The following is a 135,615-nucleotide window of genomic DNA, read 5'->3' on the forward strand; positions in this document are numbered from 1 at the left end:
TTATTTTTATTTATATAAGACTAAAAGCTGTAAGTGAACTGCTTTTTTAATATGAGAAAATACGATTGAAGATATAACAGTGTGAACATATTTCCGCTCGTACATCCGAAAAATGTATGACGAAAAATTGAGAGGAATTTTATGTCCTCCGAAATAAATGTCAACGCTATTATCATTTGTCTCAATTACATACAGAATCCGTGTAAAATAGTGAGCATTGGAGAAAAAACTTAATATAACACATTTTCTGAAGTGAAACGAAGATTAATGGGGGCATGTTAAACCTAGGTACCTTTTCTGGAACTACAGTTATTCTATATGTATGTGGTCTAAGAATGAGGTTTGTTAGGAATACTTTATGTTCCTGGGAGACGTTTTTGTCTAAAGTAAATAGGTTAGTAGAGTTATGGAGAGTGAAAAAAATGTGTTTGTATTATTTGCATATTGGCATTTATTTACTTGATAATGATCAAAACGATATTGTAAACTATTGGCATTTTTTCAAATGCTTATCTTCGAAAATTATTTCAATAGCATTATTTACCTTTAAGTAGTATTAGAAAAGGTAAATAACGTCTTTTATTTTACCCGAGAATTTAAACACAGGTTGTAAAAAAAGCCATTAAATATATTAAATTACACCACATCACCAACTTGCTGTATATTACAGCCTTTCATATTACAAAAGCAATATAAGAGTATCTTCAAACATAGCTACAAGTTCCCATATTTAAATAATTAATCATAAAATGCGGACACAACGCGCGGTTTTTATCATATTTCCATTAAAAACCCTTTGAACCAATAATAGAAACGCGTGGTCTATAAGTGGGCGAAGATTGCACTCTATAAGAGACATCAGCGCAATATTTTCTAGAAAATATCTCTTTGAAACTGTAAGACTTCCTCTTTATTGCAATATCTATTTTTAAAATAGATTCTTGACGTTAAAAAGCTGCAATTTATAAGTAATTACAGAAATATAACAGATTTCCACGTAAATTATGTTGACTCTACTATAATAGTTATATAATAATTGTAAATAAAGAAACAAGAATAGTAAAATCCATCTCAAATGGAAGCCAAATGGATGTGAATAAAAAAAACTGCGTATCATAATAACTTTCATATCACTAAATCACCGAATGAACGAAAAACTACACCACAATGTAACTACAAAACTATAATCCTTTACATCTTCACACGAACTTCAAACTCAACGAAAAGAAACGAAATTTCACATAAAACGTGTTCCCTTAAAATATCTTACTTTCAATCAAAGCTCTATCTCATCGAACAAAATACACCAGTTCTTCTCATCACACTAATAGAAGGATCTTCGTAAAGTACTCCCCGAAAGCCTCTATCAAACCTTACAAACACACACATACAAAACACGCTTTATAACGATGACCATCCAAAACGCAAGTCTCAATCTTGCACCATGAATCGCAGTATAAGTTTTTACCCGACTGTGTCAAAGAGGGTTATGTTTTTCGTTCAGCTACTTGACTATTTTCCAGTAGGACGCGGTCCTAGCAGATGACGACTAATAACATTTTGTTGACAACCTACCACCGTGCGACAAGGATGGCACTCTTGGGTATTTTATAGAGCTGATAATACCTCCTATGATATTCTGAAACTTATCATTTTCATGTAAATGTCACTTCATAATTCGGATTTCAATAGAATTTTACTGGGTGTACCATTAAAGTTGCACTATTCATTGTACTTTCTTAGCATTTTAGTTATCCTGTTATGAAACTATAAGTTGCAAAACGAACAAATACATAATTTCGTGCCATTTTCATGGAAATCTGTTGTATTTTCGTACGATATAGCTGCGTACCTGTATATTTATGATTCACAAGTGAGTAAATCTTTGATTGGAATTTTAAACATAAGACCGAGCTTGTATGGAAAGTTTACACGCTCTATATAGACACATTTTGATTTGGTTCATTAATAGAAGTGGTATTATCATCTCTATAACTTGCCGCCCACCGCCATCACGTTTGGGGTTGAACGCGTCAGTATAAGGGCTGGCGCGGCGCCGCAACGCTCAATCGCGTCCCAACCCGCGACCCGAACGCTCGGGCGCTATACATCTCCCGTCAACTACGACCGCGCGCGTATGTATCATCAAAGTTTACCACATTAAAATTCAATCTACAAAGTTTAATTGCAAAAGTTCCATTTTAATTCCGTTCAAGGTTTATTTCTTTTTTATCAAAGGTGCGTAAGTGTTCGTATTTTGTGTGTGGCGAGCTCGGTGAGTCGAAGTTTGAGTTGCGAAGTGGGTTTGGACATACTGATTTCTATTTTTCAAATTCTTCATGTAAGTCTGTAATTTCGACGGCTATGTGATTCTTCATTCGTATTCATCTCCAGGCTTCAGGATAATTGGACGAAGCTTCGAGCCTTTTATATTGTCCTCTAAGATTACCTTCTCCGCAATGTTTATAAAATGTTTTCTGATTTCCATTGTCAGGCGTGATATGTAAATAGGGGGAAATTCAAATTGAACGTTCATTTTCGAATTCATGCATTTGTATGAGGCTTTTTTCCTTCAGTAATTGTTTTTTCGCGATCGTTTTCGATTGAACGTTTACGTAAGCCGTTAGGGCGTTAATTATTTTATACGCTTCGACTAATTAAGGGAATGGATCTAATTTTACTGTGGGGACTTTTTATTCCTCTGCGTCGGTCGTGAAAGAATTGAATTAATTACTATTACATAGCAGTTTTATTTGCCTATGTTTGTTTTGTTCGTGGAGGACACAATAACGAGAATGACTAGAGTAAAAAGAGAGTATTTTCACCAAAGCTTTGGATATGTTTTGTAAAGTCATGTTCAATGTTTTCGTTCCATTACTACGTATTTGCTCACAAAATTATACCCTTTATGTTCTTAGTGTTTGAATTACATAAGATTGTGTAGATGAAGAATAGAGTATGTTATTAAGAAGCTATATAGACTTGTTACGTTTCGCTTTTGGCAACAAGTTGGCTTTCTGGGTGGTGCCAAGTGTCATGTACGGTGTCGTCGTGGAAATTGCTTTTGATCTTGTATAAAACAATAGTTATTGTGAAGTTCTGGCTTATTTGGCCAATTTATATGCTGTTATGTCTGCCATAGAACTCATGAAATGTTATTTTCATGAAACGGTAGTAAAAATAGTTAAATATGATATCTTTCTCGGTATTTCGTATATATTATTATTTATATTTGAAGCACAATTACTACAATTGATTGAGTTCCGACACCAAATAGTTTTTCGACGTATTATACTCGTATTACATGTTCTCGGAATTGTGTTTTATCAAAAATGTAATACAGCATTATTCAGGTTTATGTTTATTACAGTACGTATTTCAAACACCACACTCTCAATTAATAGATTTTTTTTATCAATTTATATCAAAAAGATTTTTTTGTTTTGCCATTTTACGAAATGAAATATCATTATGTAGTAAATTTCAGGGCTCCTAAATTATATTCCTATATTTTTTGTATCAAATCGCGTTGGATTTTTGGATTTATTTCCGTACATTTGTAAAGATTAATTGTAGTACACCTACCACAAAATTGTTATTTAACCCAATGGTTGACTGGCAGAGAATGTCTTGATGCATTAAGTCCGCCTATGTACCACTACTGTTCATGAAGTTTAAATAAATAAATAAATAAGATTACGTAGAGATAGCGCGCAAGAGGGCGAATACATATCTATTATATATACATTCGGCCAAAGCGCGAATGTTAAACGAGTCTTACCACGGAATATAAATCATGCGTTTAAACAGTAACTATGATAAACACCCTGCCAGATGTTTGTTATAGCTGTTAGGGGTTTGTAGAAACTTCCTAACATGTATTTGATATATTTTTAGATTAATCGTTATTGTTTTACATCATATCGGAGGCACTCGGTTATCCCTAAAAAAACATACACTTTAAACCTTTCTTCGGTAGCTCTATCTTTTAGTTAAAATCGCATGAAAATCCCTTGAGTAGGATTTGAGTTTATCGCAAAAAGATACAGGATTGGGACTTTCTTATAATATCTAGTGATGATTTAGCACTGAGTTACTGATAATAAAGTCGAAAAACTTATGAGGCGACGAGTAACTTTTGTACGTAAATGTTTAATCGTCTATGAAAGAGCAGAATAGAAAGTTGTAGTTTAATTTCAAGGTTTAATTTAGTTAGTTTTATTTAATTTCAATTTACCTACATATACTTTAATAAGTCTTCTCGAGATAATAAGTAGAGGTTTATAAAAGGCATTTAAATCATACATTTTTCTTGCTTAAACTACTTTAAATAAAAAGTACTTTGAGGATGTCAGTTTGATTATGGGATTTTATTTTTATTTTGATTTTTGATTATGGGATTTGAATATGGGATGTCAGTTTTAGTACAGGACTTAACAAACAACCTCTTGAACATTTTTCCTATATCCAGCGATCACTGATACCTGCCTATAATTTAATTTAGCTAATTAAATTCCAATTAATCAGCGACTTAATCTACAGAATACGCCTTGTCTCTATGGGCTTAACTTTCCTTAATTGCGGATTGGAAAGATATACATAGATAAGCCGATTTTTATTGACCTTTGAACAAAGGAATCAGTTTCAATACGCCTACATAAAATTGACAAATATATAATATCTTCGGATTGCACCACAATAGTGCTGTTTTAGGAATATCTTCTCAATTTTCTTAACTTTTCTTAGGTAAGGTCTCGATAGATATATTCTAAGACCGTCGTTAATTCCAAATAATCACGAGAATTTGACTTTTAGGGTTATACTCACTATATTACGTTATACATACTTATGTGAAAAAAAGATTCAATTTTAATGCATCAACCAAAATAGACATGTACTTCTTTTGATTTAAGATATTAAAATCTTGTGCAGAAGATAGAGGTAAAACATACATCGAACAAACATAAATACACGCCCTTTTCCCTTAAGGGTAGGCAGAGCCAAGACAGATCGACAAAACAGTGGCTCAAAGGCCCAAATTATGAAAATATATTTCACTTTTAGTTCTAATAATCTAGTATCCTGCCATTATATTATTGATATTATTCAAAAGTCGATATTTTCTGTATAAGATACAAAACATAACAAAAGAAACCCAACCTCGGCGCTGACAGCTTGAAGAGTCAACTTGGAAAATTGATTGCCCTTAATTATTATTCTTGAAGCGTTTTGTCAGCGATGAGCTTGCTACCTATCTTTCATTTTGTTGAAACCTTGCTATGGGATATGATAACAGTGTTTTATGGTTCCGCTTAGAACCGAGTTTGCTGTCGATATTTTGTTCGATTAATAATTTTGATGCTATGTTAAATATTGTATGGTTAGTTAAGGTGTAACTAGTTTGGTGGAATTTTCTTCCTTCTTTTATTCTCAGTTGTCATCCCGGGGACAGTGTTAAAGAAAACAACTGGGAAAATACCGTTTTCCCAATATAATACGAACTATAAAAAAATATGGTTTAAGGACATCGAGGGTGGTTTAGAAACGACAGATTTAATATCTAGAGGTAATGATAGAAAAATATGCTACAAAAGAAAAGCTGATAAATAAGCTGGAAGTAATGTTCAAACATGTTTTAAGCGGTTTTTATTTTAACGGAATTTGTGGAGCATCATAAGGTCTTTATTAGGTATTTGGCAATTAGAAAGTTCGATTTCGTACAAACTATAGAAGAGGTACGATTACACTTTATGACCGTGTACTGTGCCAAAAATACAATGCTCATGGGTAGTTGTGATTGTTTTGTTAAGCCAAAACTTTATTGCGGTTTTAAAAAGCATTTTCTAGCCAAAAGCTTGAACTTTACAATCATAGGCGCGATTTTCTACTATTATCGACCATATCGCCAACCGATTGCGTATTAAAACCGGTCAGCGCCCCGAGCGTATTATTCATGAACTATTTTCTTCAGTCAATTTTAAATAAAATATTTTCGTATTGATATATGATTAAATTGATATATTTTATCAATTGCTTCTAGCAAGCGATTATAGTGTTAGAGGGTATAGTGTAATATAGTGAGTTAAAAAGCGCTTAAACCAAATCTAACAAAGCATTTGATTTTCATTTTCAACTTCAATCTATTTAAAGCATTTAACGAATAGGGTTAGTAAGGCTAGCATTATCATTGAATTTATTGACGGGTCGAGCATCAAACCCACTGCGCTAAGTGGATTAATGTATTAGCGATACTGCCGCTGAGCTAGTCCAATTGTAATGGCTTTGTACACTGAAATACGATGCTCTATTCGAGTTAAGTAACTGTTATAGAAAAGTTTTTGATAAATAGTTGTTTGAAATAAACTTTGCAATTTTATAATTTTCTATTTGTTATGAATAACAGTAAAATGTTTTGGAGTATAGTAGTTTTAGAAAGTCGATGCGATGTTGAATAAATGTTCAATACTCGAGCTTTTGGTATTACGAATAAGGTACATAACAGATCGTTTTAATCAAAGAACAACAATAAGTAAAAAAGAAACAGTCGAGACTTCAACCCTTAAAAATGACCCCGAAAAAATACATAGGTAACTATTGTGTTTTCAGTTAAAAAAATTACAATAGCTTATTGAAAATAAAGTTGCAAATATGTTTTTATATCCTTTATAATGTTTTAGTTCTAGTATCAGCCGCTTTCTAGAAAGTTTGATACTCAATATTAGATTAGAAAATGTCAGCAAGAACTTTTGAATAATAAAATAAGGACAAATAGAGGTTGTTGTTGACGTAACATTAACTCATTAATATTCTAACTATCTAACTTTGTATCCGTTATAATGATTGGGTTAATTTAAGTGTAATTATATTTATTTTTAGAACATCAAATGGTTGACATTAACCTCTATGATTTATGAATAATTAAGTTAAAGTAAGTTAATTACAGAGGAGTAAATGCCTTCTTTTATAGACTATGAAAAACCGATTAGACTAGACTATCGAGTACCGGGTAGATATTAAAATGTTGAACGAAAAACTGATCAGTACCCCAAGTGGTCAGCGTAAGAACTAATTACTTCAAAAAGTTATAAATGTCGAAGTATGAACTATGAATTGCGCTACAAATCTATTTTTTTTTAGCTAGGTTAAAGACAGAGACACGAAACATTCGTTTTAGTACTTTCGATTAGTAAAGAATTTTGGCAACTCTGGCAAGTTTATAAAAAATTCTTAAAGATTTTGTTTGTTTGCGAAAGCGGTGTAATTGAGAAGCGTACAAATCACAATCTATCCGTTGTTGAATTATTAAACATCTATGATTGGTATCTCTTTAATGTTGATCGCTCAAACCAATAAAGAATAATACAGCTTTACATACATTATTTAAATATTTAGCACTCCACGGCTAAACTTGCAGAAGCAATGAAAAATTAAACTACAATTTGTTTTACGCACCATACAACAATATCAGTAAAAATATCAAATAAAATTATTATCTACAGGCAAAACCAACCCGTGACAAACATCTCTAAGCCCCATTTATGATACAGCAAATATAAACTTTATGACCGATATAAAAGAGCTTAAAATTCTAAAACATAGTATACAGTTTATTTAAAAAATGGCCGTCGGAAATATCGTATCGATGTTTTGAGAAGGCTTTTTTTAGGTTTTAGTTTTAAATGGATCTGTCGCTATTTTTGCGCCCTTTTTAGTCTGCGATAAAATGTTTTGACAAAATGAATAGGCTTTTCCGATAAGCTTGTTTTTTGGTTTATTTATAGAGTTTGTGATTTGATATTCAGTTATTTACTATACAAGCTATACTTACTAAGGTGCATGATAGCCGAGTGATATAATAGCCAGCTTTAGACACACTCTATATAGCGTTCTTAGGAGCGTACAGGATTACACGCGGGAAAGCCTGTGCTATCTTCGCTCGCGATTTTCTTCTCGCGCACTACTTATGAGCGTGGCGCGTGATCTTTCCTTTCCCCTTGCACGCACTTGTGTGTGAAGCTGGCTATTATCTCATTTCTAATATCATTATAAATGCGATACATCCGTCTGTCTAAAGGTGAAACCACAACACTGCGTTGCATCAACGCATCGCTAAGATTTGCGATGCTTCTCTAGGAATCCTCTATTGCTGTATGAAGGTGTTTTTGTGATGCGTCGTCCTCGCAATGTTGCAGCTTCACCCTATCTATCAGTCCTTCTGTCGCGATACCGCTAAACCGAATTTGATAAAGCACTTTAAAAAAATATTGTCAGAATAAATGATTTAATGTTAGCATGGATGAAATTATACGTAAATCAAACCGCGCGAGAAAAATAGTTTACTTCAACAGTAAATAAACTATCGTGAGTAAATCTCGAATGTCTGAGAGTTGTAGTTGTTTAAGGAATGCAAAGTCTCCAACCCGCACTTTTGCTTAGCGTAGGTCTTAAGTTTGTATCATAGCAAACAGTTGTATTGGCGTGTTGCCACGAAATAAGGCTTCAACTATCCGGTCTGAGTTAAAGTGAAGTTTTTGAGACAATATTAACGGGAAATTGTTGTGATCAATACCATCTTTTACGATCGGAAACTACTATGTAATATTCAGACGCCTTTTTCAAATAAGGGTAGACAGAGACTAAAGAATGCCACTTGGTTCGATCCCTACAAAATTTCCTTGGCTCATTCACATTCACACATCTTGTCATACGTGATCTAATATTACTATATTTTGTTTTTTTTTGACGTTTAGCCCATTCAACTTTGGTTATTCGTATATTCTGTTATTACATTCCGAACTGAACTAACTCTATCAATATTTGCTGGGATTTTAAAAGGACTTAGGAGTCTACTCACATGCTAAGAATCTCACACATGAGTGAGTTAACTACGGACCTTTATTTTCAATGGAAGTTTCACTCGGTGAATGTGTGAGTTTACTACTCATACATTTTAGAGGTGGTTGAATCACCTGATTAATAATAATTAACTTGAACATAACGTTTTATTTCTTATTATCATCAAATATCATTGCGACATATAAAAACATAATTTAACATAATAACAATAAAATAAATTGCACAGTCGGCTGCAAATTTGCTAACCTATGAGGCCGACATAGCCTTTTGTTGGCTAAAGGCCTTGACAATAAATTTGATTAAAAAAAAAAAAAAAAAATTGATTCTTACCTCGTTTGTATGTCACATAAACAAACAGTAAATATGATTACACACTATAATAAGACACTATAATTTATAATTATTTACACACTTCCGCAAACATAACCGCAAATAATAAGTGAATAGGTGCTAAAGTTTTATGATTCACCTACATTCAAAATATAAAAAGGTTTCTCGGATTACCCACTATACTGTAATTTATTACAGGAACATGTCGTTATTATTTTTTATACTTATTTAATTTTGGTATATACTTTCTATATGTATACTTGATGTTTCCATGTTATCTACTAAGTAAATAAATAATAATGAGACTTTTATTTTTAACAATATTTTTATTAAGTACTTGATTAAATTAAACTTAAATAATTAGCAAATTTGCAGCCGACTGTGCAATTTATTTTATTGTTATTATGTTAAATTATGTTTTTATATGTCGCAATGATATTTGATGATAATAAGAAATAAAACGTTATGTTCAAGTTAATTATTATTAATCAGGTGATTCAACCACCTCTAAAATGTATGAGTAGTAAACTCACACATTCACCGAGTGAAACTTCCATTGAAAATAAAGGTCCGTAGTTAACTCACTCATGTGTGAGATTCTTAGCATGTGAGTAGACTCCTAAGTCTTTAAAAGTCCTTATTCATTACAATCAGCTAGCAGACTATTAATAGATTACTTTGGTTAATTATGATAAATACAATTTAATATTAATTACAAATATAATAGTTTTCTTTACCATTTGTCTTACATAGATTATTGCCTCTTTCCACTGTTTCTATTTTTCTTTCTAAGCCCTCAACAATTAAAAATACAGAAAATAAACACCCCTACGTTACTAATAAATTTATGCTCACAACATAGCCTTAGGAAGTTCATAACAAAAAACTTTCTCGGGAAATCAGATTTCAAAAACCAATAAACACAGCATGTAAAGACAAACATGTTGGAAAGTTTTAAACTTTTGCTCAACAACAGCTAGCTAATTAACATGAAAATGAGCCGGCTTTGTCTGGAACCGTTGGAATAACAGAAGCAGTTTCATTGAACCTTGTTTTACGAAAGCAAAACTTTATCCCCATAGCCTCATTTAGATGGTACATTTGATTTTACATTTTTATTTCTTCGCTTTTGAATAAGTTCGTTTTAAGTTGGTCTGCGAGAAAGACCAGTGGAGCGATTTTATACCACTGTTAGACTAGTAGCTATCGAGAAATGTTGTTTCAAAAGTGATCAACGCTGCTACCATATTAAGCTTAGATTATTTTTCTAAGTAATTTCAAAATGATATGTCGCTTGTAGCTCAACATTACCAAATCATGCTATATAGGTAGTAGTAAATTTTTTGTTTTTGATAGTATAATTTTGACAAATATTTGACATTTAAATACATGGTGAAGAGTTAGGCAGAGGAGTATGAAAATAAAACCATTGTTTCATCTTGCTTTGCTTTACCTGCGAATCGGACCTCTGCACGATAGTCGCATACAATACTGCGCCATAAAGACTTGTCAAAAAAGTTGGTTCTAAAATACGCTAGGGGCTCAATATTCTATACAAAAATTCTCAAAATAGCGGTATCTCTGAAACAGAACGGTTGAATAAAACAAGTGCGACTTGTTTTCAAGCTGTCGAGGTTAGTGTGATGTCACTCAAACGAAAAACTGAATGCCATGTACGCTTCAAACTCGGTTTTGCCTTTCAAAAACGTGTTCAGGAATTTAGTCGTAGTCTGATAAAATACCAACTTGAATGTACTTCGAAAGAATGCTATATGGATGAAAAAAGCAACCTATGTTTTCCCATAGCTGGACAAAGCCACTTACAAGATGAGGCATAGGCCTTCAGTCAATCAACGCTGGTTAAGTGTGAACTGAGGACCTTATATTCATTCAAGAACTGATTAGAGAACTTTCAGGCATGCATGAACCTTCGTCGTGAATATAATAACACAATTATATGTATTATTATTTCGAATAAGTACATCAAAGCAAGCATTAAAGTTTAAATTACTCGCACTACTTCCGTTTAATTTAAATTTGAAAAAAAATAAGCATCACGAAAAAAGGCTCACCCATCAATAGGCAGTCCTACTCAAGAATAACTTTACTATATTCATTATCACTTTCTAGCTGGTGAAGTTAGAAGTGCAATTGGATAAAAACGTCTCGCCGTAATGATGATAAAATTTTTCATGTCGGTGCAATTGGCTCGCAATCTTTGAGGACTAACTTTCAACTATTTTATTGAAACTTTTTTCATTTTTATCTGAAAGAGAAAAACTTGTAAGATTCTTTTATACACGTTTTCAATTGACTGGTATTCTTTATGAAAGGAATGTTTTAATATTATTATATTTTAAACTATGATAGATTAAAGGTTGATCTTTTCTATTCTTTATTATTAAAATTAAATATAGATACCTAAAAATAAAGAAATAATCGTATTCATAAACTAAACATTTTTCTTTTCTTCATTATATTGTATTATAATAATAATTTAGTTAGATTCTATGGAACTAAAGTCAAACACGCGATAAAAATTCCACGCTATGGTATTGCTATCGATCTACTGTCAAACATTAGACAGAAATTCGATACTATCGACAAACACTCGACAGAAACTCGATACCACTTCACATTCAACGCCATGTAACATCCATGGAATAGAGTAAATAACATTGTCTGAAAACCCAATGTAAGCATTATCACACATCTGCAAAGGAAATGAGCCGAGATAGCCAGACAAGTGGGCAGGTGACGTCACAGGTGTGACGTAACAATGTTATAAGTGGACCGCTGCCCAATGCTATATTTAGCTGACTCTTTGTTTTATTCAGTTCGTGTATTATTTCCGTTTGCTTGGAAATACTTCGTATATTATTATAAACTACGTATTCAATACTGTTTGAGTTCGGAATGAATAGCAAGCCTATAATTTATGTTGGTTTCGTTTAATGTTGTGTTTTGCTCTGTAAAATATAGGGTATTTAACAGACGATTACAGGTTTTCGAATCGAATTTATTGCTCGGTTATATTATGGTCAATATTGTTAATGTTTAATATTCTCTTTTTTTAAGATTTTAATATATGTGTTGCATTGTGTGTTATAAATAAACTCATAACATTCATAAGGCTCAAAAGGCTTTTGATAGCGGTGAGTCGTTGCATTGATAGTTCTGTGATAGCAATTGGAAAAGCTACTCGTATTATCTAATCAATCTAAACCGAAGTATTACCATTGTGTATTTGAGTTTTCCTTTTTACCACCACATAGCCCCAAGTATCTGATTTATAGAATACGAACTTAACTACAGTATAAAAGAATAATTACTGGTGAAATGTACTACTATCTCAACAGGCGTAGTGTTACAAAAAAGGATGAGATATCTTTTGTCCTTTTCTTTCTCGTACGTTTATTATAGCTATCCTATTCTGACGCGAGTACAAATTAGCCTCGCCATGTTAAGTGCCAATGCTTTAATGTAAAGAGAATCAAATTATACAACGACCGCACTTTCTAGAGCCTTTCATGCGAAGGGCAGACATCTTTTATATTAGCTTTAGTTGGTGCGAGAATTTTAATTTTGAAACTGCCATTATTAAGTGAGTGATAGTGTCTGGTTAGTTTTAAATCTGTTATATGCATGTTTGACTAGTTCAAGTGAAGCAAGACTTTATCATCGCGGATTTTCGAATAATTAACTATTGTCTATACAATTGCGTCGGGCATTGTGTGTTCGATTCTCACACGAGACAATTATTTGTGTGATCTACAAATAATTGTTTTGGGTCTGGTTGTACTTTGTGTCCGTTGTCTGTATGTTTGTAATAGTCCCTGCGACACAAGAGCAATTTTTAGTGTGGGAGTAGTCTTTTAAAAAATAAATAAAAATAATTTCCGTACCTACTAAAGGGTTCCGTTTTTCAGGTCGGGCAGAATGATTGAGATGTTTCATTCACCATAGAAATATTTAAAGTAGCCTAGATTTTTTGTATCAAAAATGATAATATATTATGTTTGACATATTATTAACCAAATGCTGAACTTTTTAACAACAACATCGAAAATAAACTAGTTCAAGATAAAATTGGGCTGTAGCCAACATACTTCAAAGTAAAGGAACGGCACGTATGGTTTTTGGAAATAGGAAAATTGGTCACATCCAACGTAGAACCCAGAAGGCACTTTTGGTATACTGAAATAACAATCGCAAGACAGTCTTAAGCAAGGTTAATCTTATGTTATTCAAAATATACTCACGTACGTTTTTGAAAGAAATATACTTACTACCTATGTTGTTTGAGAATAGTTAATTTGATGGCAGGCTTATGATGAAAAAATATTGTAACGTTTCATAAAGCTTATTTTTGCGTATTTATTATTATTCTCTTTATTTATAATTCTTCTTAATTATTACATTTTTAAATATATATTTTCATTATAGTAAGAAAAATATAAAAAAAAAAACATATTTAAAAATATAAAAATTAGGTGGCCACCGGTATCGGGAACAGGGTCCAAAGTACCGGCGGTTAGGACTCCAGGGCGAGGAACCTCCTAACGATTCGTGCCGTGCCGAGAAGAACCGCCTTCTGCATCAGGCCCTTGACCCAGCTGCCCAACGCAAGCCTCCGAAGATGTTGGTCGAGACTCTTAGCTATAAGTCCGTTAACTGACACGACTATGGGGACAATAATCACGGAATCCACATCCCACATGTCGACAATCTCATGAGCCAGATCCAAATATTTAACTTCTTTGTCTTTTTCGGCCTTCACGAGATTCTCGTCATGCGGGACAGTGATGTCGACGATTACTGCGACACGCTCTGATCGGTCTACAACCACTATATCGGGTTTGTTCGCAATTATAGTGCGATCCGTGATTATAGACCGATCCCAGTACATGGTGATTGAGCCATTTTCAAGAACCGGCTCCGGAACATACCTGTAGTAAGGGACCTCGGTGACCACAAGATTATGCTTCAGAGCAAGTTGCTGGTGGATGATCCTGGCTACTTGGTTGTGTCTGTGCAAGTACTCTCCATTGGCAAGACGCGAACAGCCGGAAACTATATGTCTGAGGGACTCGCCAGGTTGATGACAAGCCCGGCACACGTCAATTGTGCCGTCCTTCATAATATATTTCCGGTAGTTGTTCGTCTTGACAACTTCGTCAGCAATTGCGCAGACAAACCCCTCGGTTTCTCCAAAGAGATCACCGAAGCGTAACCAGGCCACCGACGCCAGCAGGTCGACATCGGGTCCGTGAAGGGCCCGATAGTACCTGCCATGCAGCTCCTTGCTCCGCCACACATCGACGCGGTCCCCAACGTCCATCACCACAGGCCGTCGCCAGTTCTCGTTAGCCAAGGACAGAGGAGTGAGTCCTTTATCAACTGCAACCACATCTCGGTGCAACCCCACGTCAGTGCTGAGAAAATAATCTCGAAGACTGCACACCTCGCGGTTGTGGAGGGTTTTGGCATTCAAAAAACCTCGACCCCCACACTTCCGCGGAATGTACAGTCTCATCACCGATGATCGCGGGTGATGCATCCGATATGAGGTCAGCAGTGACCGGACTCTCCTATCCAGGGCGTCCAGCTCGGTCTGAGTCCACTTGAGTATGCCAAAGGAGTACATCAGAAGTGGAATGACCCAACCGTTGAAGGCACGAACCTTGTTACCACCCGACAAAAGACTATTAAGTACTTTTCTCAGGCGGCCAAAGAAACGTTCCCGCAACGATCGTTTCATTCCCACCTCATCGATGCCTAACGCCTGTGACATACCCAAGTATTTGTAGGTGTCGGCGGCAAGGAGCGGTCTGAGAGTAGTGTGATCCGAGAGTTGTAAACCCTCGGATGTCACCACCCTCCCCTGTTTTACATGCATGACCGCACACTTGTCTACACCAAACTCCATTCTGATGGAATTACTGAAAACTTCAGTCACCTTCAGCAACTCCACCATATGCGGTTCGGATGAAGCAAACAACTTGAGGTCATCCATGTAGAACAGGTGAGATATGACTTGACCATCTCTTCGCAACCTATAACCTTGGCCTGAAATCCCCAGTAAAGTACTGAGAGGGTTCAGTGCCAGGCAAAACCACAAGGGACTCAGACTGTCACCCTGAAAGATGCCTCGCTCTATCCTTAACAACTCGCCGTCACCGAGAACCCGCCCACACCCTGGATAGCGAAGGCCAGTCGTCCATTGGCCCATGCATGATCTCAAGAAGGCGCATAGAGTTGCATCTACTTTATACAACTCCAGCACCCTCAGCAGCCATGAATGGGGCACAGAGTCATAGGCCTTCTTGTAATCTATCCAGCATGTGGACAGACTCCTACGGTTCCGGCGAACCTGCTGGCAAATGGCCATATCAATGAGGAGTAGCTCTTTAGTGCCACGGGCCCCATTCCTACATCCATTCTGAGAGATAGCCATGATGTTATTTGCAGTTATATGTTCATTTAGTTTTCCTCTCAGAATAGATGTGAGTAATTTATATAACGTGGGTAAACACGTGATGGGCCGATAATTTTTGGGATCCGTGGCATTACCTGACTTATAGAGCAAGTGGGTAATACCGTTAGTTAAAAAAGATGGTAGCGATCCAGACTCCACAGATGACTGGAATAGGGAAGCTAAGCGTGCATGCGAACTACGCAGCCATTTTAACCAAAAGTTATGCAGTCCGTCCGGTCCAGGAGATTTCCAATTGGCCAGCGAACGGACTGCGTTGGCTACATCTTCGGTCTCAATATTTATAGCCGGCATTCTTTCTACGGGCTCACATGCACGCTCAACCTCCCGCATCCAGCCACCCTCAGTGTGGTCAACCGGTACCGACCAAATACTACGCCAGAACGTATTCGTAGAATCAGCATCCGGCAGGCCCAGGTCGCCCACACTTTGATCGGATCGCTCCCAGTCTCTGTATATCCACTTTTGATCACTCTGGAACATGCGATTCTGGGTATATCTCGCTACACGCTTTTTGTACCTCTTAATGCGGTTTGCCCACGCGTAAACCTTCTGCTTCAGAAAGTCGATGCGCTCTGTGATCCGGGCATGGTAGTCTTGGGGACTTATATCAGTCCCCATGAATGCTCGACGCACAAAGCGCATAACTCTCGGGCGCATATTGCCCGACCTGAAGCAGATAAGTTTGCCAATCATCACCCTGGCATCAGCAATACGTCGTTCAATCCTGCACTGCCAAGCCGGTACGGCTGGCTTCGGTCGCATCGCTGTGTCTTGTTGGAATTTAACACCAGCGATGCGACATACTGCATTGGCCGCACAGTACAGAATTGAATGCACGTCAATCAAATCGTTACAGGTACTGATAAAGTCGACTAGCAGCATATCCATGGCGATGACTAGCGAGATGTTTTTCCTATGGGTGGGCAAACGAGGTAATCGCGGTCTGTTATGTGGAGGTGTGTTTCGATACTCCAGAATCGCATCCTCCAGAGCACTCCTCAATTGACTATTACACTGGGTACTCATGGAGGATACCGCTTCACCTACGTCCTCATCAGAAGGGCCGGAATACACCGGGACCAATGTAGGTGCCAAAGCAGTCGCGGTAGGCGTGACTGTCTGCGATGAGGTCGGGTTAACACAGCTCCTCAATGAGTCAGAACGTAGTCTCTCAAGTGTCACGTCATCAAGCAGGTGGCATCGCTTGATGGCACGCACTTGATCCGATAGCCGCTGAACCGATACGTCGACAGCTGGTTCAAGCTCCTGAAACAGAGATAGGATTCGACTACGGTACGCCGTGAGGTTGGCTCCTCCCTCTGTAGCCGCAAAGTATGCGCGCATGACATTCTCATTTAACTTTGATGTCCATTTCATGCGCTGCACACTACCGCCGGTAGCGAGGATCCTGTTCGTAGCCGGTGGGCCACGGGATCCCAGGCATGCTGGCGGCCGGCCTCGTCCCCGTCGTACAGGTGGTGGCGACGATGGTGGCGAGTAGTACTCGTCGCTTGAAGTCGAGCTCGACGCCTCAACAACCTCAACGAGTGGTGCTGCTGCAGATTGCGATGGCTGCGAGGCGGAGCTATGCGACGAGCCCGGAGGTGGAGGATGTGCACTTGGTCTCACTCTTAGATTGTACGGCATTTTTCTTATATTGACATAACGTCTAACATACTTTTAACAATATTTTTTGTAAACTGGGGTCCAAAGGTTTTGGCTTCACGTATTGAAATATAGATATACATTTTTATAGATGAATTATGTAGATAATATATGTAAAATTTAAAATATTGTAATTTAAAATATGCAGAAAAATTTTTGACATATGTCATGATGTCGTGCCATAGAGTATTATTTTATTATTATTATTATTATAAGCCCGTATCGTCCCACTGCTGGGCAAAGGCCTCCCCCATAGATTTCCATTGTAGCCTATCTCCGGCGGTCTGATACCATTCTGGTGTGAAGGTGTCCAGCTCGTCTCTCCATCTTTTACGGGGTCTACCTCGTCGCCGTCTCTTATTTTTGCGTATAACCAGTGTTAAAGAAATACGTTTTTAAATTATCGCGGCTTGTATACATAATACAAAAACGGCGCAACGTGTCTTAAATATGAATATTAAATTTATTATTGAAAAGTTTAAACTACCTAAACAGAAAACTCTCTATTCTAAAACCATATACAGCAAGCAATTTAACACGATTTTTCCACACATAACCCGTTGCAAATTGATCGACATTCACTCGCATAACCACTTGACCCGTTAATACAACGCAGGGCTGCCCCATTTCCCATCACCCTTGATAAACGACGCTCTGCACTCTAGCATCAAGACATGACTGATGACCCTAGCCGTCTGATTTGCATCCTTATAAGAGCACGTTCTTGGTTATGTGAAATATGATTTTATGAAAGTGTGCATAGGGATTTTATACTAAACGGTCGTGTTATGAAAGGAAGGGAACCGAGGCGAAGACGAGATTTTTAAAACGTGAATTACAGTACATCAGTAATATTTTTGCTAAGGATTTGCTCGGCTATCACCGGTTGATTGGCTAACATGGTGTCTTGCAGTTGGTTCTTAATAATAAACATGTCTTCTTAAAGTTCGATTAGTAATTGTTGACAACGAAAGCATATCTTGCCATGTTATATAAAAATAATCGACCTTTTACTAAAAAATCGTCACATAACCATCTGTGACGGTTATAAATGAAACATATTTAACCTATGCTATGACTACCAATTAGCAAATTTTTATTAATATCTATTCTGTAATTTTTGCGAGAGAAAATATTTATGCATCAAAATACAAATTGCTCACGTAGGTAACGTTGCGCAAGGATCCCAGAAGTGACCACAAATGTTACCAACAGCTAACTAAGGAATTTACAGAGTAATCAACAAACACAGTAAGAGTATCCTGATTAGCATCATCAAAATAAACTCGCAAACGACATTCAGTAAACATCTCCATCAAACAATCCTGTGGTTCGTTTATAGCTCTTAATATTAAAACCTCATTTCCTTTATTTACATTCAAAATACCCTGTATTCCGTTTGTTTCTTTGATATCTTCAAATTAATCTCGAAAGATATCGGCACTGGTAATCTTGGAAGTTTCCAGAAATTCCGTCCCAATTGGAAACGTTCAAATACCTTATTTAATTAGTTATTACTTTTGGTGAAGCAAAATTGTTAAGATTATGCCTCCGTGTGTTTTCTGATGCCGAAAGTTTCGATGTAAATTACACTTTATCTTACTTCTGAAAGTATGGCCTATTAGATAAAGACCTTTACGGTAGTAATATACGAATTAGATACTAATATAAAAGTCGTGTAATTTTCTTGTGATTTGTTTCTAAAAGGCTGCTCTGTGAAAAACAATTGAACAATATAGCTACTTGCCTGCATAATATCACACCTTTTTCCCAAAGGGGTAGGCAGAGACAACAGAACGTCACTTGATACAATCCTTACAAACTTCCCTTGCCTCATTCACATCTATAAATCTTGTCATACAGGACTGCCGGTTACAAATACTAAACACCTGACCTTCTTTCAAAACATCACCACAATTTAGGTCTCGTAGATATTTGCTATTATTGTTAAACTGGAGGCCTATCACGTATCTCAGTTGACAGCCATTTGAAAGCCACTATGCTGTCCATTGTTTTCTCCCTTAGATTATAGTGATTAGTACGTTACGTCAAAGCAGCAATGTACTGAATAGTGACCATAGATTTGACGTATACTAGCTGTCAACTGAGATACGTGATAAGCCCGCTGGTCGTTACTTAGGTTTTCAGAATGCGGAAGCTGACCATTAGATCAATTGCCTACCAGTAGATACTAAAGAAAGGTGGCATAAATCTTAACTTTTATACAGAATAACAAGTTCCCAACCCGCACTTGGCCAGCATGGTGGAATCAAGGCCTAACTCATTACGGGAGGAGAACCTTACCCAGCAGTGGGACATTAATGGATTAATTTATTCACAGAATAACAGCTATTTACCACTATTGAAAACAGTCAGTTATACACCATTTCGTATAATTTTATTTACGAGCCACATTGATTAAAACTATCATTCTACCTCTGTAATTTGTATAATTATTGTTAAACATTAAATTGTTTCATTACTAATTAACTGGAAATTGGATTTAAATTTAATATTACAGATAATTTGAAATGGGTCGTTTTCCAAATTATGCAAATATATTTTACTTATTTCAACTTTTGGTGATGTAGATACATAATGCAAAAAGATCAGGTACGTATGACAGTCCTGTATGACAACATGTGTGTATATGAATGAGGCAATAAAATTTGTAAGGATCGTAGGCGTTCCCTATATAGTATGTGCCTTCCTCTTCGGGAAAAAGGCTTGATTTTATGTATGCATTTCAACTTTTTTTACTTAAGTCCACAGTACGTGAAAGTAAATGAAAGTGATTGAATAAGATTTTAGTATTTTTATATAAGTTTAAAAAGTTTTCACTCTCAACTTGACTCGACCGAACTAGAATGCCGAATAGACTGGTGAAGGACCTTAATACTAGAAAAATATATTAATCGAATTCTACAGAATACGAATCTCTGCTATTTAATTCTATTCTTTAAATAAATATTAAACTTCAACAACTTTCTCGTTTCCATAAATTCAATCGTCAGACTATCTAAATGTTTCCGAAACGCTACAGTTATCTTTCTAGAACATTCCGAGCATTACATAGAGACAGCTTGTAATTGGTGTATTCGGTCCAGGACTTTATCTTTAAAAGGGGGTGATAAGGGGGTGATAGGGGGTGATAGAGGGTGATAATTATCAGAATTGTGTGCGGACATCTTATTTTGTGAAGGTTGTAAACAAGAGAGTAGAAACTCAAGGCTCTATTGATCACTCGAGTGAGAAATTTTCAAAGAAACTTGTGTAGCCGCTTCTTCAGTGTAAACAATAATATTTTTAGACTTAAGACCGTAGTTACGCTCATGATTAGCGTTGAAAGACGATTTTCAAGATTCTCCAACATGTTATTTTTTAAAATTTTGGGAATTATTTATAAATCTTACAAAAACTCTTAAGATACGTAATTTTTTAAATCTTATTTTTTGGTTTTGCTCAAATCAAATTGGGCTTTTACATTTCAGTCAGTTTTATTTTCATGTTTTATATAAAAGCAAAAAGTTTTCATACAATTAATCACATGTAAAAAAACATACATAGTCAAAAAGCGTGAACAATTCGTGAAATATTTCACGAGTCCACAATAAGTACAATTTGTGGGTCTGTATAGTTTCAGCGACAATTGTTGCAGTTTAGTCATAAATAAAACTGAAAGCTGTTCTCATGCAAGCTTTTAACTATTTTGTTCCATCCTATTATAAATATGGATACCATTAACGCTCTCCATGAGTTGAATAAAAAAGGTATTTTTTAATTAAATGCTTTATTTTTATCATTAATTTAACAATAATATTACTCTTTTCCGTATCCACAAAAATATTATGTTCCATCGTAAACATAAAACAAACAAAAAACATCCGCTATAATGGGAAATTTCCCAAAAAATGTCGTAAAATTTCGACATAAAAATGTGAATATTTCCGTTTTAAAATGACTTTCAAAGAGGCCTTTATTGTCGAACAATTTAATAAACAATAAAAGGGATTTTCGCCTAAATATTATTTTCTTCGTGATTGGAAAATCAGATAGAAGGCTCTGGAAGCAATTAGTTTGTGACGTCATTACAATTTAGAGGCCTTCGTAATTATGTTCGAGTTCATTTATTATCTACTAAGACTGTTATCAATAATTATGCTCGGGTCGGCTTCCAATTTAACTCGACTTAGAGATCAATAGCAGAAAATTGTTTTTAATCTTTCTTATTTTATGCTATGTTTATGTAGGCCTGCTTTCTCCAAGGTTTTGAAAGTTAAATAAAAGTCATTACTCCTAAACGTCAAAAATCTTGTGCAGTAATTAATATAACCGCTTCTACATATTTGTTACTAGCTGACCCGCGCAATTTCGCGTGTGTTACATAAGAGAAAATGGGTCACATAATTCCCGTTTTTGTAACATTTTTTACTGATACTCTGCTCCTATTAGTCGTAGCGTGATAATATGTAGCCTTCCTCGATAAATGGGCTATCTAACACTGAAGAATTTTTCAAATCGGACCAGCAGTTTCTGAGATTAGCGCGTTCAAACAAACAAACAATTCATAATCATAGCTTTTCGCATTACACATTTATTATCAAATATTATACAGAAAACAAAAGGTAAATTGCATGTTAATTCCCTTATAATAACAAACAAAAACCACAAACCGTCAATTCCCCTCCATTTTGCGGAAACACCGTCATATTTCACAATGTTCTTAAGTACCATGCCCCAAGGATTCCGCAAATATTAACTGTAACGTACCTTTTCGTCTCCTCTCTGTAATTACAGGAGATAATGCTTTTATCTTAGTTCCTTCAGCTTTTACTGAATACTTCGGTACATTCTGTGCTATCGCGTCGAGTTATGTTATTATAGGGATTATGAGTAAATATAGTGTAGCGATAAATTATTAGCTATAGTTATTACTAGCTGACCCGCGCAACTTCGCTTGCGTCACATAAGAGAATCATAATTTTCCCCGTTTTTGTAACATTTTTCACTGGTACTCTGCTCCTATTGGTCGTAGCGTGATGATATATAGCCTATAGCCTTCCTCAATAAATGGACTATCTAACACAGAAATAATTTTTCAAATCGGACCAGTAGTTCCCGAGATTAGCGCGTTCAAACAAACAAACAAACTCTTCAGCTTTATAATATTAAGTATAGATTATATTACTACACACAAACATGAGCATATAGTTTTGTTAATATATTTATATAGTATTCGTTATATACAGCTCGTTAGTACGCCAGCCGGTTTGGGCTGGTTTTTGAAAAATATCATCGCGTATTTTCATGATTATTTTTCTAAACAGACTTATGAAAATCTAACTTAAAGGCGAAAGGCTGTATACTAATATTATTATTATTTATTATACAATTTGTTTTTAGTAAAAAAGGCGAAGCACTATATACGGCTCAATTTAAGTAAGAAGCACACAAAAAAAACGTAAATCCAACGTTCAAGAAAGAAAAGAATTTTAACATCAGACGTGTAAAAAATCCTCCTATTCTCGAAAAAAAAGCTAAAGTTAAAAACGGATTTCGATTAGAATTCATTCAGTGAATAATCACTACATATTTTTTAAGGAATGTTCCAGAACGTATGTAAATAAAATTAAAGTACACATTCTTATCACCTTATCGCTTAATTTAAAGGTTCGAAGAAAAGTCGGCATTAAGCCTATTTTTAGAACATTGTTATTCCTCAAACGATTATTGTTTCATGCTGAAAGGTAAAGGAACCATTTGCAAACACACCTACTCACTTTTACGTTATTTTTATACCTTATTTTTAGTTCCCATGGGAACAGGATCTGCTTATTCAATGAACTGCTTTTTACAAAGACGGTGCTTTCTTTTCTTATTCATCTTAATAAAATAGATTTTCCGCCAAAATAAATTATAAAGTGTTTTTATTTACCTTTTGCAATGGATTCTATTATTAAATATATGCCCAGTTTGGCTTTTCAATAACCTTTAAAAAATGCCGAAATAAAAAAAAATCGGTCAAAACCACTGCAACACTCCAATTACATTTCAAACGCACCAATATTTCGCCGTCCAAAAATAATCCAATCAAAACACAAAAGATTTTTAATGAATTTATACCGAACGACTAGGGTGTGTTGCTTTTCAAAAAAACAAACGTCCCAGCGGTTTATTTTACGCGTTTGCTTCACAAATTATATCAACTGCGAGCTTCGGGCAAAACGTTGAAATGTTTGAAATCTGAGATCAACGGAAAGTTGGCGAAGGAAAAATGTTTTCCCACAAATGCTTGGGGATAAAGAAAACAAAAGATTTATTCAGTCGTAAACGATAAAAGTTTTGCGAGTGTATTATTTGTACAGTCGACGGTGGAGTTCATTCATAATAATAACTGCTCGTTAATGCTCCGTGGGGGCAACTAACTCAGAGAGAGTGTACTTTACGTTAGATAATTAGAGTTGCACGACGGGAGCAACAAACGCGACGCGACGAATCGCGAGATGACAATTCAAAAAGAAGAATTTTCGCGTTTCGTCGTTGATAGCAACAGAATAAAAGACTGTTGCTTCGACCGACCGTAAGCGTCACCCAGCGATTACATATTATTATCTTGACGCAATTTGGTACGACACGGAATGATAGTATCGCTAGAACTACTCCATCTTGCTGTAATTACATAAGTGCAAATGCATTGATCTTATTTCTTGCGTTGCGTTTGCGTCTCGTTTGCAACGCGTTCTTTACTCTAGTAGATACAGTCTTAAAGTTTACTTACTTATCTGCTACAGAGGTTGCGTGATTCTAAGATGATTTGACAGATTTTACATCAAACACATCTCAACTTCATCGATCATGCTTATGTTAGAATATAAGTTAAATTTAAGCTCGACCCAGACAAGGTCTGAGGTCAGAAAATGTCGTGCCTTAAATAACTAAGACGGTTTGTTTGAAAGGTCATTCTTGCAACAACTAAACCAATTTGTTGTTGTTTATTCTGGAAAATACGTATAAGGTAGAATTTGTACTGTTACTAATTTCTTTTCGCGACTTCGTCGTCGTAAAAATATTTACCGAGGTAAAATATAAATGTATCTATATACGTATGTACCAAACTAAATCAAAATCTGTTCAGTAATTAAAGATTTTGCAACGTTCTACCACATTATAATTGCCAACCTAACAATTAATAAATACTTTTATATAAAAATATCGAAACATAATTGCTTTCGTCACCGACTGTACAAATAATTTGGAAAGTGGCTTCCATTATTAGCTCGAAGTACGTTTGTTTGGGCAAAAAGTACGGCGTCGTCGCAAAACGGACAATTTGCTACATTATTTTGATATAACGACCCTAAATTGTATGAGATGTGGGCGTTTTCGTTAGAGCGGGCACTTAACGGTTCTAAAGTGTATATTATGAAAGTATAAATATATTTTCTTGCCATATTATGTCGAGGTAATAGTAGATTATGATTAATTATGAATAACACCTTAAGGTTCCAGTTATCAACAGCTAAGCTCAAGTTTATGAGACCATATGGACGGTCGTTCCTTTATCCTTGGTATCTTTCTTACCTTACTCTATTTCTTCACTTTAACTTTTTTTCTGTTGCTGGGCTGGTTTCACCCTCAAGCAAACAAAAAAAGCAAGAGACTAACATTGTAAATTACGAAACGCGGGAGTATTTCATGCATCTCTACCTACAACTTCAGGTGAAATAGACGTGATATGAAATATAAGTATTGTAAGTTACGGCTCTTATAGAACCATATTCAACTTTTACAGCGTACTTATAAAATTTATGTTCATTGTTTGTCTTTACGGCCATAACTTGGAAACAAATTACCGTTTAGTAACGTAACAAACTTTGTCACTAGTTCATACTTGTTCATATCTGAAATTGAAATCTTTATTTGTTTTTCTTACGGGTTCTGGTCAATTGGGTGTGCAAACTCTAGGGCGAATTAAAGTTTCTCTGAGCAAACTAATTTCACTGTTTTTTTTAAAACCATGGGCAAAGGTCTCCTCCCGAATGAAGGAGGGGTTAGGCATTAAGTCCACCACGCTGGCCAAGTTAATTATTTGTTTTATGAAAAACGGTTTGGTCTTTTCACGGCTTGACCGTTTTTGATGAAACTTTTATTGGAAAATAGGAAAGGTTATTAATAAACCTTTCTTTTAACCCACAAAGCTAAAAGTTATTTCTTTGAATTACGTTACATCATGGATTCTAGAATCATTTCAAGACACATAATTAAGAAAACATTACTTTAAAATCTGTCATCATATTTACAGAATGTTCTCTTTCCAATTTCTAACACATTTCCTTTACCATAAAATATTATTTACTTTCCGCGGAGACAATACAAACAGGTCGATACCGAGGCAATATTTCATCAGTACAATTACGTGAATGTATTGAGAGTATCAACTATAAGTGTTGTTCATTCGTAGCCTCTTATATTGAAAGCGCTTGAGATGTTTACCAGTTATGTGTTCGATATGAAATGATAATATTTTGAATGTGTTTTAGAATTAATTATATTACGAGAAGCAAGTTTAATTCTTATACCAAATTGCCTAACATGTCTTAATTGTGAGAATTGTATTTGTTACGTTTCGACCGACTTACAGCTTAGTCATGCATTATGTCAACACAATGCATGATACAATAGATAGGTTTTGGGTCATTTTTAATGTATGTTTATTCGTTACTTTATAAAGGTATTTGTAAAACTTCTCCCTATGTAAAATTTTTTTATGATATGATGCAGTGATAATTATGCCAAATTGCATGCCTGAGAGCTATTGAAACAAATAACTTGGCTAACAGAGTCGATTCTATCTGAACCACCTCTAATCAGTATAGAAGAGACCTATTAATTAATAAAACAATAATAGTTTCAGTAGCTCGATTCCCTACTACTATCGACTACCGACAACTGACCTGTCATCGAGAAATTTTGTATGAAAATCTGATCAGCGCCTCTGACGGGTGTCGAAGGAAACATTTTGGCAGTACATTCTAAATGTCGAAATTTCGATAGCTAGCCGGTTGTTGGTAGTCGATAGTGGTAGAGAATGGAGGTACCGCACTATGACAATATACGCCTACTAAAATAATAATTTGACGCTCCCCATCGAATGCTCGGACAGTTTCGATTTGATTGCGTTACAGCCAAACAATTAGTAACAACACACACTAAATTAAACCTCAGTTGACGCGCGGTCATGTGTCATACACTGTCGTACATTGACATGCAAGGATTGTTCAATCAATATTTCAATTAAGCTTCATTCGTAGCAGCGCGTCCGACCGCGGTCTCTCACCACTTCATATTTCGGCGTACCGTGAAACTGGCTGAATTGCCTTATTTTCATTTAATAAATTATAAAGTAATTAATTTAACACACCACTTCAATGTGGTTGTTTTCTCCCGAAGTAAGGAAGAAGTTAGGCTTTGGAGGAATGGTAAAGTTTCATCGATGTGTTAAGCAAATGTTGCATGAAAAGGACAATAATTCTATGAGTTGCAATTAAATGCTTTTAAGTTGGATTAAAGCTACAATTATTCATATTTACCAGTTATAAACTATAATTCTCAGGTCTCTGTTAATTATAGTTTAAAAGCAATATAAATTATTTAAATAGCAACAATTGATATCATAAATTCGCGTGAGCATAGGTTTTGGGTGGATATTTTTCTAATATTATCATCATTTAAAAAAGTTGACGTATTTTAGTAACAGCTACGATTTAAGACATCTTCTTCTAGTCAGTTTCGTAATCAACCTGAAAAGAACACAAAATACGTGACGACATAGTAAATAGAAGCGTCAGTTCTTTCAAGAGTATACAAGTTACTTGACACAATACACTTCATTGCCAGAACACTTAGAAACCTTTTGAGAAGAATCCTTCACATTTGTCGCGTCACTCTGAAAATGTAGCAACATCTTTTATTTTTTTACAGTACTTTTATTCTTTTTTATAGTACCGTCTTGCAAGTTAAATATAAAATACAGTGTTATAAAGTTTGTTAAGTTTTATTTATCACTGAATTATGCCCACGATTCTAGCTGCGCTATTTTTGTTGAAAAAAGTATCTTATGTTCGACTCCCTATTTTGAACTTTCGCCACGCTGAATTGCATAAAATTAAAGTAACTAAGTCGTATCATGTATCAGAATTTGAAATATTAGTATGAATTAGTCCCTTTTTGCAACTGTACGGCATTGCAAGTTAAATAAAAAAAATGGTTTTATAAGCGTTAAATATGTACAGTGTGCCGACTTTTATTTATCATTTCAAACTGAGTTCATGCATATCGTTTTTGTAGTTTTATTTTCTAGATGAAAGCGTTCAAATTTATATCGTTAGCTGCTGTTTAACGGTACATTTATTTACAACACTTCATAGCTCTCTATTTCTCCTTTCAATATTCAGAAAATAATATAATCGTTCAACAGTAAAATATAAAAAAAAAAGATCCGTTTCTCACAGTTAAAATTTTTTTTTGATTCATTTTATTTCTTCGTGGCCTTTCCGATGGCTTTGAAAAATCGCTTAATTGCCGGGACCTACTGAGTTTTTTGATGTCAAATTGGTCTCTATGGCACGATTTTGTCCAGTCTAATGCATTATACGGAGAGAAGTTTTCTTGCCACTATCGACAACCGAGTTGCTGCTGACATATTTATACGCAGAAACTGATCAGATTTACGATATAACCGATAATAATCGGTCCTAATTAAATATCAAATACTAGATACTCAATAGTACCAAGTGTAGGAAAGCGTTCCTAATCATAAAAGTCTCAACAATCAAACAGGTGCTATCATCCACAATACGAATTTAATAACTTCTTTCAAATTTATTCACCATCAGTTGAGAACAAATTGCGAATATGAAGGTAATTTTCAGCAGCAGATGGATCATACACCCCCGAGTCTTAACTTAAGGGCTTACACGTAAACTTCAAACAAATTATGTAGGAAACTTCGAGATACGAACTCGTAATACTAATACCAGTTTTTACGACCTCGAATTTGCGTAACGGATTTTTTATTTGTTGGTAAACGTGTATAGACGTTCAAATAAATATGTTTTTTTTTGTAACAAAATAATTGCAGATTAACTTGTATTACATTTTCTTGTTTGTAATAAAATATTTTAAAAGTCGACTGCCATCTTAATTGTAAACAATAGGCAGTTGAATTTTAACGCTCAGCTCATATATTACTACGTGGCCACCCATCTAAGAATTGTCCGCGCTAGAAGTAGCTTAACCTTCCGATAGTGTAGGTATTTACCAGCGAACACAACTAAGTAAAATTTCCTTGAAACGTATACCATGTAAAAGCCTTTCACGTCTTAATTGGAAATTGATTTTTCATTAATTTCCTCTTCATACGTAAATCGTAGTTAAAGATATTCATTTGTATATGCAAATTAATATTATGTAGATTGAATAACACAAATAATCTTTGCGGTCGGTAGTTTATACGACTGCGTCTGCGTTTGATTCCCAATTCGGCCAAAGTGCTATTGATCTTTCCTATTTTTTATAAAAATAATAGACACAAAACAATGTTTCATTTCATTGTATTCTGCCTGCATTCGGGTAAAAAGGCGTTAAATCCCCTTGAAAGTTGAGGATATAAGTATGTTTATCCCTTTTAATGCAAAATTACTTAACAAATTCAAAAAAAAATTATAATCCGGTGTAGATAGATCGTAACTTGGATTAACACTAGATACTATTTACACCAGAAAATCATGTTACATGTACGAAGTCACGGGCAAAGTTTAGTGAATTATATATTCAATGACTATATTAAAGCAAGGCTCTAGTATTTATGTTGAGGAAGGAATGGAACTGACTTGAATAAAACCGCTGTTGGTTTAATTAATCAAGTAATGTGCGCTGATTCTAAACAAAGCATCTTAATTATACGAGAGCTGAGGGTATACCGCCTGTTTTTGCGGAAGGGGTGGATAGAGGTATTAAATATGGAGATGTAGGTTTTGCGTGATAGTATGGAGATGTGGGACTTATGTGGTAGGTAAAATTATTGTAATGCTGTAACTAGTAAAAAAATATAAATAAATAAATACATTTATCTTATTAATGTTTCACTGGGCAAGGGTTTCCTCCCGTTCCCGGAGGGGTTAGGTCTACAAAATAAAAATATTTATAAAAATATAGCGGCGTAAATCGGTTTTAAGAGTATGCATATTTTTCAGATTTTGCTCCGAAATTATCAATTTAATAATGACAAGGCATTTGGCTCTAGGTTCTATCGTATAAATATAGTTAACTAAAACTTACTTTTTATTTGAGAAAAAAGCTTAACGGAAAGAACAATGGCAAAATCTCATACATCATAATCACTAATTTTAAAATGTTGCGTCTTCAAATAAAACAAATGTTATAATATGCAGCATTAATTCCTGATTCTAAATATATAAATATGTGCATTAGGCGCACCGGAGATCCTGAGTAATTCGAGTTTATATTTTTATAGGTTATGTCATCATCACATCATTAAAATGTTATAATTGACCGTTAGCTGTCAATTACACCCTGTAGTATTACTATCGTCATCGTAGTGAAGTTGCGTTAAGACTGCCTTAACCTTTTGAGCAGGTATAGCCCTAAAACTAATATGTACCCAGAGATTTCCGTATGGTAACCTCTGGGTCTTATGTCTACATTTCCAATTCTTTGCGTTAATAAAGAGCTGATAGCTGCTGTTAAACCACTTGTAGCCAACTACGCTCCGGCAGATTTTAATTGAGTCATTGTTCCTACAACTAGACTGATATATTATAAAACAAACTGTTTTATGGGGTATTTAAGTAATCAGATAGTATAAATCAGCTTGGTTGTAACAACAAAGGTAAATAAAAAAATGAAAAGGTTATACATTATTTATTTCTTTCATATACATCTCTGATTATCATGTCATTTTAAAATTCAGCTGGTACATTATCTTGATGCCTGGGCTATCCTAAGTACCAGACTAAAGTCAGCACAGCAGCCTATTGTATGTATATCCACCGGACAACCTATTTTCGTGAGATATGTTATTGGATAAACCCAGCTAATCAGCAATGTGGCAACTCTTGTATTTTGTTCTAAAGCAGGGTATCAGCGGAAGCTATTCTATGTTACAATTCACGCACATAATTCGAGTCTGTCTGACACGGCTTCCCATACTTGAAGAAGTATTATACTAGTTCACAAAATCCAAAAAGCAAGGGAAACGTCCATGATGAATCAGTAGAAGTCATGTAGATGGAATCCAAATCGAAATCCGTTAGAGATGCAGGGTTGACAAATAGAGCAGATATCCTCAGTAAGTCAGAGTTGTTTGAAAATAGGTACAAAAAAGCAATAGTAATCGCAAAACACAACAACACGTCAATGCCGAAAATCACCAAACGTCAACGACAAACAATCAAATCGAACCGAAGTAGACAATATAATAATATAGTTGCCATACTTTAAAAAGATAATACTACTAAAATATCTCTGTTGACTGTAAATATATTTTTGTATGAGCAAAATAACTAAGAAGTTTTTAGTTTATTAGTCACTGTTTTTAATAACTTGTCATAACAATATATTTCACGTTGAAGACTATTTAGTTATTTAAACAATTAAATAGACAAAGACAACATAAATCTACTTTACTACAACAAAGTACCGAATGGCAACATTTTTTTATCTAAAGGAAATGGAGAATCATTCTTAGATAGTCAATTTTTTACTTTTTGTTTAATGTATTAAATGTCGCTATCAGAGGTAAAAATGATATTCCTGAAATTCATACGATAATTAATAAAGTACATTGGTAATATTGACATTCGAAGACGCTCAAAAAATATAAGTGATTTTTTTGCCATTGTTCTTTGGTCTTTACAAAAAGGGAAACAGGAAAAGAGAAACTAGAAATCAAAATAAAGTACTTCTGTCTCTCCGTCTTGCTCCACAAATACATTTTGTTCCAAACAAACAAAACATTCTAATTTTCATTGACACAGTTTTTCAGTCTTGAGTTGACGTTTGAAATAAGTGGATACGTCTTTGTGAGCCGTGTGAAGCGTTGGAACGTCCCAGTTTCCTACGTGTGACGTGTGACGGCGTTGTTTTACAAACGATTAGACGTTTTACCTCCTCTTGTCGTGTATGTGGGGTAACGTGTAAGAGAAAATAGGGTACCTGGGTTTTTATGTGCTGTAAAAGTTTTGTTTTGTAAGGGGACGTTGTAGTGTTGGGCTTGTACCTACTACGTTGTTAGGATTTGGGGTTCTTTTTGTGACCAGGCACAGAATTGGGTTTGGATTCTAGTAAAGACTAGATTTTTTGAGGTTAACTTAAATAGTTTTTGTTTACATGGCAATAAAAATATTTGGCATTGTGGCTAAATGGATAATAAGTAAAGATACATATGTGAGACACAATGGATATCCATTGTGTCACACATATCTTTATGATATCGACCTTATGGTCGTGTCACCCCACTACAACAGCAATATTGAGACTAAGCACACATACTGATTACTCTCAAAGGATCATTCCATTGTGTCTACATTTGGTAGTAAATTAACGTAAACTTCACAACCAGTGGCCGCCCAAATAAAGTAGAGCAGAGACGAATGTGTCCCACGACGGTATTAAGCCAACGTGTTATTGTCTGAAGCCTGGGTAGGCGAGGTTTTTTTGCGATAGACTTTGTTGCGTTGAAATAATTCTAGAGCAGTAATTATTATACTATGTGTTAATCCAGTTTAGAAACTGAGGGTTTATAAGAATCCATAGTAGTTTTGCTCTATAAAATTAATTAATTCAGAATTTGAACTGAATCAAACGAGTTTTATGAATCAATGTTCTTAGATTCATTGTGTAAACAATATCTAGGGATACGTACATATATCATAGTTACTAAATTACCAAAAAATATTGTTGTATTTTTTTAGCAATGCTCTAGTAAATACACTTTGATGATAACTTTATCATAAGATGAATTTATTTAAAGTGGCTCTTATATGTCTATTTTTATTTGCACACCTAAGATTTCATACAAATCTTTACCACACTGAATATAAGCTTTGAGTCACAAATTACTGGCACTGCCCAAAGGCAACAACTCTGCTTATCCCTTTAAAAATACAACCGTAACAATATCCACTTCAATAACTTTTTTATCGCCACGAAACATTGTTTTGATGCATTAAATGAGACTTAAAATTGTTTCTGCTTAGGGACTTGGAAAACAAATGGAGGATAAATAATTGTTCTTTGTGTTTGGATTTTATCTTTCAAAACAAGTATTGAAGGAAGAAATCAATTAAAAATAATGAATTGTTGCTTCGGAGGGTGCTGGGTTGGTGTAGAAAATGTAGGGGAAGATTGGAATAAGAGAGGGAGAGTGTACGGACTTCCGACATATGTATGTATAGCTTTGGTTTGGGTGGTTTGCTCATTTATATACTACGTCTTATTATTTATAAAATATCCGACGTATAGCTTAGGGTGGTTGCACATTTGTATACGACGTCTTTTGCTCTAAATAAAAACCTTTTTAGAGTTTCTTGTTTATCAGAGGCAAGTTATCTTTACTATATTAAATATATAATATTGAATTAATCAAATTAGCGGTGTGTTTGAGGAACTATTTAACATGGGATACTATAAAGATAGGTTGCGTTTTCATAGCTTAATTGCTGATATAATTAAGATTAAATTGACTGGTGGCTAGTATTTAATTCCGGAAAAGAACATGCGCAAAGCACTGTCATTGTAATACATAGCCAATCATAGTTTCTCAAAAAGAAGAGATCGACTTATCAGGTGGAGTTCTATTGTTTTATGTGTATATGTGCTACCACTTTGTCTATCGGTTACACTATCAGACCCTTTTATAAGCCATAAAATTGGCTCTTAGTTTTTTTAACATGCAAATACATTCGTCTCTTACCTAGTACTTAACTTAGCGTCAGTCTTGAATGAATTAGGACCGACTTTCTACGCACCGACATTGCAAGTTAATAAAACTTGAACAGCGTTTCCTCGACCCGACGACAAAATTTTATTACCAGTGAACTGAATTACCGACGACGCGGAAGTAATTCAATTAGCGTGTAGTTTCAATTAGAATTAGTGGTGGAACGTCATAGGTCAGTGATAAATGAACGATTAGAACGATTAATTTATATGTATACTATATGTCTAGCGTGGGCTTTGAAAAGGTAAATATTTTTTTTATTTTACAGTGAAATAAAACACTCCTTTTAGTTTTTTGTCTGTCTATTAGTTTGGACTTAACTTTGACGCTATCGGTGGTGTATTCACTGATCAAGAGGTCTCATATTCGATGCCCGAGTCGAGCAAGTACTTTTGACCGCTTTTGCCTGTTTTTAATTGATAAATCAGCCTCTCAGAATACTAATAATAGCTTGGGACTTAGTAACGTGCCCGGTAAATGGCAATAGGCTCACCCACTGTTTTTTTGCTTTCGTAACGGCTAAGCCAATTTTAACAGAGACTTTACATCACGTATGAATATGAACCTTGTCTATAAGGTACATTTTATTACACCGTCCATTTTGAAATATTGGAAACGGACATAAACCCCGAACAGCGACAGTCAGTAAATAATAAAGACGTAAACTAGAGATAATCATTGGATCGTCTTGCAATATTAAACCTATAATAGAACGACACGCGACACTTAAGTCTCCCCCTTTACGCGACTCAGTGGCGCCGCGTGAACCGTTTAGATGCAAACTTTACACATACAGAGTGTTTCAATTTTCAACGGAATAGAAATTGAGTGAAAACAAGTGACTGTGTTGAATTTAAAAAGGTATTTTCTGATGAAAATAAAAAATGCAGTTTTAGAAGACTCAGTTTAAATTATATAATAGGATTCGGGAACTACTGATATGCGCGATCGCGCGTATGATCGCGAATACACATTTTATCTTGATATATCTGACTTTTCGGCATAGGTTACACGTGCCATGGTCGCATGCTGACTGAATCGGCGATGACAGGACGTTATTTATATGAGGCAATACCAAAATATGGGAGTAAACTCTAGTCTGTGTAATAAACTACTCACTTATTTGTCGGTGTAAACTATTATAGTAACTTGCCATTTGACTTCTGAGTTATAAAAATGGTTCATCTATATTTTGCTAGAGGTATCGTGAAACTCACAAAAAAATCTTATAGCAAATCAAAAGAATGCATTAAGTAGGTATTTTATATAAAACTATTTGTTATTTAAATTCTTATTTACTAGACATAATAAAGAATAGGTAGTAATAAACAAGCGTACTGTTTCCAAGCAGTATTAAAAATGACCAATTAACATTTTGTGTGGGTAAACAAGATCCAATTTTAGGTTTACCCTGAAATAGCTATATTTATTTTCGGACGAAAGTACAATGAATTTGGGTAAATAGGCCATCCCTTTGGTGATCGAATGACTAGACGAATTACCTTGGTTAGTACCCTAGTTCGGATTAGGCTTGTAATTTAGACCTATTGGGCTGTTTAGGCTTAAAATTAGGTTCACCTTTTTGATTATGTTTTCGATGGGTATTTAGATCCTGTCGGTATTAGTTACTTTAGAGAGAGGAAACTTGAGTGTTTTTATTTTTGTAGAGTCATTTACGCTGAAATGCATATTACACTGGTCTAGTAAAATGCATAGCTTCAAAACAATACAATTGCTTTAAATATATCCTAAACTATATCTACCTCTAGGTTCACATTTATGTTGCAAAAGCAATAATACTTTGTGATTCTATACTAATACAAGTAATTAATTTTGGCACTTTTCTATTCTTCCTGGGTCTGGGTCAAGTCTATGTGATTTATTTTGCGAAGTTAAGAATGAAGCTAAATCTCGTGTACCGTCCTCAAACGTCAAGTAAACCATGGATTAGGAGAGACGTACTGTTCACTTAAATAGTGTGTTTGCTAACCTTAATTGCCAATGTATATGGTAAAAACACACAGGCTAGTAGTTAAAGAAAGTTCAAATACGTTCCTGTATTAAATTAATATAATATAATTAATGTAGAGTTAACATAGGTACCTATTCAATTTAAGAAAAAATATTTTTGATTAAAGACACGTTTAAAAAAATTAAGATATTTTTCGGTTAAAGCCAACGGACAAGCATAAAAACATTATACAATTGATGATAGAAATAGTAAATATTTTTGCGATTAATTACAAACAATGTGTACCAACATACCTCTATCATCACGTCTTGTTTTAGAGGCAGAGATTTACACATCCTACTTGCAATATCTACCTAAAGCTTCATTCAAACAGTAGTTCCAATCGAAATTTATTCAAAACGTATACGTTTGAATCTGACGTACCTAAACTCTAGTCAGAGCAACCATAGAAAAATGGGCTCGCACTAACTACATGTAGTTTCAAAGTCTCTATTCCAAGTTCATTAGAACTTTGCAAAACGCAACGATCGCTAAAGAAAGTTTCATTTTCAATTTGAAATTGAAATTCAGGCTGAAAAAATCCCCTCTTTCTTAAAAGTTTCCCTTCATAAATTTTATTAGAAACGGAAAGATTTTTATGGTAGTACTTTTGTACGGCAAATTGTTCTGGAGCTGTTTTATTCTATTGCTGTCTCGTTCTTTTACAAGTTAAAAAATGAAACGACTGTAGAGTCATAAATATTATAGTTTAACTGGAATACAAAAAAAAACACTTCCAGGGAAAGATAGAATTATTTCAGACACTTGAATATTGTCTTACGAATTAAACATTTAAGATTTCGCAAAGCTAGTTTAAATTGCTTAGCCATTAAAAAATAAACAAGTTTCTAAGTGTTGAATTTGCTATCGCCACCTGACAAATAATAAAAAACTACCACTTCGAAATCAATTATCTTTCATATATATAACTTATTTAAGCAAGGAAACTAGACTGGTCAATTGTTTGCTACACTTATCTATCGGCCAATGGTACGTTGCTTGAAGAAAATTAATTGTCATTTAAAATTAATCGATCGAAAATATGTATATCGATCGTGAGGCAAAAATCGATTTCTTGATGAGGCAAAACAGTTGTTGTTCTTAAAAAGCTATAAAGTTTACAAATAAGCCCTAGTCTCAAATTTTCTGATACACAATTAGTTCATAATACAAGGCTCTTAAAATCCGAGGTTAAACTAATGTTTTATTCATAATTGAAACATGCTAAGATTTCACGCTAAAGTGGCGGTAACCCTCTTGTTAGTTAAAATGCTAATTATTTGTGTAATGAATATGTAACATGTGTACGCGATTAATGCGAACTTAGTGTATTAATACATGTATTTTTTAGCAGGTTTAATTGCGTAAATAAATAATATTTTTTATTCACACTAAACACTCGTGTCAGCTCTAAAAAGAGGTTTTTGACTTAGTCGACATTATTTTTATGTCTTTACGCTTTGGTGTATTAAACTTTCATGTCTGATTGTTGTGAAAATTTGCATGAAGATAATACAATACCTCCTAAAAATGGGATCAAACAAAGTTATACTTTTGTCTTAAAAAATCACCCCCGGTCTGGAATACTGAACGTAGAAACGCGTGAGATGCTAATTGTTTCTTTCAACCCGTATTGATATCGGCAATGTCAAAAGAAACTCAAAACATGCAGTTCACAACCACTCAAACTACAACTAAATACTACTATCGCAAAGCAAAATAAATTTGTTTAACATTCCCAATACATTCGACCATATTTAACTCATTTCTATGGTTTGAATACTGTATCAAAGGGCTGTTTCTCCGAACCAAAGCTTTAATACATACATTATATATGTTTGTACCGAATACGCATGGACTTTATACGTCAAATGCCGAATATCGATAGGAATTACTTGTTGAAAGCTATTAAGTAAGTCGAGCAAAAAAAAGCGGCACGGCCGTAACATCCTTTTCTCGAAGCAATTCGGGCTATTTTTGACACCCCTATAATTTCGTTGTGGATAAAACAAGAAGCCTGGATTTTCAGCAACTAATCAGTCATTGTATAAACACGGTATATTTAAAATTTCAGTCAATTTGAACCAGTGGTTTAAAAATTACAACTTGTTAAAGTTTTGAATTTTGTCACTCACTGATTCACTGACTCACTGACTCACTGACTCACCGATCATCAAAAGTCTAAGGTACTTCTAGCAGACTTAGAAGCTTAAAATTTTGAATACAAATAGGGTTTAGTGTCTTAATCATGGGAAAAATTTAATATTTTCTAATTTTGTTCCAGTTTTCTAAATACACCAACTGCAAGAATAACTTTGTAATCCTATATAAATGTATAAGATTACAAGGTTACATTTGCAGTTAATGAATTATTATTACTGTAGAAAATAAAATAAATAGGTGTAAATAGGTACCTACTATATGAGGCATAACGGAAGGGGGTATAGGGTGGGTAAGGGTTTTTAGCCCATGAAATTGAACAACATTCCCATAAGAAAATATGTTGAATTATGAAAAAAAAACGTCTTTCCATACAAATTGGACTTATGTTCGCTCTACAAAAAGAAGTGAGATGCCATCAAAAACATTCTATAAAAACCTCAAGTCTCGCCGTAAAAAGTTGTGAGATCTATATAATACCAAGTCGTTTAATCTATTTAGTCTCTACTTAAAGGAACTTCTGTCTTAAGTTATTACGTATGTTATTATCATGCCAATTTAAAAAAAAAATACCTTTAAAACAAATAGATCGACTTGGTCATTTTGATTAGTTATTTTGATATAGAGATATATGCTTTTGCGTAGCTGGGTGTCTAGTTTAATTGAACATATAACAAAGTCAGTAAGTAAATTGAATATAATCATTCGATTGCAAGTGACGGGTAAGGTTGTAAAATATTGACCAGATTTTGTAAAATTTTGTGTAAAAGAACTAAAATAAATATTATTTCATGATAAACATTGCCTATGCCTGCTACTCCAGCAACGTTGATTTATTTACCCCCTTACCCTTACATATTTATTCCGCAATTTTTTTGTAATTAAGATATGTCAAACAAACATTAAGAAATCAAGATATACATTATTTTTCTTCAGATATAAGTGAATAGAGGTAAAAGTCCGAAATAAAAGTATTTTCGGACTTTTACCATTGAGAGTTGGTAAATCTTAGGTTTTACCGGAAAATCTTAGGACTTACCACTGTTCAGGATTTTACAGTAACATATACAACAAAACTCAACACTATTTAAACAACTAACAATAGCCAAACAGTGCCAAAAAGTACCACAATCAGAAACATTCCACGTTATCACTTATTACTGTACACTCATTTCAGTAACAGTTCCCTTGTAATCTGAGTACTTCACACGTTATTACATAGTTACGATGTTATTAATAACGACAATTGATGTAGTGAAAACCTTTATAGCTCATGAAGAGATATCAAGTTTACAAATAAGCCCTTGTCTTAAATTTTCTAAAACATTATTAGTTAATAATCCAAGGCTAACAAAATCCGAGGTTAAACGAATGACTTAAGTTCAAAATAATTCTTATTTATTCCTTAAATAGACAGTTCACAACAAAATTCCACACCACACAATCAACTAACTATAGCCAAACTATACAAAAAAGTATCACAATCAGAAACATTCCACATTACCACATATTACGGTACACTCATTTCAGTAACAGTTCCCTTGTAATCTGAGTACTTCGCACATTATTAGCAAACCATACCACTTTGCTTAATGAACAACCTATTGCGTTGAGTAGAGAGAATGCATTATATTAACGTGCTGTTCACCTTTCAGGGGTTAATAGAGGTGTCTAATAAATTATTATGAAATATTAAACAGAGCAATTATTCTAGTATATGAATATGTTTTATGAATGTTAAAGTTTGTTTTGATGAGTTTATTTACTGTGTTATTACGAAAAAAAATCAGAATTGATATTGATGACATTTGCAAGAATATATAATTTATAACCTGGATTAATACAATAGGGAACTTTTTTCTACGGCAAGTTCTTCCTCGCGAATCGAAGTTGGGGGCAGCCAACTTGATTTGAGATATTCCAAAGCACATTGTATAATAAACGAATATCTTCATTTTTTTTTATATATGATAGAAATCAAAATTCCGAGAATAATTAGTAAAAATTTAGACCTTTCAGGAAATTCTCATAAAAATAACACAATCATAATTCTATTTCACACCCTATCGAAAAGAATATGACAGTATATTTTCTCAACACCAATTCTTTACAAGTTGGAAACTAGTTTGGGACAAGTTGCGGGGCTCTATCAATGTCACATTACCGTTTCACATCAAGCTATGTTTAGTACCCCCGGGCTAATCCTTCACTGTCCGTGTAAATTCAGTTAGAGGTCTCCAGAGACTTTCCTTCTGTTATTTAGGGGGTCCTTGCGTGATATTGTCTTTATATATGTGATACGGACAAGGCTTTAGTGTTATTCACTAGGATAGTTTTTGCTGGTTCGCGTAACATATGCAACATAACTACGCAAGTACCACATAAAATAGTTAATGTTTACGTTCCGTAATACGTTGTTTTTCTACACAGTAGATTCGTAGTAGATTTTGCTAACATTTTTTTTTACATGGGAATTATTGGTTTTTACAATGACATCAATGAAAATAAAAAGAGGCAGAGACCAGAGAACGCCACTTGATACGATCCTTAGAAACTTTCCTTGCTTATAAATATACTATACTATATACTTTTAGGAGAATCAATATTAGCTATTTAAAAAAAAAGAGACAATTACCGACGAATTATTTATTAACTCTTAAATAACAATAAACTCTAACTAAATGAACATTAACCACTAAAATTAACTATTATCGCAACTACAATAAATTAACTTTGAAAATACAACTGAACCAAACAATCAACCGATAATCTACCTGTAATAAAATATCTGACTCTATCGCCATGCAACAACAACCTATCGCTACGAAAGCCGAAAGCCAAATGACCGTTAAGCGGTTTGGCGTTCGTATTTATAGTTGTTGAAGCGTGACGTCACAAAGCAAAGACAAATCAAATTCAATTATGCTGATACGGCCTCTCCTGACCGTGCTCCGTCCTCGGTGCACATCTTCACAGTGGTCGATAGGTCTATTCTGCAGCTGGCGACGGAGGTTCACCTTCTGTGTTACCCGGCGGAGCTCCTGGAGGAGCAGCAGCAGATGGCCCGGGCTGAGCATCATCCAATTCATCGTCAGTGGCAGTCTCTTGATAGGGAAATAATAAAAACAGTTAGTTATTTAACCAGTTAACAAATCATGCCTATTCTTTCATACTTCACACTTTCAAGGCCCTCAATCATAAATATTCACACATAATTCAACTTTTTGTATACCTAAGTCTTTCAATCAGCCACAGACCTTGTATATCTAAATCTTTCAGCCACCCACAAACCTTGTACACTTAATTACAGCGAACGCGCGTTTCATGCAACCCTACACACGTTTTATAACAAAACGTGTCTGCCAGAGCAATGTCCGTGTACACAAATAGTGCAATTCCGGAACAAAGCCTGTGAACAGCGCAATTCCGGAACACAGTCCGTGTACGCAAGTGCAATTCCGGAACACAGTCCGTGTACACCATACAGCGCAATTCCGGAACACAGTCCGTGTACGCAAGTGCAATTCCAGACTATAGTCCGTGTACACCATACAGCGCAATTCCGGAACACAGTCCGTGTACGCAAGTGCAATTCCGGATCGTAGTCCGTTTCACACTGGAAAGTGCGTGCTGGGTGAGACTGCACATGTGAGAACACACTCCAGACGCCAGAAGTATATACACGGCGAATTATGGCCTGTATAACTCTGTAACACAAAGCGGATCATGAATTTTTCAAACCACATACCTTCGAAAAACGCTGCACAAGACTCGGGACACCACTCTCCTTTCCACGGCACCATGTATTGTGCCGCCGCTTGTGTAGTTTTTCCACGTGCGCCACTCAGGAGTTTCAACTCGTACCGATCACTCGGCAGGGCCTTTGTAACTCTGTATGGACCTCGCATACCTGAATCGAGTTTTCCCGTGGACTGTGAATACTTAATGACGAACACTAAATCGCCAACAGCGAATACTCTGGGAGGGTGTCGGTGACGATTCACTTGAGCATCTTGATTTTCTTGATTTTGGCTCAGTAGTGTCGCTGCTCGACTCCGGCTCAACTCTCGTCTTGCATCACAATTGGGCTCAGCTATATCCACTGCCACATCGCGGATCAGAGCACGGATCACAGGAGTCGTCGCATCAGTACCAATTAACAAATTCATAGCGGAAGATTGTGTGGTTCTTTGCTTAGTAATATTAAGAACAAGTTGAATCTTACTAATTGAATCAGACCAAACAACATCCTTGTGACGACTTTCGACGCGAATTAAATTTAAAACCGTACGTATATAACGCTCGGCCTGCCCATTTGCATGGTGCATTTCGGGCGTGATATAGTGAATGGCGCAACCAAGCTCTGAAATCCAACTTGTGAAACTAGACGCTTCAAACATACGACCGCGATCACATACTAATAATTTAGGCACGCCAAACAAGGATATTGCGTTATTAATAGTCCGTTTAAGCTCAACAGTATCTTGACGGTATAAAGGATACAACAGACAAAATTTTGTAAACGAATCAACTAATACAAGTACAAATTTATAACCTTTAGATTCGGGTAAAGGCCCGAGAACATCTACATGCACAGTATTAAAAGGTATATCCGGTTTTTCCCATGAAGTTATGGGTTGTTCGGGTGCTCGAGGAACTCTTTTCTTCGAAATACAAATAAGGCAATGCGAAACATATTTCTGGACAAAACTTTTGAGTCCGGGAAACCAAAAGTGTTTAAGTATGAGAGCATAAGTTTTATCCACACCTATGTGCTGATGCTCATCATGAAAAACACGCAAGACACTTAAGCGATGTCCTTTAGGGATGTAACATAGAAGCCTACCTTCTTCCCCTTTTGGAGTATAGCGATAATATAAGATACCGTTTCGACACAAGTATCGAGTCGAATCTAACTGGCCTTCGTTAACTTTTTGTATAAGTGCCTGAGTCTCGTTATCGGCAGATTGAGCTATCTGTGCCCAATTCAACGGCCTTTCAATGCAGTGGACTTGCGCTATTGGTGGATTTCTGCTTAGGTAATCGGCATGGGACATCATTACTCCCTTTCTATATTCTATGGTGAAGTTATAATCTTGCAAGTAAATCCACCAGCGCGCAACCCGAGGCAATAAATCTTTTTTACGTTCGGTGGCTTTCAAAGCATTGCAGTCTGTAATAATTTTGAAATTTATGCCAATGAGATAATGTCGATAATGCTGCAACGCTTTGACAACCGCCAAAGTTTCCAGTTCGTAGGAGTGGTATCGACTTTCCGCTCCCAGGGTGACCTTACTAAAGTAAGCAACTACGCGTTTGTTGCCATCACCGTGTGTTTGCATCAACACCGCCCCGTACCCCGCGCTACTTGCATCTGTATGCAATTCAGTAGCTAACTGAGGATCAAAAATGGCTAGTATAGGCTCATTAGTAAGCCGATCAATTATATATTGACGAACCCGCTCTTGTTCTTCACCCCATTCGAACTTAACGTTCTTTTTAGTCAGTTTAGAAATATTGGCCGTTTCCGTTGCATAGTTTTTAATGTAGCGACGGAAATACCCAGCCAGTCCTAAGAACTGCCTAACCTGTCTAACAGTCTGTGGTTTGGGAGTATTAACCAAGGCTTCGATCTTTTGAGGGTTCGGCCTTACCTGACCATGACTTATAATTCGGCCTAAATATTCAACTTCTGTCGTCAAAAATGAGCACTTTCGAAGATTTATTGAAAAACCTGCTTCAGTAAGTGTCTGTAATACCTCACGGAGTAAACTAACGCCTTCAGAGATTGTGTTACTCATTAAAAGTACGTCGTCAATATAAACAAGTACACTTCCAGCGTGAATAAATCTTCGAAGGGTCTCATTTATAATTCTTTGGTAGACCGTTGGCGAATTGCAAAGTCCAAATGGCATTTTGAGAAACTCATAATGTCCTTCGGGTGTCACGAATCCAGTTAAATGGGTGGACTCCTTACTAATAGGAATTTGATAGAACCCGGAAGCCATATCGAGACAACTGAAGAATTTGGACCCCCCAAGCCGATCTATATGGTCCTCGATAAGTGGGAGAGGATACCGGTCTTTTATGGTAATTCTATTTAACGCGCGAAAATCTACACACATACGATCCGTGCCATCCTTCTTTTTAACAAGGATGATAGGGCTCGCATATGCAGAAGTTGATTCCTTTATAATGTTTTTGTCTAACAGCTCTTTTATCATTTCGCGGACTTTTAATTTCTCTTGATGAGACAATCGGTATGGGTGATATGCAATGGGAACTTCACTAGATAATTTTATATGCATTTGACCAGTTTTCACAGTAGAAGAAGCAGTACCGGTTATCAGAAATGATGAAAATTCATTAATGACAGCCATTAATGACTTAAGATCGGAATCTTGAAGAGGCGTATTTATGCTTGTGATCTCAGTCCCAATAGTGTTTACAGAAGTAGAATCATTAGAATGCATTAAATACTGACCGTCCCTTGATCTAACATAAGTAATACCATCCCTATCAAGGACATCTGTACCTATAATAATCGAGTGAGTACTCATACATGTAGAGGGAACAATCACAAAATCCACCTCGAGAGCAATGTTACAGAATTCCACAACAAGGGTAACATATTCATAAACTATAATTGGTTCTTTACCAATTCCCTTCAACACACAATTGGTTGGTTTATGATGACAGCTAAAATGTTTGACAACATCTGACGACATCAAGGAAATATTTAACGCCCCACTATCTATTAAAACATCTACAGGTATACCCTGTATTACCCCTGTACTAATATCCCCAACCTTCTGATTATTATTTATCTGTTTACACAAGTTAACGCTCTTATGATTATTATTCTGCGTAAGCGCACGAGATTTGGCAAAACAAACATTTTCCGTATGACCTACTTTCTTGCAAAATGTACAGGAAGGTCTCGATTCACCATCATTAGCTTTATGTTTCGGTTTATCATTACCTACTCTACTTGGGCATTGCAAACGCATGTGACCTGTTTTACCACAACCATGACACTTAACCATTCGGTTCTTATTAGAAAAATGACTAGAGCTGTGTTTATGAGTCTCTATTTTAGTGGATGACTTAGGTTTGACATAAATGGCCAAAAACGATACTAAATTATCAACGGTTAGATTGGCATTAACAGCAGCGGCCTTAACCTGAGGATTGTTAATACCACGAAGTACAATTTGTACCATAAGGTCATCAGCGATTCCCTTTACTATGCGTAAACGTAACAAAGATCTTCGAGCGTATTCCGCGTAAGTAGAGAACTTATCAGAGTTCGTGCTCATAACCTCAAAGAGTATATTCGCATAATCAAGACGACGCGGACACAACGATTCAAAATCTTTAGTGAAATTGGACCATGATCGATCATTAGTCGTCCATTCATTGAGCCAAATTTTTGCGTCACCCTTTAAGCAATTTGCAACCCGTGATAAGCACTCTGAATCACCCCAATTGTTAAGTCGCTTCGCCTGCTCAACCTCATTGCACCACACCTCAAAATCGTGTACAGATGGGTCAAAATTCGAAATGTAGTATCCTTGCCTTTTAGTACCAACTATGGAGAGTAATGCGTCGGTGAATGCTTGAGCACTCGTAGACGCACTGCTTTCAGCTACAGGCATATTATCACTATCAGGCGGTATGGAATTTCGCGAGTTATTAATAGAGGATTGTTCAATTGCCGACAAACGACTCATAATCGAACCTAACATATCCCTCATTGAACTATTACTGCGAGAACGGGATCTATTCAAACATTGTGACTGTACAGTACCTTTCCGCGACACCCGCTCGCACTTACGTGATCGACACCTGTCCGACCGTGGAGATCGTTCGGCATCCCGGCGCGGTTCACGCTTATTGTTGCGATCACGATGCTCACTTCGACGGCTACGAGATCGCTGCAATGATCGAGAACGTGAACGACATGATCCCTGTTCACTAGACTCGCTATGAGACCGGCGTCGGCGGTCCGACCTTGATGACTTATAACGACCCTGCTTATCCCGAATCGACCTACTGCGAGATCTTTCTTTTACATGAGAACGCGTCTCACTCGAACGACTGCGCGTACGTGAACGAGATACTCGTGTACGCGGCATGATAATTATTATCGGTTGATTGATTGAACAACACAAATGTGGTATCGTTAGGCGTATCCCACTTCTGATTTTAGGAGAATCAATATTAGCTATTTAAAAAAAAAGAGACAATTACCGACGAATTATTTATTAACTCTTAAATAACAATAAACTCTAACTAAATGAACATTAACCACTAAAATTAACTATTATCGCAACTACAATAAATTAACTTTGAAAATACAACTGAACCAAACAATCAACCGATAATCTACCTGTAATAAAATATCTGACTCTATCGCCATGCAACAACAACCTATCGCTACGAAAGCCGAAAGCCAAATGACCGTTAAGCGGTTTGGCGTTCGTATTTATAGTTGTTGAAGCGTGACGTCACAAAGCAAAGACAAATCAAATTCAATTATGCTGATAATACAATAAACAGAGCTGCCGAGCCGGTTACGATTACCTAAAATATAAGATTACGTATCTACCTAAAATGTGAAGGTGAAAAAATTACATTAAAATTTATACAATGAACGCAACAAAAATGGAAAACAAGTCACAAAAACCAAGCCGATGAAAGCATAAGGTTGACCAAAAACCACATTGCGAAGAAAATTAAAAAATAATGAGAATATTTTCGTGTTTTTATAAGCGTTTCATTAAACACATTTTCCGTGAACACAAGGAAAATGAGAGTATGATAAAACAAAAATACAGTTAATTAAATATTTCAAAGTTTCATCAATCTTTTTTGAGTTTTTTTCCCGGTAAGGATTCTTTTGAAATTAGTTTTTGAATCGAGTTTTGCGAGCCAATTTTTCAGTTGACGTGGTTTGATTAAAATGAAGATATCGCGTAGTTATATGCTTCCAATCAAATAATGTTGTTTATAGGCCATGGTAGCCATAAACACGTTTGATAAATAATTTATTGTTTTAATTTCAAAGTTAGGTGACCAAACGGATTAGGTTATAGTATACGGATTTTAAATTTATCTATCCCAGTAGTTACCTTTTTGTCGAAGAAGTTTTGTATCCACGATTCGTTTTTAAGCTCTAATTATTATTTAAATATCCTTTATTCCATAATATTTTTGTATTCGAAATCGTCGTAATATTTTAAATCTATCACTGTTTCAAAAAAGCTGTTGCTCCTGAGAAGAAATGGCAAGTTGTTGCCAGCGATATAACGAAACCCTATGTTAGATATTTTTATTTAAAAAAGGGTAATTATAATAAACCAACAGAACGGCAATTTGCAAATATATTCTTCTTAAATAAGGTAAAAGAACATTTACATTTTATTATCCTCAAGGCACTGAGTATAACCTGTACTTAAAGAGTCTTCCTTATAATAATTTACAAGGTATTTAGGTAGGTAACTTTGTCACAACAAAATATTTTATTAATTTGTTGAGTGGGAGAAAATCTAGCGTTCTTAGAATTACTTTTTTATTCAGTCAAACCTATGAATATAAAGTAAGTGTACGATACTTCAAAAAACCATAATTGTCCCGTTACACGCGTTAAAAGTGCTCTCAAATACAAGAATACCTTTTATATCAGCCAAAATTCCAAAATAAAAAAATTTAACGAAGAAAAAGTTCTTTTTTTACATACGTACACCAAATTTCGCCTTGTTTCCGAAAAGCAGAGACCAAAGAACGCCACTTAATGCGATCCTTACAAACTTGCCTTACCTCATTCCCATCTACACTTCTTGTCACACAGGACCACCGGTTAAGAGTATTACGCATCTGACCTTTTTGAAGGACATGACTAATAATAATATGACCGTGTTTTTTATTCCCAAAATTTTACTTCGACTGAATAACTTTACGCAATATTAGTCTCGAGGCAACTATTACCACTACTTTAATTTTATAAGCTAGCATTTTCTCAAATTCACATTTTCTTTGCGTCTAGAATATTGGGTACAGTCATCTCCAAAAGCAGCTGGTCATACTCAATCTTTTGAAACCCTATATACAGAAGTGTGCACATTATTCCATGGAAAAAACATTTGCCATTGATTGAAATGTTTAAATACCTCATTAACTACCTCACTCGCCCGTAGCCAGTTGCGCTCACCGGTCTGACATAGATCTGTGGGTGAAGCAACCGTTGGCGCGGTCACTCTATAGATGGGTGACCGCATAGTGGTATTTGAGCTGGGCGTCTCCGTGCTTCGGAGGGCACGTAAAAAGTCGGTCCCGGTTGTTGTCAACTAAGATAACAGTCGTTAAGCCATGTCAAAGGCCTTACGGGCGGCTTGAACAACTTTGACATTAGGTTGACCACTAACCATACGATATGAATGAATGACTACCTCACTCATTCTACCTGATTTTGATCAGTTATTTATTGAAATTACGTAACACAGAGGTTTTGAAAATATGAAGTTAGTTTTGGATCTGACTGTACGTATATCGAATTCAAAGTACCTTCGCCTCACAATATTATGTATATAGACACATTATAATATAATCCATACATTATTTCAGTAATATGTATTCAGTAGCAGTATCCTTATTATGGAATAAACTAGAGGCTTTGATGACAAAATATCATAGAGACGTGTTTGGTATCGTACTGATATCAAAGAGAACAAAGGGAATGCTTTTTATCACTATACTTTTGATGTTTTGGTATGTGGAATGTTATATACATTTGATACATATTTTCTCTATGTAGATACAGCTGTGGAAGTGAAAAAAAATCTTCTATTTTAGGAAAATGTTCTATATAAGGTACCAATATATTTACATAGATTTTCCAAAAAATGTAGTCTAAAGTAATGATTTCAATTTAACTAGAGGAAAGGCGTGAATACTAAGGGTTTGATTGTCATTCTGAACAACTAGATGATAATGCTGTTCTGGGTGTAGTCTGTGTCAGCAGTATATAATAATATATTATTAAAAGTCCAAACACAGTGCGGGCGATTACAAATAAGAAATCAACCACATATCGTATGGACTTTGCTTTCTATCAAATATTTTTAGATAAAACCTTTCTATGGCTCGATAATTCTGAGAGAGATTCCGTACTCTATTTCTCAGCCTAGACCTTGAACTTAAACATAATTACAAAAGGCCGAACACAATTCAATATAATCTCCACTTCCCTCAAACGTCAAGGCGTAGGCAATTAAACTTGTATAATCTAATGGAACTGTCGGCGGCAGTCAACAGAATGTAACTTGAACTTGTGACGTCATCAAGACCTACCCTATTGTCCTTGATGGCAGTATGTAACTAGTTTTACTAACTTGAAATTGCTTGTGTATTTATGTTGACAGTTTTGATTGAATATCGAATATTTGATCACATATTTTAGTAATAATTGTGTTCTTGTCGCGGATTTCACCCCCTGTGAAATTTTGTTTAAATCGAATGAATCTCATACGTGAAATCCTTTCATACCTATAATAAGTATGAAAAAACTTATTTTGCTCTGTTCGATATATTATCTTATCTTGTATAATATACTCGTATACCACATAATTACCAATATCATAAATGCAGAAGCATTCTTACGTGTTCATGGTTGACAGTGCATATTTAAAAAATGATTTTTTAATTTTTACAACAATATAGGTATATTATGTTAAATTGTATTATATGTATATTATGTGAAAATTTCAAATACTTTACTTTTACATTTCAACATGTTTCCTGAAAAAACCTCCGACACAAATGATGCACGCTAAAGTTAGACTCCAACTAACCTAAAACCTAGAACTACATCCTCATTTAACCTAATTAATTCAACATATTCAAACCTCGTTCGTGGAACTGAATTCGGAGTTCAGAAACATGCAGCCAATTTGAACTTCGGAAATTGTTCGGAAAAATAAAACGTGGGTTCTTTAGAAGGAACTAAGTTCGTTTCGGTTACGTGAGTGCCGGAAGGGTGGTATCGAAGGTTTAAATGACGAAGATAAGGGGAGTTTTTTGTAGTCGTTATGGGGTGTATATTGGTCAAGTTTAGGAGTATTTGCCAGATAGAAAATGTTATGGACACATCTAGAAAATATATCTAAAAAAATAAATGAAATAAAAGCTGTCATATTGCGAAAGCTCTTTAAGCATATTTTGTGGTTTTAAAGCTAATACAAAATTCTAGTCATGTGTCAATTCTATGATTAAATATAAAATAAAACACCTAGTAAAATAATTACAAATTAATTGTCACAACTCAAAAGACATCGTATTTTTCTTACAATAAAAATATTATATTTATTATATTTTACAAATCTCAGACGCACGTTTATGTTACGTAGTTTTACGCACAATGTTAAAAACAAACCTCAATTCAGTTGAAAAATATTACCTAATAGCTAGCACATAATCATCGTTTTAAGAACAAAAGTATCTCAATTGAATATAAAAGAAGTTCTACCTTATATTTGAAGGCAGTTGTTAGAACCTTGACCTAAACTTCCCTAATTTAGTAGTCTAGGTGTCTGTTTTGGCAGCATCCCAAGGCCAAAGTGTTTTGTCTTCCTCTAATTCTATATAAAGGAAAGAGACAATAAATTACCTTTAACGATCTGTCTGTTCGTCTAACCGTAGTGAAATAAATCTTTAGAACGTGGTCAAATTAAGAGATAGGAGTTGGATATCAGCCGTTTTCTAAGACAACAACTTACACAACACTTTTTTCATTCCGACAGGAGATCTTTGGCCAACATCGGTCTAATTCATTACCGCCAACAAACTGGTTCACAGTTTGGTGATATTTCTATATATTTTATAATGTGATATATTACATAAATTAACGTATTAAAAAAAGTAGTTTTGTTCAGTAGCCGCTACATTAAACTAGTCTGCTAGCATCTTTGATATCATGAGTATGACCGTCTCTTACTGTTGATTTACTAGGACAATGTCTACTTACTATCGTGTAGTATCGATTACAAGCGGTATGAGGTGAACAAATGCTCATCTGCTGTCATATTATTATGTGTATGTATGTCTATGTTTTAAATTCATTAGTTCGTTTTTTCATAGGTTAGTTGTGATAACAAGTTTTTTAAGTTATGCATGAGTACAACCACCTTTTTAAATGTGCTTACTTATCCATGAATACGATCGTCTTTTTCTTAAAAGCTTAATAGGCCAATATCTTCTAGTTGTCTAGCCTTTTTTTTTTCTTCAGGAAAATGCATTACTGCGTGTCCAGCTCCAGGGAGGTAGCGGGGGTCTGTCGGGCTCTCCCGCCGGCTAGGCGTTCCGGTTTTTAAATTTGGGCATACTGACTAAAAACCTGACGGTGTTCCTTCAACAGTCACCATAAAGTGGCCAGGACGCGGTACCTCCAATTGAATACTCCGCGTCCCAGCCGGAAAAGATACGTGTAAAACCTAGTTGTCTAGCCTGGCAATGAGACTATGCCCTTAGTATTACGTGCTCACATTACTTTCTGTTGGCCTAGATTCCATTTTGTATTTTGTTTTTGGCAAACATTGTGTGTTTGGGTCTCTATGGAACGTTGCCAGAAATTTAGGTTATGAAGTGTTAAGAACGAAGTACCTCAATGTATTTTGGGGGTAATTATCTAACACTTGGAATAAAAAAATTGTTATGAGATAATTTATGAACTGAAAGTTAATCTTCGCAGAAGAAATTAAAATATTGTATCAAACAGAATTTCGACGACTACTACTAGAGTACTTAAGTGTATCTTTAATTTTAATGAAGTACTTAGGGACTACTAAAATACAAATTTTAATTTAAAGTTTAATTTATCCTAGGTTTATTCCTCATCTTAAACCGATTTATTAAAACATCAGACAACTTTTTTTACAATTATTTGTGTGTTCTACAAATAGTTATTGTTTCGCGTCTGGTCGTACTTTGTGTCCGTTGTTTGTATGTTTGTAAAAGTCCTCACGACACAAGAGTAGTTCTTAGGGCGGAAGTTGTCGGTTTAAAAAACAAAAATATACAAAAAATATTAAAAATTCCACTCAAAACTTCAAAGTATACCTTATGCACAATTTCTATAGAAACTTATAAACTATTCTCAATCTTATCTTTAAGGTCATAGGCCAAGTAAGTGTCCAAAATGCTTTACAAAACGTGATTACAGGTTATAATAAAATGACGCCACTGTATATAAGGAATTCGTCACGTATACAAACACAATTAATTAATAATGTAAATTTGTGCTCTCTGTTCGTAATTAATTGGATTCCTCGGCGACCGCATTGTTTTCTGATTACATGTATATACTGTTACTTGAGGTGAGGAGGATTATGTTTGTTGGGAGATGTTTTGATTATCTTGTTTTTTATAGACTGCTGTATGTGAAATAAATTTTCTGTTGCAAAAGGCTATAAAAATCACTTAAAAGTATGATGAGGTTAGTCAGACTTATAAATTATTATTGGTATAACTGGTTTGCAAATAAAATAAAATAACGCGTTATCATATAATAACTAAACTGTAGTTAGCTTAGTTTATGTTTCCAAACTTTTGCTTTAGTTTGCCTTGGCTTCGAAACAATTACTTTTTTGCGTAAATAAAGTATGTTAATTTGTCATTTTGTCAAATTGACATTTTTTATTCTTGCTTTGAGCTATTAAGCCATAGATATACAGGTACAAATGCATATCTCTTCTCTGAAACTTTATTATCATTCTAATGGCTTAATATACGATTATCATAATAAACATTTAATACGTATAATACTAGGTTCATTCGCCATGTCAGTCACGGCCGCATCTACATGTAATTAATACTAGGGGAGCCGAGTGTCGAGCAAAGAGATTAAATGTATTAAAAACGTGTACATTATAATTACTGCGTTGATTAAAATATTATACTACGGTATTATGACCGCTTAAGATAATAATAATGCATTCGCTGTCCATTTTAAAAAGTCCTTTATGTTTCGTAGCTTCGTAGCGGATCTACGAGTCACGTAGAACTCTCGTAGCATACCGTAGCACTTTCGTAGGACGTGCTACGACATGTGTTGAATATCATGCGGAAAGGCATCTCTTTATGTTTAAGTGTTAATAACATGAAATATGGTTTATAAACTTAGGTAATATATTTCTTTGTTATATCAGATATGTTGTTAAAATAATGTACTGATATTTCCTTTCATATAAACGTATGTCTGTACGAGCATACAAAATGGAAGTTTTACCAAAATTTCGGTCAGGTTCTTTTCGTATATATAAATTAGTTGTAGGTTACTTCGAAGGGATAAAAACTTACCATCCACTTAGAAGTAGATTTTATCAGCAAAAACCAACTTGGTCCCTATTATGTGTTTACTGGGATATAAGTCGGCCAAGTTTCTTGCTTACTTTCCACGTGATCGCGGCCTAATTCTTATACGTGGAAGGTTGTAGTACACATATCAATTCTTAAACGACACAAACTCTTATTCGCTCGAAGTTGAGGTTCTGTGGGAGTGTAAGCAGTTTCTCAGTGATAACGTAAGCAACTCTAACCAACGAGCATCGTAACAGTATTATTTCGCTTTGCTGACCGCTTGTTTAAGAAAGAGATCAATAATTAAATACATGACATGTATTTTTGATTCGTTTGACTCTTATGCTACATTTGGGATGGTCAAAGTTTAGTTTAACCTAGATCAACTATTTTTAGAAAAGTATACCTATAAATAAGATTGACGTCAACGTGTCCAAAACGCGGTGTTATTTAGTCACAAAGCTAACTAGACCTGACGTAGTGCTTACGTTAGTTTGATGACTAGCAAATGGTGCCGATCCATTTCCAACTGTGTACTACAACCTTTATACTGATACATTTAATGAACCAGCCCACACACTAATTGGCTTATGCCTCATAAAAGTTAATTGAAATCGATTTTCATCAAGCAACGTCGGCGCAACTGAGTCATTTTTAAGCCAAACTTATTTTGGTAACGTATCGTGCTAATATTAGGGTTTATCTGGATAATCTTTATTAAACTTGGGTAGCGTTTTGTAATTGTGTACTTTGGGGTTTTTAGTGCTAATTATATAGCCTGAAACAAGGGTTATACGGTAGGTATACGGTTTTCTAAATTAAGTGTTAGTGCTGTTTAATATAAACTTTCGTTACATAAGATAAACTTGTGTCAATTGTTTATACACCAGAGTTGGCTTTTTTTTATTTTGAAAACAGAAATAAATCTTACTCCGGAAGCGTCGTGGCCACCTTTTTAATTACTGCTCTACGGATACTGATAAATAAATATACCGGCTCGATTATCGTTTATCATGTTAAAATAAAATAATTTGGTTACTAAAATAGAGTCCCATAACTTTTAATTAGATGCCATATAGATGGTCTCTTCCTTTGAAAAGAATGGTAAGGTAGTTAGACCTTGAATTGCCCATCCCAGGTCTTACTTTCCCTTTATGTTTACAGGGTATGTCTGTCTTAAAAAAATAAATAGGATGTAGGAGCCTGTCGAATTAATTAAGGCTCTAGATGTGGTCAAAAGGTAGTATAATTTCTGGAATATATTACACTTAATGAAGAATATTGTAGTAGTTAGTGCGTGAAATACTAATTAAGCATTGTTGACAAGCACTAATTGATACACAGAAGCGAAAACCTTGTGTTCGTATTAATTAATTATCTTGACCGTAATAATGTCCGTCATTTTACTGAGAATAGCTCTCCATACGTTGTTGTTGATGTCGTAAAAAATGATTTATGTGGACGTGAATATTTTTTGGTGAATAACACGTGGATATCATGTTTTAAGAATTTCTCTAAATTCATTTTATTTGTAGTTTTTTGTCAATTTTATGGACTTTTTGAATGTTTATATGCAAAAAATATTTATGATTTTCACACATTCAAATCCAAGCAATTGATAAAAACCAAGTTGAGGTAGCAAATGGAAAATAATGTTCAATTATCTATCTTTTACTTTAACGCAACTTCACTACTGAGTCCTTTTAATGGGTCATTATCTTTTTAAATTCAGACATTAATAATAAGACACTAGATAGAAATAATTTACTAATAGGTATGAACGTAAATTAACAAATTAGTTTATCGATCTTTTACTTTTGCCTATCCCAACGTCAACAAGGCTTGATATAACGTATGTATGTATACTCTTCTAAGGAAAAAACAGGCGTGGTTTTATCACATATGATGTATGTGGTATCTACGTGGGTCGCACATATTTTCCGCTCTGCTGAATAAAATAAATATTATCACAGTAAGTAGGTGTAATGTTTGTTGACACGGCACGCCCGAGTTATCGATATGTAGGGTATTTTTAGCTGAGCTTGCTACTTTGTACTGGCAGAGCGCCATATAATAGATTCAAACCATTACTACCTTACCGCTGAAACCGCTGGACATGGAATGATTGAGGGCCTCGATTTCCTCATGCTGGCTCGGCTAGAGACTTTTTATTTCTTTATGGACTGTCCTGAAATCTCTTTGGTGTGAAAAGTTTTCTTTTATTGCTTAAACTCGTGATGACTATATTTGACACGTTCTTTAAATTCCCATGTGGGTAGGCAGAAACTAAATGCACCCACAGAAAATTTATTGGTGTATATTCTTACAAACAAAAAATCTTGCCTTTCCTTAGGGAGTAGGGAGTGACCATAGAACAAAACTTGCTACGATCTTGCTAGAAACTTCGTTTGCTTCATATACATACGTTTTTATCAAACAAGACTGCAAGTTTAGTATGATGATTTTGAACTATCGATCTCTTATGTGGGAGGCAAATGCTTACATTACTCGGTTTTCTCTGTTTATATCTCTCTATTGAATAATATAAATAATATCACAGTAAGTAGGTGTAATATTTGTTGACACGGCACGCTCAAGTTATCGATGTGAAGGGTATTTTTAGCTGAGTCTCCTATTTTGTTCTGGCTCCGAGCCACGAGGCTGGCCTAAATAGCTTGCAGCTGAATTAAATATTAATTTAAGAAACTGTTGCATGTAATTTTGGATAAGTAGGAACTTTATTTTCTTTTATTATTATTACAGTTTAGGTGTTTTTTAATTCTGAAAATTGAAATGTGAAAATTTGTTTGAAATAATCTTCTTATTTGAAAACTAGCTGACCCGCGTAACTTCGCTTGCGTCATATAAGAAAAAATGAAAAAAAAACTCCCCGTTTTTGTAACATTTTTCGTTGCTACTCCGCTCCTAATGGCCGTAGCGTGATGTTATATAGCCTAAAGCCTTTCTCGATTAATGGGTCTATCTAACACTGAAAGAATTTTTCAAATCGGACCAGTAGTTCCTGAGATTAGCGCGTTCAAACAAACAAACAAACAAACAAACAAACTCTTCAGCTTTATAATATTAAGTATAGATAATGTTCACCAGTTAATTGTTGTTGGAACATGATGACATAAGACCGGAATGTGAGGCTTTTGCCCAACAGTGGGGTGATACCAATAATAAATTGTACTAATAAACTATAAATCCATGATTTTGGGAAAGGAGTCCATAATATTTAATATTCATTCAATACTGTTTTATCGAACATGCTGTTTCTACCATTATTGATTTAACTGAGTTTTCAGCCTTCAGCTAGTTAACTCCATCTTTACTTGGCAAGATTGGGCATTAAAGGCTTGAACATACCCTTTTTACTCCCTCCACTTTACCTTTTTTTTTCTACATTTTCACACAACCGCACCTTATTTATATTCTACTTTACCAGTGATAAATAGACCCATAAATTAATTGTAATTCTCACGTAAATATTTATCATTCGTAAGGTCTACATAATTATAATTTCGTAAAGGGGTGGCTTCCCCGGAATTCAACCCCTAAAGGGTGAGAGCAACCGTTTTATTTAATCTGTGTTTCAGAGCAGAATATGTGTATAATGTTTTCATACTTACACGTACTCGTGTATATTAGGTAAGTGTGTGCGCGTGTGTGTCTGTGTGTGTGTTCTTGCTCAATTCTTGTCTTTGTAAATGTCCTTGAAATTTACGCACGATAGTATTATTAAGTTATTTATGTTAAATATTTACAGATATTTCTCTCTCGTATAGAATTTGAACACATTTTATGAATTTTGTAGTGTATGCCATTGCCAACCAAAGGTTTTGGTAGGTAACGGTGAAGGTATAAGGTATGACTATGACCATCCATTTAGAACACTGGTACCTCTATTTGTATATTACGGTGTCTGTCGTGAAGATTAACATTGAATTTTTGGATCGAACTGAAAATTCATGTTAACGTTTCTCTGTGGCAAAATAACGATTAGGCAATGAGCTGATGTTAATAACGAGAAGCACTTGTATAGAAATATTTGTTTTAAGTACAACACGAAACAACTAAAACCTTGATTTCTTAGGAACATTTAAGTTGAAAAAAAGCAACGAATTATAATGAAATTCTTCAGAACCTGCTTTTTAAGGTTTTTCATCACACAATAGCAATAAATGTGGAGAAAAATCCTTCATAGAACTGGTACTTGTAGCAGGTTTTAGCATTACCTTTCCACGTTTCGTTCTGATTCTCAGAATACAGAAATATAATCAGACCTTTGCCACGCTTTTCATATCACTTCTCAGAAACGTGGATTTAACATAACGAATGTGATATACTGGCTTTTACCTGCATTACGTCTGAGAACTTTCTAATTTAGTTCAAGTAACATGCTAACTATTTATATAGTCACAAAGAATATTTATAGTGTACTTTTTAAATTAGACCCCATTATTGCATGTAATGTCTTGTAGAAAAGTCAGGTGCTTAGTACTCGTAACCGGCGGTCGTGTATGATAAGATGTATGAATGTGAATGAAGCAAAGGAAGCTTGTAAGGATCGAACCAATTGGCGTTCTCTGGCCTCTCCCTACCCCTATGGGAAAAAGGTCTGATAACTGCTATTGCACGCAATCTGTTAAAACATTTCTTTTTTTTTGTATGATTGATGGTGAACCTGTACAAGTTGTTTCGACCTCCAAATTTTCTTTGACACCATGTTTTAAAAAATAGTCAGACCTAACTTTCGACTTCCTGAGAGATTTTACCCATGATTTCAAAAGCATATTGTGTATAAATGGACATCCAATGTGGCGTTCTAAAGGCTGCTTTGCCCACCAATTTACCGATAGCGCCTCTATAGAATAACAAACACTTCTCATATTAGTAGCATGAGGTTTGCACGTGTAGCAAAGCTAACATACATTTCACACGGCGCGCTCCCAGAACCTATTAGACTGTCGTTTCTAAGGTTCGTTAAACAGATATGATAAGCCTCTTTACGACTGAGTCATGTTCATTCGCTTAAAGAAGCGATAAAATCCAATGTGAGACGTACAATGGACGTTTTATTAAAATTACGTATTAAAGAAGCTATTTGGAGAGGAAATGTGCTTTTAAATGGCAATTGTCCGTTTAAATGACGGAAAAATGGCCTGGAATCTTTTGATATTTACACTGTGTTGAAGAAAATATCAAAATACTGGCATGATATTTTTATTTTGGTTTAAAAATACGCTCGTGCTGCCCATTAACATCCCTTGTTGAAATTATGACATTATTTTGTAATTTTCGATAGATAATGTGATAGAAAACATGGTAAACGGTGAGTAAATTTAAAAAAAATCAATGGCTTATTCCAACGTTTTAACTGTTTCCAAATTAATGATCAAAATTGCTTTGTCAATCGGCTGTGCAAGTGTAAAAGACAAAAAAATAAACAGGTAGACATTCACAGCTACGTAATATATAGTAATTAACGATAAAGAAAATATGAAAAATGAATTTCCACGTTAAAAATATCTTCTTATAATCCTTTAAAACTTGACGATTTTTTTCAACGGCAAAAATAAAACTCTCTCTACCAAGATATCTTTAATCAAAGCAAATAATGTTGGCAGCTTTGTAACCAGCTAATTGGACTTGCAGCCACGAGCAGACAATATTCTCAAAGCCGTCAGAATAGCACAGAATAATTACTTACATTGTTTGAAGAGGAAAAAATGTTCGCGTGAAAATTTGAGCCGGTTTTATTTAACTCTTCCTGCGATCATAATGGTTAAAACATTACGGATAGAATTTTGAATTGTTGGAAAGAATAGAACTTGTTGATGTTATAATAAATTGCATCTGAATAGAAAACATAGTCTTGTGTGTATTGTGATAGTTGATTTACACATAGATTATATTTCTATATCTTACTTGTGTAGTTAGTTTTGTAGATGTACATTTAACAAACGCAACCGATTTTTTAGTAGCCGATTAAAGGACATAGATGCTTATTGTCCAGATTGAATAAGTTTATCAGCCATCGGTAGAAGCAGGGTTACTGGATTTAAAGAAAATTTTGGGACTTAACGGCAAAGTTAAATGAATGTTCGTGTTAATTCTCACCTCCGATTATGTAATAAACATGCAACACAAAAGTTTGAAAGTTAATGTTCTTACTCATTGGCAAAGGCAGTTTCTTTAATTCATGCAATTCAATCATTGACCGTCAGACATCTTTATTATATTTTTCCCGGCAGTAAAGTAAAAGCAGTAGTATTTCATTGAAACTGTATATAAAGTCAAGTAAACCTTGAAAACCTAGAACATTCCCGCCCAAGAATAGCGTCAGTCAATACTAACAAAACGATACGAAGTTGACTCAGTCTTCCACCTTCAACGTTACATATCGTTATTTACCGTTTCGATCCGTTCTATTTTAGTACAGCCTTCGATAAGGCTGCATGTCATGTCTTGAGAGGTCTAAATATGGAGTAATGGATATGTGGGAATGTGTTCATTTGTGCTAATGTTATGAAAGTAAAGAGGTTGTTAATTTAAATGCGAAAATAACAACTACTGCTGAGACAGTAATGCTTTTACGATTAGAAGTTTCCATTTTTTTTTCATTTCACTAGGAATAAGGACGCACTCCGTCATTTAAGTTTTTTCAATTTACGGGTCAGAAAATATGAAACTATGTCTTGTTGTCTATAACCTCTGAACCACAATTGTTAGCAAGAACATAATGCAAACTAGGGGTCAAATTTCTAAGCTTCATTTTCGTACATCTACGCAAAAAAATCCTGGGCTCAAAATTCGAGTACAATTTGTTCTAAACATTATTTATTTTCGGCATCTTTGAGAATAAATTCTGCTGCAAGCAAACAAATGCAACACGAAAGATTTGTGCAAAAAATTCCAATGAACGTTTCAATTCTACGTAGAAACAAATAAACCTACAACAGGTCTACCTGTAGCCTTCAATACACGTAGATACCTTTTCAGTTCCATAGCTCGTTCTACTTCAACCGATAAATTGCTTGTCTTACTTAACGATTCACCTTTTATTGCGAGTCGGGGTGTAAAAGTAATGGCTCTTAAGATTTCCGCCCTTATTTCCGAAATGTCGTAATTGGATGCTTTTGAGGTGTTTCAATGTAATGACTTTGGTTGGCGGGTTAAATATTTTTTTGGAAATTTAAATTGTTCTTTTGGGGGAAAGTTAAAGAGTAATTTGAATGTTATATACGTAATCATTTTTGTGTCTTTTTGAATGAAAGTTATATGCTACTTTTAATGGAACCAATATTGTATCGGTTTTTACCCGACTGTGCGACTCAAAGGAGGGTAATGGGTTTATGAGTCTATGTTTGTTTCTATATCGCATTGTAGAGATCAGACGGGCAGTTTTTTCTTAAATTTGACCGACTGAATAAAAATTTTGGACCATAAAACTATTGTTTTGATAAAGCGACTTCTGTACAAGTTTGTATTAAACCGATATTAGTCATGTTGCAAGTGCGATTCTCAATTTGATAAAATTTAATTGGACTTTCTTATTGGAAAAGCTTTTTATATACTATTGTTTTCCATGATAAATGAGTTTCTTAGTGATTATTTGATCCCATAATAATTATAATTGATGTATTCAAAAGAAACCGCTAAAAAACCTTTATCATTCCACATTTTCTTTACTTCATGGAATTGTGTGAAAGTTTGTTTGCTTGTTTGTATGTCAGTTCCCCGGTAACCTTATTTATTAGAACAGCATATATTTTATCATCCCACACGATTTGTCAAAGGTCAAGCAGCTAATTATTTTCCCTGTGACTATGTTATACGGAAATGAGTCTTATTGTGATATAGTAGGATTCTTTTTAGCTTGGCTTATTATGTTGTGAGAATAAACATCCTGTTATAATATATCCGGTGTAAGACATTTCAATGTATTTATGCTTCTGACTTTGTGTATAGAAATGTTATATGGTTTATATTTTTCTTCCTTAAGTAAGATGTTATTATTTTACCTAGTAAAAGTAATTAAATATTATTAATGATTTTTTTTTTCATCTATGATCGTATTTCCAGAGTCTACAAATAAAGTATAATTAATAATTGTTATGATGATGACTAAAAGGTTAACTAACTAACAATAACAAATATAATATTGAAGTGAGGAATCTTTTTCTAAGATACAAGCATTGACTTCTAGAACTTAGACTGAACTCAGAAATAGTTTCAGTTGAGAAAGTATTTACCTATTTAAGATATTTTAGTTTTGAAAATAGTTTGAAGATTAGGACTTTAGAATAGGTAATTAGATATTGTAATGCATAATATACCAACTTTAACATCTATGTAATTAATTTTATTAAAAAAATATAACGAAATCATGATTATGATTAAGTATCAAGAAAGGTAGACTGTTACTTAAAAATACTGAATATTATTTACATATCTTACGCTATTTTCAAAACCGAACGCCACAAAAGAGTTAGTAGTAACATCAAAGCAAATACATAAATTCCTTCGTCAAAAATCAGTATCCTATTTCCTTTCATCGTACCGTATAATATGAAAACATACTGTCAAATTCTTTGATACAGCCTCGCCCGAGGCGATGTGACTCCGGTAACTCATGGCAAACAACTTGCAACTACTTGGTAACTAGTTGCCCGTATTTACCAAACTTTGTATACAAATGCAAAAAGTGTATATGTTACTGTAAAAGCCCGAACGGTGGTAAATCCTAAGATTTTCCGGTATAACCTAAGATTTACCAACTCGCAATGGTAAAAGTCCGAACAATTATTTTATTTCGAACTTTTACCTATATTCACTTGATGATATCGAGATGTCGCCGGAGCCCCGCTTCGCGGGGCTCCTCCTTCTGGGTGGTTAAAAAAAAATTACCTCGAAGGCTAAGGTGGGAGCTTCGCTTCGCTCGCTCCCACCTTAGCCTTCTAACCTAACCTACCCATGTCGCTATGCCCAAAACTCCTTCTTTATAACAATGTCACAGTATATAATTATATTGTGAAATAGTTATAAACATAGTTATGAAAGAGGTTTTTTTATATATCGTAACATAGTTTTTAAACTCTGGCTTGTTCGGACTTTTACCATTGAGAGTTGGTAAATCTTAGGTTTTACCGGAAAATCTTAGGATTTGCCACAGTTCGGGCTTTTACAGTAACATATACATAGATTCTAGTTGTTCAAATGTGAGGTTATTTGTGCGGTGGTTTTGGAATTATGTAAATAATGTAGATAAATTTAGTATAAGAGTGCTCTATAGTATAGTTATGGTTGAAGATTTTTTTTAAGTTGTTATATGACAACTGCCATTACTCGGATATTAGTATTTATATGAATATAGGTTCGGTCTGGTAAAATAACTGTGTAGGTATAGTCAGTAATAGTCTTCTTTAATTTAATTTTATTTGAATGATATTTTCACATCCATTTTTAATTCTACTAAGATATTAATTTTAATTCTTTTCACTTAGATAAACTTCATGAAATAAAATTGTCAGTCATCATTATTTATTTAGTTTTTGTACTGAAATCACGAAAAATTCTATTATTAAAACACTAATATGAAAAAATACCAAAACATTCTTATTCATATTCTAACCTAGAGCCAAACAAATACCACAATAGTCGAAAATAGCAGCTAAAAACCAAATATAAAAATCCCTTTTCATTTCAGTAACTAATAGCTCACTGGACAAATCCTAAACAAACAATTTCTCTAATATTACGATAACAGTGTTCAAAATAATTGTTGTTTCCTAACTTCAAGGCAGTTTCGTGGTAGACTATTAAATTGTTTTAGTTTATTATAATACAAATAAAGCTCAACAATACAAGTTTGGAAGGATTTGACAACAGTAAAATTAGTTTGCAATAACATATCGAATTTTGATTACAAAAATACTTCAATTTTTTATGAAAACATAGTTAAATGAGTTTAACTTAGTCAGCTTGGTTCCATTATATTGTTATTGTATTTGAAAAAAAAAGATCTTGCACTTCCCCTGACTTGTCTTGACGAGGGCACTACGGTGCCTCAAAAAAAAAATATATCATTCATTCTTTGGTTTTCGTCTACCCTTATGGAAAAAGGTGTGGTTTTATGTAACTTTGTAACTTTTTATTGAATACCTTTTAATATTTTTTTTATCAAAAAGGATTTTACATTTCGGAAGGGTAGATAACGTAGGCCTGTCCACAGATTCCGTTAGATATTTTTTTAATTCAAAGCCTAACCCTTCTCTCATTACGGTTAGAAGGATTAAATATTACGTAATTAAATTTTACATACCATTTTATATCGCCTCAATGGTACAGTTCGTAGAATAATCAACTACTGATCATAAGGTCTCTTGTACGAATCCTGGGTCGGTCAATGTACTATTAGTATTTTTTAAATTGCATTAACATATTTTTCAATAGCAGAGTTTTGGCTCGCCCTCAATTACATATATAGATGACATTTGACTCAATTTTTTTGACATTGTTAATAGCAAAACGTTGGCGTATTTCATACATCTGCAAATAAAAAATCAATATAAAATCTTCAAGTACAAAAAGACATGACATTATGTATGGACACAAATTTAATTCAAGGTATATTGGTAATAATATAAATCGAGACATAACCCCGATCTAAGATATTCCCATAACGTTATTACGAAAATCATTACATAACTGAATTTCCCATCAAAACACCATGTTCCAAAAACGGCTCCCTCCAATAAAGGTACATTCACTCCCAATCTCTCTCATCACAGAAATCAAAACGGTATTCAACCCGACAATCAACTATATGCACACGAAAATAGCCTTAATTAACGTGTATTCAGAAGCAGTGGTGGTCGAAATTGCTATGCGATGAATGTTACAAACCGGGGCTCTATTTTCAAAGCTACTGGTTTTAGTTTGATCGGTAAATTGTGTTTTGGAGATGGTGAATGTTATATCCGTTGTGTTCAACGAAGGAAGTTTTGTGAAGGTGTTTTCGATAGAGGACAATTTGAAAAAACAGTGATAGATGTGTATAAGTATTTGACTCCCATTTACGTAGTCGAGATTGAAAAAATAAGGTAATACCAATGATTTTCTAATTTCTGGCTTTAACGAAGTAGCAAAACATGGTCACGAAAATTTTAATGCCTAAACGTTTTTAAACAGAGGGGCAATTGCCTCCTACTACTATTGTCTATCGACAACTGGCTAGCTATCGAAATATTTTGTATGAAAATATGTTCATCGCCTCGAGCGGGCGCCGTAGGAACTATTATCGCAGTACATTTTAAATGTCAAACTCTCGGTACTCAATAGAACCGTCTGTAGAAAATCGCGGTACAGTCCTTGGAAATATACAAAGTTTCAAACTCACAAGCTAATTATTTAATAATATAATTACTAACATATTCAAGTATTAATTACCCATAGTTGTTACTAAATCTGATATTTCGCTAACCAACATTTGGTTTCCCAGAATACTGAATAAAAGGCTGAAACTAAACAAAACTTTACCTGAATATTTAAATCTGTGGTAAAAAGTTTATAACTTTTGTTTTTCAAACATACAGTTTTGTATACTTACAGATTTGGTTAAAACTTCGTACACTCGCTGTATAAATTATCTTCCCACGTAACACTGTAAAGGTCAGCTTGATTGTGTAATATTCCATTTTAATTGAAATAATCTGGATTTTTTGTAGGGTCCGTTTCTGTGTGGAAGGTGGCCATTAAGTGGATTAAATATGTTTTTTTACATCGTTTGAAGTTATAAATATATAATATTTACATATTTATTTTACAATGTTTAATAACTTTAGTTAAAAAATATTAACTTTACAAAACGAAGTAAATAAAGTTGTTATAAAAATAACAGATAATAACTGGACAACTCATACGGTCATTTGACTCCAAATAACAGATAAAGAAACTTATATACTTCTAAAAACATTCTTATATAGATACATAAACACCCAGACCCAGAACAGATATTCGTGTTCATCACACGATACATAATTTCCTAGGTTCTGAGGCTCGAACCCACCACACACGGCGAAACATTTATTGCGGTGAGGGGACAACTGCGCCGTTATATAATTGTTAAAAGTTTTACAGATTAAAACATTTACTAACTATAGAGACACTATTAATCTTAAAAAATCTTTCAAAGTCTAAACAGGTGGTTAAATCCACCGTAAAGAAATGATTATGTCGTCACAGTCCATTAAATATGTACACAAAATATTTATCAAAAGCTGAACACGTAATATATTTAATGTAGTGAACTAGTGGCCATTAATGTTAGAACATCCATCACATTGACGTTTATTACGACGTCACTCCACGTTTTAAGTCGCCAAACGGCTTTGAGCCCTTTTTCTGTCCTACAAATTTTGTTATCGCTTCATTCAGTCCTGCTTTAGGCCCGGCGCCCATTATCGGCATCGGCAAGGAAAAAGATCCTTCGGCATTCTACATGCAAGCGCACACTATCGGCAATTATGCTTTGGTATGCTGCAACGTTCTTAGGGATGACGAGGCGTCCTTAAGGATGTGTGTCCGAGTGTTGCCTCGGCGCTGGCGGCGTACCGAAGGTTGCCGAAGGATGCCGAAGCATCCCGAAGCATTCACAAGGCTGCCGATACACGAGCCTCAAGCATACCGAAGCGGTATTTTTGTTATTACGACCGCATATCACGGAAATTTCTACTTTATTGCCATTATGTTATAGTATATTGCTATTTGCCACCTAAAATCCTCAGTCGTACCGATGCCGATAATGGGCGCCAGGCCTTAGTGCTCTATCATCAGTCATTAGTCTATTGAAAGTACAAGCTAAGTGATTTTGAGTCTTGTTTTTTAGCAGATTTTTGGTGTTATTATGCGGGCTTTGAAGATGTTAATTTATTATGATAATAAAATTAATGTGTTTTTAGACCGAAGGCCAATTTCAACAAAACTATTATACAGTGTTATTGTTGTTTTCACTCAAATTAATTATCAAACTATCTGTTGTGCTAGGTGAATAAAATCTACACAATTTATGTGTATGTGTATCAGCATATTTAGGTGATCATAAAATTAGACGAACTAAATAACACTGTCATATCATGCCATGAATTTAAAACCTTGGTATGTTGTATGTATCGCCTATCGGTTAACATAAACTTAAAAAACATGAAATTACAAACATATTATAAGAACACTCTTTTCTATAAAGAAGATAAACAAACGAAAAAGCGTTACAATTTCGTGACGTCACCGAACGCTTCTATTGTTGCAATTAATGTCGATTCTAGTTCGTATCCAGTTTCGTGTGGAACAGAAAATTCTCAGAGTATTTTATTTGGGTCACCGTATAAAGTTCTCACTTGAGAGGAATTTTTATCTGTTTGCCGATAGTCGTGTGCTAAACTTGTCACTAGATCTTCGTGTGTACTCAGAATAAAACCGTATAGTCGGAAAAGCTTTTGTTTGAAAACATTTAGTTCATACTAGCACTTGCCCGCGACTACGTCAGCGTAGACTGTAGTTATGGTTTATTTTCCGCACATATCCGGTTTCTGTGGGATTTCGGCATTAACATTTATTTGTTCTTTCTTGGAGTATAAACTATTATTGTACAAAATTTTATCCAAACCGATTCAGGCATTTAGGTATAAAGACGCCAAAGACAGAGTTTCATTCGCATTTAAAATGTTAGTAGGGATAATAGATATAAACACTTAGTTCCTCATCAAAAAAGTTAATTGCTAATTAACAACTGAAAAAGAAATGCACAAGAAACTGGTTTAAACACTTATCCCCAAAAGTAAATAAACCAATCAACCCCCGAACAAACAGTGGGCTATATTAAAAGTACATCTGACCCATTTTGCGGGCAACGTCTCACAAAATAACTCCGCCGAGGCCATGCCACTCATTTACGAAAAAGGTCTTCGGGTAATTATTACTGTGTACCCAACGATATTAATTTTACCTTTATCTTGCTTCGCAGCTGGCCTGGCTTTTTTCTTCTTAAAAGCCTTTGAGCTTAGCGAACAAGCAACGTAAATTTTATTCAATTCTCCGTTTGTAAATCAGGATGCAAAGGCCGCGTCGAGGGATTATGTCAGGCAGTGTTAACGGGAAATTTTTCAGTGACCGAGAGTTTCACATCCTATTATTAGAAAGAGAGGGTTATTGGGTTTAACGTGACGTATCGTGTAGGGTGCAGCGCTGTCAGGAGTCGTGAGGGTTAAGTCTCACATTTGTGTATATCGTGTTCTATTGTGTTAGCGTCTGCGATGGAATAATAGGTTTAGAATGTTTCGTGTGGCATTGTTTTGCTGCAGTATTCATTCCCTCTTTTAAACCTATTTTATCTAATGGATGTCGTGATTTTAAAGTATATTTGTTTCGTTGACTTTGTTGTATGAAGAAAATAACCATACTTGATAACTTTGGTAAATATTGAGACAAATGAAAGTCTAGCAATATTGTGTCGTAAATGCTATTACGGGCGCAGCAACATGATTTCAAACACTTGCTTGATTTACAACTCCCAAAGGAAACAATTTAATCTAAGTTTATCCATCTTATAAACGTTACTATATTCTCTTAAACGTAGTACGGTATGCGGTAACTCGGGTCAAACCTAAATACCGCAACATGCGACTCTAAACCACTTAAAATTACAACACAGACCCATAATTTTGGAAAGCTCGGAGCTTCATTCGTTTTGGGCCAAGTGCTACTCGAGTACGTGTAAATTAACTGTTCCATACGTCCGTCTAATCTAGTCCGTACATCAAGAAAAGGAACTATTTTATAGCTTTGGACTACTTACTGATTATTGAAGGATATATACAAAACCCATACGTGAGCAGTAACGTTTAAAATTAGGCTACCTTATTATTTTAAGAGCATAAAGAAAAATCCAATGCTTATTGCTTCAGCAAACTGCAAAACATCTTGTACTAATCATTAAATAAATTAATTTGAAACGCAATTGAGTACGTTTCGCTTTTGCAGTCAGCGATAGTTATACTGTGCTGGCCTTCTATAAAATAGACCTTAAATCTGCCATCATCACATCATCATTAGCCGGTGAACCAAAGATTCAGGTCCCTAAATCTATAGCTTAACCCATTTCAGAATAAGAGGACCGCTTAACCTCTTCGCAAAAGGTGTTAATTATAACATTAAAACACTTTCATAATCTACCTTGAATTATTACTTAATCTAACGCTTATTTTATTATAAAGGTTTAAAGTTTATTAATAAACAGTAAACGTAGTTCATTTATGAGTTTGTATGAGAAAGTTTCAAGTAATCTAGTCGAGTCTTTGTTATGGTAATTGCTTTGAATTCAGGTGAGTTTTAGTTCAACTGGTGGCTATGAAAAGAGCGGTACGAGTTCAAGTTACTTAAGTAAGGTTGAAGAATAGTCTTAGCTGATAACATTTTAAGTCACTATATACGTGAGTATATGATGTATGTACCTACCTTTGATGATAGTATCTTAGTCTAAAATGTACCTTGGACAAAGTGGTACCTAATACACTTTTTGTTTTACTTGAACAGCATCAGTACCTATGTATTAAATTCACATAAATGTTTGATTGTCCTAAGTACAAATTTACCTTACACCTAGGCAATTTTGGTACAAGGTACTTACTTACGTAACTTTGTTCAAGGTATGAGACATTCCTCTTTATGGAGATCTGCGGTAAACGAAATATGCGGAAACCATATTGCCTCCTTGGTACCAAAATCACTCAAATCCAGTAACGAGACTGCGACAAGCTGTAATCTTGCATTATTTTTGCGGCGAAATTCATCTCAAAATAAGGAAAATGTCAAACAATTTTACCAAAAAGTCCCAAAATAATTTTAATCCTTTAACATTCGGAGCGACATAATACAAGATTTGTCGACCTCTCGACTGTCGTACTTGTTTCATTTATTATTCATTGGGAAGGAAATCCTGAGATTTCGGCACTCCAACATTGTTCCGTAGATCAAGGGACAATATTGACCAAATTATTTGAATGACAGCAACATTCTAACAACATTTAGAAAGCAAGGCTTCAGCAGTTTTGTTTTTGAATAATTTATTATGACTCGTTAATTAGTAAATTCGAGTGTTTGTCGTCTGAACATCAATTTTCAATTAGTTCCTTTCATTAGTTGATAAGTCAATTTTAAAAATAAAACGGCTATAATCTCTTTAACGCCCAGATTTACGAATAACATTTTAACAGGAATAATATTTTTAATTGTATCAAAGTAAGGATCATTTTGGTATAAAAAGTAGCCACAATTATCATGGCCAAGGTTTGATCACCTAACTGCCTATTGAATACTCTACTAAAACACTGTTTTACAAAACGATACTTATATGTGCCCTTTAAAGTAAAGCCGTAAGAGCTAGATATTCGTCATTGCTTATATTCGTAAACTATTTGAGAGATTTACTTATCTAATGTCATTATAATCAAATTATTTTCGGGAAAAGGTATTTTCTCATTATAGTATGTATGATCTTGTAATAAAATCTCTTTGGCTTCAAGAATCACATATGAGTACACGGTTTATTAGGTTTCTTTCAGTGAGCTTGTGAATTACCCAAATATCGAGCTTTTTGAGTAGAGAAGAGATTTTATTACAAGTTCATACATACTATAATGCGAAAAGACTTTTTCCCCGACATAATACATTAAGTTAACATTATAAAAGAGCATACAAGAAGCAAACAACGCTTTATACAATACAGTTTTATAAATATAAAATTAACAGTGTACTTTACAATGTTGATAATTACCTTCAACATCTTAACGGTCCGTTAGCTTAGCCATAGAAACTCGCTGGTTGCGTTGATATTAACCATTAACCGCCGGCTTAACGGCTCCAATAAAATTCCTTGAATTGACTCGTCAACCTATTATGAAGTAAAGTGAACATTATTTGAAGATATTTAGTTTTGTGATTGTTTTGGGAGTAATCGTCTTTATTTTAACATTGTGATTGCGGAAAGGTTTAACTAGTCCAATTTGGGCAACTAAGGTCCTATTTCATGAATTAATTTATGAAAAATAAGCAGGGATTTGTTTATATTATATACCTATAATTATATATCTTTGAATCAAGTTTTAAATTACCTGTTATTTACTAGATATAAGCTTTTGAAACTTTTAAAAAAATGTCGTTTAGTCATTTTGTCTCTTTATAGAAAGACTAATAAGTTAACTATTTTGTCATTAAAAATTCACCAAGAGAGTTTATATAAAAAAGTATCGCATATCCTGATATCCTACAAAGATTTATTCGTTATAATTGTAGGTAGTAAAATGAATTACACTTATACCTCTTAACCACAACAATTTAATTTTGATCTGTTCATTATTAACTTAATGATCAATATACAAGTTAATTCGTTTAGTAATTGTTTCTAAGACTGTTGCTACTTTTATTGCGGTTGTAAACACTTTATTATAATATAAATCTTTATTGTGTCAAGAGTAATTAAGAGATGAAATTGAGTAATATTCTTGAACAAGTGTAGGTAATATTTGTTGGACAAGATTTCATACTTGAAGTTAGTTATACCAAATATTTTATCATTGACTTATCATAAGTGACAGCATTTAATTTTGACCTAATTGAATAAATGGTTTGATTTTGATTAAGTATGTGTGTGTTAACGGTTTTTCTACTAGCAGTTGTATATATTTTTGAGCGTATTAGAGGAGCGCGTGGCTTAGTTTACAACAGCCGCACGGATCGATCTCTGAGGTTAAGCTACGCTTGCCGAGGTTGTTCCATGGATGGGTGACCATCTTATACATATCGAGTTCCTCCGTGTTTCGGAAGGCACGTTAAATTGTGGGTCCCGGCTGTCATTTTCGAAGATCTTTGACAGTCGTTAACAGTAGTCAGAAGCTTGAAAGTCTGATAACCAGTCTTACCGAAGGGTATCGTGTTAATACCCAAGTAACTGGGTTGTGGAGGTCACATAGGCAGTCGATCCATGTAAAACACTGGTATCCAGCTGCATCCGGTGAGACTGGAAGCCGACTCCAACATAGTTTGGAACAAAGGCTAAGCGAATATATAGTTGTATATATGTATTTTTGAATTTGTATTTTACTATATATTTTTCGGTAATGGTGGGATGTAGTATGGGGTGTTTCTATGTTTAATGTATACAAATGCTTACGTTCTTATAACAAACAATTCATAAAATGTATCTCACTGTTTTGAAATACAAAATCCTCAACTCTGGAACAGACTATAACAACAACTCTCAACAATAAAATCAACAACAATCTTACTCACTACACATACACACGTCTGAACTTATATCCCATTCAATCTCACGGAAAGTTTGAAGACGTAACAATGCATACATATTTACGCTCTCGACTGTACTTGAACGTCCGTATCTCGACAATTTATTCCTCTAGTATACGTAAGTTGACAAACGACGTAGATTTTCTCTCGTAGATTTTGATTGATCCGGGGGTAAGGCCATACATTCCTGGGGATAACAAATATCCTTGTCGCTTCTACTGGTTTGTTGCGGATCGGAACAAATACGATTTGTGAATTTATTTGCGTGTCTTCGATATGCAATACTTTTATTGTTTATTCGATTGCAGTTATTTAACTGTATGTGAAATAAATTTTCTCTGAGTAATAATAATTCATAATTCATTTAGATGTTAATAAAACGCATGAAAAAAAAAGTGTCATAAATGTCTTTTAATCTGCATTTCTGTAAGGAGTACTCAAATTATTCAATTTTTATTAGAAATTTCCAAAAAAACACATTTAAAAAAGGCCTTTTATCAGCTCACATTTGTCCAAAAATATGTTTGTCAAGTATAACATTTCAATATTATCATACACAAAATTGTTTACATTCAAATAGTTTGGTCTAGTTTTACTATAAGAAAGTTTAAAATTTAAGATTATCTTCATCTTTTGACTAACTATAACGTCCACATAATTATTTCATCTTTGTGGCCTTTTACAAGCAAAATGCTTGCACAAAAAAAAGTAAAAGGCTATGAATTTTCATGTAACCGTCAAAGACACATCACAGGCGTGTTATTTTGATTAAAAACTGTGTTGTGTGACAGACATGCCACGTTTGTACGAAGCTTTACAAAAATACACTGGTTTTACGTGGAAATAACAATCCTGTGTTTGTTCTGTAATATTCGTTCGTAATTTTGGCTGAAAAAAGTGTAATAAGGTTGTAAAAACTTAAGGGTTTCTATAGGCAGTATTTCCAACCATTTATTTATGGACGAACTAGAACCCCCGGTTTGAGCGTGTGAAACAATTTTCTTAAGAGATAAACCTTCTGAAAAATTATCCTAAGAACCCAAGCTGATCTAGATGTAACATTGATCAAATACCATTAAATAGTTCTCCGAATTCTCATACATGTTGTAGATATATGCATTTGTAGAGATAGATACATTTGTAGTACCCAATTGCTAGATTTAACATACCATTGAGATCTCATATCTCATACTAGCTGACCCGCGCAACTTCGCATGCGTCACATAAGAGAGAATGGGTCATAATTGTCCCCGTTTTTGTTACATTTTTTATTGGTACTCTGCTCATATTGGTCGTAGCGTGATGATATATAGCCTATGAACTTCCTCGATAAATAGGCTATCTAACAGTGAAAGAATTTTTCAAATCGGACCAGTAGTTCCCGAGATTAGCGCGTTCAAACAAACAAACAAACGAACAAACAAACAAACTCTTCAGCTTTATAATATTAGTATAGATATAAATACGCAAGTTGATATCACTGCAAGTCAAGAAACAATTAATTTAAAATACATTTCATCGACACTTGAAAGGTAAAACTGTTCCTTTGATTTCCGTACTAGGGTTATTTAGTCACACTATCAGTGACACGGTATAACCTTTAAACCCAAACCACTTGCGGTAAATTGTTAACAATAATATTACCCATTCAATCCACATGTAAAACATACATGTATGATACGATACTGCCATTAATATAATCTGCTTACAAATTATACACTAATATGTACCTATATAAATCAATTAACGGATTATACGGTTGTTTACACATCACAATATATTTATAGCAGAATAAACATCGTTCTACAAGATTAGGATATCGTAAACCGCAACATTTGAATATATTGGTTACTTCAAACGTGTTCCTTAGCGTATTTTGATTCCATGCTCATATTAGAAATAAGAAAGTGTATTTTTTCTATTCTGACAGTTCAAAAATTACAATTTTGGAAAAAAGTCATCATGTTGTATATTATATTCTAAGGAAGATAGGCTAATCATTTGAGGAAATTAAATATCAATTTTATTAATGGGAAGGAAGCAATCTTTTTTTTACTTAATCATAGATTAACTACTATAAAATAATTTAATATTATAATAAAATAGGTCTTAAACGCGATTGAAAATTAAAGGTACCTTCATTTGTCGACCTTGCTTATAGACTGTCTCTACAAGACGCGAGAGTTTAAATTTAAGTAAAATATTTATGTGAATTTTTTTAAATCACAAATTAAATCAAATCACGTTGTAAATTTTAAACAAAGTCTATTTATAAACTACACAATAGGTACAAAATTCTACATCTCAACTTGTATACATAATTTTAATTAAACAGTACACACAAATTTTCAGCTAGAACAATTAGCATGTGAAGAGTGGGCTTCTCAAAATATTTGTATGCCCGAGGGCGCCTACGTGCTCACTGTACCCTTTCTATTTACATTAATATGGACGACAGTAAGCATTCATACCACTCGTGTTTAGTAAGTAATTATATTAACAAATTAGTTGGTTTCTATGTATATTGTATACGTGGTTGGAAAATTTTCAACAGTATAAAGTTTAATTAAAAAACCGGACTGTCCTTGAAAACAGATCATATCGATGTTGAACAGAAAGGTTAGATGCGTAGTACTTGTTACTGGCCAGCTCTGCCTATCCCCGTGGGAACAAGGTTTTATTACATGCATATTATTATATAAGTATTTCGATATATCTTAAAAATTGGTTTGCAAAGACTGACACTTAGAAAATATAATTCCTAACTCTCCTCTCTCTACCGTCGCTTTACCCGAAGCTTTTTCCCAAACCAGTTTATTATTTAACCATGAATAAATTCCATACAGTTACAACTAATTCTCACTTTATAAGACTGCTATTAAGAATAACAATGTTAACATATAAGTCCCTACACGTCTTGTCAAACAATCAGACAGCAAAAAAGGGTTGATCATAATATTAGATAAACCAGTTTTTCTAGCAACATTACTATACCCAAGCCGTCAGGTTTAGTATAAATACGCAATAAACTTTTATATCCCAGTTACCTGACTGTAGTCATCTCATCAATATTTCACCGCATACTAAAGCATTCCTAGTTTCAAAAATAAAAAGGAAATTTTGCCTAGTTGATGCTAAGCCGGTAATATTCTTAGAACCCAAGGGATTCTCCCTACTCAAGAATAAGAGGGTTTTACTTAACAACTGGCCCTTCCGAAATAAATGCCACTAACGTTGCAAAGTTAAAAAGTCGAGTGAGGTCGCTTTTGTGCGTGATGGTTTAATGCGTTGCGCATTTTTGCACGAAACTTTTAAGAGCGAAACTGAGAGGATGTGATGAATTCTTAAAATTTTCTTTGTATTGTTTAGTGGATGATCAGTTTTATATACATTAAGACATATAATAATTAAGACAAAAGAAACGGTTAAATAATACATAGAAAATTGTTAAAAAAATTACAAAGAACAGGCATAATTTCAACTCGAAAGAATGAGTTTTAAAAGCAAAGGAGAATGGGCAAAATAGTATGGAGCCTGGGCGATCCGCGGCCAAACTTGATTTTTTGTTTTTTTAATGTAGTTTAGTCCTATAATTACCGTGTAGAAGTTTTATTGCCGCGACGCACTTATATGACGAACAAAATACATTTTTGTTTTTGAGCACTTTTAATAGTATAAAAACATATTTTTGGCTTATATTCGGAGATTAAATAAAAAGTACTATTCATATTATTGCATACAAATGTAGACATTATTAATATTCGAACAATCATAACTTGCTCTTCTATAATATATTCACTGAGACGACTTATCTGTCTTGAATGCTCAGCTTAAAAACGAGGCGTTCATAGCCAGTTGCGCTCACTGGTCGGTAAACGATCCGTTGGTTAAGCAACCGTTGGCGCGGTCATTCTATAGATGGGTGACCGCATTGTGGTATTTGAACTGAGCTTCTCCGTGCTTCCGAGGGCACGTAAAAAGTCGGTCCCGGTTGTTGTCAACTAAGATAACATTCGGGCGGCTTGAACAACTTTGAAACTAGGTGAACCATATAATAGATAGATACGAGTTACGATTATTGTTCATTTTGATGGCATTGCAATCGTTATAAGAAGATGTAACGTTATTACACAACATTAAATGCATTACAGACACGAAATAATTGTATTTGTTCTATGAAATTCCATTATATTTACATGTCAATATATTGTTTCCTGAAAGGATTGCAGCGAAACGTTCTTAGTAAAAGTTGTTCCTAGTTATCATTACTTTAATTTGACACTACTTTCATTAATGGCCGCCGACCGCCCAGGAGTGCCCATTCTCCTTTAGTAAAATCACTGCTGACTCTAATGTCAAAATAATTGGGGATTAGATGTGTTAGATTTGAACATAAAAAATTGTGGCGATTGTTTAAACATTATTTATCATTCAACTTGATAAATTCACCCACACATGCTGGTGAAACTGTCTATTTTCATAAAATTTAAAACATCTGTCACATAAACTGCATTAAAATGTTCAAATGTATGAAATAAATCATCCAAAATAACATTTTCATACATCATTGTCAGCTCCACGTGCAGTTTACTGCCAAACTTCAGACCTAGTAACTAATAGTCCCCGAGAGATATATTTGCAACTACTAACTCAAACTATTTTATTTGCTACGTTTAAAAACTGTTTCAGGGAGTCTATAGACCAGAGTCTCGAACTTGCCAACTTAATATTATGTTAAAGATTTGAATTCGGCGAGTATTTGTTACAATATAATCATGTTGACGACTTGCAGATTGCTTTTGAAATGAAGTCATTTACATCAAGCTGTTAACATGATTGTGACGGCAGGTCAGCGACTTTGATAAATTCTGTTAGTTAATAAAATAGTTGTAAAAATCTATTCTTAAAATAAAATTTGTATTTGAATAATTACTACTTCGGTCAAAAGTGATAGCTTATACTGAAAACTGTGCAGTTAATCAACAAATAGTTATTTCCGTTATTTTTCTGACCTCATTTGTATGTTTACATGGTATCGCGACAAATATAGTACTTATAATACCATTAAAAATACAAACTACTTATTCAAAGAATAACCACATAAAAAAAAAAGTGTGAAGGTGCTACTAATATGTGTTTTACTTAGAAATCAAAGCCAAGACAACTCGTAATAAACAAACAGCGTAACTACCATAAAAATTGCTACCCATAATCTCATACCTATAAGTTTTTAAAGCATTCACTTTTTGTTCTCAATGATTAATTGAAAAGATATTATAAAGCAATCAACTATATTTTATCAATGTCCACGCTTTTGATGTATTGTTCGTTATAACAGAAAGCAGTTGGAAATAAATAACAGTATCTGGAACAAATTAATTGGAATGCTTTGTTTTGTATTGTGATATTTTGTTACAATAGTAAAAATATGTGTTCGAAGAAGTGATACCTATTTGATGAAACTGAACAATATATGAATTTTCTCTTGCAACCTCCTCATAGTCTTATATACATATAAATGAACTATCGATTTATTTTTAGGAGTAGCAACTTCTCCAAATTGGATTTTTAAATATGTTTGGAACTGTTGAGACAAGGTTTGTATGGGATCGATGGGATCAAAATTCTCACGACAATGGAATCAATGGGATAAAAGATCACTATATTGGGTGGGAATCGGGCCAGTCTATTATTTATGAATGTTAAGAATTATCACAAGAATTTTCATTTCATAGTCATTTTGCGTACTTCTTCTTACCTTATATTTAGTAGTCAACTTAGTGTCAAAGTTGTTTAAACCGCATACATACATAAGCAAATAAGGCTTCCTAGTCAAGTCTACATAAGACTTATTTGTTAACATCGACAACAATTTCTTATTTCTTCTATCCGTTTAATAAAATGAGTGATCGCTGTGTATACCTAAACACACAGTACACCTACACTATACGTACAGTTGTACACCCTGGCACAAGGCCTGTTACCAAAGTGCTTAATTAAGAGACGTTCCTTGTCCCGTTATAAGGCTTTTGTTTCCCCGGATTGAGGAGAGCACTCCTCGCTCAAACGAGTATAGAGTGTTTGTGATGTAATGGTTTATGGGTCATTTTGTATTATGATGATAATGCTTTTTTGTATGATGGGTACAGTGTTATGTGTTGGACTAGGAAATTAGTTTTACAAAATATATACTTTATATTAGCTGTTTAAATGGCTAAAAATAAAAGTTTATGATGTTTGCGTTAATGCTACTCATTTGAAAGTAAATGATCCTTCAGAAGTAAATACATATATTATAGTAAGTACTAACTTTTTCGGATTGTTTTTAAAAGATTCTCAAAAGACGAACCGTTTAAATTAACTATCTCAACTTAATCCTTCGAATTTTATACTCCTTTACTAATCTATAAGCCTTTAAACCTAATAACTAAATCTCAGCCAATAAAATCACCTTCACACAAAAATAAATGTCTCTAAAACCGTTTGCTTACTTGCGTTCATTTCACCGCCTCCTAACGCCATGTTGAAAAGGTTCTGCTATCACGATGATTTCACACGGAATCAGTGACCTGTACTTTGCGAACGCGTCTCTGAGCGCCTATGTGTATGTACCTTATGTAGTTAGTAATTTTACCAAGTGAAAAAGTTGTTCGAGTATTCTTGTTATACTTTAGTCTTAAATGTAGACGTTTTTATGTATAAAGTTTTGAGTTCTAGACTACCTAAGTTCTTTTGAAAGGCAATATTTCTATCTGCTGTTAGTAGCTTATCCAGTCATTCTAAATGCGTATTTGAAGTATTTTTACAAAAATAGTAGCTTTCGGTCTCCTGCGGGATAAGATATCGCTTTACTGAATTTTATTCAAATCGGAGGAGTTTTTCAGTTGTATCATGTATAAAAGAGAAGCCGTTATTTTAATTCTTTCATACAACCGTGGACATTTAAGTATAGGCTACTGGCCGCGACACCGCAAAATTCATCAAAATCGGCTATCTCGTTTCCTTAGCCAAATCGTAACAGAAAGACAGACAGACAAAAAGACAAATAAATTTCTTTCCTTTTACTGTTACAATGGATCTCGGTTGAACTCAAAGACCTAGTTTTTACGTCCTCCATTATTCTAATTGTAAGTGCTACCTGAAAGTTTAAGTGTTTTCGTTCAGTTCCAAGGACTTTGTAATAGGAACATTGAACAGCCGTTTACTACCCGAAAGGAAACTTTAACTGTCTATTATTAGAAGTAAAAATACTGTGATTCTTTAAAGATTTGTGAAAAATGATTACGGGAGGAGACCCTTACCCAGTAGTGGGACATTAACAGTATAAAATTTAGTTTTTTTAAGCTCTTAGTAATTCTTCCAAAAAGTTTAAATTCAAGAATAATAGATTTTTTAAAGTCATTCAAAATAATAAACTCTTACATAATATTGAATAATACACAAAAAAATATGTTTACCGACTTCCATGGCAGTAGTTATTTTGTTAGCACTAGTCACTACGCCATCTTTTCAACGAGCTGAGATCGTACTTATGCGTTCTATAGTTGCTGTTAAGCAAGTCAAAGGGCATGTTATGCATATCTAAACATATGATTAAAAGCTATAAAATGTTTCTACGTGTACCTCATTACTAATATATACTAATTAATAAATCTTTCTCTTTTAGAAAATAGGTTTAATTACGTTATATATCATAGTAAATTAATTAACACAATTAATCCCAGTGCATCAATTAATCAACCAGCAAAGAGTTGTCATAAATCCGCCATTTGCAATTGCACATCCGAGAATCATCCACCCAGCCGTTTGATCCGATATGATTTATGACGTCATAATTCAGTAGTAATTGTGAAATATAACTCGGAATAGAATTAACAGAGCTATGGGAGTAAACAGTTGAAATTATTTATTTATTGTTTTGGGGGATAATGGGAACGGGTAAGCTGTTTTGTTTAATCTTCAATTGTTATTCTGACCTAGTTTTTAACTGCTTTGGGCGGATTAAGTGGAGAGCATCTACTGGTTATACTTATGCTTCAAAAACCGTACTGTTGTTAAAAATAGTAAAAAGGAAATCTTTTTTGAAGTCTTTGAAAATTTTTAACTGTTGTAGAAGTATTTCAATCACTTAGGTATTTGGCTTATCTACGAATCTGTTCGAATAGTTGTTCGTTTTAATTAAGACTAAATTCTCTAGTTGTACTTATAGGTTCTTAGGTACTTTGGTACTTTGGTTTCACAGTTTGCATATTTCAAAAACTAATCTACAAAATCATTTGATTCATTAATTTTCGTTTAAGTCATTTAATTCGTTAATTCGAAAACATTGTATTCGCCCCTAAGAACACGATGTAAGAAGATAAAAACATTTTTGACACGTGCATAATTAAAATTATTTAAAAATAAACTTCTGGTAGGGTTCCGTACTGTTCGAGAGAGTTTCATCCGAGTCACTCTTGTGACATGTTGCATAGTAAAACCGTATTATCGATCCAAAAGTCCCTTTGATGGACAGAAACCATTACGGGAAGGGAAAACCCATCGCCATTTTATAAGATTCGGATCAGGGTAACCCCTTTTAATTTGATATATTTTGTTTAACAGGAAAACTCCATTAAATCACGCCCGCCACTGAAAGGTTACCGGTTTGATGCCCGTAATTTTACCCTTTGCGTGTGATGATGATTATTTCTTAATTTTATTTGACTGTGTACTGAAGTAATATATTCCTGCATGATGTATAAATGTCAACAGGCAATCTGGTAATGAAATATTCTTTTGATGATGCTTAATTATTACTCTGCATTAATTTATTTTCGAGTGAAATAGTATAACGATAAAAAAAAAACGTCTAGAATGAGGACCTCAAATTGGTTGTAAAAAATTGTTAGATCAATGCCGAAACTGGACGCTAGCTTGAAAGTAAAGAATAAAATATTAACATCCAACAAAATATCCATTACCTTACTAAAATTAATTAACTAATTAATCAAATTAAGGTGCTACCTTTTTCGTTTGCTAATAAAAACAAACGCATTAATTTGTAATTTGATACCTCCAGCGATTGTAAGGTATCAAGTTAATTAATCTCGGCTAATACCTGATACAATTACGAGAAACGAGAGATTTAGATATTCAAACAAAATATCTAATACCGTATTTTGAAAAAGATTTTATGTAAAAATACTAATTATCTTAAATCTAATGATGGAAAGAGGGGTCATTAGTATTTTGTTTTTAATGAAATATAGCTAAGAAGATTAATGGTTTTAAAATACGTGTTTCACACATGTACCATTACCGATAATATAAGTATATTATAGTAGGAGCATATTTTCTATGAAAATTCAATCCTTTTGACTTTCTTAGTCGATTTAGATTTAGCAGTAAAACCGTAAAAGACAAACTTTCATATTATTTTTCTTGGTGTCGATTTTTTTAAATGCTTTGTTACATATTCAATTATCTCCCGTTTTAAATTTACAATAAATAAATACATCAGAAGCAGCTAGGTTAACGCCCAAATGTGGTACACACCTACTTGAAAACTTACACATGATATTAGTATTATGAATATGCACTACAACAGCAGCCTTTTCAAACGTTTTTACTTGAATACAAGTTCAGAAATACTCCGTACTAATAAAATTCCTATTAAAACTATAACAGAATAGTTAGCGATCGCTCAATCGTGGAGATTTCACGCATCGATATGCTCAATCAAAGGGCGAGAGAGTAATCAAAGTTTAGCGAACTATTTCCTTTGAGGACCTGTGGTGTACAAGTTTGATTGTCGGTTGAGACATACTTGTGATTTGCTAGTCTGTTTGTATTAATTTCGTTATTAGAGGAAAGGGTTAAGATTGATCTTTTAATGGCTTTGTACAGTATGTGTATGTGTAAAATAAAATGTACATATTATGTAGCTATCTCTACAGTTGCTGTTATGCCCATTAACTTGAACGTATTCTATGAGGTAGTTAGCAGTACGGTATGACCGTGAGTAAAATATGATTTGGCCTCTTTTTATACAACAGCAGTACTTTACGATGGCTGATATACTTAAGGTTTTTGGTGCTAAGTTCCCAAAAAAAACAAAAAAAAATTTAGAAAAAAAAAGTCTACTGATAAATAATGAAAAAGGTTAAGAATTGAAATATCTGCACTCATATGTATATTAGATACAAAAGTTGGATAGATAACACCAAAACAAATCCACAGTTATCTAAAAATCGATACTCATACAACATGTGGTTAAAAACAAGACCGTAGTCATACAATATTAAATTGAACGAAGTTCCAACTGTGCTCAATAAAAAGCCTCTCCACACTACCGCAGTAACGTCGCGATATGACACAAAATCTCATATAATTCAGACGCATTGAATCGTTATATCTGAGCTCATACCGTTTAGTTCACACCCTTATTGATCGAGCCGCTGTTTGAGACTGTGTCTTTTTATGTTAGAAGAACACTAAATTAAGGTTGTGTTTGCGTTATTACAATTTAAATACTTTCTAACTGTCTTTAAAAAAATAAAAAAATATGCTGTGCAAATATTCTAAATTATTCATTTATTCGTTCAGAAACGCTGATTTTGGTCAATAACAGAGCGATAGATAATCATTCTACTAGAATCATAGGCACAGATTACGTAAGTATAAGTGTGCGTGATATTACAGTGTCAAGAGTAGTTTAGTGAGAGTAGTCAAGAGAATTTAAATTCAAATCCAGATAATAAATAAAAATTAAACATTTTTTTAATCTTCATCTGCTCTGATATGAAATGAAAATCAATTACATCTTCCACCTCGAAACCAAAACAGCGTAACAGCCAATTTAAAACAACGCGCCGTTGTCGCCGCGTCAAACGTCAGAATCGTGTGAAAACTCTTTTATCATTTTGTATCTGTGTCGTATGTCATGTTTAGATATTCACGATATGAATACTTTATATCACGGTGAAGCGTGACAAGCGACGTCACGGGCGAAACATGTTAATTTTATTGTTCCTTGTTTTACTTGTGTTCTTTGTGATATTGAACCTTTATTTAAATTTCTTCTCATATTTGTTATTTAATTTTCATAATTAGAAAGTTCAAAACATATCTTACAACCACTATGTTGCTACTTAAGTTATAGTCACAATATTATAATAATACTAGCTGACCCGGCAAACGTTGTTTTGCCATAAAAATTAAAAAAAAGTGTCACTTAGGGGCATGAAAAATAGATGTTGGCTAATTCTCAGTCCTACTAAATATGCTCACAAAATTTCATGAGAATCGGTCAAGCCGTTTCGGAGGAGTATGGCAACGAAAACTGCGACGCGAGAAGTTTATATATTAGACAGGTATGTACGGTCTAGTCACCACTAGGATGAGCCAACGAACGCATTTTTGTAGGTATTCATTCATCTATCAGCAACAGTTTCTTCAGCATCTCAACCATTTTTTTTTCTTATAGCTTAGGTGCTGATACTAAAGGTACTGAAAAAGTTTGTGCTGAAAGAGGAATACTTTCAGATTTTTGTACACAATAATAAATTTGATAATCTAGTACATATTTATGCTCATAACTGTACTTTCAATGTTATCAAACCATTCTACTCAATAAACTCGAGCCGCGTTTGTCTTCCCTTACAATGGAGGTTTAACAGCTAGGTTAGTTTTCAGGAAGCGGATATCCGTCTAGGAACGGTGAGAGACGGCAGTAATCGGCTCGTAGCTCATTCGTAGCAAGCCGGCTAAAAGCGTAGCGGTGTAGCTATTGCTACGTGATCTTATCGTAGCGCTACTTTCATTGTATTGGGATATTTATGTTTATTCTACGGCAATATTTTTGAGGGTAATGTGGTAGTTACTTTTTTGCGTAGTTTTCTGTAAGCTCAAAAGAAAAACCATTTTCAGAAAGACTTCGCATTGTGTTTCTTATGGGACTAAGTATAATAAAATTCGGAAAATAGTACTTTTAAAGAATATTTTGATGGAAAAATAATAGGAACATAAAAATTAATGTCTTTCCTCGGGATTAGGATTATGCTAATTGAAGATTTGAAATAAAAATAGTTGTAATCGAGTTGCAGCGTTAATAGAATATAGGTAGAACACTGACTGCTGACTAGCTACCTACGTAACTATACTTATTTTTCCGATAATTTTACAAACGCTGATACTCGATTATAACGATTATTATTTAAAATAGACAGTTTAACCCTATAGGAGGAATATGCCATCCTGACTATCCTCGTTACGAGTTCAGTAAAACGTTGTTATAAAACGCAACATCTTGAGAACTACGTCACAGTAGTCTCCCGCAGATGTTCCGCTGCATGTGACTCAATCAATTACAAGCCGACTCGTGGCTTCCGATTACTTACCGGCTTTTGAATGTCGTATGTACATGTTCTTGGGCTTAATTTGGTTTTAATGTAGGTTTGATAGGTTGAGAAGAATTTTTGTAGTGTTATTGTTGTGAATTGGTTTGATGGGCTGAGATGTTTATATTATGTTCGTTTCTGTATATTGTCTGTGTTTTGTTTAGAATTGGGATGACGTTGATCGGGTACGTTTGTTCTTTAAAAAGATACAAATATAATAAAAATAAGTAATTTTTCTATCATTCTATTAGCCGTTTGAGTCCTGTCTTTGTGTTAATTTTTATCTGTCTTCCAAGGTCAATGAATAGGTAAGTATTAAAAATCATGACCAGATAATACATATGTCCTGTTCTATGTGGTTTGAGGGCATGTTTTAGGCTTGCCACGTTGTTATCAACTAAAAAACTTATGCACACTTTATTAGAAAATTGGTCTCGTACGTCTCAGTGGATTTGAAGAGATAAGACTGTCGTTGGTTTTCGAGCTCGCCACCCTGTTGATTCCTGCAACTCTTACGCACCTTTTCTACAAAAGTGGACTTGTACAAGTGGATTGAAGCAATATTTCACTGCTCAAAAAGTGAAGTATTTTCCCAGCAAGGGTTTAGTATAATATAAGTAAAAGTAGTATGTTGTTTCAGGCAAGCAGCGGTTGGTGCGCGGGCAGTATGCCGCGCGCCGGCGCTATATTGCTGGCGCTTGCGGCGGTCCTACTCGCCGCTGAGTGGGCACACGCCTCTTATATTGATCCAGGTATGTTTTGCAGCATATATTACGAAACATATACTCTAATTATAGTCTGATGTAGTACGTTTAAACTGTAAATAATACTGACTCACTCACGTACAAATAAAGAATTTTAATTACTTACTTATCGTATGGTTAGTGGTCAACCTAGTGTCGAAGTTGATCAAGCCGCCCGAAGGCCTTTGACGTGGCTTTAATTAGCAATATTAACTGACTTACTCTTTTCAAATAAACTCTAAAATAATTTGTTCGTCTCCATTTTTAAACTGTATAATGCAAATATTAATTACTTAAATTTTCTTCTATTTGTTCCCATAACAAAAATGCTGGCCTAGTTTAGGCTCAGTTGACAGTGAGTTGGTAATGACAAATATCCCTATATTAGGAACTTTCGCCTCATACAGTTTACTAATAGCGCGCATGTAAAAGTATTTATAAAAAAACAATCGAGTAAAATCTTCCTGAACACATTCAAATCTTTCATGTCCAATAAATATACAAATCTTTCATTTCCAAATTGTACATATTTCTCCTTGAACCTTAGAAAAAATCAAACAATTGAGTTTTCCGCTTCAAATGTAATTTATGTAAGGACGTTTGCTTTTTAAATGTATTCATTGGAGCAAAGATGATGTCTCAAAGAATATTTTGAAAGAAAATTATGAAAAAAAAGTCACATTATTAGATAAGCCATTGTACAGTGTCCTTACTGAATGACATCCACCTCTAGCATCTAATAGAGCATTTAACTGGAAGGAATTTCCTTCTATGATCACAACTCCGAATTAGAGCAACCTAACGGCAATATCAAGATTCTATCGAAGATTACAGATAGATTACTATCAAAGTTACACGTTACAGAGATTTTGATAATTTCAGTAACAGGTAAAAACAACGATTTCGGTGAAAATTGCTACTTACATATGAAAGGGCTAATGCAGTAAAATAGATATGTTATTGAAAAAGGCTATCGATAAAGGATATAGATTGGTTATTTTTATCGCTGTCAATCGATTTTCACAAACCAGTTAGTACTAGGATTTTATCCTCTAAGACTAACTAAATACCATACCATACGTTGTATTTACATAAGATGTTGTTTTTTTCTTAACGAGACTACGTTTAGAAAACACAACATACTACATATAGATCCCACACACACATCTCTTGATTCAACTTTCCTAAACAAAAGTCTTTCAACAACAACCCTCAGTATAATAACTTAATTATAAACACAAAAATCTAGCATACAATTCTCATTTATTCGTAAAAACAAACAATTGTTTAAACATTGTTTAAAGGTCAGACACAAACAATTTCTGTTTGTTTGACAGTCCAGTGTGTGTTTCAACACGTTTATGTTCTAAACTCTAATATTTGTTTTAGCCTTGTTGAATTTGTGGTGGACGCGATCATATTTAATTAGCGCTTTTATTATGATGAACAGTGTTTTTGTTTAGACGAGACTATGAATAAGCATTGTAGTATAACTGTTGATGTTAGATATACCGTCAGCTACCATAATATAACACGATTTTCTAGTTCCATGGACAACTAGCTAGCTAACTACACATTTTATATGAAAACCTGATAATAATATGTGCTAAATAAATATGTAAATATTCACACTCGTAACAATTGCCATTAGAAAATTCCGCAAGAAAATTTTGATGATATTATGATGGTAGGTAACGCTTTTTTGTAGAAAGCATTTCCCTCTACGATCTACATCATAGCATACTATAAATTGTTTACAGATTGATATAAAATTATCTGAAAAATAAGTATTTTTGATTTTCTCTGGAGTTGGATATTTTAGTTAAGCAATACATTTAATTTTTCTTGATAACTGGCTTACAGGTGACTTGTTAACGAAATTAAATACTAATTATTGTTTAACAACACCAAGGAGACGTAGTACTTACACGGGTTTACTCATACTAAAAATAACCAAACGATTTTTCAACATTTTTCAATCCAATCTGTTCTCTAAAGCCATAAAAATACAGAATCAATTTTCTATTAAAAATTGTATGAGATACATGTAATCTATTGTCAACAGGAGATGACGATGTGGAGGTAAACCTTCAGGACTACGGCGAAGACCCGGCCGACCTGCAGCTGCTCCAAGATGTTGGAAAGTGAGTTCTAACTTCATACATATAAGGTTGAAAATGTAATGATTTGAAGTTAGGTGACAGCTTGAACAGTATAAACAAGAATTTGTAAGAGAAAATGAATTATAGATATAAAAAATTATATAGGTTATTTCTGAATATGATAATAGTGTTAAATTAGTTGGGAGTTAGTAGTTTACTTTGGAAAAAATCCTGAATCTATTTTAGCACCCTGGATGGCCTAAGTTCATAAATAACTTAAAATTTCAAAAGCGCTTTAAAAAAAAACTTGCTTTTTATCACATTCAAACTTAGAATTTATCGCCATGCTTGCGAATCTAGAGCCCATTTAAATATCAGGCGAGAACTTTTGTGATTGAAGTAAATGCAAAGCGCATTCACTCGGACACAAACTTAGGCTAGCGTTCAACAATGTGGTTTCAGACGTTCGTCGCTGATCTACGTTTTCAGGCGCGCCTGTGTGCGGCGAGGGGGCAACTGTGACCACCGCCCCGGAGACTGCTGCCACTCCTCATCCTGCAGGTGCAACCTCTGGGGCTCCAACTGCCGCTGCCAGCGCATGGGCCTCTTCCAAAAGTGGGGGTAACCTCCCCATCAACAACACGGCTCCCCTGAAGCAGCGACCAACTCCCACCAGCCGACTTGACCGCCGCTCCATCGGACGCGACAACTTACGCATTTAAACACGGACCCCTTGATTTATCATTTTTCATTTTGTACTTCTCCCTCTCTTCTTGTCTTTGTCGCTTAGTAATTCGAATTGAAAAACAGGGACCTAGATTTTAGTTCGGAAATATTTTTGGACCTTTTATGATATACAAAATTAGAAACGGTTTTGTTTATGTTCGTCTTGCGTTGTTTTGTTTTGTTATCGTAGTGTTTTCTTTATCTGATTCGCCGAGTGTCCGCTTACGTGGTTGGGCAATCACCCAGCCTTATTGCCCAATCAGTACGCCTCGACGCCAAGCTCGGTCAATCAGACCCCGGCAACTGCCTCCGGCGACGCGTCCTCCAACGTTCCGTTTCATGTTTTGATTTCAACGAAGAGACTCGTCGCCTCGACGGCAGTTCGACTATTCTATTACCATGTATGTATGTAGAGTTAAGTAAGCTAATCGTAGTAAGCAGTAGCTGCTAATTGGTGGTAAACTTATGTCAATAGGAAGTAGAGATCACTACAAAATAGAAAAAAAATATTAAATGTAACTTTTAAAATAAATGTTCTAGTTGTAAGAGAGTAACGGTAATGGAAAACTTGGTGAAAGACGCTATAATAAGCCTTTATATGAAACAACGCCATTTGTATTTGCGATTGGCAACTTAGATTTTTAAAATATCTATTAATGTGTCAATACATTCATTATAATATTAATAAAGGAATCTTTAATGTACTCTATTCGGCTCTCGGACAGGGGGTGAACTTGTATGCTATTACAACATATATAGTAGATTCTCCTGTATGTAGATTCTTATATTGTATGTTCCTGATCGGAATATGGTAATTGTATTAATACTAATATTGGAATATGGAAATGATAAATTATATTAATAAATGTTTATGGACGATATAAGTGTTGTTATTTTCAAACCCAAAGAAGACAAACCTATTTATATTATATACATACAACTATCACACTGTGATAATAGAAGGAACCTATACACAGCTGCTTATAGTCTACAAATTATAGCGTAAGTATCAAAAACCAAACATAAACTTCAATTTAACAGGAAGAAAAAGGTAACTACTTAAATATGGTTTGATAACAAAAACGAGTGCTATTTGATAATGAAGTACGAGTATACTTTATGATATCAATAAGACTCAAAAAAATAATCTGTACAATCGTTAGCAAAGCCCAATTGTTTATAATCTCTAACAGCTTCAATTATCAGAGAAGATCAATGTTGTATTTTCTACAGCCCAATCAATTACGATCCAAACACATTATATCTCACAATAAAAACAGCTTTACCATTCAACATTAACTTTGAAATCCGGCAAAAATTCACAACCCAAACTTGGTATCAGTAAGGTAAACAAACGCGTCAACTTCATTATTGGCAAAGTTGGGCCAAACTTTTTATTACACATCATCAATCAAAGTATAATCTTTCTTTGTGCATACAAACTGGACAAAAACGAATGAGCGTTTATTTGAATTATCCGAGGGTGAATAATATAAAATAATGTATTGTGAGGCGTTTTAATTAGGCCTTAGATACATAAGATTTCTGTAACATATGGTAAATATATAAGGATAAAGCGAAGCGGAGAAGAAAAACCAGGAAGGCTAAGCCCACTACCATATGGGTCTCATAGTATGGAAGAGAGAGAGAGAGAGAGGGTAAAAATTATAAGGTTTCAATATAAGTTACAACATTTAAGCAATTTTAAAAGCTAATAATACTATTACTTGCGTCAATCTCTAGAACCAAATTGACATAATATTTTACTGAAACTCAGCCTTTGCTCGCCCGGGAAAAGACCATAGTATATATTGCTTTGCTCTAATAAAGTACCAAAAGCAAAAGTTGTTTTTTTTACACGCTAATGTTTGTTGTCGAGGAAACAGTGTAAAATGTTATAAATTCTCGTCTTAAAAGGATTTAATTTAACAAATTGTTATATAATAAATATCGCACGTAAGCCTTCTCTCTTTTCCTATAATATTCACAAGTTGTCCTATTTCACCCCCAAAAGGGATGAAGGCAATGATTTTCGTTTTTTACCCTAACACATTACCAATGGGGATGTTTTTGGGTAATTTATTTTGCTTTTTTTGTACAACTATTTGTTTCTTTTTGAGCTCGTAATAATAATGATATAGCGATAAAATTCAATATACGCTTGGAGCAATTTATTTTGATATAGAGTCGTACGCTGGATAAAAAATGAGACAGAGTGTAATAAATTACAGTGGATTTCCATACAAATTTGATATTAATACGAAATGATTTGTATTTTATGAACTTTGAACTTTTTATAATGTATTTTAAATTCATAAAATAAACTGTAGAATAGATTTTTTTTTAACTCGCTGCTGGGCAAAGACCTCCTCTTTCATTCCAAATCCGTCCGACCTGTACCATACTCCACCACGATGGACCCGCAAATGCCATTAAATCATCATGTCACCTGTCATACATACAAAATGCAATTGATTACACAAAATCTCTGAAAATAAGCATTCACGTTTTTATTATTTACAAATCTAGTAGCCAAATCTTTTGTTGGAAAAATAATTTCATCACAAAATATGAAATCAACAAGAACTAAACACAAATCAATACGCACACTAAAGTGCACTTATCTCTTTCTTTTCACCACAAAAGAGCAGGACAGATACACAAAAGAAAATATTCCCCGGCCTTTGTGCTCTTAATGTAAAACCTTTATGGAAAATATCATAATGTTATTGTCACGTCTCACACAGAACTAGTATTAATATTGCTCTCTTTGTACAAAATGGTGGACAAAATGTAATATAGAAAAGAAATATTATTTATTTGTAACATATTTTCATATGGTGTATGAAGCCTTGGTTATTGGTTTTTTGTCTTCATGTATTGTTAGGAGGAAGGAATGTGATTTATTAACAGTTGAAAGAAAATTAATGAGAAAGTAGTTATCTTAGTAAAATTCCCAAATTTCATACAATACTACAGGAGGCGAAAGCAAACTGATTGATTGACGGCGCAGCAGTCCGTGGAACAAGTTATAGTTTGGCTGAAAAGTGAAACTTTCAAAGGTGGTTGAATTGAGGTAATTCCTGTATAAAAAGGGTGTCTATAAGTGCAGTTTGCCATAATTTTTCTATGTGTATACCCTTACCATAAACTTATTCAACTGTAATATAGGATTATTATCAGCCTAGCCCTTCTTCCAAACTATGTTGGAGTTGGCTTCCAGTCTCACCGAATGCAGCTGAATTATCAGGCGACTGCCTATCTGACCTCCACAATCCAGTTGCCTGGGTCATAACACCCTTCGGTAAGACTGGTTGACAAACTTTCAAGCTTCTGGCTACTGTTAACGACCGTCAAAGATCTTTGAATATGACAGCCGATGATAATATAGGATTATTCCGATTAATAAAAATACAGTGTTTCCCAGAATAACCAACGTTGTCACTACAAAACGCGTTTATAATATTAGTAAGATGTTAGTAAGATGTTTAATCGACTAAAAATTATCCCCTAAAAGGCGACACGTTTTGCAAAACTACAAAAAACAGCAGCTTCGGCGACAGTTTCTTACAATAAAATACTTTTCCCTTGAGAATATTTCTGAAGTAAACGTACTATGAATATTTTGTACCTGTCTTACTAATCGGCTTTGGGTGCCGCTTTTTTACACAACGTCTAAGCCCCGATAGTAAGAGGTTTAGTATTTAAAAGTTACTCGAGCGTACCTTGTAAGTTGGGTTTATAAGGAAGTTTGTATTTTTGCAAAATATTACGGTAGTTTTCCTTTAGGGGGATAGTTAATACCGTCTCCTGTGCACGTTTTCTTACTTATCCTACTAAGATTTGTAATATGTGGATATGTTTGCAACTAAGTTTGATTTAATAGCTACATACTACGACGAGTACAAGCATTATTAAGGACATCTTTGGCGCGATTCTCTACCGTAGGCACTTTCGTGTAACGAGAGTTTGGAATTTAAATGTACTGCAAGAATAGTTCCTAATGACCCCGCTAGAGGCGCTTATCATTCAAAATTTCTCTATAGCTAGCCCGTTGTCGATTTTTCGATAGTGGTACGGAATGACGAGATTCCCTGCCACTATTACCACTAACGGGTTTTGAAATCGTATATTAATTGTTGTGGAGTAGTTTGATCTCGAAATATTTCGAAAAGTGTAGGTGTTGTCATCAAATCTTTGTCTTTTTATATCTACTATAGTGAAAAAGCAATAGTAACCTTCTCTCTATGTTATCCATTTTTAGATTATACTTCTCAATTGATTAGACTATTATGTGGCTGAATTAGCGAGCAAAAGCAAGTAAAATATTTCAGTTTATCAGAAGTAATGATGTATGCATGTTAAATTAATTAATTATGCAAAACTGATGGACGCGAAATCTGGCAGAATTAAATTAAGCTTAATGAAATGATGTGGGTGTATATACTTTTGTTTATCAATAACGCAAAACTTTAAGCTATTTTTACAAACATATCACTCTCATTTATATAAACAAAAATGAAGAGAAGTTAAATGTGTACGGCTTGCCATTTTTTATGATTTTGGCATATTTCGTTTAAGTCAGGGGAAAGAGATTTATGGCAAAAAAAGTACGAGAAAAGATAGTATAAAAATATCTCGTACCGCACGAGTCACCTAATATTAAATGAAAACTTTTATTACTGAAAAATATTTTCACGCAGACGAAATCAGGGGCATAGTCTAGTTATAAACAGCTACACGTAACCCACGTCAAGAGATAATTAAGCTCTCCCATCCTCTATAAGAACACATAAACTACCTACTTGTTGAGTCGAAATCTTTTAACGTCGCCTTTATGACGTCATAAGGGTTATGACGTCATTGTCTGAAGCCTTTGATATTGAGCCTTCTACTGAAATAATGTAATTAGATACTGAACGTGTCAAGTGTTTGTTGATACTGTTGTTTGATGAAGGGAAAAGAGATTAAAATATACACTCGTGTGTATCTAGAATTAAAGAAGTATGAGTATTAAATACTAGAAAGAATTAATGATTTAAGATAACTTGCTTATAGATTGGTTGAACTTGAACTTTGAAAAATGGATTCAGAATCTACGCGGGCTTCTAAGTACGTTCACTAGAGGCCGCCCGCGACTTCGTCCGCGTGGAAACCCTTCCCGTGTAGCCTATGTGTTATTCTGGTTCTTCTGCTAAATACATACCAAATTTCATCGTAATCGGTTCAGTAGTATTTGCGCGAAAGAGTAATATACAACCATACATACTCACAAACTTTCGCATTTATAATTTTAGTAGGATATGATACTATTGCTATGTTATTTGCTCTTATTGCTTATATCTCGCCGCGAATGGCAAGGTATACGCATTGAAGAAAGAACGTCTTGTAAAATCAGTTTCTGCCTCTATATTAAAAAAAAAATAGGGATAGATAATTAGGCAGAATGAGATTGACAGATACGGTGCTTTATATATTGGTACTTTTATTTTTTAGACCTAGCTTTCCTAAAAACCTCTCAAAAGTAAGGTTTTAGAGATAAAAATAAATATGTGTTCCCGTTTCAATTTCATCGCCCGTCACTGGGGAGGTCTGGAGCGGCTTGCGTGAAGTATCTCATTATACGCCCCAATGTCTCATTATAAACCAAAACATTCCTTTGGGATCCCTTTTAATAAATACTTATATATTCTACAGTATTTTCGTGTCAATTAAAAGTATGAAATTATGGGAGAACCAAAAATAAACACGAAAAGAATTTTATATTTATTAAAAACACTTTCAAATTAATTTAAATACCTAGTTGAATGCCGTGTCATTGGTTTAGGACATATTATTATATAGATTTAAATTAAAGATTTAAATTTTAAAACTGTGTAAGTGTGTTTGTTGGTCCTGCTTTTGTTGCGAAAAAACTAAACCAATAATGAAAAAAATTGGCAGGGTTACATCCGTCAAAGTATCGCGAGAAAAAACACACGCCATTTTTAAGTCAAAAGCAGTTACATGTATTAATCCATTACTCATATAAAAAAATAGCTTAACTTACGCTATAAACTATCTATCTCTGTAATAAATTTCAACCAAATCCATACATCTTTTTTACGTAATAACAACAAACGTCCATACATCCATCATACCAAACTTTCACGTATATAATAATAGTAGGTAGGATAGGATGTGCCCTAGATAAATGTCGAAGGATTAATTTAGTACAGTCAATGATATATGCCTAGATTTGGACCTAAGATTGAAGTAGTATTAGGATAAACGATTTTGCTGGTAGACAGTAAATTTATGTTATCGGCACTGATGTTAGAATATTTGTATGGATTATTTTTTGATTACAGATGGCCTAAGAGCGAGTGATTGAGGGTTATGGAATTCTAGGGGGAGACCTTTGCCCATCAGTAGGATACTGATGTAGACTAAATAAAAAAATGGGTTTTCTTGCTATACCAGCTTTGTTTGTTTGTTTGTCGTATGGTTAGTGGTCAACCTAGTGTCAAAGTTGTTCAAGCCGCCCAAGAGGCCTTTGACGTGGCTTAACGACTGTTATCTCAGTAGACAACCACCAGCTCAGCCTGTGATTCGATAGAAAGCGTTTTTTGAAAATTGTACCAATGGCTTTTCCCTTTTACTAGTTTAACACCCATTGACATTTTATTCTAATCAGTTTAGTTCCTTTCACATAAAAAAAAATACAAATAAAATGACAGTGGGCGCGAGCTGCGGGCAGAAGTACCTAACGACATCGTTATTTATCGATATATTACAACGTCTATTATAATAATTTGTAGTTATCGCAAAATTATGGTAATTGCAATCTATTAACAAGATCACTTTAGGCCTACGATAAGCACTAGCTCAAGATTATATTGAAATTCTAGCTAGCTATTTTCTTGAATTTAATACAAATTATGTTCGCAATGAAATTCTGTGAAATGTGTTATGTCTGTCATATTTCATATCTTAAGTCTGAAAGATATTTACTTAAAATATTCGTCGAGAAAATCGCTTAGCAACATTCAGACGATATAAGTTTTGCATAATACAATAAATACTAAAGATATACTACATTTTCAATAGATATATAATCACTTCTTATGCAGGAGATCGTGGCTTAGTTAACAACAGCCGCGCGGATCGATCTCTGAGGTTAAGCCATGCTTACCGAGGTTGATTTGTGGATGGGTGACCATCTTATACATATCGAGTTCCTCCGTGTTTTGGAAGGCACGTTAAATTGTGGGTCCCGGCTGTCATTTTCGAAGATCTATGACAGTCGTTAACAGTAGTCAGAAGCTTGAAAGTCTGACAACCAGTCTTGCCGAAGGGTATCGTGTTATCCCAGGTAACTGGGTTGCGCAGGTCCGATAGGCAGTCGCTCCATGTAAAACACTGATATTCAGCTGCATCCGGTGAGACTGGAAGCCGACTTCAACATAGCTTGGAAGAAAGGCTAAGCTGATGATGATAATCACTTCTTATCTCCTTAGGAGTGCGGAATTGTTTGTTTGTTCGTAAAAGTCCCCGCGACACAAGAGCAATTCTTAGTGCGGGAAAAAAAACAGAGTTATCTAGTGGTCTCCGAAAGAGTTTCGTTCTTAATGCGGGAGTTTTATTTTATAACCCACTGAATTTTTTTTTTTACCTAAACTGTCAAAGCTATTTGAACAACTATTCAATAAATTGTTATTCAAACAAATATTTCTATCATTGCTTTATCCACTTTGTGTCAATAAAACGTGTTCAATTAATATGCGACGAATAGTAATTTATTTTTGTTTGCAAATACAATGTCCATTTGAAATAACATTGCACATTTGTTAAATAAATTTGTTAAACTAATCGCTAGTTATTTCGCGTGTATTTGTTAGATAAATGTTATTATTGCTGTCTAATTTTGTGGTTATAGTGGTCAACGGTGTGGAAATATTTGAATAATATGAAGCAATTTCTAGTATAACTCTGAGTGATTTCATACTTGCTGAAAACAGACCTTCACTATTAGAGCTAATTTTGTGTCAATTTGGAACTAATAGAAAGCAATTTAAATAAATCTTTAAGTGATTTGAATTAGGATAGGTGCTGTAAAACAAATTTTCACAATGATAGCCTTCGCACATAAAGTCTTTTTAATAAACCGATAACGTAACATGTGGCTATCCCGTACGGTTTTTTTGAGGTGCAATTTTAGCAAAAAAAGTCTCCGGGTCCTCAAATACATTTAGGCAGTTTTACTTAAATAGGTTCAGTTAAATAAAACTTTTACGTTCGTCTGTTACAGCTTTCTTTCTAAAAATATTGCAAAATAAAGGTACGAATAGTATCTAAAACTTCAAGATACATTCACAAATCGACCTCAGTAAGAACTATTTGCCACATTTACATAAACACCATTAAGTTTCCAGACAAAAGAGGAGGTAATGTTACAGTCAGGCTTGTTTTTGTTGCCTTACCATATTTCTCGTACACTCTCGTGGGTAGATGTGTTTAAAGCGTAGAGTACACTGTTAGTTAGGTATCGCAAGCCAATATTACTATACTACCTGTATATATTTTCTAAAGGAGAAAAGAATTAGCATTGAGTCCACACTGCTCGAGTGCGGGACTGAAGAATTGATTTTTTTTTGGTTGCTAACATATTTTTACTAGTGATTTTGTAAAAAAATTTAGTCTGTGTCTGTACTCTAGAGTTGTTAACTATCTTCGTGGTAAATTTGACAAAGTGAAGTTAAAACTTCAGCAGCAACAAAACATAAACATTTATATTCTCAAAAAAAAATCAGTGAATTTCGGTATGCGTTAAATCATACAACATTTTTCTATATTTATAGTTTTACTTCGTTTATATTCCACACTCTCAATAACTCACACTTATTTTGACTATTTGAACGTGTCACTACACTCCACACGAGACTTCTTCTCATACAAGTGTACATTCAGCTTTAAACAGGAACGTGAACAAAATAAAGAAAGAATAAATGCAAGTGCATTCGACATCTGTTACGAACAAATGTTTGGAATGAGTTCGCTGAAATGTACAACGAGTTTTTATTTGATAATCGATACATGAGATATCGTATTTGTTTTTGTTTGCTATTTTGTCTTCAACTTTTATTGAAATGCAGAGTTGAAATACTTAAGCAGTGTACTGAAACATCATTTTTTACAGATATCTTTAAATCTTGAGTCTAAAGGGAATGATTCCAGGTTATTTTTTTTTTATAAAGGCAGACTAAGACTAAAAAACTGTAACCAAAATGCTGCCGTTACGTCACAACAAAATGTCAAAACTTTCTTTCATTTTGAATTTCAGTAAAACGTTTACTACATACATACATTTAGCAACCAATTATTTCTCTGTTGTAACAATCCTGTCTAATTGATTGGCACAATCAGTCTTGTAATGTACCTATACCAAACACCACAAACATTGTATACGTAAACAAAAACAACGCCACAACCCACTTTCAAAACGTGCAACTTTTTCAGACAACAAAAACAAGAGACGGCAAATCACCACTAAAAATTCTTCTCATCCCTTCGTCAAAATACTAAAGCGACAATGTACCCAAAATATTTAATGTTGAACCTATCAAATAAGGTTTTATAAATTCATATCACGGGTCCTGTTAGAAAATCAAAACACATGTTACCTAAGGGAGGGTTTTTGTCTGGGTCCGATCTATATTTGATTTATGACTCTCCCGGGAATAGAACGGTGATAAAACTGTACTTGATTCGAGTGTTGCGTAATATAACTGTATATATGTACATGTATTATATAAGAATGGAACTGAGTTGCGTAAAATATGACCTATTGCTATTGCCAGAATTCGGTAAACAATATTTTGTACGAAACGACGTCAACATACAAAAAACTAAAACTGTAAAAAACGGCAACATTCGATGCGCAATCATCTGGACTTAACGATGTCAAAATACAAAAAACTTGAGCATTGTAACTCTAAGCCAATCCTCTCGTTACTGTGTTTAGTAGTAAATGCATAATAGACGAACTGACAAGCAGGCTATCACGTCTATAACTTAGGTACGTATGAACAGAGTTAATCGCCTTTGTTGAATGCATTGTAAGACTTTGTACATCCAGTTAGTAGCAACTGCCGTTCAGTTTATTTCCTACTAAATGTCTTAAAAGATTTACGAACCAGAAATATTGAATACACTCTACTATCTAAATAACATTTTACAATACATTGTTGCAGAGTTCAACGGTATTACAAAACAAATAGCGCAGGAGAAGGCAACATTGTGTCAACAACAGGTCTACGCAATGGATAGGATTACATAACGATATAAGAAACTTTATAACCGAGACAAACCTTTGTGTGATGAGCACGAGTATTTGTTCTGAGCCTGGATGTCAATTTAAATATATTAGTATATATTTAGAAATATATAAGTATGTTTATCAGTTATTTGGTTACCACAGTACAAGCTCTGCTTAGTTTGGGATCAAATGAACAAGTGTGAGTTGTCCTCTCTCTCTCTTCCTGGCTATTTGTCCCATATGGTAGTGGGGTCAGCCTTCCTTACATTCTTCCTCCACTTCGCCCTATCCTTGACGTCGTCTTCCTCAACCTCACATGCCTTCATATCTCGCCGCAACACTTCTGTCCACGTGGTTTTGGGTCTCCCTCTTGGTCTTTTTCCGGGGACGGACAGCTCCAGTACCCGGTTGCCAACGTAATCAGGTGGTCTCCTTTTAACATGTCCATACCATCTCATCCTGTTTTCTTGCAGTTTATCCGCGATATCCCGTACACCAAGGCTTCCTCGCACGTACTCGTTGCGGATCTTATCAAGCCTGGTGACGCCGCACATCCATCTGAGCATTTTCATTTCTGCGACTTGGATGGTATGGACATGTCCCTGGGTAACAGCCCAGGTCTCACTGCCGTACGTGAGGACTGGTCTTATAATACTTTTATAAACGAGCCCCTTAAGCTTCACGGGCATCTTCTTGTCGCAGGTTACACCGGTAACTTCCCTCCATTTAAGCCATGCAGCTGCTATCCGGTGCTGTATGTTGTGCTCCAGGTCTCCAGAACTGTGCATCATGTTCCCCAAATATTTGTACTGATTACATTTAGTAATCAGTTGACCATCAATGTTAATAGGCTGGTCATCTGATAGTGGATCATTAAAAGCCATGAACTGGGTTTTCCCGACACTTAGCACCAATCCACCTACCTGCAGTTGTTGCTTCCAAGCAATAAGCGCTTCTTGCAAAAATGGTCGGCTTTCTGCACATATGGCCACATCGTCAGCGTAGATGAAAGTCCAAGCTGCTTTTGCTTGTGCATCTTCTGTGAGCGAATCCAGCAACAGGCAAAATAGAAAAGGGCTTAGGACAGATCCTTGATGAACGCCCTCAGTGACCGGGATAGATTTTGTAGTGCCCACAACCGTCCTCACCAGTGATCGTGCGTCTTTGTACATGTCAGCTATGATGTTAATATACTTCTCGGGGGCATTTTTCTTCCTAAGACTCCACCAGATCGTTTGTCTTGGTACCCGATCGAAAGCTTTTTCCATGTCCAAAAACGCAGTATAGAGGGGTCGGTTGTTAGCTCGGTGTTTTTCGGCAATCATACTGAGAGCAAACATGGGATCGGTGGTAGATACACCTGGTACAAAACCGTAGTGGTTTCGAGATAATGAGCATTCGGATCTTAATCTATTATCGATGATGCGTTCGAAAAGTTTCATCGTATGGCTCATCAGTTTTATACCGCGATAGTTACTGCACTCATACTTACTACCTTTGCCTTTATATATTGGTACAATAGTGCTTAACCTCCATGCCTCGGGCATTTTGGACGATGTCATTATGCTGTTAAAAAGGCCAGTAAGTATGTCAATGCCCTTATCGCCCAGGCATTTCCACACCTCGATTGGAATACCATCTGGTCCAACAGCTTTATTATTAGACATCTTCTGGAGTGCCTTCTTAACCTCGTTAGGGTCTATAAGTGGGACCAATCCAGTATTTGGTGTTAATTCGGGAAGCTGGGTTCTGGTGGCGCTTGTATTTAATAGCTGGTCGTAATATGCTTGCCAGGTAGCTATTATGTCTCTATCCCTGTATTGAAGTTCACCAGAAGAGTTCTTGATTGCCTTACATTGCATCGGGTCCTTTGAATTTTGAGAGCGTTGTTGTGCCAGTTTGTAAATATGCTTTTGGCCTTCCTTACTTTCAAGTGTCTCATACATTTCTCGCTGGGAATGTGCTCGTTCAATAGCTATAGCTTTCTTGGATTCCTTCTTAATTCTTTTATATTCTTCCCTGTCTTCTATGTTTTGAGTGGTCTGCCAGGTCTTAAAGGCATTCTTTTTTTTGCGTATAGCAGCTTGTACGGTTTCGGACCACCACCAGGTTTCTTTGATGATCTTTTTATTTGCTTTGGTACGGCCCAAGATGTTATTTGCAGCAGTGAATATTGACTTGAGTAATTGGTCCCAGTTTCTGTCTGCATCCAAATTCTCTTGATAATTGAGATCTGCGAGTTCTTGGCAGAATTCTTCCACTTTTTCACCCTTTAAATTCCACCATTTGATGAGCTCAGGGGCACGGACAGATTTCTGTTTGGACATTTTCTGGTAAGTCATATCCATTACGACTATACGGTGTTGGGTAGTGGCACATTCCCCCGGTATAACCTTACAATTTCTTACACGCCCAATTTTTGTTCGGTTTAACAGGATATAGTCAATTTGGGATGCGACATTGCCGCTCTTATATGTGACTAGATGTTCAGTCTTCTTTTTAAAGAAAGAGTTTACAATGGCCAGATCAAAAGCCGCTGCCGTCTGGAGTATCGTTTTTCCTGGTACATTCAACATACCAAACGCGTGTCCACCGTGAACCCTACTAAATGCTTCATTGGTTTCCCCGATGTGACCATTAAGGTCTCCTCCCACTATAGTCATTTCGTTTGTGGCAATGTTTTGCAGAGTAAGTTCCACAGATGACCAGAAATCCTCTTTGTCTTCTTGGCTACAATTGACTTGAGGAGCATAAGCAGAGACGATGTTTACTGTTTCGCCTTCGATTTGTACTTTGAGGGTCATGAGTCTATCGCTAATGCGGTTTATCTCTAAGATATTGTTCAGGTGTTTCTCATTTACGACGATACCCACACCGTTTCTACCACTTTTGGAGCCATTGTACATCAACTTATATCCTTCACCAATGTCACGGGCCTTAGCCCCAGTCCACCTTGTTTCTTGGAGACATACAAAGTCCACTCTTCTACGTTTAAAAAGGCATGCGAGTTCTTTAGTCTTTCCAGTTAGTGATCCTACATTTAAAGTGGCGAAGCGGACCTTCAGGTTGCATACGGGAACTAACGTCTTTAGCCGAGCCCGTCCTTGACTCGGTAGCCCTTGCATACTTTTCGCAGATGTAGGGCGATGTGTCTGCGCGTCGTTTCGCGGCGACGCCCTATCTGTTATCGTATTTAATGTATGCAACCTCTCCATTTTTCTATCAATATTTTGGCGGGTTTGGGTTTATTATTATTGTACCGATTGCCATCTGACGTACAAAAACCTGTTCTTTTGAAGCAGGAAAACCCTGGACACTCGTTGTACTGATCCAAAAGCATTTATATAGACTTGCAACGAAATGTCTATTTAATCCATCTATCTAGCCAAAATCAATCCAAAGAATCCAACAGTCAGGTATCTAATGTTACTAACAGTTTACACTCTACAAACCGGACGGTACAACGGGAGTATGGGAGGAAAATTGAGGTAGTGGTGAAGGATGCGGGGTAATGGTTGAGGAATATGGGATGAAGGTAGGGGGGGGGGGACTGGACACTGCAGCTGCGGAGGGGAGAATGGGTAGGAGCTGCAGTGGCTCGGGTAGGACGGGATCGCATGCCCGTATGCCTCTTTCCTATGGTCGGACAGATCCATAGGTCGAGGCACCCCTGTGAAACAAGTGTGAGTTGTCCAATGATATTTATTAATTAATATTTTATTTATGTACATTTTACAACCATTCATAGTGGTATGTAATTCAAAAGTCTATATCGTTGTTCTTGTTATATATTTGTAGTCAAATCAATTTATACAATTATTAATTTATTGGCTACGACTGCTGTCAAGGAAAACGCGACCTATTTCGTTTACCAGGATTTAGAGTATCACTTAGCCAAAGTTAAAAATCAATTCCGCCGTTGTGACATAACAAGTATGCACCACTAAATCATAATCCTCATTAATAGGGACGCATGGACATACGAAGAACAACACCAGATACTTAATTATTTTTTTAAGAACTATTAGTTCTTATTGATGGTATACGCCATACCGAGGACTTATTGTTACGACAAGTAAATAGGTGCTACAAATAATAATAAAATAGCTCCTTTTATATAGCTTTTGCCTCACTATCTATACAGAAGAATGATTAAACAGAAGCTTTTCTTTTATATAGCCTATTTCCCAAACAAATAACCGACAGATAAGAGTTTTGTGGCCACAAAACCTATAAAAGCTGTAAATAGTTTGTACTGGTTACGATAATCTGGGTAAAAGGCTGTTTCTCTTATTTTCTATTGTGGAATTTTACTTTGGTTTAACATGGGCTGGATTTTTTTAATCCTATTGAAGGCAGCTTAGATAAGTCAATCACGTTTTTTAAAATAATATCATGCAGGTTAGTCTTAAGCATTTTTTTGGACACCAAATTTTCTACGTAATTAATTTCAACTTTCTTCAAAGCAACACTGAAAAAAATGTATACCTTCGGAATTAGCTAAGTGCGCTTATAAATTTTTTATACAGTCTTTCTATAGCTAGTCGATTCTCTACAGGTAGGAAATTAGAATCATTCCACGCGTAGAGGTGTCAAATTTACTATCACACAACTACAAGACGCGCAACAAGCAAACAAAGTTATCCTAGTTTTGTAATATTAACCCAGATTATTGAATCCTACATAATCCGTTCAAATATCCACTGTACTATAATATTTCATCTCTAAGCTAGACTACACAACACTGATAGCACTATTTAAGCCCTCAGTTGCACGTGGTAAAGAATACAACAAGCTTAGAGTCGTGAGAAGCTATTTAGTAGTAACATCACGTAGCAGCCATTATCTATAGTTTACTAAACCTTATCTCGTTGGTTTTGTGATTGACACTAATCTGGCGGCAGCTGAAAGCCTAATTTTACTGAAATTAATAGAAAATTTGATAAGTAGCGTAATTTCGTAGACGGTACGATAGACTAGCGAGGAAGTAATTTATATCAAACATATTAAAAAATACGTCAAAAATAGTTCTTGCGGAATACGCTAGGGGCGCTAGTCAGTCTTCTATACACTCCTTCCATCATCTTTCTGACAATTGGTGATAAAAAAAAAACCGTCTGGTCCGAAAATCATACAGGTGAAATTATGAAATCTCCACTTATTGCATTCGCTTAATTAGTAAATGACGTCAATAACATTTCTAGAAGCATCCTTCACTCATAGTAATTAACACCACACATTGCATATTTTAAAACTTTTACACCAAAATTAAGCGCACAAAAATTTCGCAAACAAAAAACACTGTACGCTTTGCAACCGCAAGCCCGTTGCATATTAAACAGTATCGCTTTTTTTTAATATGCCAGCCTTTATGGAGGCCTTGTCAAAGGTTGTGTAATAGACAGGCTTCGTTCAAAGGACCCAAAGGTCTATTAATTGGGTTAGCCAGTTTTTGTTTACACGAAACAGCGACATGTGTCCATGAGTGCGACGTTTAAACAATTTAGGATATTACGTTATTCCACCATGTTTGTTTTTCTTTTATGTTTTTCTTTTTTGGAAGGTTTTTGAAATGGTATAATGGAGGTGTAGTAGCTTCAACAGCTAGACAATTTGTACATTTTGTTAAAAATATAGAAGTTTGTATTCTGGAAGCCTTGTTTTGTAATTTTATAATGGAGCTCACACCAAAGCAGGATTAATTATATGAGACAATTTCACACAGTCATGTTGTTAAAAATATAATTTAATAAAAGTTGTATTGAAGTAGCAACCCGGGGTGAGTTGAATTGTATTTACTTTCAGCTTATTGAGATACATACGATGATGACAATTATATTTACAACTAATTACGACCATGGTCACTACTTTCGCGAAGATGGCATACAAATAAAATAAGATATACTGGTATTGATGCCAAGTAGATATATAGTAAATTTCTAAAATCATTATTTTTATATTTACCTGCAAACAAAAACAGCTCATATTATTCTTACACTACGACCTATATTAGCCTAATTGTATCACAGTAATTTCTAGTTTCCATTTAATTTAAATGTAAAATGCTTTTGTAATACATTTAAGTGTTTTCACGAAATCTTTGAAAGTGCCCACCGGCAATTCTAAACGACACTTTATCTCTTATTTTATAGCACTAGAGCCTCTCAATTGTTACATTTCAGGACTATTTTAAACCTCTAATCTTTTAAACTGGGCTATCTTTATTAACTACAGTAAAATTTCAGGTAAGCATTGTTTTAGTTACAATTAAAATTGTATACATTTTCTTGAGGAAAAAAATCTTGGAGAATTTTGCAGTACAGTAATGCTTATTTTACTATATAATTTCTATGGTGTAGTAAGAAGTGTTTCAAATAGGTTGTTGAACCGTAATATTTAGATAAGTTGCTTGCTGAGCAAAAACGATAGCTTTTACCTGATAAATCAAACTATTCTATTCCTCTTTGCTTATCTAAGGATATTGAAACGGACATGTTAAGACAAAATGTCTATAAAATATAATATTACCTTTGCAGATTCAATATCGTAAAAGATCAAAGTAAAACCTACAGACATTTGAAATCATGCCAGCAAAATATACGCTACGTTGTGTCTACGTCAGCGTAGCACGTCTACGCTGGCGTAGCAGTCCTACACCCAGTCGTAGCAGTGCTACGAGGCAGCGTGACTTAGAAATAAGGATGTCCCGTATATTTTATATGCTGTAATAAATTATAACTTTTATCATATATTTGCGGATGGCCACAGTAATTTATGGGAAGATAGAAAACCCAAGATTTCGCAAAATTGTGTGATATGTTGAAATGTAATTTATAGTTGTCTATCTGTAAGGCTAACCAAAGTAAAAATTTTAATACGAGACATTTGATTGTGTATAAATAGATATAAAATTAGCATTCTTCATCAGAAAATCTTTAATGATGTAAACAGTCATCATACTAAACAAACACACGTGAAATCCAAAATATCAATATCCTTAGAATAAAAGCAAAGCTTTGGCCTACTGAGAAGTAAAATTGAGTCTTTCTAGCCTTTAGCTACCTCTGCGTTATCCATGGCATATAACATTCATATCAATAATTTGGCACCTTATTATATTTAATACTAGCTGACCCGTGCAACTTCGCTTGCGTCACCGAAGAGAGTATGGGTCATATTTTTCCCTGATTTTGTAACATTTTTCGTTGCTACACCGCTCCTAATGGCCGTAGCGTGATGTTATAGAGCTTATAGCCTTCCCCGATAAATGGACTATCTAGCACTGAAAGAATTTCAGTTCAATTCAAATCGGACCAGTAGTTCTTGAGATTAGCGCGTTCAAACAAACAAACAAACAAACTCTTCAGCTTTATAATATTAATATTTAACATATATTATGATAAGTTCTCATTCTACAGTTCAAAACATGTCCTCCAGTCGCTACTCTAAAGACCTGAATCTTTGTTCGAGAATCACAACGATTTATTGTTATCTATTTATCTGTTAACCCCGCACTGAGGGCGGGTTTTTATTGCGCTGGGCGAACGTGACTTGGGAACACAGAATAATACTTTTTGTATTATAAAAGAAGGTCTGTTTGTGTATATGTCACGATTTTATATCGAAATTGCTAAATCGTATAATATTTTTTTTAATTTGTCGATGGAGAAATGTCTCAATTATAAAGGCCGATATTCATTGACATAGAAATATAGAATTTGTTGGAAAATGCAATGATATGACAATATACATTACTGGTAAATATCACCAACTAATACATTCAGTTTCTATTAAAACGTCCACTTAATCAAAACTTAAATAGTGTAACTACTATGAATAAAAATAATCTCCCTAGAATCACACCAATTTTTTTTGTTTATCTATTAAAATAAAAAGAACTGCGGAGAGAGTCATGGGGCAAACCTAGTATACTATATTTCCCCCATAAGCGTTACTGTTCAGAATTGGTAATCATTCTGGGTTGTCTGATTTTTCAAGGGGTTTTGGTCAAGTTTCGAAAAGATTTTGGCTTGGGATTTGAAAATTTGTGAAAACGTTCTATTACGCCGAATGACTGTGAATGTGACTTGTAAGTGTTGGAAAGGGTTGAAGGTAAGGGTACATTTTGTATATAAGTATAAGTTGTCAAATATTTTAGGATTTTATTTTACACTAACTGACCCGCGCAACTTCGCTTGCGTCACATAAGAGAGAATGGGTCAAATTGTTCCCCGTTTTTGTAACATTTTTCACTGGTACTCTGCTCCTACTGGTCGTAGCGTGATGATATATATATAGTTATATATCATCACGCCTATAACCTTCCTCGATAAATGGGCTATCTAACACTGAAAGAATTTTTCAAATCAGACCAGTAGTTTCTGAGATTTGCGCGTTCAAACAAACAAACTCTTCAGCTTTATAATATTAAGTATAGACAGTATAGTTGTATCACGAGAGAAAAACGGAGGAGAGAGTGGTCACTTCGTCAATACATGGACAGTATTTAATTTTGTTGCTGTAGTCCTGAACGAGGCAGTAGTTAATGTTTTTCCTCAAAGATTTACTTCGAGCTCCTTCGCGATTTTAACACTTTAAGCGCATTGTTTATAATTCTCAACTTTACTGCTTTTACCACCAAAACGTTTCGGAGCTGTGAAAGAAAAAATATGTAATATGACAAATACCTACTCATAACCTGGACATAAGCACAAGCATTTTTTACAAAAAAAATATGAAATATTTAGTAAGTTGTCATTTTAAGAAACTTTAGTATAACGTTTAATGATATATAAGTCTGTACATATGATCCAATAGTTTCAAACGCGAATAAATTCCATGAAAAATAAAAGCTAAAAAGCCTCGTTCCCACACAATACTCGTCACAAAAGCTGGTCAGTACCCGTCAGTATTGAGGCGTGAGTAAATAACTTGTAGAGCGGTTGAAAAGCCTTGGATTACTGGAGTCGCTCGGCGGCGCGTGAAACGTCCACACTAGGTAACAACTAAACTTTGTGACACGTGGAGTGTAGGTAATGTAGGTACTAGTAGGACTTTGAATATTTCTTTGACACGACTACAAATCAATGCGGGGAATAAACTTTGAAGTTTTAGAACATAATCTACATATTCTAATATTATAAAGCTGAAGAATTTGTTTGATTGAACGCGCTAATCTCAAGAACTACCGGTCCGATTTGAAAAAATATTTTAGTGTTAGATAGGACTATCTAACACTAAAATAATTTTATTTGATTTTGAACTGAATAGATTCTGTATCAGTCTGCTTCGGATTTTATTGATATTTTGCATTACTTTTCATTAAACATCAACTAACAGCTATTTTAAAATTAATATTTTCGTACTATAGAATGGACCAAAATGCGACTGTATACATACATATTATACCGTATAAATAACTACTCGTAACTTGACCTAAACTAACTCTTAACCTTCCACTAACGAATCCTATTAAAATAAACTTTCAAATAATAAAATGTACACTGAAATGTTTCTGAACTTATAAAATTAGTCTGTCGAGTACTTCAATCAAATTAAGATAAAAGGTAGCTGCGTAACTTTATTACTTTACATTACGTTTTGTTAGGCTTCGAGTAGAAACTTCGATTGATTTTCAATGAGAAAAGGGTGTATAAAAGTCGAAGTAATTTTAATATTTGACATTTTTCCAGATTTTATTAGTCGTTGAGATTAAGTTAGTTATCTTGGAAATTTATTCAATTTTGAATAGGATTTGTTTTTGTTATTTCTATGAAAGATTAATGTATTTATTAGCCGAGTAGGTAATGTTATTTATCAATCTATGAGACATCAAAGAAAGGAAGGTAGATGACCACTGGGTGGCATACAGGCATACACTAGATAATTCTGACATCAACGTATTAGCATTTGTCATTTTATCTGCCGGATAACTTATCCGGCACTTAGCCATAAGCCTTATTACTAGCCTTAACTCAACTTTGCCCTTACCCCTACCCCATTCACATAAATAGGAACACACCTATATATTATATCCAAGAATTTTAGTAGAAAATGTTACTTGATACAATACAACATCAACACACTTTTTTCTTCTCTTACAAAACAGCATCAATTATATAAAAATCTGCATAGCTCATACTCTTCATCGCTTTAAAATATAACACAATCGTTCACAAAAAATGAGAAAAACCAGTTAGCAACGAGAGAAAAGTCACAGTACGAAACAAAGGCGAAAAAACCAGTTTCACAGCACATGTTGCTTTCAAATAAACCCGCAGCGGAAAGTTCCCGACACTGTAGTACTGCCTTTGCGGCGGATTATCCCGGAATTGGCGGCAAGCCAACGGATCTACGTTTTCTTTCTGAGTTAACTCGCTTCACTGTACAATATTAGTTTGTTTGAATACTAATATTTATAAGATTTAGAGAGAAAACGTTGTTTCGGAGATTTAACATACTTTTTATAAACAAAGATGTTTGAAAATTCTTACCTTTTTATGTGTGATCCGCGGACCTCGCCTAAAACATTGAAGATGGATAAAATCAAGACAAGATTTTCCACGTGTAGCATTAAGGAATAAATTACCCTTCCACCACACTTTATTTTTTTTAAATCGTTGTAACTGACTGAAACCTTCAAAGTAGTTGCGTAATACATTATAGCAGGCCAGGATGACTTTAAAAACATTTCGAGTTGATTTTATAAAATACAAAAAGCTTACGAGATAAATTACCCAGTACTTCGCAGTGATCACAATATTATGTAATTGACCTTGAACTCATCCATCATTATGTAATTGTATAGTAAACCCTGTATACAAAAGTCAAACCAGTCCACCCTACACACATGATACGACTTTACACATGAACATAATCATAACATTTTCGCTCTGACTTAAAATCACGGATAGATAATAGTTATCGTTTCAATAACCGTAACTTACCTTCCCTTAGTAAAACATAACAGTTCCACATCCAAGACCAAACCAACAACAGTTTATTACGCAATAACTGAAGGTGAGTTCCATGAAATATTAATTAACCTAATTAGCAGGAACTATTCACTGTTAATCGCATATTAGCCGGGTGTATTTGCTAATAACCGTTTTATTACTGTTCTATCATTTCCTGAGTAATCCCTGATAGAGGGATAATTGCTATTTGCTTAGTACGAAAATATCCTTGGAAGGTCTTTGCTGGACCGTTTATTTGTATGGGTATATTTTATGATTGAGCTTTATACTCATTATTTTCACTAACCATCAAATACTATGAACCTGCATTGAAATAACACGTTATGTATCATAATTTTAGAAAATAAACAATGTATAGAGTAGTGGCTATCAAACGGTTATCAAATGACTTACACAACAGCCCCAGGGGGGCTATCACGTATCTCAGTTGACATTTATTTAAAAACCACTATGCTGTACATTGTTTTCTTTCTTAGAATATAGTGATTAACACGTTACGTCGAAGCATCAATGTACTGAATAGTGACCATCAATATGACGTACACTAGCTGTCAACTGAGATACGTGATAATGTAAGCCCGCTGGACCACTGTCAACGCCGGTTTCAAAGTTATTTAGGCCTTATTAAATTAGCTTAGAAAAACTTATGTAATGGCAATAAAAGAGGTTGACGTTCACAGTCGCCCAACTGAAACACCACTATCACCTATACTTTGCTGCTTGATTAAACGTATGAAACTGAACATCAAAGAGAAAAACATTTTTGAAATAGTTATGTCATATATACGGTTAAAAGTCAGAATTATGTATTGAAAACCATGCTACTGATTATGGCCACCTTTTAATAAAATATGGTAGTTGCTAGGCAAGTCAAAAATCTTCAATTTATTTGATACACTATTGAACAGAATAAAGTAAACAGAAGGTGCATTTATCCGGTTAGTTGCGCACTTGTAATCATGTTTCGGCCTTGTGTACACTGCTCGTAAACTTGCCCCTAACTTATTTAGCAGTTAGTAAGGGTTTGCTTACGTATGTACTATTTTGGGAACTACCAGGTTTACTTTTGGGGGCTGACCTATTTCGTTTGTGTGGTTGAAAGTATTTTTTTGTTGTTGTGGATGAAGCGGGTGCTGTTTTCTTTGGGAATGGTTATTAAATTGATAAATAGTGTTATTTTAAAAAGAAATGTAACTGTGTGGAAAAATATTAACGAAAATTCATATGAATTAGCATAGTTTTCGGATTTTAACGCGTCAGAATATGTATGATATTTTTCTTGCTTTAGACTTATTTTTAAAATGCTAAAATTCTTAAAAATATAGCTAATAATTACAGTGATAATTAAATGTATTTATTTTTTTATTAATTGTATATATTTCTACAATTTTAACTGATGCTAGGATTAAAAAATTGACAACTTAAGCTCAAAAGTAGTTGCGGCAACCTGAAAAAACCTAATATGGTGCGTTCTACATAAGCTCAAAATTAAAGAAAACCTCTCAGGGCAAAGTGTTAAACATTATAATAATACTTTAAAAGGCTTTATCATCAGTATTTTCAGTAATAACAATATTCAGTATGAAAATATCTACAAAAATTACATTGTTAACTGTGTTGTGAACTCGAGAGTATTCTCAAGAGAGAATAAATAATCAGGCGAAGCTTCGTCTGTTCCTAACGAATGAAAAAGATAAAAGTATATATCTGTGCTCTTCTTTTTAATATGCTGTTGGATATTCTTGCTTACAATAGGAAAATATTGTAAATAGTCATGTGGGAGATATTTTCATATTTAAACACATTTATGGACTAAATAGGAATGTAGTTATTATTTATTTATTTAGAACTTTTAAGCGTAATTCTCCCCTAATTAAATTAAATAAGATCATAATATACCATAGCTGAGTCTGATTTCAAATTATACACTTCGTCAAAACCATTTTTATAACTTATATGATTAACGAGTACTAACGACACGACACAGAGCATTAAGCACGATTCGACAAATCATATCATAACATACAACATTGCGTTAATCATTTTTGTCATAAATATCTATTATCATGCAGCTACTGTAGTAGCTTCAATAACGCCTCTCTCGAGCCTAGAAAGAGGAGTGTGACGGATTTAAATTTAGATCATTCAAATTCAATAGTATTGATATACTTATGCCCGGTTTCTGAGCACATTTAGCAGTAATTTATCTATTCAATAGCGTTTTATTGTATGAGTTAGAGAGACACGCTATTGATAAGATAAACTACCGCTAAATGTACCTCAGAAACAGGGTGTTAGTCATCTTACCATTTAATCTACCGTTTCAATTTATTTCTTACAACATAGCTCCAATTTCCCAGCAGTATACAACAAAGCAGGTTTCTAGGCGTCAAATATTTTCACTATTTTCTTAACGCGGATAACTAAAGAACACCTGAAGCAAAAGATTTACAGACATAAGTTTAGCAAAAAAACGTGATCCTTTGATAACCGGACCATTAAAACGTCTTTTGCAAGCTTTTTCTAACTACTAGGAAAAATTTAATCGACTCGCTAAGCATAATATTTGCACTTTAATAGCAAAGAGACTGTTGGCTCTTAACGTGTACTTTTGTATAAATTAGCGACATTTTACGGAAAGAATTCTCTGACTTTTATTTTAGAAAAGAAAATCGTGACGATTGCATTTGTTTTTATAACGAATATGGTTTGTTTTAAGTTATGTAATACCGCGTTGTCTTGTTTTTATTCTGCACGGAAGAAGATTTTACTGTTGGATATCTTTTTTTTAATATAATTATATTTGGTTAAGTATGCATTTTTGTGAATAATTAACATTTAGATTTTTTTGCGAAAACAAAGCTTTTTCTAACTTAGCCACGCTATAAAGTATACAATTTCTACTTGCAACTTTTTGGCAACATCCTAATATACTACGATTGCCACGCTAAGGTTTGAGGGTCAAGTGTCAAGTGGGACCAAAATTAATCCGCCGTGGCCAAATTCAGATAATTTTATGTATATTTTTCAACAAAAAATTACAATAATTCATCGACAAGCTAATTCCCTCTGTAAACTGTCGCTTTATATTATCACAATTAAATTAGACTCCTCATCTTTCCTCTCAGCGGGAATAAAAATGACGTAATTGATTAATTGTGCTCATTTTTCATTAAAAACATGGAGTTTTGTGACCGGGCTATAAATTAGCGGTATAGGCTCTAGTTACATCTGCAACATAATTTATAGTCCAGTGGGTTTTGCCGCTGCGTTCGTAAGCCGCTCGATGTGGTACAATTTATGAGATTATAGATTGTTCAAACAAGTAGATTAAAATATATGCCTAATTTACATTTGATAGCTCGATATGCCTGATTTTGTAACGTGAAATGTAGGAACTTTGTATGCAATAGTTAATAAGTATGTTTATCATCTACCTGGCTACCAGAATACGAGCTTTGCTCAGTTTGGCATCAGAGTGTGTGTGAGTTGTCCAATAGTACTTTGTCAAGAAAAGCACTTTGGTAGTGCACTAAATGTCTACTACTGCGAAGAACACCATCGAAAGGAGACGTTGCTAAACAATTTTTGAAGGAATTATTTATTCGCATTTGGCTAAAGATAGACTCAAAATTAGCCGTTACATTAGTATGTGAGGAGATCTGCGCCTCGTGGTAAAATCCAACCAAAGCATAAAATAATACACAAGCATATGCGCTTGTACCGAGTAAAGTACTTTTTTATTGTTTATTTCATACAGAAATTTCAAAGTATTACAAATTAAATAACCCCGCTAAAATTTGACGCCAAATGAGTCGACTATAATAATACGAAATGTATAATTTCATTGACAATATTATCCCACACAAAAAAATATAATTTGATGAAGCAAAGTGTCGGGAGTAAAAAGTTTCCAACCAAATTAATGTGTACATCAACTTGTAAAAGACTTTCAGCGCTCCTATCAAAATATAACGCAATTACGTTTCAGTATATTTCCTTATATCGACAGAATTGTCAATTTTCCCCGACCCAAATACAGAACAGGTGTTTTCTGAGAAATCTGTGCGTAATGTTAGTAGAAAAAATCAAGAGGTATATATACGCTAAAATTGAGCTTGTTTTTTTGTTTTATTGCTTTATGATAATGATTAAGGTCAAAATAAGAATGACAATCAATTGCAATGCATATATTGCTTGGTTTTATTTTATTTAGCCGCTCGTAGCATACCTAAAGTCACATACATAATATGAAATAACTAAAACTTTGTTGAACTTGGATTTGAGTATTACGTTTATGTCTTATTGCAGCTGTTGTAGTAGAAAGTCCTTTTTTTAAGCGATAACCCCTTCCGTGATAATTAATTTTGAGTCTTGATTATAGAAACCACCAACATATAGTTGAACAATACCGAAAATCACTATTAGTCGATTACCCAAATAATTTTCCATGGGCTCCATCCTACGATTCTTGCACGAAATGATAGCAACGCATCAACTCGATGAACTTAAACCAATGCACTACAGACTTGTTTTTTACTTTCCACTCTCGCTTTTTCCTCATCTCTTGGTCACTATAACCTGCGTCATGGGTTTTTATTTTCATCCTCTAACACGAAGTTATAAAAAGATACAACTCTTATCTATACTAATATTATAAAGCTGAAGAGTTTGTTTGTTTGAACGCGCTTATCTCAGGAACTACTGGTGCGATTTAAAAATATCTTTTACTGTTGAATAGCCTTTTTATTTAGGAACGCTAAAAGCTATATAACATCACGCTTCATTCATCAGGAGCAGAGTACCAGTAAAAAATTTTACAAAAACAGAGAAAAATATGACCCATTCTCTCTTATGCAAGCGAAGTTGCGCGGGTCAGCTAGTTTTCTATACAACTTAGTTGAGCGTCGGAGTTTTAAAATAGATTATATTTTCTCGGTACTAGGGTTGTTTTTATTTTATTACGGTAGTTGGTGTATCGGATTTGCGTTGGAAAATTACAGTGAACGGGGATTGATGTTGCGAAGTATTTACATTAATTATAATAGGGGTCGGGTTTCTAGTGAATCTTCGTTTTATAGACTGTTTGAAGTCTTGCACTGGGTTTTCTTTTAAACTATGGTAATGGTTGTTATACTTTTTGCATAGAATCTGACGTCTTGCAATTTTAATAAATAGTTCGCACTTTAGTCAAGGACTGGATATTCTTTTGGGTAATGTTTATGTCAATTTTTGCTTCAAGGTGAACCTTTTGCATTCTTTTAAACTATGGTAATGTTTATGATACTTTTTGCTTTAAGGCGAATATTTTGCAAATTAATAAATAATGCTTATTCTAACACTAGAATGATTTTATGTGAAAATTTAGAGAGACAAATGTTTTTTTATATCAGAATATAACCACAAGTTGCGAGGTCCTAAAAATTAAAAACTATTTTCAGACAAACTTATTTAGCGCGAGAATCATGCTGAAATAATTTCAAAACTTTGTAAGAAAAACAAAACACTTTTCTTTACTTTTTTGCTCACACAGTAGATAAAGTCGTCAGTTATTTATAAGTCTGGGCTACAAATCATACGATATCAGTGAGCAGTAGCCAGTCTTGGATATTTCATTACTGGACTCATTTATTTGGGGCCGGCTCTCTTAACCTTGTTTCAGGTCAATCTGTCCGAATATATTGTCCGTTGAGAATTCTACGGCTAGCATATTGATACAGTTTTATTGAGATATAAATTTACAAACGGAAAGAAACGTTAAAGATAAATATAATGATACTTAATTATGCAATCAAAAATGATTTGTATTACAATAATTTTTCGGACAGTTACGTTTTGGGTGCCCTTTTTAAAATTTCATGATCAATAATTAAAATACGAAAAGATTAATTTTGGAAAATTTCGAACTGATTTGTGCTGTGCCTTAACAGTAGATAATCCTTGTTTAAGCATCCATTAATCAGGGTTTGAACACGCAGCGCGGATAATAGTAAACTACTAGATTAAAAGCGCTTAGTTACTAAATGTAACTAAAGTTATTTGTTTGAGTAAAACCCAATAAAAAATAAACACATCTTCGGCCGTAATATTGGTTTATTCACACTCTTTATTCTGCCAGTCCAATATCATATAAAAGAAATAGAAATCGATCGACTAAGCACACTAATATTGAATCATCTACATCACTAGCGCTTAAAGCGGACGTCCCTAGGGATTTGCTGAGCAAACTAAAAACGAGGCCACTCACTATCCATCATGTCCCGCAATGCGTTTGAAATTGGAATAAGAATGTTCTAAAATTGAATTTCGACTCACTCGAGCGGTTCTCTGTATTGCTTGTGAATATTGCGTTCGAAACTTGATCTTTATTGGATCTGTGGAATACGAATCCATAGATTAAAATTCGAGATATTTTTTTAATTCTTTTTAATAGATTGATAATAGAATTAGTAGGTTTACGAAATATATGTAGTAATTTTAATATAGTTGCTTTGATAACAGATAGAACTTTGTAGCGCAATGATTACGGTGGTCGTCACGAAATAAATATTTCTGCCGTCCACAAAATTATGTTTATTTCAGGTCTGGTTGTTTTTATATTTGAAAAAGTCCGCACGATACATAAGTGTTCCTTAGGGGTGATTGTTGCAGTTGCTTTAGAATTATGTGTGAAATGATTAAAATGATATATCCATAAGAGTTATAAATTATACCTGATATCATTTTAAAAAAATCCTGTCATGTCTTTGGATTACAACTCATGATTAATATTTCTTACAAGTAGAGTGTATATTTTCATTTGTTCATTTTAAAATTTGAACATATATACTATAACATTGTTAGAAAATGTTATTGTAGTTCACGATGTATGTTTATTTTATTGAAAAACCACGTCACATTGAATGATATAAAAGTGCGAATAGAAAGTTGTTTGTTCCGTTCCATGAATGTGTTCAAAGCCTATAAAGCGTTGTTGTCGTCAATGGGGTAAACAGATGGCTTTCAGAATAAAAGGTGAACGAGAATATTTTAAATCTGCAAGCTTTATTCGCGTTCTACGAAACGACATTTTGTATAAATATATATTGTTCGTTTGTGATGTTATTTTTTTTTATTTTGGTACAAGTGCACGATGCAGTTGGTATTAAATAAATATAAATAGAACCCATATATTTGTGTTAGCACTGTAATTAACAAAACATAAGTTTCTTTTTCTGAAATTTGCACAAGATATAACTTGGCATTTATTTGCTATCCTTGTGGTCATGGACGATAACATAAATAAATTAAATTCTGATAAAAAATAAACAGATTTCTTTTAATTAATTCTAGTGAAATAATAGGCGTTAAATTCTCACACTCAAAACCATAGAGGTTATTATTAGTAGAATCATTTATCAGTCAGTCAGTATCAATTTCGTATTAAGAATCTAATTTAAATATATATTTTTATGACACAAGTTTTTCTATTACATTTCGTTTACAAAAGTATACATAATATATATTTTTCTTATTTGCTCCTATTACCGTTTACTGAGATACAAGCACGTACTCAGTATCGAGAAAATTCCGAAAATTTGTACTGAAAATAGGTCATAACCGATTACTAGTATAGTTGGTAGGCAATTTCGTTACGCTTCATAAAAATCTCGTGTACTACGCTGTACAATATGTTCGTAATAGGTACTTTAGTATAGATACACTGAAACTGTTAGATAAGGGACATAAGAAAAACGGCAGTTTTTGTATTTATTTATTAAATTGATTGGGTTCATTTTTATTCTACTTAGATGCATTTTCATTCATATCACTTTATATTTTCTTACGTATCTTACTATAGGCGTGCAATTGCAAATGACGCCACCTGTACCGCAAATCTTTACCACTATCGACTTCCAACGACTGGTTAGCTATCAAAAAAAACAAATTACAATCGGTTCAGCGCCTCTAGCAGGCGCCGTAGCAGTACATTTTAAATATCAATTTCACGATACTCGACACAGGCCATACAGAATCGCGTTACTGTACAATTCTGTTTATAATAATCGTCCGTGCGCTGGATATCGCGGGATCCTTATCATTGTAACAATTATTTATATTATTATGTGTCGTTTTCAAGCAATATGTTGCTTGCAACTGTTTAATACGTTGTTAATCGCATTTAATGAAGCCCTCTTCAATCAAATTTGCACATTCAAGATAAAAATAACTTCTACTATTAAATTATCGTCGTAATACAATAATTTATTTATCGAAACAAACACACTCACGCTACGACTTCACACCCATTTAATCACCATAACACGAGACCATTAACAAATATTTTTTCTCAGCTATAAAACTAAAAGCCTCCGTCCTTGGTCACCGTAAAAACTAAATAAAACAAACCACTCCGCCCAAAGTAAATGTATATCATAAAATGTAAGAAATTACAAGTTTTATGTCCACTTACAAAACATGTTGTTTGTGGTGTAATTGATATAAATGGATATTATTTTAAGAGTTTGCCATTTATTTTTTTACTAGCTGACCCGCGCAACTTCGCTTGCGTCACATAAGAGAATCATAATTTTCCCCGTTTTTGTAACATTTTCGACTGGTACTCTGCTCCTTTTGGTTGTAGCGTGAAGCCTATAGCCGTCCTCAATAAATGGGCTATATAACACTGAAATAATTTTCCAAATCGGACCAGTAGTTCCCGAGATTAGCGCGTTCAAACAAACAAACTCTTCAGCTTTATAATATTACTATAGATTAAGAATAGATTACTGGCTACAATTGGAGGCTTTTATAAGAACGAAGGGTAAATAAAGGCTTCTATAGGTATAAAGGGTGAATGCAGGCCACTATCGAGTAATTATGAACAAAAAGATCATCATTGTTATTCACAGCTTTTTGGTCGTAAGCATCTTTTACCCTATTTTACGCTACTCTTGTCCTTTACAATATCCATGCTCAAAATTATTACAAATGTGATATTCTGACTGTTTATTTTTAACGTTTTCACGACTTAACCGTTGAACTGATTTTGATGAGCCTTAGCTTGGAGATGGTTCGTAGACGACCTCCTATATACTTACAAACTCACAAAATATACATGTTCACTACAGTCCGACAACTAAGTAAAGAGCCTTGATACATATATTTATTTAGACAATAATTACTAATTCTGTATATTTACCCAATTAAGGAACGATATCAGACAGACCAATGTTAGATACATAGTTTTGTGGGTCAGATGATTTAAACTCTGAATTTTGTGTACTCCGCCAGCCGCAAAACTTGCATACAAGGCTCTCTACCAAGTTATTAGACTATAATAGTATAGATTATTCAACAGAATATACTGAGGTAAGGTAACCGATACTACGGTATCAATTACGCCCACACTCGTAGCCATCAAGCATAATAATTCACCTGAACGTGACATCAATTAGAAACTATCGTATTACCTACCTACGATCTTGTTCTAAATAATTATCATCATGAAGTTTCAAATACTAACGAAGCAAATTACTTTGACGTGTCGTATCTATAGTGCATGAAGGATTAAACAAGAGTCACATAATTATTTCATCTAAAACAAAATCGACTGTCAAGCAGAAAAATAAAACTTAGGTAGTACACGAAGCTTATGGCGATGGGCGATACTGACCATACGATAAGAAGAACAGAAGTCCACAGAAAAAAAACGCAGCCATAAACATTAAAAAGAAAGACGTGTTGAGAAGAAGACGTCTTAATTTTTTTAGAGAATTTGAGAAGAGACGTCGATTAAAGACGTTGAGACCTTCTCTTCTTAAGTGGGTTAATAATACATTTTTATTACAAAACAAGCCACTAAATTAAATGGTATTGGACAATTAGGAAGTATAAAAAACATAACTTTTATACAATTGCATATTTCATGTCTTGTCATCGCTAATGCAGTAAGTCGGCGATCAAGACCAGTGTAACCTGTCCCGAAACAGCAAACTTCTAAGATAAAATGCACGTATTCTATTTTAATATAAATAAAAAAACAAACTAAAAAGTTGCTGTCAACTTCAAAAGACAGGAACCATCAAACATTTATTAAACATTATTCAATACCGATACGCTTCTGAGGTATTTTCAATATATCAAAAGACATTATGATTCGATTTGCGGAAGAAGATTCTTCCTTTTGTCCTTCACGTTACACAAGGATTTTCCTACATAACGTTAGTGGCAGTCAAGGGACCATTAGGAGTTTGTACAGAACCTGGTATAAATATAAATAACCGGTATGCTAAAATTCTAGTGAAGAGTATTCTCAAAGGATTTGAATTCTTAAACGAAATAACATCATACTGTATGCTTCTGTATGTACACAGTGTTGTCATCTTGTATTTCAACAATATGGGCATGGCAATGAAATGGGAACTGTTAAAATCAGCTGTGTAACGTAACATTTTTATGGTATGTGAACGGAATTTCCTAACACTATTCTAGCTATTTTCTACTGCTAACAATACATGCCACTAAAAATCTCATGTAGTATTAGCCGGAACACCGACTTCTTGATAAGATTGCAATCTGATTGCACCGATAGAACAAGTGACAATTATTTCTAATACACACATAAATAATTTTGAAAAGTCATTGGTTTGTTAACTCTTTTTTTATCCGTCGACCTCTTGCGAACGTGCTTACTTGTACCACTATTAGATAAAATAATTAATTTCTAAAATAATAATTATAAGTCATATACACAAAAGCGGCACATTAAAGGAATGCTAAACGAATTAACTGTCAAGTGCCTCAAATACCATTAAAACATTACAGACTAGAGAACTAACAACGATTTGCAAAGAGCACTCCAATTAACTAAAGCTAGCCAGAGTTTAGATTAACTTTTCATTGTTGTTGTTCAAAGTTTGCATCTAGAATAATACGATGTGTAAACAGTTGTTGGAAAACACTGAAAGTTGTACCTGAACTAAGTTTATGTTTTCAGTAAAGGTCAAATATAATATTATTAATTTATTTTTCCAGTTACTTGGTCCACGATTTTAACACCCACTTTTTTTAATTTAAGACTATTTTACTAATAAACGTTAAGTAGGCTTTGCTCAGTTTTACAGTTTTGTCCTTTTCACTCATATACAGTTTCAAAATTGGTTGAAAGGGATAAAGCACTGCATAACTAATTAGAGCTTACGCGAGGTTATTGCCGAGAGAGCATTATACGCAAAGATTGCGGCCGATGAATGTATACATACAAATTCAGCATCCAAAATATCAGTGACTCGCAGGGTTCTGTAGGTGACGGTGGCCGATTTCATACTGATTCTTTTTTTTGTAAATATCCAGAATTATTAAATAGAACTAGAGGCCGCCCACTACTTCGTCCGTGTGGAAACCCTTCCCGTGTAAATCCCGATCCCTCGGGAACTCCGGAATAAAAAGTAGCCTATGTGATATTCTGGGTCTGCAGCTACCTATATACCAGATTTCATTGTAATCGGTTTAATAGTATTTGCGTGAATGAGTAACAAACATCCATACATACAACATACTAGCTAAAACGTGCAATCCAAGGCTCTTTGCAAAGTCGTTGGACTTTATCAGTAAATATTTTGATACATCTATCTATTCCATTAAACAAAACCTTATGGTACCTACATACAGTAACACCATATTTCAGGCCTGAAAGCTACATAAAAGCGACTTCACTGTTAGTTTACACAACGGCTATCGTTAAGCCGTGCTAATGCTCTACTGTCCATTATGCAGTACTATTAACGCAGTTACGCACTGACATTTACATGTGAATGCAACTTCAAATACCGCTCTATGCAGCTGTCATATGGTTAACCACGTTTAGTATGAATAGTTATAAACATCAGTTGTAGAATAAAATAGCTTTAGGATTGATGTCATTTTCATTTTTTTATTATTTTAGATCTCTATTCTCGCGAATGGTAGTATCCGACCGCTAATCATGGAGTCTCAGGTTTGATTTCAGGATCTGGCAAAATATAGCGGCTTTTACAAATTCATAACTAAATGTTTCTCAATAATTGCCAGGACGATAGATAGGCGTATAAAACTTAAAAAATCGTTCCTGTTTCATTTTTTGCGGTATGCCCAAGCTTATAGAACAATAATAATCGCTTATAATGTTACTATCAAGTCTTGAAAGGTTGTTAATGGAAATTTTATTACTTAGTACAACTTTAAATATATTTTACGGTCAGCATCACTTAAATTCCTGCACTACCGTCTACGTCCTGAAACAGTGTGAAGAAACAAATCTTTTTACCCGAACCACAAACTACAACTTATTTCAACCTCAACAAACAAAGTTAGCGAACTATCTACTAAGACACATGTCCTAAGTTTGCGATCCCTGCTCATAACTCCACATCAGACCCTACACAAGTACAGTCACAAACAAAAACACGTAAACATTCACAATTTAATCTTGTTTTACCACTAGATTTTATAAACATTAACCTATCCCAATATTTACAATATTTTTTTGCAAGATAATAAATAAATTTCCTGGTTTAATTTAGCAATATTTCATGTTCTGTTAAATCCAACGTATTTGTATGGTAAGTAAAGCCTAAAAATTTAAACTAGTGTGAAAAACGCGTCAGTTAACGGTTTGTCACAGGTTCACCGTCTTGTGAAACCCGTTTTCACAAAAACTCTTCTGCTAAAAATTCTTGTAGTCTCGAGATAGAGTAAAAGATTACTGTTTAAAAATTTTACCCCCAAGCGACTTATACAAAATAAAGACCAGTAAATATGAGTGGTGTAACGTTGCAGTTTCAAAAAACACCGTTTTCAAGCAACATATTAAAATATAATAATATCCTCGTGACTGTACAAGCTTGGCCGTTGACGATAAGTTAGTATCAAGTTTGTTTAGACTTTAGCCTACGTCTATGTCTAATAGTGTCTAACATGGTAGTGAACGTGGCTACCTCAGTACTCGGAACTTGTGGCCTCAGTGTAAACTTGCTGTGCAATGCATTGACGTAAGGACAACTTTATAGCTATTGGAAGATACCAATAGTTGAGGAGTTTCAAACGAGATAACGATGTCTCATGTTGCTGCTGGTATTTCTACATAGCGACTTATGCATTCAGTGTTTTATAAATTTCTTGCTATCAGGTAGTTTTCAAGCTGTAGCTAATTTATGCATACCAGTAGCACGATTCTCTGTCAGTACTGTCAAGTATCGAAAAATTGACATTTTAAATGCACTGTCAAAATAGTTCCTACGACGCCCGTTAGAGGTCTGATCCGATTTTTAAATAAAATTTCTCGATAGCTAGACGGTTCTCGGGGTTGTCTGTAATTGGGGATGACACATTAATTATGAGCAAAGCCGCAATAGTTGCACATTTAAAAACATATTAATAAAGCGTCATATTTATGCTCGTCACTGTACAAGCTTGGCCGTTGACGATAAGTTAGTATCAAGTTTGTTTAGACTCTAGCCTATGTGTATGTCTAATAGTGTCTAACATGGTAGTGAACGTGTACCGTGGTACTCGGAACTTGTGGCCTCAGTGTAAACTTGCTGTGCGATGCATTGACGTAAGGACAACTTTATAGCTATTGGAAGATACCAATAGTTGAGGAGTTTCAAACGAGATAACGATGTCTCATGTTGCTGTTGGTATTTCTACTTAGCGACTTTATGCTTTATAAATTTCTCTTTAGCTAATTATGCATGCCTGTTATCGATTTGAAGGTTAAGCAATCTTACCGAGTACACTCTGTAGATGGGTGGCCGTTTAGTCAGTTAAATGTCCGAAGGTTGTTGTTAATTAAACAATACATAGTTTGTCTGCAATAAAAAAAAATTTGACTTTGACAATCATTTAACTAGTAACTTATAGCTCGATTCTCTACTACTATCGACTACCGACAACCGTTCGTCATCGAAATATTTTGTATGAAAATATGATCAGCGCCTTTGACGGGAGTTGTAGGAAATCTTTTGGCAGTACATTCTAAATGTCAAAATTTGAATACTCGAAAGTATAGATTTTACAGAATTGCGCTAAAGCTCACATTTGTTGTTCAAACTGATAATATTTGTGGCGCCAATCCTGTTTGTACATTTTCCTCCGTGCTCAAAAAAATGCAGCATTCAGAGTTAAAGTAAGTCAATGACCCCAAAAACTTTGCCGAATATTTTGGTCAGAGAGCAAAAAATGCTGACCAAATAGCGTCCTGATTACTACCTTTTATTACTTCGTACTATTTCTTCTGCACAAGGAAAATGTCATCGAAACTATATATGTTGCAGTTAAAACTCTTAACCAGCCAAAAGTACAATTGGCTGGCAAAATCAGTCAAAAGTACTTTTGACTGAACAGCGGGCTTATCTCGTATCTCAGTTGACCGCTAGTTTACGTCAAATTGATGATCACTATTCAGTACATTGCTGCTTTGACGTAACGTGTTAACCACTATTATCTAAGGGAGAAAGCAATGTACAACATAGTGGCTTTCGAACAGTTTTCAATTGATACGTGATAGGCCCTAAGGCCGGTCAAAAGTGGTTTTGACTGGTTAAGAGTTTGAATGCAACATATACATTATCTCCGCTATAAACCTTATTTTCATGGACGAATTCTGCTTATATCCAAGATGGGGTCGAGTAAAACTTTTTTTATGGTTATACATACATTTCGATGTAAATGTACGTGACGGTTATTCGTTTTGTGGTTGCAAGGCATTTCGATTAAAGGAGATGATTTGATATTGACATTGATGAAATATTCTATGTTTATATATTGTTAATATTATTATTAATGTGATAAACTTTTATATTTTTATTATATTTTATATATTTTTGCATTATTTATTAAACTCATGAACTGATTAGATAGAACGCTTGATCATAGAATCGATCTCCTCAAATTTAAGTTGACATAGGAAAAATAGCTTTTAAAGTTTCGCATTGAATGTTTATTAAATATATTACAATTCGAGACCACGGCCAGTGAAGCCTGTGCCGAAATCTCAAACATTTCAAGCTAAAATACAGGTTTTAAGTTGCGTATATTATCATATAAAAATATATAAAGGTCATAAGCATTCAGCGGTCCTGTACAAGATATATGGATAGGAATGAGGCAAGGAAACAAAGTAAGTATCTTTGCAAGTTGCATTCCTAGGGCTTTGCCTAAGAGTCTACGAAAAAAAGCGTGATTCTATGTGTGTATTGTATAATAGGAAAAATAGGTTACAATTTCACTGCAAAGTCAACGAAAATGTGTATTTTACATAAGATAATAATGTCACAGAACTGTGGGGCGGGCCGAATGCGTTCAATAAAATAATATGGCGTGTTTATTTTGAAGCAGGCAAGAGGGGAGGATTTTCAGTAGTGTTATTTTAAATCACTGTATTTTTTTGCTTGTTTTGTTTCCGTATACCATTTTATACTATCTGATATCTCGGTTTACGAAGGTTTTGCGGCAAATTGTAATTTATTTGTCCTGTATGACAAGATGTGTGGATGTGAATGATGCAAGGGATATTTGTAGGGATCGTAGCAAATGATGTTCTTTGATCTTTGCCTCACGGGTAAAAAGCGAAATTTTATGTATGTGTGTGTATAATACATTAAACATTTCTATAACGCTTTAGGTGACTTTTCTTTAGCAGCAGAAGCCTCCATCACAAATAGCAATGCAAGTTTTTCAATCATTGTAAATGCTAAGGTACCTACTCTGTTTCAAAGCAAAACAATATGTTAAATCAAAGCGGAGATTCTTATTTTTACTTATAATTCTATTTCTTGCGAAATTTCATCCGAAATACTTATGCAAAAATATAAAGTTTCGTCTTGCATCCGTCGTTGTGACCGATTTTATTTGCTTGTTAAAGATCACACAACTCAAAACGGTTTTCAAATGCAATGATTATAAAAACAAATACAAAAAGGATCGTATTAAAACCCAATTTCAAAATGACTACCACCCATAGATTAAGTCAAAACCTATTCCAATAATCCGCAATTGAAAATTTAATTAGCACCGTTTTGCGGCAGTACGGCACGTTAGCACCCAATTAACTTAGTAACGAGAATGTTCTGCCAATAGTTAGTCGTATGCACTCGTCACCCTGCTATTTGCCAAGTGCCGATAATGGCATTAACATGTACTATTTGTACTGTATCTCGATAGCGAACATCCTGCTGTAATGTGGTCTTAATTGAACTAGTTGCTTGATTCTTTACGCTCGTGGTGGAATTCTGTGAGTGATATGCTTATGTATTACCTCGGAATATTATATATTTATCTAACAGCAATGTTAGTTTACAGTGTCAGTCGTAATAACTTTAAAAGCACGCAGACTAATACATGAGATAGAGTCCCTTAAAGGTTTTTAATACTTAAAATGAAAGATCTATTTTGGTTTAACACCGTTGAAACCGTAACATTACAAATACTATACTCACTAAAATACGATAACACTTTTTTTTCGATCACCACTCAATCCAACTAATATTATAAATTCGTAAATTTGTTAGCATTTGTTTGATTGTTACCGTTTCACGACAAACTAAAATTACTTACATATATTGTTTATAACACATAAGATACCTTTTAACCAGAAAACATATTCACGCGAACGAACTCAGGAGCAGAAGCTCGTCAACCATAATATGAAACTCAAAGATACATAAGTACAGCAATTTTAAAAGCCTCTTTCACACAACATATAGTAAACCCCACATTTTTCATTTAAAACTGGAAACTGAGGCACAAAGTAAAAGCACTCGATTGTAATACAGCCAAGTACTACGTAAATGACATTCATTTATTCAATTTACATAAACGAATTTGCACTGGCCTTGTTTTTTGTACGTCGGCTATAAATTTATTGATTAGTCCTCCATTTTAGGACAAGATGATAAATATTTATTGGTTTTAGCGTAATATGTTTTGTTTGTTATAGAACTGATGTAAAATATATGATAGATGATTTGAATATATTACGGAAAAAATGCAATGGAAAGGACATGAATGGACAATTTTAATGATTATACGAGGAATGATGAAATATTGTTATTTACTGTTACGTTGTTTTTTTTATTGCTGCAATAGTTGTCTTAAGACCTGCCTCATTCTTATGACATAATCTTCACTTTCTGTACACCCGGTGGCGCGTCGCAAGCGACTAGACTGACATAGCAGGCCGAGACATGAAGCCGTGACCAGACACTGTGACCCTCACTTGTCTCTAGGTAATGCATATGAAACTCTATAGTCTCCTATCTCTGTCTCGCTTACCGCCTCGATCGCAGTCTCCGGCCGCGGTCTTATGTTTCAGTCTCATATCTGTATCGTGGCGTGAAACGTCATCTTTACAGTTTCAACTGTACCGCGTTACACTTTGTCTGCACTACAAGTTTTACACTCCATTTCAAAACTTGACTTCAAAAATAAAATAATTCGTTAAAACAAAGAGATAATTTAATAGAATCGTCTCCTCAAACGCGGGGGCACGGCGGTGAGCCAAGTCTCACATTTGACTTTCATGAAGCCAGCGGTTCCGTTACACATTTACAACGCTAATTGTCTACAACCTAGTTAATATCGACCGTAATATTTACATTTTCTTATAACTTTTAATTAAGACACTGCTTGTTTTCTTGAGCATCTATCTTTTGAATAAAACATGAATAAAACTAAGTTTTCGTTTTACAAGATTCACTAATACCTTAAAGTTTTTTGGAGTTAGGAGTTATAATCGATGATTATAATTCCTATGAAAACGCTGGCTTTGAGAGAGTTTGGTGAAAGTTTGAACACTGAATTTTGAATGATTCTTTGGAATTTTCAACTTAATATTATTTTTTTCTCAAACTTAAGCCTAGTTTAAAGTGAACAGTTTGCTAAATTAGATCACGTTGTCAATTTGTACAATAAATAAGATAACTTGTTTTCGATTTTGTTTGAAATATCAAATAGAGTACAAGGTGATTTTATGTATACAAATACCACTAGTATTGTTTTTTTTTATTTACATTTCGTCCTCAAAGATTCGTTTGTAAAAAAATATGTTTTGTTGCTAGCACTAATCCATTATACAATCTATTACAACACCTACATCGTCTATATCTTTGTATCAAACTCGCCCATGTATGAAGCGTTTATTTTCAATAATTTTATATTTGCGATGATTAAATTTTTGAAAATGTATTATGACTGCATTGTAACTTTTAAATTTTATTTAACCTTACCTTTTATTACAACGGGTTCAGCATTCTTCAAAATTTTAATAATCTATTTCAATACCAAACATATATTTACACATTAATCTACCAATAAAAAAACAGATAGACCACTACTTACCTATTTACATCATAATACCAACCTGTACAGGTACCGTTCTGTATCTTGTCTTCGACACAAACCACAAGTCACTTAGTAAACGTTACCTAACTTAACCTAACACTGTCGCTACCAATACATTGTAATTAATGCATGTTACGGTCACGCTTGTTAACTAGATACATAATGATGGTTAATTTAGCCGTTAAGTGAGTAAATAGTCTGATGTAGATGAACTGTAGCACAATTCTTTACATTGAGACCCATCGAGTATCGAGAGTTTGACATTTAAAATGTACTGCCGAAATAATTTCCACATCGCCCGCTAGAGGCGCTGAACCGAATGTCGTACATTTTTTTCTATTGCTAGCCAGTTGTCCTTAATCTATAGTGATAGTGAACAGTTTAAGTTTAAAGCTATTTTGACTTATTGGTTACTCTGGTTAGTAAGGAAGTTAAGTAAAATATCTAGAAAAACATTGATTGTTCCTAAATTGGATAGGTAATGGGAATATTGACACTGTTCCGCCGCTTGGTAAGCAACTCCTCCCGTAATGAGGAAGAGGTTAAAGCCTTGAGCCCACCGCCCTCAAGATTTGCCTGGTCAAGTGTAGTAGATTACTAGTTGCACAGAAAGGGTAAAGATTTGAAAGAAATGCAAACCTTACTTACGTGTCGAATTTAAAAAACCCGATTTCATTCTTAAGATTCATAATTTTGAGGTTTTTGACAAAATGTAGAGAGCACTAGCGGAAGCCCCCGACTTTGTCTTTGTTTGTTAGGGGATGCTTACGTCATAATAGCTTAAAATTGCCAAAGATTTATATAATTTTTCATCTCCTATTTTATCCCCTTGGGGGTAAATTTATTGAAATTCTTTCTTAGCCAATTCCTACGTCATAATGTCTACCTGCATGCTAAATTTCAGCCCGATCCGTCCAGTGGTTTGGACTGTGCTAACAACAGCTAATCACGCTTCTACAATTTAATATAACCTGTTGATGATTACTCTATAATAGTTTTATTGGCAATATCCGGCGATAACGTTTATCCCAAGTTTATAGCAAACAGCTGTAAAATGTAACACAATCATCAATCCTTCAGCGTTTATAGGCAGAGATTTACGAAGGTCCCAATGACCCGGTTAGATTTACGCCCGGCTCAGAATAGCCGGGTCTGTAAACTAAATGCGGATTAGGCTTTGTTGAATTAGAAGTTTTATGCTTAGAGAATGAATAATATGTTAATACGTTTGTACCTCTAGATACTCCTCGGATTGGCATTGGAAAACTCCTGTGAAAACTGTTATAGGTATAATCGTTGCTCTTATTATAGCGGAAGTGGTAAAATATTGTGAAATCAAGTAAAATTAAATTAAATTACTTTTAATTATGAGGACTACTATACCAATCCAGCACCATCTATCACCACTATCAAACTATTTTTTACATCAGACCTTTTTTATGAAATGTTTTTAGGATTACCTGTGGATGGGACTATTTATGAGATATCCACTGATATTTTAAAGACAAATACTTGGTTCATATTTAAACTGAAACTAGGAATGAAATCGAAATTCAGTCCACTTTACGCGATGTCCTTTAACCGAACAAAGGACCCCGGAATAAAACTGCTAAACCATTCAGTTTAAAATTACCAGCAGTTTATGCACGGCCACGGCTATTTCCATTGCTTTATCAGTGCAAAAACAAACTTTCCTTGGAATAAATCTATTGGCTTTGCTCAATAAATCTCATTTAAGCGCAAGAGCCTAGACAAACATCGTAAATAATAAGGTGCGGCGTTTTGTGGTTGCGTCGGGTTTTTGATGGAATCGATATACATACGTAATGTAATGTATATGTTACATAACAGACGTACGTTTAAAGAATTTGAAGATGTAATGCAATTATAATTGAATTTGCCAACAAATCTATTCTAGCATTTTTATGCTTTCAAAGTAAAAAAAAGTTGATTTTAATAGGTCCATACCCGGTTGGGTACAAAATTTTCAAAAATGATCTCCAAAGTTAGCTAGAGATTTGAAGATTTTTGTAGACGTAAGTTATTTAAACACGTAGTCAAACATAAGTTATTTAAATATCAACATAAAACGAGTGGCCGAAACCGTGGGATCAAACTATAGAAAAATATTCGTAACTATATTTGTTATACCTTGTAGCCAATATAAAAAAGAAATAGGACAGCCACACCGCCTATGACAAAGTCTCACATTCGATTTCAAAGCCGGCAAATTGGTACTGTCACGGGATATGCCGATAGCAACGTTTACCCGTTCAACCCCATTTTTGGAAAACATTTTACTGTTCCGTAGATTCACAATAAAACGAACCAATATACGACCAGTTTTTTAAACTCAAAAATTTTTCATTTTTGTACAATTTCAACCGGTTTTATTATTTCCAACTATTTACAGTAAAAACCGAACTAAGTCTTAATAACAACCCTGATTTAACCACTTATCTAATTTTAATTCTAATTTTAATTTTAAAAGACAACTCCCGCACTAAGAATTGCTCTTGTGTCGCGGGGACTTTTACAAACATACAAACAACAGACACAAAGCACAACCAGACCCGAAACAATTATTTGTGGATCGCACAAATAATTTGTCCCGTTTGGGAATCGAACCCACGACCTCCCGTTGCAGTGTTATCGGCGTGGCGACCTAAACCACTGCGCCACGGAGGTATCGCAGGAAGGTTATCAATAAGTATCTAACCGATATTTGCTGTCAATGTAAAATTTTGACAATTGATTTTTGTCGATTAGGTAGTTTATCCGGCACTTAACTATAACCCCTGAAACTACCTCTAAAAGTCCATATAAAATTATGACGATTGATCTTAATCTTTTAGACAGGTTATTCGACACTTGTTCATAAGCCTTGAAACTATTTCTAAAAGTCCTTATAGCTTGCAAGCAAATAACATTTCAACCTACCCACATTTCCTTGAACATGTCACATTCAATTCTGCTAACCCACCCAGTTGACGACTACCAAAAGCCATAAAAAGTTCATATACGTAGTGATCCCATAACGCTAAGGTTCGGCGTAAATTTTGAATGACCCATAACTGAGTCATGGCCCATATTTATGGTCTCCCGCGCTATTACGATAAGAGCTTAAACAGTGGTGAATTTGGAAAGTATCGGGACATTGGAAAAGTAATTCACAGAAAAATATAATATATATGAGCGTAATTTTGTTATTTTTGTTAGTTTTCTGATATTTTTTCGATATGCATGTGATCTAAATTGTTAGATTTTATTAATACTAATCCTCCTTTTTCGCCCCCATTTTTGGCCCCGTGGAACGTTTCCACCATCAGGGGTGGATTTCTAAAAATCTTCTCTTAGTACTTCTCTACACTTTCTAAAGAATCATCATACCAAATTCTATCTTTCTACGCTTGTAGTTTCGGCTGTGCATTGTGCATCAGTCAGTCAGTCACTCAGTAACGGAAAAGTTTTATATGTTTTGATTGGTAGAGGACTTTTGATGCGTACATTAAAAACGAAATCTCATCACAACCATCACACCATGCCATCGATCTTGGTTAGTACATTGTACAGTCAATGCTCAAAAACTTTAACCACTTGGCATAGGTATCGCAAAAAGATATGAAACAATAAATAGTTTATACTAAAATAAACAGAAAGGTCACATCATTTACTATTTCAACCCCAAATATAGACACTCCTTTTCGTTCCGAAACCTAGAATGAAGTAATTTCCGAGCGAGCTATGTAAACATCGGTTCAATCAAAGTTAACGCTGCCCATGATTGAGTTCCTACAACCTAGTTACCGGGAATCCAATAATTGCTTGTGATAACTACTGGGAAATGCCACTTCCCTTTTAACTTACTAATTTATATTTTATAGGAAAGTAATACGACTACACATAAATATTATCTTTTTATTGTTTTAATGGATCCAAAAACGCTTTTTACATCATAAAAATCTTTTCGTAAACACGATATTTTATGTTTTTTTTATTCGACTGTTTGGTAATTTTAAAATAGTGTAAGTAGACTGCCAACGATCGCCACATTTTTTAGAACAGCATTTTTTTGTATTATGATGTTTAGATTTTGTTTATGTAAATAAACCAAATCTCATGACTAATTTAATATAGAATATAATACAAACAGTTTTATAGAATCTGACAAATAGGATAACAAAAATATCATACTCCATATAAATCGGTCCAGTTGTTTGTGCAGACAGAGTTACTTTTGTTTCTGTTCTGAGAAGTGTAAAAGTATGTATGTCCATTTCTTGAACTCACGAAATATTCTCTTATGCGTAAAATTCTTAAAAAATCACACAAGAACAAGATAATTCATTGATACGAGAAATCGTATCAGATAAATGTCACGGGTTTTGTCCATTTGATTTATGATGTAAATGGTTCAATGAACTTTATGATATTGTAGCCATTGAAGCCTTTAAAATATATTTACGGTAGCGTAAGTGTGAAATCAAAGTCAAATACGGTACAGTTGTAATACTGTAAGTCGTTCAACACATTTTTTCATTTCTTACTAGCTAACAGGGCTGCTCCACTTGCGTAAATTTTCAACTCACTTGCAACTTTTTATTGGCAATTACTTTAAAAAAGGAGCTCAGAGCGATTGCTCAGCTTGTCTCTTCATAGTATTCTATACAAATAAAGCGTTTGACCGAATTCGATGAAATTTTTCATTAAAATTGTCATAAACCCGGGTCGAACATAGTTATTTAATCATAAATCAACCCTTAAGTATTAGAAATAGGGGGAGTCTAGTGAAAACATAAAACATACAAAATTAGCCGTAAATATGCGAATTAAACATCCAGCTTTAAAATATAGCTTATTATTTGTATTATAGATCTTTGACGTCTCTCAAAGGGATATAAACGTTCAGACTATCAAAGCAGAGTTATAATCCTGACAACAGCACGATTAATTAGTTCCATTAAATATTTACTTTGTATCTGTTCAAATCTGACTGCAAAATGCACTGTTTAAGACAGTATTTAATTTCAGCTTGTATTTATAATTAAAGAGCTTTAAATATATAAAATAGTTTAATCTTCATATAAATTTAGATTTCGTTTGAAGATATTTTTAATGCTGCCAAAAAAAAATATTAAAATTTTTTTTCGAAGAAGTACAGTAACTAAATAATTATGTATATACCAATAAATGTTATATCTTTTTCTAAGCAGTATAATAGTTTGTAGATATGTTTATTCATTACTAGGTGACTTTGAACTTTTTGATATTAAAAAGTAGCCCGTGTTTTATACCGGATTGTATACTATCTCCATGCAAAATTTCAACAGAATCGATTCAACAGTTTCGTCTTAAAGTAGGATAAACATACTATTGTATTTATAATATTAAATACGAATTTTCCGAGAATATTTGCTGAAACTAAACTTTAATCTCTTGCCAAAATAGTTGGTAATTTACGAACTTCTCTTTTACCAACATCCTTTCATGTCCAACCATTCGTGAGCACAATAAAAACAATTCACGGTCAGTTATCGAGCGTCAGAATCATAAGAGCGTATGGTTTGTGCTTAGAATGTATCGTTTTGTCGTCCGGTCTCTTTTCCTTGCTTCTCAAGAATGTACTCGAGGTTGTTCTTTATGAAACTTTTATATAGAACGATGTGAAACCCTATGAAGGACTAATATTGTGAGCTATTTTGGTACTACCTTAACTGGTGTATTTTTATACGCATGTTCTCTGATGTGAAGATGTATTAATTTAACTTTTCGCTGGTTATCATTTTAAAACCAGTTAATTATAGAATTCAATGGCAAAAAATCAACTCATTCCTCGAGGGAAAAATATAAACAGAATAGATAATAAGTAGTACGAATGTGTAACCACGAGAAACACTGTTAACGTTATAATTTGAAGTAGTCAATCTAGCCTTTGGTCGCTCCTATCACCTGACTTATCCCCGTACCCTGGGAATCAAACCCACGACGGATGCAATGGTGAAGCGGCGTGGTTAACCACTGTGCTACGGAGGTAGTCAGACCTTTGCGGAGTTATTGTGACCACTACAGTCATCTTGTTTTTCACCTTATGGTTAAAAGTGTAGAAAAGTTTGACATGCCAACAGTTTTGACCGAATTATTCCTGCACATTTGAATGTAAATTGCATGTAAACAGTAGTTTGTATGACGTATCGGTGTCGTGTCGGTATCGTCACGTCCAATATAACAAAACTGATGGTTTTATAGCACCTTTTAGAAGCAGTGACGTGATGTATGAGGGCTGTTTGCCTCCAGAGGTAAGTGATAGCCAATTTAATCGATTACACCGTATATTCGAGATGACGCCGCGTGGGAAGGAATGATAAAAGTTTTTGTGAATGATGATAAAACGGTGACGTATTTTGGTAAAGGTGAAATGTCATTTGTTTAGAGTTTTTGCTGTGACGATTTTCAGTTCTGTTATACTACTTTTTCTATACGATTTTTTGATAATAGAATAGTCGATTAACTGTTTAAGTGCACTTACTTCCTAAAGGTTAATACTATTGAAATATCGTATTATCTGCCGTGAATAACTCATGTCGCCCCCCGCACTAAGAAATTATTTATCTTAAATCCATGTAGTACTACTACTTGACACGAAACTAGTAGGTATTTATGGCACATCGCACCAAATGTTCGGCTACCGGGGCGTTTTTAGTGGTATCACCACATAACCCAAAATTTCCCCCCAGGAAATTTGGGTATCCGAAGGGATTTTCCCCCGAAAAAAAAAGGTATTTATGGCACATGATAAGTGACGCGCCGTGGTAACAGCAGGACCTGAACCACAGTAGTGATATTATGGCATTTTATGTTAAATATATAGTAATATACATTAACACATACAATAGTTATGCCAAATCCCTATAAAATATAAATAGAAATGAACTACTAAATACGGTATTTCATCTACATAAGAGTATAACTTTAATATATCAAATCCATCTAAGATTCAAAGGTGACCTGACATGACCTGCCCTCTATAATTAATAATATCTATATCCATAAGTAAAAACAATCGTCACGCCAATCCCAAATAACGATAATGAACTCTAAAAGACAATATTTCAACTACATAACACTATAACTTTTATAAATCAAACCCATCAAAGGTTCAAGATATCAGGTGACCTGACATGACCTGTGGCATCCTTTGTTAGAATCTGCTACGAAACTTGTGCGAACTTTCAATAACTTTTATACGCTTCGCTACTGAACAGGTTGTTGTATAAAATATAGCTTGTTTACGTACAAGCTGTAAGAATAAACAACATGAAATGAATTTTGTTCATTATGTTTGTGCTTATTAAAGGTATGTACTAGTATGAGTGTACTAAAATTATAATAATACATGTGATATTTTTGTATTTTATTTAGATTAGTACAAAACTATAGTGCTTTGAGAACATATCTATATCGAGGATACTATAACTTTTCATTGCAAATTAAGTCAAAACATGTCCTTCTAGCCTGAATCCAGCAGTAAAATCGCTGGGCAAAGAGTTGTCCCCTTGATTTATATTGTTATTGATCATTTTCTACTGTAGGGCGTGATGTTTAGAGTTTTTCTCACTAGTAATTGAATATTAGCAACCTACCGATCACTTTTGTATGAACTAAACATACCTAGGGTGTTCCACAAGCGGACATGGCGTGCGTCTTGCTGTACTAGCTTATAGCGGTTATCCCGGCGCACGTCTTTATGGGACCTTACGCACTAGCGGTTGGCCACTAGGCGGTTAGACTCGAGCGGTCCAACCGCTTAACGCGGTTTCGTCGCGGTTAGCCGCCATAGCGGTCAGCCGCGATGAAACCGCGTTAAGCGGTTGGACCGTAAGAAATACTTACCAAGATTTTTTTTTGCCTCTGTTGTCATTTCCTCTTTTCCAAAAATATCTACTAATTCTTCCCATTGTTTCCGTTTTAAATCTCTTTTTTATAAACTGCTAGGATTGCTGCCAAATAGCTTCTCGTTGTTGAATTTCAACAATGAATTTCTCTGTGTCGAAGTTCATGGCTGCGCAACTGAAAATACGTGCGTACTTCACCTGCGGCTCGCCGCAAACTAACCGCCAGTGCGTATACACAAGATGGCGGCTAGCCGCGAAGCGGGCCGCGACACTCCATTCAACCGCTGCGGTTGAAATTTTGTGGCGGTTTAGTGCGTACAATCATAAGCGGTTGCATATTAAACTGGAAAAGCGGCTAGCCGCGCGGTTCGCCGCCCCCGCGGTTAGCCGCTAGTGCGTAAGAGCGCTATGGAAGCGGTTGGACACTCGTCAGGTTTTTAGTGGGCTTCACGGCAGACCACATACCCCGTTTGCGCAGCCCCAGCGCGGCGGATACCTAGCCGGTGGGTCGACTCTTTACAGCGAACCCGAAGGGTTTCCCTGACGAAAAAAAAAGGATGCTCCACAAGAACGAATTGTTTATAAACTGATCAGTACCATTTCTCAACAACTACTCGACATACATTTTATTCAAAAAATATTCTGTGCGTACCTAAAATGTAACCATAGTTCAATATTACTATTCGTATGCTACATATTTGTAACTGCACGCAGCAAACAAGCTCGCCAACAGGCCAAAGTTTAAATGACTGCCCGAATACCATTTGAAACTTGTGCGTTGGATTTCAGTTCATTTTCAGACATCATAATATTCAGATAAACTAATGTTGCATGACATTTTGTTGAGAGACTTTCGATAATAATCACTGGCTATAATTCA

The 135,615-nt window shown here is 34.4% G+C and overlaps 1 protein-coding gene across 3 annotated transcripts; it reads left to right on the top strand.

Moving 5' to 3' along the window:
* Positions 1 to 2,033: 2,033 nt before the first annotated feature.
* On the top strand, positions 2,034 to 88,094 carry LOC142980488 (xibalbin-1-like). Of its 3 annotated transcripts, none has more exons than XM_076125909.1 (4): positions 2,034 to 2,135; positions 84,280 to 84,391; positions 86,448 to 86,526; positions 86,947 to 88,094. In XM_076125909.1, exons 2-4 carry the CDS (start codon positions 84,307 to 84,309, stop codon positions 87,107 to 87,109), a joined length of 327 nt encoding a protein of 108 aa, XP_075982024.1. In that variant the 5' UTR covers positions 2,034 to 2,135; positions 84,280 to 84,306; the 3' UTR covers positions 87,110 to 88,094. The 3 variants fall into 3 exon arrangements, with proteins under 3 accessions (XP_075982024.1, XP_075982022.1, XP_075982023.1); XM_076125907.1 differs by having other exon boundaries at positions 2,049 to 2,135; positions 84,267 to 84,391; XM_076125908.1 differs by having other exon boundaries at positions 2,049 to 2,135; positions 84,267 to 84,391; positions 86,974 to 88,094.
* Positions 88,095 to 135,615: the final 47,521 nt, after the last annotated feature.

The sequence above is a fragment of the Anticarsia gemmatalis genome, chromosome 18 (genome assembly GCF_050436995.1).
Source record: "Anticarsia gemmatalis isolate Benzon Research Colony breed Stoneville strain chromosome 18, ilAntGemm2 primary, whole genome shotgun sequence".
Lineage (NCBI taxonomy): Eukaryota > Metazoa > Arthropoda > Insecta > Lepidoptera > Erebidae > Anticarsia > Anticarsia gemmatalis.

Excerpts from the sequence above, each read along its gene's own strand:
- LOC142980488 (XM_076125907.1), top strand. The coding sequence starts at position 84,268 with ATGTTGTTTCAGGCAAGCAGCGGTTGGTGCGCGGGCAGTATGCCGCGC. Across the intron at positions 84,392-86,447 it reads CGCCTCTTATATTGATCCAG|GAGATGACGATGTGGAGGTA; the intron begins GTATGTTTTGCA and ends TATTGTCAACAG. Across the intron at positions 86,527-86,946 it reads CTGCTCCAAGATGTTGGAAA|ACGTTCGTCGCTGATCTACG; the intron begins GTGAGTTCTAAC and ends ATGTGGTTTCAG.